Consider the following 144,179-nt stretch of genomic DNA (forward strand, 5'->3'; position numbering starts at 1 on the left):
AGACCCGCAGAATGAAGGCATCGAGGCCACCTCTGGATGCTGTGACAGTACATCTGTTTCTTCTGAATTTTCCATTAAATCGTCCTAAAAAAATGAAATACCCAGAGATTCTGACACTGCTCCCTCCTGACCTCTGGCGGCCACATTGAGTATTACAAGTAGCAGTATAAAACTACAGCTCCCAGAACACCTTGCGCCTGCGTGACGTGGTTGCTAGGTGACGGCGACGTGATGGCGCAGAACGTTTGTTGTTGTTTCCGCTGCTTGGCTGGAAAGATGGCGGCTCACTGGAGCAGTGAGAACGTGGTGGTGGAGTTCCGCGACTCACAGGTAAGTGGCGGGTGGAGGGAAGGAGAAGCGTCCTGTGCGGGGACCTCCCGGGAGCTTCAACCGGATGTCAGGGCAGTGACACTATCGGAAGCGAAGGAGTGCAGCCTGGTCACACTGCGCATGTGCAGCCCTGAACTGCGCTCCATGGGACCGCAGAGAGCATGCCGGTTAAACTCCTTCCTCTACCAGGCAACTACAAGTCCCAGCATGGCAATATGTATCTGCTGCACTGCTATCTGTGGGAAATGTGTAAAGATGAAGGAAAGGGTTCTCTCAGCTGAGGGTTTGTCGCAGTGTGATGTACAGAGCAAATACCCTCCCTGTGCTGATGGTTTGTCACAGTGTACAAGTGCAGTGGAATCCCCATGTCTCTGGATGCCTCCCCTGTTCCCATGTCTCTGGACACCTCTGCATGCCCCCAGATTTCCTGACATTGCCCCCCATGTCTCGGGACACCAGTCTCCGCAACGGTCATCCTCCTCCACCTCTCTCTTTCTTGGGTTTCCAGATGCTGCTGGTCAGCTACCCCACCCATGGGTCTTGGGACGCCTCTGTCTACACTAACCCCCCACATGTCTCTGGACACCTCTGTCTCCCCCATGTTTCTGGACGCTCCTGTTACCCCACCCCTGGGTCTCGAGATGGCTGTGTCCACACGCCCAACCGCATGTCTCTGACACCTGTCACCCCCCCCCCCCCCCCATGTCTCTGGACACCCCTCCCCCACCCCTGGGTCTTGGGATGTGTCTGTCCACACCCTCCCCATGTCTCTGGATGCCCCTGGTTCCCCCCCCCCCCCCCCCCCCCGGTCTCTGGACGCCTCTGTGCACTCCCCCACCCCTATAATAATAATCTTTATTTATATAGCGCCGACATATTCCGCAGCGCTTTACAGTTTAACAGTTTCAAACAACAGTCATGGGTAACAATGTTAACAATACAGTAATAAAGCAAAATAAGACGACCCTGCTCGTGAGAGCTTACAATCTACAATGGGGTGGGGAGATACAAAGTACAGGTGTGTATTTACAATGGTGTATTTACAGTGATGGTCCAGCCATCTTCAGGGAGTGGGGGTAGGTGGAGATAGTGAATGGGCTACACACACACACAAACCTAAAATGAGTTTGATTAGGGAACGTGATAGGCCGCTCTGAACAAATGAGTTTTGAGCGAGCGCCTAAAACTATGCAAGTTGTGGATGGTCCTAATATCTTGGGGTAGAGCATTCCAGAGGATTGGCGCAGCACGGGAGAAGTCTTGGAGTCGGGAGTGGGAGGTACGGATTAGTGCAGAGGTTAGTCGAAAGTCGTTTGCAGAGCGCAGCGGTCGGCTAGGCCGATAGACAGAAATGAGGGAGGAGATGTAAGGGGGTGCCGCACTGTGGAGAACTTTGTGGGTGAGAACAAGTACTTTGAATTGTATCCAGTAATAAATGGGCAGCCAGTGTAACGACTGGCGAAGAGCGGACACGTCCGAGTAACGATTAGCCAGATGGACGACCCTGGCTGCCGCATTAAGGATAGACTGGAGAGAGTCCCTATGTCTCTGGACACCCTTGTCTCCCCACCCCTGGGTCGCTGGACGCCACTGTCAACCCCCCCATGCCTCTGGATACCCCTGCTTCACCTCAGGTCTCCTGACACTGCTGTCCTCCCCTCCACCTCTCCCTCCTCTGGGTCTCGTGAACCCCCTCTCTAACCCCCTTCCCCTTCTTGCACTGCTCTCCGTCCCCTCATGTCTCTGAATGCCTCTTTGCCCCCCCCCCCCCCCATGTCTCTGGACTCCTCTGTCCCACTGGTTCTCCTGACCCCTCTGTCCCCATCTCACCCTCGAGTCTCCGTTCGCCTCTGTCTCCCTGCCCTCTCCCATATCCAGACATCATCTGTTGGGGGCGCTCTGCCCCTCACTAGACGTCCGCGCTCCCTGATGTTGCTGGTTCGTCTGATTTGTCACATCATGACCTCCATCTTTATTGTTCTAGGCGACTGCAATGTCGGTGGACTGTCAGGGGCAGCTCGCCGTCCTCTCTGGGTGAGTGTCTTATTGGGTTATATCTACAAGGGGAAGCATCCAAGGATTAGGTACAAAACGATGTGATACCGTCTGCTTAGTTGTATCTAAGCTTGCTCTTTTTCTTTAAAATCTTTTTATTGAAAGATTCCACAGGATAAAGTTACAAACCTATAATATCACAGTATATGGTCAGAATGCTACAAACAGTCACCCTTTACAATAACATGGAGGTAACATTACACTCTCAGTAATAGTGAACAAACCATATAGAACATGGCATACTAGGATAATTTCCATTATGAAGCATTGTGCACTCAGTTGAATTAACAGGTTCCCCGATTCCGCACCAGTTTGGATGATAATAAAAGTTCACTTACAGTTTACACCCATCATCACCTTCCATATGTGCTCATATTGTGACATAGATGAAGCCATGGCATTAGGGGATATAAGCCTGCTCTTATTCTGCATTTTTACACTGATTTATTACAATCAGGACACTTTGCACTTTCTGTTTTTATTTATTTTTTTTGGCAGTTCTTTAATCTGTCTTTTCCTTTATGGTGGAGGCAGTGAGTGAGGAGCATAATGATATGATGTGGAGGGGAGAGGCGGCTGTCGCTCCATCCCTGTGGCCGGTCATAGTGGGGGATGGGCAGAAACTGTAGTGTTTGTCTTGGGCCATGTTCAGTATTTGGTCAGCATTTTACGTGAGTATTTGTAAGCCAAAACCAGGAGTGGAAAACACTTCTTCATTGTCACCCACTCCTGGTCGTTGCTTACACATACTGAGGTGAAATACTGACTGTGTGAACGTGGCCTTTCTGACATGCACTAGTAGAATCATATGTCGGTAAGAAATCATTTGTGGGACTACAACCCCCAGCCTCTGTGCTGCTGCAGTTCTTGTGACACGCAGACGCTTACTCTTTATTCTTGGTGATGTTACTTCTTGCCTGTCTTTTCCGTTACAGCCGCCGTTTTCTGTACATCGTTAACTTGGAGACCCCCAGCGAAGGCCCCCGAAAAATATCCCGGCAGAGCAAGTGGGACATCGGCACGGTGCAGTGGAACCCACATGACAGCTACACTCACTTTTTTGCAGCTTCTGTAAGTTTTCTTCTATTTCGGTCAGAGCTGTGATCATGAATGATTGTTCTGGCTTATGGGAGGTTTTCCTGATCCAGGGGCTGGAGATCTGCATGGGAGGGGGGGGGACCCCTTTAACCTCTGTACGACATTTGACATATCCATACGTTCAGGTTGCCTGGTAGTTACTGACCTGGGATGTATGGATACGTCAGAAGCTTGAGTGCAGGCGATCGCTGCCGGGTGTCAGCTGGTTCTGACACCAGGCACTTAGTGCAGGATCCGTCCCGCACTGCTCCCCGAACTTTAACCCTAAATACTGCTATCGATATCGCAGACAGAGTGAGGGAACCCTCTCTGATCGCCGATAGGCGCCCCCCGCGACGTCGTGGTGAGGGGCCGATCATTGATCTTTGACATGGTGACCCGATGTCAACATGATGGCATCCAGGTCACCCGGGCTAGCAAACTTGCTTACACCATGCTCAGAGCATGTCTGCCAGTGCAGAGCTGACAGTAAAACCGAGCAATGCTCCTCTATCCCCATGCAATACAAGCGATCAGACTGCAGAAAGTGAAAGTCCCATAGAGGGACATAGTAAAAAGTGAGAAAACTTGTAAAAATATGAAAAAAGATCACAAAATAAAAATATATTGTACCCATAAACATTTTTATGGAGGGGGAGAACAAAAGTACACATTTGGTATCGCTGCATCCGAAACGACACGGCCTATAAAACTGTCGCACCGTTAACCCCTTTAGTGAAGACCGCAAGCAACATTGATTTATGATCATACTATCGAACAAAAAGTGGAATAAAATGTGGTAATAAAGACGAATGTAACTAAAATTAGTACCGCTGAAACGTCATCTTGTCCCACAAAAAACAATCCACCATACTGCTCCATCAGCAGAAAAATAAGTTATAGCGCTAAGAATAAGGCAATGCAAAAATAATTTTCTATAATTTGTTTTTGTTTGTGCAAAAGCGCCAAAACATAAAAAAAAATATATATTTATTTTCCATGGTGTTTGATAATTTTGTCTCCAAAAATCTGAATAGAAAGTGATCAAAAAATGTCATGTCCCCAAAAATGGTACCAATAAAAACGTCAGCTCCCCCCCCAAAAAAAACAAAACAAGCGGTCACGTGACTGTTGGCTGAAATATGGAGAAATTATAGCTCTCAAAATGTGATGATGCAAAAACTAGTTATTTCCATAAAAGTGTCTTTAGAGTGTGACAGCAGCCAAACATAAAACCCGATATAAATCTGGTATCTCTGTAATCGGACTGACCCGAAGAATAAAGTCGCTTAATCACTTTTACCGCACGAGGAACAGCATAAAAAATGAAACCAATTCTACACCTGCTGTTTTTATTTATTTATTTATTTATTTTATTCTGCCTCCCAAAGATCATAGTAAGGTTCAGGACACATTTATCCTGCACTCTGCGTTGAGCGCTTACACCGGAGTTTCCTTGTACATATCTGATATACGTGATTCAGACAGAACCCCTGGCAGAAAATTCCCTATAATGAGGCAGATGGAGGCACTGTGGATGCCGTCTGACCTGTGATGTGTCCATCTTTTTAGGTGTCCATAAAAGTGCCTTCGTCCACAGTTATGTGCACGTCTGAAAAACACAACGCTGAACAGAGGGCAGACGGAGTCCAAAGTAAATCTGCTGCCTCGTTATAGTGAATGGATCCCTCAGGGGTTTAATCTGCCACGTCACTCAGATTTAGATGGAAATCCCAAAGGTGCTCAGCGTAGAGCGCAGGATAAATGTGATCCCAAACATTATGTAAAATGTTCCCAATAAAAGCTTCAACTCGGTCTACAAAAAAAAAGCAAGAACCCACTCAGGTCTGTCATATTTTAACGTAAATCTAGGGGGCTTCCATATTACTGGTAGCACAAAGTCTGTGGAAAAGCTAAATGGTTCCTCACTCGCCAAAAGAAATAAAGCAAATTCTCCGCTATCAAATCCAAATGCCCCCTCCCTTCTGAGCCTGTGTGCCTAAACCATATATTACCAACATGTTTGGCATTTCTGTAGGGATGAGAGCCCACCTAATTTACAGGTGCGTGTCTCCAGAAGCATGAGCTGGGCACAACGTACTGGTCACTACAGCAGGAGTTTGCAATTTTCACTCTGCAACATCCACTGCTGCTTGTTTCTGGAAAACGCCCCTGGAGTCAAAATCATCACTACATCTGTAGATAAATTCCCAAAGGGATCTAGTTTCCAAAATGGCATCACTTGTGGGGGGGGTTTCTATTGTCCAGGCAGATCAGGGGCTCTGCAATTTGAGGTGGCTTACGCTGATTATTCCAGCAAATTCTGCATTCATAAAGTCAAATGGCGCTCCTTCCCTTCTGAGCTCTGCCGTGCGCCCAAACAGTAGATTTCTCTAGTCCCCTTCCACGACAGCATAGGAGGATGTCTCCATTCCCTAATGGGGGACAGGAAGCACAAAGAGGTTAAAAGGCCCCTTCTACCTCCAAATCGCCAGTGTCTTTCCTGTCCCCCATGGGGCATGGAGAGGTTTTTCTATGCTGCGTGGCCGGTGACCGTGGCATACCTGCATTTTAACCGGGCAGTGGTGGTAGTGGGCTCTGCCTTCCTCCACATGTTGCGCTGCTCCCGTCTCCTCCGGACTCAGGACCTGTCCTGGCCCACCCACGCCTCATTGAGGTAAAGCGGGCCAGTGATCCCCAGCAGTGTCCTCCTGAGCTCACCACCATTTTCGTCATCCTCCTGCAGCTCGGCGTCCCGGAAGTGACGACGACGGTCGCGTGCGCGTCACTTCCGGTTTCTGCGTTCCACCCTGTGGAACGCACACACTTCCTGGTGTGGCCTTGTTCCGGCCTCCAGGGCCTTCGGACACCGCGGATGGTGCGCCGCCCCACGTGGAGGCCTGCCTTGGACCTGAGGATGAGGAGGGGACTGATTTCACCTGCGCTGGGTTTTTTGCTATATAAACCAGCCTGAAGACACCTCCAGGTAAGACTGATCCTTCAGTATGGATGGTGCTTCCTGCCCTGCATCTGTAGAGCCCAGCGCTGCCCCAGCTCCTGTAAGTCAGTCGCGGGGTGGGTCCGTGCCAGGGTGATAGTGGCCCTCTTTTAATTCCTGACTCCACTCTCCCTCTATTTTAGGGAGAAAAGTCTGCCCAGAGAAACCCGGCAAGAAAACGGCAACATGTGAGATCTGCAGTGTAAAGCTTCCCTCCTTATGGGAGAAAAAACTGTCAGGCCTGCACGGACAAAATCGTTAGAGCCGGGCAACCTTCCCTGCTGGAAGAAATCCATACGCTTGTCAGGAGTGAAGTGCAATCTTCCTTAGCTGCCTTCAATCCTCCTATGCCTCTGTAAAAAATCCTTCTCCTTCTAAAAAAAAAAGGAGGATTCAAACTGAGGATTCTGACTCTGATTGTAACCGTTCCTATTCTTCCTCCTCGGAAAAATGGGGAGAAACTTCAAGTTATAAAATTTCCGAAGCAAGAAAATATTTTTTTTTTCTCCTTGGATTACATTTATGAACTAGTGATGGCAGTGAGCAGCACTATGGGGCTGCATCTCAAACTAATACAAGATGAAATGTTTGGAGGATGGAAGTCAGAAAAGCGAATGGGATTCCCAATACACCAAAACATCATAGACATGATATCTCAGGAGTGGGAATGCCCAGAGAAGCGACTAGTCACACCATCGGAAATGAGGCACAGGTGTCCCTTAGAGGCAGGTTCCCCTTCCTGGGATGTGCCAAGGGTTGACATACAGGTGGCAAGAGTGGCTAAGAAAACTTCACTCCCCTATGAAGACTCCTCCCAGCTAAGGGATCCATTGGATAGGAAAATGGAGAGTCTATTAAAAACAATCCTGGGAAACGTCCACCTCTGGATTAAAATCTAACATTGCGGCTACCTGTGTCGCTAGAGCCCTTTCTCACTGGATAGATGAGCTTGAGAAGCATATTTCTCAGGGCACATCAAGGGGAGAACTGCTGGATTCTCTACCCATGCTTCAAAAGGCTTCGGCCTTTCTCTGACGCCTCCATGGAGTCTATTAGGATTGCGGCTAGGTCCCTAGTCCAGTCCAATTCTGCACGAAGAGCCCTCTGGCTTAAGATGTGGAGTGGTGACGTAACCTCCAAAATTAAAGAAGTTGTCCACTACTATAACCTTTTTTTTTTTTTCTCATTAATCTTGCTATTATGTGCCACTGAAAACATCTACTGTGTTTATTTTAGCAATATTACCTTTTATCATGCTGTAGCAGCACATCTTTAGTGCTGGATCCAGCTCTCATGGGGTTAATCGACAACTTCCTTTCTCCTGACTTACTGTGCTCTAATACTACAAGTTCCATGATGCATTGCACTCGCCACACCGACTCCAAAACACACCCCAACCCCTCCCTCCTCTCCCCCCTCTATCTTCAAAAAGATTTGTGATGTCATTTCTGTCCAACCTCTTTTACATTTGTCCAACCCACACTCCATTACACAAAGATAGATAGATGGATAGATAGATAGATAGATACATACAGATATATCTATATCTATTTCCATAGATATGTCCATATCCATGTTTCTAAACCGCTTCACCCCTGGAGCTTTTTTGTTTTCGTTTATCGCTCCCCTTCTTTCCAGAGCCATAATTTTTCCGTCAATATAGCCATGTGAGGGCTTATTTTTTGCGGGACAAGTTCTACTTTTGAACGACACCATTGGTTTTACCATGTCGTGTAACAGAAAATGTGAAAAAAAATTCAAAGTGCAATGAAATTGCAAAAAAGTGCAATCCCGCACTTTTTTTGCTTGGCTTTTTTGCTAGGTTCACTAAATGCTAAGGCTGTGTGCACACGTTGCGGATTTGATTGCAGATCCGCAGCGTTTTTGCCGCACAGAATTGCATCAAATCCGCAGTGTAGTGCACAACCAATGTAAGTCTATGGGAGCCGCAGACTTGTGCACATGCTGCGGAAAAAGCCGCACCGAAACACAGCTTTTTTTTTTCTCGCAGCATGTCACTCCTTTTGTGCGGATCTGCAGCGTTTCTGCACCTTTTAGACTTTCATTGATTCGGGCAAAACCGCAGATATAAAAAAGATCTGCAGTTTTGCTGTGGATGTGGGTCCGAGAAACGCTGCAGTTCAGGAGGAGGAAAGTGGGCGGTGACTGTGTGCGTGTATGTGTGTGTGCTGGGTCTGTGGGCTGTTCGGGTGTGTGGGGCTGTGCGGGGGGTCTTTTGGGGTGTGTGTGCAGGCATCATCCGATGGGACTACAAGTACGCAGCATCCAATCTGCAGCTAATTCGGATGTAATCTGGACAGTGGACACACACCCTACGCTATCCATACATCTATCAATAGATATATCTATCCAGATATATCTATAGATAGATATAGGAATAGATAGATGTATGCATCTATAGATCTGTCTATCCATTTCATCTATATGTCTATCTGTGTGTGTAATGGAATGTGGGTTGGACAAATGTAAAAGAGGAGGTTGAACAATGACATCACAAATCTTTTTTTTTTTTTTTTGTTCAATAATACATCTTTATTGAGCTTTCAAAAACGCACCAAAACGCATCAAAACCGCGCAAAAAACCGCACCAAAAGCGAATTAAAAAATGCATCAAAACCGTGCATAAAACTGCATAAAAAAAGCATCAAAACTGCATCAAAACCGCGGGAAAAACCGCACCAAAAACGGCATCAAAAACTGCATCAAAACCGCACCAAAAACTGCATCAAAAATGGCATCAAAACTGCACCAGGTTTTGATGCAGTTTTTGGTGCTGTTTTTGCGCGGTTTTGATGCAGTTTTTGGAAATAAATAAACGGAAAATGTGCACGATTTGAAAGGAAACATGCATGAAAAAACGAATTCCAAGGCCGGATTCATCATTTCACATCTGTTTCATATGTTTTTTTGCCGGATCCGTCGCTGTGCGTTTTTTCGCCGGACAGAAAAAACGTTCCTCTGTATGTGTTTTCCATCCAGCGGAAACAGCTTTTTTGACCGATCCGGCAAACGGATGAAACGTGTGTGGCCATCAGGCGCAATCCGGCGCTAATACAACTCTATGAGAAAAAAACGGATCCGGCGGAAAAAAATGGATCAGGTTTTTTTCAAAACTCGCCGGATTGTGCCTGACGGCAAAAACCTGATGTGTGAAAGCAGCCAGATATATGGATAGATAGATATATCTATAGATACATAGATGTATCTATAAATATATCTATAGATAGATATATAATAGGCCGATGTTTCTAAGGCTACTTGCACACTTGCGTTTTTAGCTTTCCGTCTTTTTGGGAAAAAACGGATCCTGCAAATGTGCTCGCAGGATGCGTTCTTTACCCATAGACTTGTCTTAGCGATGGATTGCGACGGATGGCCACACGTCGCGTCCGTCGTGCAACGGATGCGTCGTGTTTTGGCGGACCGTTGGCACGAAAAAACATTCAAGTGAACGTTTTTTGTCCGTCGCGTCTGCCATTTTTTTACCGCGCATGCAAAACTCCGCCCCCTCGTCCCCGGACTTCAGAATGGGCAGTGGATGCGTTGAAAAACTGCATCCGCTGTCCACGTGCACAAATTTAACAACGTGCGTCAGTACGTCGGCCCGACGCATAGCGACGGACCCGTACCGACGCAAGTGTGAAAGAGACCTTAATGAGCGTTTAATAAAAAACGGAAAAATACGGTGTGGGCTCCCGCACAATTTTCTGCACCAGAGGGGGAAAGCCGACGGCCGGGGGCCAATATTTGTAGCCTGCTATAAATATCAGCCCTCAGCTGTCTGCGTAGCCTTTACTGGCTAGTAAAATAGGGGGACCCCCCAAAAAAATGACCTGGGGTCCCCCTATATTTTATAGCCAGAAAGGCTACGAAAGACAGATATTCATAGCCTAGAGAGGGGCCATGGATATTGGTTTCCCCCCCCCCCCGGCTACAAATACCAGTCCACAGCCGCCCTGGAAATGGCGTATCTGTAAGATGCGCCAATTCTGGCACTTAGCCCCTCTCTTCCCACTCCCGTGTAGCGGTGGGATATGGGGTAATAAGGGGTTAATGTCACCTTGCTATTGTAAGGTGACGTTAAGCCGGGTTAATAACGGAGAGGCGTCAAGACGCCTATCCGTTATTAATCCAATAGTAATAAAGGGTTAATAAAACACACATAAGGAAAAATGTATTTTAACATTCTTCATTTCACCATACTTACCATACTTCAGCGCCTGCAAAAAACGTAAAATAATAAACCGTATACTACCTGTCCGCCGTAGTCCAATTAATAACGAGTGTACCACGACGATCTCCCCTATAGAACAGTGACATTGGGTGATGTCACTGCTCTACAGGACCCTCAGTGACACACTGACAGGAGACAATGGCTCCTGCAGTGCATCACTGAACTATTGTAACCTCTGAGTCTCACTTTATGGCAATTGCTGCCTGGGAAAATATCTCACACAGCAATGGCATAAAGTGAGACTAGGGACTATTTTCTCACAGGGGCGTAGGAATACATTGTGGAAGGATACCTTCCATCATTGTATTCCTGGAGCCCCTGGAGAGCAGTTGCATCTTCAGATGCTCCTGCTCTCCACAGGAGATCGTCGAGAGACACTCGTTTTAATTGGATTTCTGCAGACAGGGAGTATATTGTTTGTTTATTATTTTAATATTTTTTATAGATGACACTGTCTTCGGGGATCAAGGTGACAAGTGATGGTGAGTATGTATGTCCACTATTTCATCCTTCTTCTCCGCTAGATTTCTGAAACTTAACATGGACAAAACAGAATTCATCATCTTTCCCCCATCTCACGCGACCCCCCCCCCCCAACGAACCTATCCATTACAGTGTATGGCTGCCCACTCTCCCCAGTCCCACAAGCTCGCTGCCTCGGGGTAATCCTTGACGCTGATCTCTCCTTCAAACCACATATCCAAGCCCTTTCCACTTCCTGCCGACTTCAACTCAAAAATATTTCACGAATCCGTACATTCCTCAACCAAGAATCTGCAAAAACCCTAGTCCATGCCCTCATCATCTCTCGCCTTGACTAGTACAAAACCCTAACCATGACATACAAAGCCATCCACAACCTGTCTCCTCCATACATCTGTGACCTCGTCTCCTGGTACTTACCTACACACGCAACCTCCGATCCTCACAAGATCTCCTTCTCTACTCCCCTCTTATCTCCTCTTCCCACAATCGTATACAAGATTTCTCTCGCGTATCACCCCTACTCTGGAACCCTCTACCACAACACATCAGACTCTCGCCTACCATCGAAACCTTCAAAAAGAGCCTGAAGACCCATCTCTTCCGACAAGCTTACAACCTGCAGTAACCACCGATCAACCAAACCGCTGCATGACCAGCTCTATCCTCACCTACTGTATTCTCACCCATCCCTTGTAGATTGTGAGCCTTCGCGGGCAGGGTCCTCTCTCCTCTTGTACCAGTTATGACTTGTATTGTTTAAGAATATTGTACTTGTTTTTATGTATACCCCTCCTCACATGCAAAGCGCCATGTAATAAATAGCACTATAACAATAAATAATAATAATAATGTACTTTGTTACGTGTACTGTATGTTGTATGTGGCATGTTGCATGATGTCGCATGCTGCATGTCATCGCATGTTGCATGTTGCTGCATGGTGCATGTCGTCGCATTTAATTGCATGGTGCATGTCGTCGCATGGTGCATGTCGTCGCATGGTGTGTGTTGTATGTATGTATATACTGTACATGTGTGTTTTTTGTTTGTTTTTGTTTTTTTACATTCAACACATTAGCTGGATGATGGGACTACTACTGTCCCACCATTGGCTAATGTGTCACTCACTGTCACTGTAGCAGGCAGAGCCCGAGCTTGTAGTCCCATCGGACGATATATATACACACACACACACACACACACACACACACACACACACACACACACACACACACACACACACACACACACACACACACACACACACACACACACACACACACCCCGCAGCAGACCCCAGCACCGCACATGCCGGCTTGCAGAGCCCCGGCCCGCACATACCGGCACGCAGAGTCCCGCACATCACATCGTGGATTCCCTGCCTAGCCCTGCCCGCCCCCAGCACAGGCCTGCAGCCCCCAGCGCCGCCCACAGCCCAGTCACTCTTGATGAGTGACTGCTGACTGTGAGGCTGGCTCACGCCTGCTGCTGACGTCACGTCAATTTCCAGAGTCTGGAAATTGACGTGACTTCGGCGGAAATAAGTGGCGGCTGCAGCCTGGGGGTCACGTGACCTGGACTCACCCGCCGGAATAGCGCCGCTCACAGGCGAAAACTGCAGCGAAAGGTATTTGCACAATTCATTAGGGGCCCCGGGGGGATACATTGGGGGGTTAATTGAAAGTAGTGGACAACCCCTTTAAGCTGTGCTCAATACCCTTTAAAGGTGACTACCTATTTGGCCCCTCTCTAGATGAAATTCTAGGAAAGGCCACATATAGGCTTTTGCTCTGGAAGGGCCTTTTTCCTATCAGGAAGCGTTTTCTTCGTGCCCCCCCATTCAAGTACCCCTCAAACAAGAGGTAAAGGTAAAACGGGGAGATGCAGCTATGCCAAAGGGAGGGGAATATATATCCTCATTCCCCAGCAGCAGGAGAAATGACTCCGTCCCGGTGGGGGGGAGGCTTGCAAAATTCGTCCATCACTGGCGGGCCATCTCCGAATCTCAGTGGATCCTCAATTTAATACAAGAGGGCCTTCTGATAGAATTCTTATTTCCCCCCCCCCCCCTTTCTTGGAATCTGCGGATTACCTCCCCGTCATCTCAGAGAGACTTCTCAATGATGATGACAAGCCTGAGGGACCTGCTAGAATCAAATGCAATTTCCCAGATACCCCCAGAAGAATGGGGTGTAGGACATTATTCCCGATTTTATTCCTGGTAAAAAAAACAACGGAAACCAAGAGTCATATTAAACCTGAAAGAGCTGAATCGTCCTATTGTATACCACAGATTCAAGATGGAATCCGTGAAGTCTGCCATTCCCGTGATAGGTCCAGGGTTCTTTATGGCAACAATAGACCTAAGACGCTTACTTTCACATGCCCATTCACCCCCGTCACAGGAAATTTCTCTGGTTTGCGATTCAGTTCAATCAGCAGGTGACTCACTTTCAGTTCGTGTTCCCTTTTGGAATCTCTTCAGCCCCAAGAGTTTTCTCAAGGATAATGGCAGAGACAGTGTCTCACATCCGCAAACAGGGAATCTGTATCATCCCTTACCTGGACGATCTGCTTCTGATAGCCCCCTCAGCTCAGGCTCTCACCAATCATGTTGCGAAAACCCTGGACATTCTCAAAACATTAGGGTGGCTCCCAAACTTAAAAAAAAATCCCAGTTAAAACCTTCCAAGACAAGAAGGTTCCTGGGAGTTCTGCTGGACTCAGTGAAACAGAAGTCTTTTCTCCCAGAAGACCATCTTCGGGCCTTAACAAAAAAGGTGATAGATTTCAGAGAAAGCAGATCTCGGACCATACGGGAAAGCATATCGGTCCTGGGCTCCATGACAGCATGTATCCAGTCAGTGTCATGGGCTCAGGCCCATTCCAGAGCCCTCCAGGCCCACATTCTTGCAAACTGGGATGGAAATCCGGGTTCCCTAAACAGAAGAGCGTTTACCCCAGGTCATGTGAAGGCATCACTTGCATGGTGGTTGAACCCCAGAAATATTCACAGGGGGCTAAGCTGGTCACAATCTCCCCATGTGACAATCACGACAGACGCCAGCAAGCTGGGTTGGGGTGCAGTAATCCTGCATACTCCGTTTCAGGGCCTCTGGAGTCAGACAATGAGTGCCAGATCCTCCAATTTCAGGGAACTGAAAGCAGTGGAGGAAGCCCTCAAAGCAGCAAGCAGCTTAATCTCAGGAAGACATGTCCAGATTTACTCAGACAACACAACTACTGTCGCCCATCTCAAACATCAGGGAAGCTCAAAATTCAACAGCTTGGCAGGCGTCTCAAGTCAAATTTTTTTGCTGGGCAGAAAAGAACCTTCTCTCCCTCACCGCAGTCCAGCTGAAGGGGTCATCAAACTTCCAGGCGGATTTCCTGAGTCGTCGGGACATTCAACCTGGGGAGTGGAGCCTGAACAGAAGAACTTTCAGGATGCTGGTGGACAAATGGGGCCTTCTGGAGGTAGATCTCTTTGCCTCAGGTCAGAATACCCAAGTAAAAACCTTTTTTTCCCTAAATCCCAGGGACCATCCCAGAGGGGTAGATGCCATGGTCCAGACTTGGAACTTTCGACTGGCATACGCTTTCCCACCAATTCCTCTGTTGGCGAAAGTCCTGTGGAAGATGCGAGAGGAACAAGTATCTACCATACTGATAGCCCCAGCATGGCCGAAGAGGAGTTGGGTACAACCTCATTGTCGAACTGCATATAGACGGGCCAGTCCTCTTACCAGTGGATGCCGATCTTCTCGTCCAAGGGTCCTTTCAACATTGCAACCCCCGAAAATGGAACCTAGCAGCCTGGTTGCTGAAACCCAGGTCCTAAAGGCGGGGGGACTATCGGATGCTGTGATTTCAACCTTGCAAAGATCCAGGAAACCTGTCACAAATGCAATCTACAGTACGGTGTGGAAAACCTTCTCCACCTTTTGTCTTCCTAGTACTCCTGATCCTCTCCGTCCAAATATATCAAAAATATTAGATTTTCTTCAGCTCGGATTAGAGTTAGGGCTTAAACCTAGCACATTGAAGGTTCAAGTCTCTGCTCTCAGTGCTGTTTTCCATCAGGAGCTGGCCAACCATGGTTGGATCAAAAGATTTATGGTATCAGCTCTCAGATTGCAACCTGGGAAGCAACCTGTTTTTCCCTCTTGGGATTTAAACCTGGTCCTCAAGGGTCTCACTCAAGCACCGTTTGAGCCCCTGTCTTCTTGTTCTCCTCAATTTCTATCGTACAAAGCTGCCTTTCTAGTGGCAATAACCACTGCAAGAAGAGTAGGAGAGCTTCAATCTCTATCAGTAAGAGAACCCTACTTGACAATAACAGACGACTCCATAAATCTCCGTCTGGATCCCCTTTTTTTCAAAGTGGTGTCTGATTTTCACCGATCTCAAAACATCATCCTTCCCTCCTTCTGTCAGAATCCGGCAAACTCTAGAGAGGAAGAATTCCATACTCTTGACGTTAGACCTATCATCATACACTACCTTGAACAAACTACCTCTTTCAGAATTGACCAAAACCTGTTTGTCCATATGTCAGGTCAGGAAAAAGGTGGCAAAAAGCACCATCTCTAGCTGGATTAAGAGGGCTATTCAAGAACCTTATCTAGCCTAAAAGCTAACACTGCCAACTGGAGTCAGGGCTCACTCTACAAGATCTACGTCATCTTCATGGGCTGAACGAGCGGGCGCTTCCATCAAGCAGATCTGCAGGGCCGCAACTTGGTCTTCACCACATACATTTACCAAACACTATAGATTGGACTTATTGTCCAACCGGGATCTAGTCTTTGGCCGTAAAGTTCTCCAGGCTATTGTATTCTCCCCCCCCCCCCCCAGTGCTGAATTGGTTAGTACTCCTCCTATGCTGTCGTGGAAGGTGACTAGAGAAAATAGAATTAGACTTACCGGTAATTCGGTTTCTAGGAACCTTCCACGACGGCACTAATTCCCTCCCTTCCTTTGGATTTATCCTGGGTTTATTAAGGTAGCTAGTGCTATGGTATCCGTTATAAGTCACTGGCGATTTGGAGGTAGGAGGGGCCTATTAACCTCTTTGTGCTTCCTGTCCCCCATTAGGGAATGGAGACATCTTCCTATGATGTCATGGAAGGTTCCTAGAAACCCAATTACCGGAACGTCTAATTCTATTTTCTAACACATATGGGGTATCGGTGTGCTCAGAAGAAATTATACAATATATTGAGGTCTGCTTTTTTTTTCCTGTTGCCTTTGGTGAAAAAAAAATTTTATGAAACAAAGTTAAATGTTAATTTTTTATTTTTTTTTCCTTCCACATCCTAAAATTTCCTGTGAAGCACCTGAAGGGTTGTTAAACTTTTTAAATGAGGTTTTGAACACCTTGGGGGTGCAGTTCTTAGAATGGTGCACTTTGAGGGGTCTGTATGATAGAAAATACCCAAAAGTCACTTTAAATGTGGTGTCCCTAAAACCAAACAAAAAAATATAAATTTGTTGGAAAGATTAGATATCGCTGGTCAACTTTTAACCCTTAACTTCCTTATAAAAAAAGTTTCATAAACTGTACTGATGTAAATTCAACATGTGGGAAATGTCATTTATTAACTATTTTGTGACAACTCTGATTTAAGGGCATAAAAATTGTTTGAAAATAGCAAAATTTAAACAATTTATGCTTTTTTTTTTTTTTTTTCACAAATAAACGCAAGTCATATCAAAACAGGATTTTTGGTTGCTTACCTTAAAATCTGTTTCTCGGAGCCTTCATTGGGGCACACAGGAACCATGGGGTGTGTGCTGCTGCCACTAGGAGGCTGACACTATGCAAATAAAAAAGTTAGCTCCTCCTCTGCAGTATACACCCTACTGACAGGAAGTAGGAAATTCAGTTAGTGAGAAAGCAGTAGGAGAAGCAACATGTTAAAGATAGAAACTCAAACTGTGACAATATAACAGAGCTGTTCAACTTGGGAGGGTGCCGTGTCCCCCAATGAAGGCTCCGAGAAACAGATTTTACGGTAAGCAACCAAAAATCCTGTTTTCTCTATCGCCTCATTGGGGGGACACAGGAACCATGGGACGTCTCAAAGCAGTCCCTGGGGAGGGAACAGCAGAAAAACTCCATTCAGGTCAGAGAACTCACCACTGCCGCCTGCAAGATCCTTCTGCCTAGGCTGGCAACTGCCGAAACGTAGGTATGGAGCTTATAACATTTGGCAAATGAGTGAATGGAACACCAGGTTGCCGCCTTGCAAAGTTGTAGGGCGGATGCCCCATGGTGTACCGCCCAGGAGGCGCCCGGGGCAGAGTGAGTCTTAATCCCATGAGGAGTCACTCTGTTCTTGACCCGGGAAGCCTCCAGAATAGCAGGTCTGATCCAGAGAACAATCAAAACCGTGGAGGCCGGCAGGCCTCTTGGTGCACCGTCTGGAATGACAAATAGACGGTCTGTCTTCCTAAAGAAGGCGGTCCTAGACAAATAAATCCTCACCGCCCTGACCAGATTTAGCCTGTTCAGCGAAAGCCCCAGAGAATAGGTCGGAGCAGGACAAAAGGTGGGAAGGACTATCTTATTCAAGTAAAAGGAGGACACCACCCTGGGAAGAAAAGGCGACGAAGGCTGTAAACTACCTTATCTTGGTGAAGAACCAATAAATGGGGCGACGAGAGAGCCACCAACTCCGAGATGCGCCTAATGGAGGTGATGGCTACCAGAAACGCCACCTTGCAGGGCAGAACAGACAGTGAGGCCTCATGGGGAGGTTCAAGGGGGGGAACTCCACTGAGCCTCCAGAACAAGATTGAGATCCCAGGGATTCACGGGAGTCCGGTACGGGAGAGCCGCATGCACCACTCCTTGAACAAAAGTTCCTTGTACCGTGATAGCCAGTAGATAGACAAATATTTAGAGTTGAATTAGTCTATGCCTGATGAAGAGGCCTGAGAAGTCTCGAAGGTTTGCAATTTGCTACCATCTTTTCAGATAGCCATTAAGAGGTATCAACTACCGAGGACTCTCAGATCTAAATATCTAACCTGAGAACGGTAAGCTAAGGACTTCTGAAAGGGACTTCAGAAAAGAGAATGGAAAGGGTTGCTACCTGACCCTTGAGAGAATTAAGGGCAAGGCCAGCATCAAGTCCCGCCTTGAGAAAAGGCCAAAATGGAAGGTTTCAACAGCCAAGATGTTAAATTGAGCAACCAAGAACTCTGGTGGCAGATCGGTCCTTGGGACAGAAGATCTGGCCTGTCTGGGGGCCTCCAGTGGATGTCCGCGAGGAGATTGATCTCAGCGAGCCAGAACCTTCTGGGCCAATCTGGTGCGATCAGAATCACCGGCACCGCTTCCGCATTGATCTTCAACAGCCTGGGAAGAAGGTAAGGGGAGGAGACAGGGAAGTACAAATTGCGACCCAGGAGTGGCCAAAGCATCGGTCTCCACTACAAGAGGAACGCGGACCTGGAAACAAACGGTGGAACCTTCCTAAGCAGTCGGGATGCCAAGAGATCCGCGTCCGAAGATCCCCATCAAAGGAAAATTTGAAGGGACCACTCTCCTGCTGCAAGGCCCTCGCAGCAGAGAAAAACACAGCGGCCTAGTTGTCCACGCCATGAATATGTCCTGCGGATAGTACCGGAACCGTTGCCTCTGCCCAGAGGAGGATCTTGGATACCTCCGCCATTTCCAAGAGGCTCTGATTCCCTCCCTGGTGATTGACATATGACACAGCCGTGGCATTGGACGTATGGATTCTGACTGGCAGACCTCTGAGAAACCTTTCCCAGTGACTCAGGGTCAGAAGAATGGCCCCTAGAATGGCCCCTATCTCAAGGATGTCGATTGGCAGAGGAGACTCTTGCTCCGACCAACGCCCCTTTCACTGACGGATGGCGGGAACCCGCGCCCCAGCCGGGAAGGCTGGTGACCGTCGTCACCACCTGCCATGGGCGATAAGGAAGGACCGGACCTGGGGAACGAGGGAATGACAGCCACCACCTGAGAGACCATTAGAATTGGACGGAAGGCCGAATGGACGATCCAGAGACAGCACAGACCTGTCCCACTGAGAGAGGATGGCCTGCTGAAGTGGTCTCAAGTGGAACAGCGCAAAAGGGAACGCTTCCGATGCTGCCACCATTCGTCACAGGACCCTCATTGCTGAACGGAAGGAAAGCAGCCGAGGGCCTTGCAGAGAGCGAACTCCGTTCTGCAGAATTGCCCATTTCTCCTTGAGAAGAAAAAAAACAAAAAAAAAACCAACTGACGGGTGTCGAACAGCATGCCTAAGAAGACGAGGCGCTGACTCGGAACAAGACAAGACCTTGTTCTGTTGACCAGCCACCAGAAAAGGGACAGGGAGTCGAGGACGATGGTCAGACTCTCCTGGGCCTGAGAGAGGGGCGGAGCCTTGATGAGGATGTCTTCGAGGTACGGAATGAGCACTAGGCCCCTGATCCTCAAAATGGCCATAAATGTAGCCATGATCTTTATGAAGACACTGGGAGCGGCGAAACTGGAAATGCTGCGAAACGCAGGAAACTCAGGTGTGCTGGGGAAAATCAGAACATGGAGGTGGGCGTCTTGGATATCTATGGAGCACAGGAATTCCTGTGGTTCCATGGAAGCCAATACTGAACCCCGAGGGACTCCATCCTGAAATGCCCCAGGCGGAACCTTCTGTTCACTAACTTAGGAACCAGGATGGGTCGAACTGCGCCGATCTTCTTCGGCACTACAAGCAGGTTTGAATAGAAACCTATGAAGCGTTCCTACTCTGGGACGGAAACGATAACCTCCGAACAAAGAAGAAAGGCAATGGACGCAAAGAAACCTGGGATCAGAGTAGGATCTTTTAGAGGGCGGGATTCGAAGAAGCGATTCCGGGGCCGCGATGCGAACCCTATCTTGTATCCAGAGGATACCACCTCCCTGACCTAAGCGTCCTCCACCGAGGCAAGCCAAACGACCCTGGAAAAAACAGGAGACGCCCGTCCAAACTGGGAGGAACGCTGGGCACTTAGCATGAGTTATGCCAAGGAAGATCTGCCAGGTCTGAGCCTGGTGGACCTACCATGGGAGTTGCGGGAACGCCAGGAAGGAGTAGGCTTGAAGGAAGCCTTTTGCTCTAGCCAGGCGAGACCGCAGTCTGTGCTAGCCAGAGGAATCTTCCGATGCCGCAAAACAGCGAAAAGGCAAAAAATAGCTGAACTGCCATATCAGGGGAGGCCGGCGAGGCTTGGAAGGAACTTGTGCCTCCTGTGGCGTCCTTAATAATTTGTTCCAGCATGTAGCCAAAGACGGGCCCCCTGGAAAGGGAGGCTGGTAAGGGACTTCTTTGAAGACAAGTCCGCGTGCCATGTCTTGAGCCAAATATTCTGCCGGATGGCCACCATATTGCTGGACGCCTGAGCTGCACAAGACGCGCATCTAGGAAGGCAGATGGCAAATATTTCCCTGCATAGGAAATCTGGTCCGTCAGGTCGGCTAGCTCCCCTGGAAGAGCTCCAGCCGAGGTGCCCTTACAAGGCTGTTTGGTCCATCTAGCTGTGGTCCTTGAGACCCAGGTAGAGGCAATGGCTGAGGCACAAAGCAGAAGCAGCCGCTTCAAAGGCTGATTTTATTTTTTCCAGCGACTCTATAACTGTATCCTTGGAATCCTTGAGGGAGGAAGGACCATGTTGGTGGACAGTCTGGAGACTGACGAGTCCACTGCCGAGGAATCAGTTCCAGTTATCGCTGAGCTCAGGGGAGAAGGGATATAAGATGCCGACACGCTTCCCTGTCTGAAAGCATCTGGTATGGTTCACCTTTCCCCTGGCAAGTACCGCAACAAATTCAGTGTGTGGGGCAAAGACCTTGGAAGTTGGTTTTGACCGTCTAAATGAAACCGCCTATTCTGCAGGATCCGTAGAGGTATTAGTGAAACCAAGTCTGAATCTTCCTCTGAAAACATGACCGAGGACGCCCGTCTGACTCGGGAGAGGAGGTCTGGAAGAGGGGTCTCACCGTGCCAGACCGGAGGGCGAGATGGAGCGGGAAAAGGACTTAAAATTTCGCTCCTGTTTGGATCTCTTGTGGCCTGTGTTGAAAAGGCCGGACGGAGAATGCTGTGACCCACTGGTAACTGCGGTCAATCATGGACACCAGGGTCGTGACATCCTGGTGAGGTACTGAGACAGAAGGAAAGCCCGCCCAGGGATAGGGGTCTCGGTCTCACCCGGGGTAGGGACTCCTGGAAGGGTGGGTACAGTGGAGTTGCTGCAGCTGACAAGAGGAAGCAGGAGAACGAGAACGCACTCCTTTTTAGGATTAGGCCCGGTGAGCAGACCGACTTGATGATGCCCGAAGGTTAGGGGAACAGGTGAGATGCAGAGGGGAGTAATAGACTGCGAAGCAGAGCTACTCACAGCAGAAGTAGAGTCCTGTAGTCTGCTTCCGGTTGTAGCTGCGACCGGCATCATGGCACAAGTCCAGGGCCCCAGCAGGGAGACGGCGACCTAAGGTGGATGCAGGGGACCCAGCCGGTGAAAAGCGTGTGCTGGAGAAAAGGACCCGCTCTCAGAAGTCGGAGGGGGGGCGGGTTAGCCTCCGGGTCCGGAGGAGCAAGGGACCTAAATTAGAGGCCGGAGAGGGCCGCTGCGCTGAAGAATGAGCGGTGCTGCCAGCGGAAAGGGGAACAGCGCGACTGCCGCCAAGGTCGCCGTGCCGAATGACAGAGGAACGTGCCCGCCAGAGGAAGTAGGCAGCGGGGCTGCCTGTAGAGACCGCAGCTCCGGAGCGAGGAGGCAGAGCTGCCGCCGGAATAAAAGGCAGCGCGGATGAGAAAGTTGCCGCGCCGGAGGAAAGCTAGGGTGCCACATCCCCCGGAACAAGGAGGGGAAAAGAGGTGCCAGCAAGGACGCTGCAGTGCAGCATCGATGCCTGCGGCGCTGGAAGCAGGCCCAGTCCGTGGGACCTGCCGAACAAAACAGGACAAGGTAGCCTGGTAACAGCAGTCCTTAGTATAATAAAAAGGCCCAGAGGGATCCCTCTCCTTTTTGATTTCCTAACTGGGACAGGTGGGGGAAATACCTCAAAACTCCCACGCCGTCCGTTACTAACCTTAAACCGAGAAAGGTGTCAGACGACATCCTCGTCTCCTCCAACCGACAGGCTCTGGTGGGCGAGTGGGTGGGAGACGGAGCTAGACCGGACTTCTAAGCACGCTTGTGTGCTAGGATCTTGGTCCTGCTGTCGGATCTATGAGGATACGGGGTGGCAGTACACGCCGTACTCCTAGTTCTTCATTGTGGGATTACAGGTGTGACTGTTCACCCTGTATCCCTCCGGAAACCTGTAAGAAAACGACGCACGTTGAGGTAGATAAAGGTCTAATGAAAGACCCGTGTCCACCTCCTACTGACACTAAGCTAAACTGAATATCCTACTTCCTGCCGGTGGGGTGTATACTGCAGAGGAGGAGTTAACTTTTTTTATTTGCATAGGGTCAGCCTCCTAGTGGCAGCAGCATACACCCCATGGTTCCTGTGTCCCCCAATGAGGCGATGGAGACACAAATTTTACCACAATTATGAAGTAAAATATGTTACGTAAAAACTGTCAATCACTGGGATCCATTGATGCATTCCAGAGTTAGAACTTAATAAAGGGACAGTGGTCAGAATTGGAGATGAGGGGTGTCGGAGGTGTGAGCAGCCACTTCTCTTCCGTCTCTTGAGCTGTCTGCGGGGGTGAGCTGATCTTTATTGCGGTGTCCTTCTTTCTTCCAGAGTAACCAGCGGGTAGACCTGTATCAGTGGAAAGATGGCAGTGGAGACATCGCCACCTCCTTGCAGGGACACACGCGAGTAATCAGGTCAGTCATGTAATTTTATATCGTAGTGATAATTACTAGTAATGGGCGAATATACTCGTTTCTGGAGATTTCTCGAGCATGCTCGGGTGTCCTCCAAGTATTTTTTAGTGCTCGGAGATTTAGTTTTCATCGCCTCAGCTGAATAATTTACAGCTATTAGCCAGGCTGAGTACATGTGGGGATTGCCTGGTTGCTAGGGAATCCCCACATGTACTTATGCTGGCTAGTAGCTGTAAATCATCCAGCTGCGGCGAAAAAAAACAATCTCCGAGCACTAAAAATATTCGGAGGACACCCGAGCGTGCTCAGGAAATCTTGAGTAACGAGTATATTTGCTCATCACTAATAATTACACCGAGACGCCTCACCTGCTAACAATCTCCTTTCTGTGCAGTGACCTGGACTGGTCAGTGTATGAGCCGGACATACTGGTCACCAGCTCTATCGACACCTACATCTACATCTGGGATATCAAGTAAGCATCGGTCAATATGGTCTGCTGTCCCTGAAAACCTGGATGCTTTCCCCCCTCTCCACACTGTGATCTCCCATCTACAACTTCCTCTCCCTCCTTGCTGGTATCTCTAAGGCTATGGGTACAAAATCACTCAAAAATATCCTTGAAAGCCTAACCGCTTTCCCATTCAGATATTCAGTCTTTTTTTTTTTTTTTTTCATGCTCCTCATAATGGGTTGCAGAAAAAAAAATTCTTCCAGAAAGTTTGAAAGCCTTTTAAAATTGATTCAGGAGCAGAAGTTAACCATGAAGCAAGGAAAACAGTGCCTAGATTAAACCAAACCCTCAGGGTGCACAAAGCTTAAAGGGATCATCCACATGACAGTGTTTTGGTCAGTGATGAAATTTCATTTCCATTACTGGCTTTGTGATTAGATACTGATGCAAAGTGCTGTCCCAGCTCTGCCTCTAGAGCTGCCACAGCTCATACAGTTTCTCCCACTTCTTTTTACAAAGCACCATCCTGAGACTCCTATACAGTCTCAAGATGGATAAAATGCTTCACAAAAAGGTCCTTCCATTTCACAGAGTAACCTGACCCTGGCTGCCTTCTGTGTGCTGCAGGGGAGCAATAGGAAATATAATGTAGCCGTGTATTTTAATCTAGCGCTCTGACTGAAAGACCAGCATCATCCCTTCTGGCCAAAATCACAAGCTAAGTCTCCTTCTCGGTGCACATCCCCAGTCACTGTAAACTTGCAGAGATTCAAAAGCCAAAGCCCCTCATGGTGTCTGAGCAGACAGGATGTCTTTAATGGGTGGCAGCCGGTAGTGAGAATCATCTCGGCAAGTAAATGACATCTGTACATTTCTGAGAGGCTTTATTAATCTCTGCCTGATAAACCCCTTATGTTTTTTTCCTAATTTTGTTCCTTATTCTTTCTCTTCCCTCAGAGACACGAGGAAGCCAGCAGTCTCCCTGTCCGCTGTGGGTGGGTATTGTACGATGGGTAACCTGATATTACACGGCCCTTATTCCTAGATTGGGTTATATCCGTACTGGAGTGTTATAAGAGGGGCTGGTATCAGTCACATATGATATAATGCCTCTGGAGGGGGCAAACAGATGTCAGTCATGATGGGGCACGGGAAGTTTGTGCTCTTCCTTCCACTAATCCCATCGAAAATTGTTCCAGTCCCAGACTGAAATGGCTGATAGCAGAGAACAATCGTCTTACTTTCTGCAATAACAATGTCCCTGCAGCCGGAGCCTCCCAGGTGAAGTGGAACAAAAAGAACGCAAACTGTCTGGCCACAAGTCACGATGGAGATGTGCGGATCTGGGATCGGCGGGTTCGTTACCTTCATATATTGCACATGTAGAAGCGGGTGTTGGGAGGGGGCCACATCCGAAGATGGAGCGGTCCCTGACTGCGCAAACTGGTTTAGGGAGAGGGGCCGGTGTGCGGGAGAGGGGCCAGGGCCAGTTAGATTGCAGTCTTGCAGATCGTTATTGATGTCTTCCAGTCCTAATTAATTGCATCCCACTCCATTGTTCCAGAAACCCAGCACTGCGGTGGAGTACATCGCCGCCCACCTGTACAAGATCCACGGAGTGGACTGGCACCCAGACAACGAATACGTCCTGGCGACGTCCAGCCAAGACAACTCTGTGAAGGTGAAGTTACAGCAGCACACAGCGATATAAGAGCCGCCAACAGATGGCAGTGTTTCGGCGGCAGCAATCATGGGGTATCTGGACTTAAAAGGTCCTCGGGGGCAGTCAGGTCGCTCTTCTGATGATCCTATTCTTTTGTCTTCCAGTTCTGGGATTCTCGACAGCCTCGGAAGTGTCTCAGTGTGTTGGCGTGTCAGGTGCCTGTATGGAAAGCGCGGTACACGGTGAGCGCAGGGTGCGACCGTCCCACGAGCCGACATTATCCCTAGTGGCCATATGTCTTTAGTCAGCTGGTGACGGGGGTCCTCTGGTCCTTGTAACTTACGCAGTGATGTCAGGTCACCCCCCTCCTTTTACTGTAAAGACCTGCTCATGTTGTAGTATCAGCAGCGTTTATTATTGGCAACGCATGGGATGTTGTCTTTAATGGCTGACGCTGTGTCCTCCCTGTGGGGGGCTGCCTTCTTATAAAATGCACTTAGCAGGGCGGAACGTTTACTATCGATTGACCCTCTTAATACTCAGTTGATCATAGACTCCTCTGCAGCCAGAGAACGATGCTTATATCTATAGACTTTCTGCATTTTCCTAAAAATGTGACCGATGACTGTCCCCGCGTATTTACAGTCAGCCGTCCTGCAATCCGCTCACATCTCTGTGCTCCGCAGCCCTTCAGTAACGGCCTGGTCACAGTCATGGTCCCGCAGCTGCGCAGAGAGAACAGTCTGCTCATGTGGAACATCTACGACCTTCATTCCCCGGTGCACATCTTCGTGGGGCACGACGACGTGGTGCTCGAGTTCCAGTGGCGAAAACAGAAGGAAGGTCTGTGCTTCAGTGATATCTAACGGGGGTTAATAGCAGAATAGTAAATGCAGCTCTGGGGTATAATACAGGATGTAACTCCAGATTAGTAATGTAATGTATGTACACAGTGACTGCACCAGCAGAAGAGGGAGTGCAGCTCTGGAGTATAATACAGGATGTAACACAGGATCTGTAATGTATATACACAGTGACTGCACCAGCAGAATAGTGAGTGCAGCTCTGGGGTATAGTACAGGATTGGCACAGGAGAATTAATCTGACCTTGATTTGTTCTAATCTCTAGGCCTAAAAGACTACCAGTTGGTGACTTGGTCACGGGACCAGACGCTGCGGATGTGGAGGGTGGACGCTCAGCTGCAGAGGGTAAGATGCTGGCACTTACCTGTAGTCACGGGACCAGAGATGTGCAGAGATTTTTTGCTGCTGATCGGTGTCGTTAAGCTCTATGACATGATTGCTGTTACTGTATTTCCTACGTAGATTTATTTAGAGACTTTATTTAGAGCTTTATGCCTCCTGTTGCATCCAGCTTTGTGCTACTGATCTCATGGAGCCGGTGGATGAACTGATGGACGGATCTTTGATGCCAGAGCAAGAGAAGTCCCTGCAGCCCCAAGAGCCGATCACTGGTCCCTCAGAAGAAGAGGGTAAGTGATGATGGGGTCTTCACCGCTTTATACATCTGCAGAGGAGAGCGATGTGTAGATACGAGCGCCGATCTGATGCCCTGTAATGACCCCCTTCTATGTCTGCTGAACATAGACTTTCATCTGGGTCTGGACATTTCTCTGCAGTTTTGACATTTGCTTCTATAGATGATGTATAAGATCATTCGTGTGATTACGGTTGTGATGATTGTAAAAACTTTAACAAAAAGAAACCAGAGGCAGACGGGCGAAGATGGCGACAGGGGGTCATTAGTCCGCAGCATGGTTGATGAATTACAATTTTTTTTTATTTTTTTCCTCTTTTATCTCATCCAGTGGCTTTTGATGAGGAGACTCCATCAACTCCCATTATGGTGGGAAGCTCGGAGCAGCCGGGGCTCCCACAGACACTTCAGCAGGAATTCTCCTTGATAAATGTCCATATCCGAAATGTGAACATCGAGGTAAGCGGGAAACACTTTACAGCTTGAGATGAGACCAGGTTGATGAAGCCCCTCTTTGATCCCTTAGCCCCTAGATAATGCAGGTAGACCGTGGTCTAGATGTGTATTGTTGGCTCATCACGTCCCTAATTTTACAGATGGACGCTACGAACCGGAACTGCACCGTGTCCGTCCATTGTGGCAATCACCGGGTGCGGATGGTCGTCATGTTCCCTGTCCAGTACCCCAATAACGCAGCTCCGACCTTCCAGTTCGTCAATCCTACAACAATCACCTCGCCCATGAAAGTGAAGCTGCTGAAAGTAAGTAAATGTCTGTTGAAAAGGATATGGAAGATCTCCTGGCGGTCCGCCATCAGTGGCCGCAGCCGCACAGGAGGATGTGGATATTGATGGATGAAAGGGGATAACTTTTTGATTGATGGGGGTCCGCTTCCGCTCCTGTAATGTCTATGGGACTCAGAGTGTATGCTGCATTACTGATGAGGCTCCGGAGTCCCAAATCTGCGGATCACTGGTGGTCCCATTGGTCTGACCCCTAGCCATCAGTAAGCTGTGAATGGAGATTTATAGGTTAATTCCGAAAAATAAAGTTATGGATCCTTATGGAGAAATTTAGAAAAACTTCATTACAATCTCTCAGCATTTTCGGACCTGCTACTGGCAGGACATAAATCTTGGCTTTTCTCTTCGCCACGACAGCACCCACTGAGAGAGGGGATCCGCCCCTAGGAACAGGAAACCCTATGGAGAGATAAAAGGGGCGGTCCCCCTCGCTCCCACAGTTTTGGTTTCCTGTTCCTACGGGAATCCATGGAGAGAAGAGGATGCCCAGCCTGGATGCCGCTTGCGCGGTTTACCTTAGGGGACGGCAAGGGCTCCAGAGCTGGAAGCAGCGTCGGGGGTCCTGCTTCGGTTTCCCCCCTCTGCTGGCAGACGCCGTGAGGCCAGGACGGTGGTTGCTGGCTCACGGGATTCCAGCCGGTTTTTCGTCTGCGGGAGCAACGCTGTGGTGAGGTTAGCGTCGCGCCGTCCTCGGCGGACGCATATGCAGCATGGAGCCCCAGTGTATTCCCCCGGAAGTACAGGTAAACTTCCGGGGTGATGGAGGAGGAGGACAGCGCCTGCGCTGACACCGGCGGCAGCGCAGGCCCATACAGTATGGCCGCGACCCGGAAGTGACTAGCGCTTCCGGGTACAACTGGAAGAAGATGGCGGCCCCCATATGAAAGGACGCCGGCGATAACGCTCCGGCGTCCACTATGGATTCTGCGCCGGACGCTGTGATGTCTTCGTTAGAAGCCACCGCATCCACTCCACGCAGCCATACCAGCACCAGCCGCTCTAAGCAGAGCGGATCTTCTAGGAAGAGCAAGTCGGATCGTGCCATTCCTCAACCCGTGCCTCAGTCTCCTCCTCATCAGCCGGTACCTTCACACAGCTTCACTGGGTGAGTGTATATCTACCCTATTTAGGCTGATTATTGTTCCCTCTCCCTCACACCCTAGGCCAAAAGGACGGAAAAAACGAAACACAGACAGTGTGCGTTATGTCTCCAGCCCCTTCCAGATAGTCATAAAAAGAGGCTTTGTAAACCGTGTATTGACTCTACCCTACGGGAAGAAGCCTCCGTTAAATCGGAAGACATTAGGGTCATGATTAGAGAAGAACTACGAGCCCTACATAGTTCTGTCAAAGAGCCGCGTACTAGAGGAAAAAAGGGGTACGTTTCCCCTATATCTGACCAGTCGTCTGATAGAGAAAATGCAGACTCTGATATTTCCCGTGAATACGTTTCCTCAGATGAGGACCAAAATACATGCTTTCCCACCGACAGCATTGATAACCTGGTAAAATCAGTCTGCAACACCATGGGCATTGAAGATTCTAAGGTCCCTAAAACGCAGCAGGATATCATGTTCGCTGGTCTGTCAGAAAAGAAAAGACCCTCCTTTCCTGTAATAGCGGCAGTAAAAGATCTAATCAAGAAAGAGTGGGAAAGCCAGGGGCAAAGGGGTTTACCTCCAACCTCAAAAAGACGTTATCCATTTAATGATGATGAGTTCTCATTATGGTCAAAAGCCCCGAAGGTGGATGCAGCAGTGGCATCCACATCCAAAAAATCCTCACTGCCCGTGGAGGATTCGGGCTCATTACAAGACCCACTGGACCGTAAAACCGACACTCTTTTAAAAAGAGCCTGGGAGTCATGTACGGGAGCCTTTAGGCCGGCAATATCGGCTACATGCACCGCCAGGTCCATGCTAGTCTGGCTAAATGACCTGGAAGAGGGACTAAAAAGCGGTCTCTCTAGAGACAAATTAATATCCTCTATACCTTTGATTAGAGGGGCTACAGCCTTCCTGGCGGACTCATCTGCTGACTCCATACGCTTGGCGGCCAAATCAGCGGGACTCACGAATGCAGCACGTAGAGCCCTGTGGCTTAAGGGATGGAAGGGGGATCCCCAAACAAAATCTAAATTGTGTGGCCTCCCATGTCAGGGTGAGTACCTGTTTGGTACTAAACTAGACGAGATCTTAACTAAAGCGGGAGAGAGAAAAAAGGGCTTCCCTAATGTTAATTACCTTCCATCCTATAGGAGAGCGTTCCGGAAGCCAGTATTTAATAGAAGGAAAGATTTTAAGAACCAGGACCGCTGGGCCACTAGAGACACCAAACAAAGGGGTGCATTCTTTGGGAAGCGCCCTTTCAAACCTGAGGACAAACCCCGTTAGAGCGGATCTACCTGTGGGAGGTAGATTATCCTCCTTCGCAGATAAATGGCGGCTGGTAACATCAAATAGTTGGGCAAATGATCTTGTCACCTCCGGCTTAAAATTAAGATTTTCCCGAGTCCCTCCGGACTCATTTCTATTGACTTCATTAAAATCTCAATCACAACAGGAGGCATTGGAACAGGAAGTAATGAGTCTTCTGTCCAAGGGGGTATTGGTGGAAGTTCCACTTCTTCAGGAGGGCAAAGGGTTTTACTCCCCGTTATTTCTAATACCAAAACCGGATGGATCATTTAGAACCATTATAAACCTTAAAAAATTAAACACCTTCTTAGAGAATCAAACCTTTAAAATGGAGTCTATCCGTTCCACCATAAAACTCCTGTTTCCCCATTGCTTCATGACGGTTCTGGACTTGAAAGATGCGTATTACCATCTCCCAATCTTTAAAAAACATCAACAATATCTCCGCGTGGCGGTTGTCATAAAAGGATATATACGGCACTTTCAGTACACAGCAATGCCCTTTGGACTGTCAATTGCTCCAAGGGTATTCACTAAACTAATGTCAGAGGTCATGTCATTTCTAAGATTAAAAGACACCCTCATAATCCCATACCTAGACGACCTTCTAGTAGTAGGAAAATCCCCCTCACAATGTCAACAAAGATTAAGTCACATGATTTCATCCTTGCAGAACTTAGGATGGATAATAAATTGGGAAAAATCTAGGTTAATCCCAACGACTCGACAGGTATTTTTGGGGATCATATTAGACTCTATAACTCAAAGGTGTTTTCTCCCAGAATCTAAACAGATGACGGTGAGGAATAAAGTTCAGTCTATACTAGATAAACCTATAATTTCCCTTCGGGAGGGTATGTCCTTACTTGGCTCCTTCACGTCATGTATACCAGCGGTTCCATGGGCCCAGTTCCACTCGAGGTGCTTACAGTATGCAATTTTAAATGAGGAGATAAAATTACATGGCCGATTAGACGGTAAAATTTCCCTTTCTAGTGACGTAATCCAATCTCTAACCTGGTGGTTACAACCAGATCATCTAATTATCGGGGTTCCCTGGGAGGTTAAACCCTCAAACATAATATTTACGGATGCCAGCCCTCATGGTTGGGGGGCACACTTGGGGAACCAGGTTGTCCAGGGGCTGTGGTCGGTTTCGGAATTAGACGACTCATCAAATAAAAAAGAACTAAAAGCCATCTATCATGCCCTATGTGAATTCCTCCCACAGTTGCACGGAACACATACCAGGGTTCTCTCAGACAACATGACATCAGTGGCTTACGTCAACCATCAAGGCGGAACGAGATCAGGCACTCTCATGTCTATAGCCGAAAACATCTTGACTATAGCCGAAAATCATCTTCTGTCCTTATCAGCACTTCATGTCCGAGGGATAGACAACGCGAAAGCAGACTTTCTCAGTCGTCATACCCTCCATCAGGGGGAGTGGGTGTTAAATCGTCGGATATTCAGTATGATAACTATAAAATGGGGTATACCCGACATAGATCTCTTTGCCACAAGAGACAACAGGCAAGTAAAAACATTCGCCTCAATGTTTCGAACAGACAACCCCGATGTTCTCGACGCCCTCCAGATTCCATGGACATTTCAGAAGGCATATGCCTTTCCCCCGATGGTTCTTCTTCCAACAGTCATCAGGAAGATAAGAGAGGACAGAGCGAGTGTGATATTGATCGCTCCATTCTGGCCAAAGAGACCATGGTTTTCCCTGCTCAGAGCCATGTCCATCTCGGATCCATGGATTCTCCCAGAGAATCAAGATCTGCTTTCCCAGGGGCCCTTCAACCACCCTCATGTGAAGGGTCTGCGGTTGACAGCCTGGGATTTGAGAGGCAGCTGTTAAAACTAAGGGGCTTCTCTGATAAACTAATCGATACCCTATTGCTGAGTAGGAAAAGATCCACTACATCGATCTATGTAAGAGTATGGAAAAAATTTTTAAGCCTCTATCCCTCAGCCTTGTCAAATGAAATTCCAGTCCCTATTATTCTTGAATTTCTCCAAAGAGGACGTGATTTAGGCCTCTCAGTTAACACCTTAAAAGTGCATGTTTCAGCGCTAGGGGCTTTATATAGTCACAACGTTGCAGGAGATAGATGGATATCCAGATTCATCTCAGCCTGCCAGAGAGCAGAACCAGTCCATATCCCCAACTCACCTCCTTGGGATGTTAATCTGGTCCTTGAAGCCTTGACAAACCATCCGTTTGAGCCTCTAGATTCTGCTCACATTAAATATGTCTCCCTCAAGACTGCTCTTCTTGTCGCCTTAGTATCGGCAAGAAGGGTAAGTGACATACAGGCGCTATCAGTAGATCCTCCATTTATGTCAATATTGCCAGATAGGATTGTCCTAAAAACAGACCCTTCCTACTTGCCTAAGATGTGTACTAAATTCCATAGATCTCAAGAAATCCTTCTTCCTACCTTCTATAATAACCCTACGAATCAGGAGGAAGAAAAGTACCATACTTTAGATGTGAGAAGGGCTGTGATAACCTATCTAGACAGGACTAGTCCCTGGAGGAAGAGCAGGGCTCTCTTTGTTTCCTTCCAGGGTCAAAGAAAAGGAGCTGGTGTTACCAAAGGCACATTATCCCGATGGATTCGGGAGGCGATATACCTGGCCTATTCGTCTAAAGGGGTAGATCCACCTGAGACTGTAAAGGCACATTCCACCCGGGCGATATCATCATCCTGGGCAGAGCGGGCAGAGGTTCCAATAGAACTCATATGTAAGGCCGCAACCTGGTCGTCTCCTACTACCTTCTATAGTCACTATAGACTAGATCTATCTGCCTCCACTGACCTGTGTTTCGGTAGATCAGTTCTTAACACGATAATCCCCCCCAAATAACTGTCTCTGAAAGTCTCTCAGTGGGTGCTGTCGTGGCGAAGAGAAAACACCGGATTACGTACCGGTAATGCTCTTTTATAGAGCCACGACAGCACCCCTTCACTTCCCTCCCTTATATATTAGTTTGCATATGAGCACGGATAAGGGTGATTGGTTCTTGTAAATATTAGTAGTTTAAGATAAAATGATAATAAATTGCCTACTAATACTGGTGGGCGGTTCCTCGCAATCTCTGTAACCCAAACTGTGGGAGCGAGGGGGACCGCCCCTTTTATCTCTCCATAGGGTTTCCTGTTCCTAGGGGCGGATCCCCTCTCTCAGTGGGTGCTGTCGTGGCTCTATAAAAGAGCATTACCGGTACGTAATCCGGTGTTTCGTTGCTTCCCAAAATCCAAGGACACTTCCACCTGATGGACATAAGTGACTGACGGCGGGTGAGCGTCATTAATCAGCAATGTGTTACTGACTTGGTTTGTAAATTCTGATGCATTTATTATGTGATGTCATAGTGTTTCGGTGGCGTCCGTCACTGCAGTGCAAGGATCTTGTGCTTTATTTAAGGAGCTGAGCTTTTTATGGAGAAATTATGCAACTTATTTATTTATTTTTGTTCTTTTCTAGATCTTGAGGGACACATCTCTGCAGAAAGTGAAGCGCAATCAAAGCTGTCTGGAGCCGTGTCTGCGCCAGCTCGTCTCCTGCTTGGAAAGCTTTGTGGTAGGAGAAGTCTATTTCACCATTGTCTTCTCTGCTTGCTGACAGTGAATGGAGACCACCTTGAGAGTCTCAGGCTCATCTGCCTCTAACATTGACCATTGGCTCAGATCTGTTTAAAACCTTTAAATGCCAATCTGTCTCCTAGAACCAGGAATCCAGTCCATCAAGTAATCCCTACACCCTGCAGAGCCCGGTCACGCCACCTCTGCCGACATTTGCCAGGGTATCTAATGCCTACGGGTCTTATCAAGATGCCAACATCCCATTTCCCCGAACCTCCGGAGCCCGCTTCTGTGGAGCAGGTGATCCAACCTTACTGGTTCTTTGTAGTTACAGCATAAAAGCGGGAGGTGTAGACCCAGAAACGAATCCAGGCCTGACCATTGTTGTCTCTGCAGGTTATCTGGTTTACTTTACCCGACCCATGACTATACACAAAGCCATCTCCCCAACTGAGCCCACCCCGAGGTCAGTCCCTGGGTATAAACATGTCTTTTATTGTAACCGTGATGGGATCATGCACTTAGCTCCTTTCACAGACGCAAAGGGAAAAGTTTTACCTGTAGTAACATTTTCGACCTCACTGGTGTTAGGGAGGCCGCAGACATCAGAGCACACTGGCTCCACCAGAAGCCATCTTTCCTGGATGCCGCATGCTCTGATCAGCCGAGCGTGCAAGTGTTAAGAATGGGAATCTGGGCTGAAAATATATTGACGCCAGCCTATAGCTTAGTACTGAGCCTTGCTTTCTCTTTAGGTCTCTCTCTGCCCTGTCCGCTTATCACAGTGGGGTGATCGCACCCATGAAAATCCGCACGGAGACTCAAGGGAACCTGCGGCTTTACAGCGGGAGTCCGACGCGAAGCGAGAAGGAGCAAGTGTCCATCAGTTCATTTTACTACAAGGAAAGGGTATGACCGCTAATCAGTAGTGTAGTCCTGAAGTATGCCATAAACATTTCCCCTCATTACATCAAAGTATCCCACAGGAACGGTGCAAGGTTACCGGACCGTGCTGCCATCCTCATCCAACCGGCTGTACCCACTGCCGCATGCTACTCGACTGTGACTGGTGCATGACTGGCTGCACATCCCCCGAACTTCACCTTTCAACCCCCACTGTAAAAGAAAATTGCGGTTAATCAAGCCCCCAAATTGAAAATCGTGCCTGTGTGTTTTTTTTTTGTTGTTTTTTTTTAATATCCGGCTCCGTCGTGGACATATTTTTCCAGCTTTGTTAGGAAATGGCATAAAAGACTATTCCTGATCATTCCGGGCAACAATCGCTTCCTTTAGACCATGGAAAAGGCAGAAATTTGGCCCCAAAGTGTGAGTTTGCAGGGAGACATAAAAAGACCTAAGGTTAAAGGATTAAATTATTTTTTTTCCCCATTTTTATGGAATTATCCAAGCGCTTCTTATTTACTTGTCCCATCTACTATAGTTGGGTTTTTTTTTTGCTTTTTTTTCCTGGCACAGTTGGAGGGAAAGGGTTAAGCGTTGGTGGCCGTTCAGACAAATTCTACGTATTCTTTTTTTTCTTTTTCTTTTTTTTTTTTTTCTTCTCCTTCTCACTTTCCATCTTCTCCTCCTCTTATACGCAGACTCCCCCCATGTCTGCTCGCCGGCGCTGGTCCATCCAAGTGATTAACGACTTCCCGGTACAGTGCCCTCTATAAGTAACAAACTCCTGTCCCCCCCCCCCCCCCCCTCACCTGTCTGGTACGGACCCCGAGAAAAAGGAAGACTAGTGTTGTGTACCCCTAAAGACCGAGGGGTCTGTGTGCAATGACTTCTGCCCCTGGCCTTACACTGAATGTATCATTTACAAGGACTACATCTCCCAGAAAATTTTCCCATTATGGCCGTAATCTACCCGCAACATGCTGATGGTTTCCATTCTAAAAATTGTAAATCTGACTTATGACTGAAGTAAGTCATTTTGTACCGTTGCGCCGCAGCAGAAAAAAAGTCCCATGGTGTCAGGTTTTGCCTTCTTCTCGAGGTCACCTGGTAATAACGCACCGTCTGTACCTACGTGTGGATAATGCCCGTCTTGCATTTCTTCGTGCCGTCACGGCGTCTCTGTGCTCCATCTGTGGAGGCCAAACGCTCCGTCCACTCCACCTCTGGTTCATCCGTGTCCTTACTTCAGGGTATATACACAAATGGCGGACAGGTACCAACAGTCTCTGACCTGTGAATATACCCGCGCTGTCTCTTCTCTCTTCCAAGTCACTTTGTTTTTCTTGCTGTTTTTCCGGTTGCACTCTTGTTCTCTTCCTTTTTGTGTTTCTTTTTCCCTTATGTCTTCTTTTTGTCTCTCCGTCTCGGCCTCTCGCGTTCGCTCCCTTGCCCCCGCCCTTCTCGGGCCTCTCGCGCTGGCTCCCTTGCCCCTGCCCTTCTTGGGCTTCTCGCGCTCGCTCCCTTGCCCTCGGCCTCTCGCGCTCGCTCCCTTGCCCTCGGCCTCTCGCGCTCGCTCCCTTGCCCTCGGCCTCTCGCGCTCGCTCCCTTGCCCTCGGCCTCTCGCGCTCGCTCCCTTGCCCTCGGCCTCTCGCGCTCGCTCCCTTGCCCTCGGCCTCTCGCGCTCGCTCCCTTGCCCTCGGCCTCTCGCGCTCGCTCCCTTGCCCTCGGCCTCTCGCGCTCGCTCCCTTGCCCTCGGCCTCTCGCGCTCGCTCCCTTGCCCTCGGCCTCTCGCGCTCGCTCCCTTGCCCTCGGCCTCTCGCGCTCGCTCCCTTGCCCTCGGCCTCTCGCGCTCGCTCCCTTGCCCTCGGCCTCTCGCGCTCGCTCCCTTGCCCTCGGCCTCTCGCGCTCGCTCCCTTGCCCTCGGCCTCTCGCGCTCGCTCCCTTGCCCTCGGCCTCTCGCGCTCGCTCCCTTGCCCTCGGCCTCTCGCGCTCGCTCCCTTGCCCTCGGCCTCTCGCGCTCGCTCCCTTGCCCTCGGCCTCTCGCGCTCGCTCCCTTGCCCTCGGCCTCTCGCGCTCGCTCCCTTGCCCTCGGCCTCTCGCGCTCGCTCCCTTGCCCTCGGCCTCTCGCGCTCGCTCCCTTGCCCTCGGCCTCTCGCGCTCGCTCCCTTGCCCTCGGCCTCTCGCGCTCGCTCCCTTGCCCTCGGCCTCTCGCGCTCGCTCCCTTGCCCCTGCCCTTCTCGGGCCGCTCTCTCCCTTGCCCCCGCCCTTCTCGGGCCTCTTGCGCTCAGTCTGTTATATTTATTTTTCTATCCTTTACGATTCTTCGTGCCGTATATTGGCGTCTCACCTCGTCCTCCTTTCTTGCCTCAATGTGTGACGGGCGTCGTCCAATCACTGGGTGATTCCTGGGGTTTATGTGGCGCACATGGGGTTATCTACCACATTTTGGGGATCCATGATGGCTGTTTGTCACGGATGGGATCAATTATTAGTCCCCCAAATATTAATTTATAAGGTCAGTGGCCGCTCTTCCGCGTCTACCTTCGCCTGGGACGTGGCGGAGCGGATGTCTGCTTCTCCCGCCGTTGTCTTTCCCCGGACTGGGCCATTATATGCTGTATCCTGACCCTCCTGTCTGCTGAACCCCCAGGACTAGGAGACTTCCTTTTGGGGGGGCAGGTTCTAGTATAACGATTGACTTGTGTGTCCCCCAGAAATCACGTCGATGGAAATCTAAGAGGGAGAGCAGCGACTCCGGCTCCCGACCCATCAAAGCGGCTGGAAAAGTCATCATCCAGGACATCTCATGTCTGCTGTCCGTGCACAAGGCCCTGGGGGAAATGTACATGTGAGTGCATATTGCTGAGCTCAGGCCATCACTATTTGATCCGACCTCTGGGACCCCCAAAAATCCTGAATGAAGAGGGATTCTGCCCTGGTTTAGAGCTGCGTTTTCTTGTAACATTTCCCTGCAGAGCTGCACTCCCGGTTGCCTGACTGCAGGGAGATCTGGTGTAAGATGTCTGGTTATACTCATCCTGTGGATCCTTCATTCTCAGGATCGTGGGGTCCCAGAGGTCGACAATCACGATGCGAATCCCCCTCTATTGGCGGCAGCTTCTGTATAACGGCAGCATTAAAATATTAATAAATATTTTCTATTGCAAAGATTAAACCGTGGTGATCTCCTGGGAATGTGCCAGAAGAATGCCGCCTCTGCCCTGAGCGTTGGCCGCAGGGATCTGGTGCAGGTGAGTGGCCCTTTAAGGCTTTCATATCTGCAACAAGTAAATGACGACTTAAAGGGATTGCACCAAGTTTTAAAGTGATCGCCTAGCAATAGGCAGTGAGCGCCGTTTTGACGTTTTGCAGAGCCCCCTTCTTGGAATCTGAGGGTCCCAGCAATCCGCTAATTATCGTCTACCTGACAATGGATTACCAGAAAGTAACTCTTAGGCCACCAAGAACTACAACCCTCAACATGTCTGAGGTAGTACTGTAGATGGCAGGATAAATGCGTTAATGAAGCCCTCTGCTCTGTTCTCAGGTTTGGGCTCTGGCCGCTGCTGCTAATGACTCGTGCCTCACCCCCAAGTCTGAGCCGGATTCTGAGACCCCGTGGGCCCGCCACCCGTTCGGCCGCCAGATGCTTGAGTCGCTGTATGTTCCCGTCTCTTATGTCTGTTTCTCTGATTATTGCTGACGTCCTGACATCACCCGCTCTCCTCTGCCCAGACTGGCCCACTACTGCCACCTGCACGACGTGCAGACCCTCGCCATGCTTTGCAGCGTGTTCGATGCCAACCTGCAGCCGCAGAGCAGTGCCCTGTCCTCCTGCCACCCGTTCCCGTCACGTTCTACCCACAGCCGCTACGTGAGTCCCTTCATTACCGCTCAGTCCTGTGCGCGGACATTAATGGCTGTACTGAGTGTGCGTTGTCTGCCCACAGCCGAGCTTTACATCGTCCGGTTCCGGATCCAGTACGTCTGACCCCGGATTCAGTAATAGCGGCTGGAGCATTGGTGAGAAAACTGCATAAGTGCGTGATTAGTGGGAGCACGAAATCAGACAGATTCCCCCATATCAGAGCTGCAGCGGGCCGGACATAAGGAGAGTAGTCTATAGGGAGAGAGCTGTCCAGCAGAATAATGAGTAATCCGTAATGTATGTACACAGTGACTGCACCAGCAGAATAGTGAGTGCATCTCTGGGGTATAATCCAGGATGTAACTCAGGATCAGTAATGTATGTACACAGTGACTGCACCAGCAGAATAGAATAGTGAGTGCAGCTCTGGGGTATAATACAGGATGTAACTCAGGATCAGTAATGTATGTACACAGTGACTGCACCAGCAGAATAGTGAGTGCATCTCTGGAGTATAATCCAGAATGTAACTCAGGATCAGTAATGTCTGTACACAGTGACTGCACCAGCAGAATAGTGAGTGCAGCTCTGGAGTATAATACAGGATAGGTAATGATGCACTTTGATTATTTTTTTTTTTTTTTACTTTTGACAGGTGGTCCGGATGGAGATCATGCTGTTCCTTGGGGCGACGCGTCACCTGATGATTACCGCTACAGTAATTTAAGTTGCGTCGATCCCCGGGAGCGTGAGAGGGAGCAACATGACAAGAATAAGAGGTGAATAATATATGATCCAAAATAACCCAAATTGATTAGAATAATTTGTCACCATTAGTACAAGGTGCAGAGACAAGTGGAGCACACGGAAGTCCTGTCCTGATCGACCTCTATCTGGGATCAATGTCATTCTCACTACCATTTATAATGAAAGTTTTATTATCAAGTTAATAAATATTAATCGGCACCTTATGGTCCTGTTGCTGCACAGAATACTCGACCCGGCAAATACCCAGCAGTTTGATGACTTTAAGAAATGTTACGGAGAAATTCTGTATCGCTGGGGTCTACAGGAGAAACGAGCAGAAGTTCTGAAATTTGTCTCCTGTCCTCCTGAGCCACATCGGGGCATTGGTGAGCAGCAAGGAATAAAACATTAGCATCATCTGGTCAATTGTGTCCTGCCATACTCGTATCTAGTTTTATACTGCCCCTATGTGCAAGACTATAACTACTATAATACTGCCCCCTATATACAAGATTATAACTACTATAAAACGGCTCCTATGTACAAGAATATAACTAGTATAATACTGCCCCTATGTACAAGAATATAACTACTATAATACTGCACCTATATACAAGAATATAACTACTATAATACTGCTCCTATGTACAAGAATATAACTACTATAATACTGCTCCCTATGTACAAGAATATAACTACTATAATACTGCCCCTATGTACAAGAATATAACTACTATAATACTGCTCCTATGTACAAGTATATAACTACTATAATACTGCCCCTATGTACAAGAATATAACTACTATAATACTGCCCCTATGTACAAGTATATAACTACTATATACCACTCTTTGTGCACCTTTCTACTGTGACCTAATGGCCTGCTTTCTGCCTTCAGAATTCGGGGTGTATTGCAGCCACTGTCGCAGTGAGGTTCGAGGGACGCAATGTGCGATCTGTAAGGGGTTCACCTTTCAGTGTGCCATCTGCCACGTGGCCGTCCGGGGGTCTTCTAACTTCTGCTTGAGCTGCGGCCATGGCGGGCACACGGCTCACATGCTGGAGTGGTTCAGCTCTCAGGAGGTCTGCCCCACCGGCTGCGGCTGCCACTGCTTGTTGGAAAGCACCTTCTGATTATCGCCCCCTCCCCAAGATAATTCCTCAGAGGCGGCTCCATACATGTCTTCCCTACGAGACGCCATCATAGCGCCACAGTGTGGTGACTCTGGGAACTGTCCTACATTAGAGGGTGTATGTATAATGGATGACGTACCTCATCAGATCATTTCTTCAGGTTCTACATTAATGGCGACTTCCCATTGGTGACTTGTAGCCACGTCTTGCCATTGGCCGCCATCTTGAAGGATTTCGCTGTAGGTTTTTTTGGACGTGACTCTGCTGCTCCGACGTTTCGTGGGTCTGCACTAATTTCTAACACTTTGGCAGAATCTTCTTTGTGATTTTTTTTTTTTTTTTTTTTCCCCTTTGATCTGAGTGACGATCGTACGGCTTCAGCTCGCTGCCGTACTACAAGTCTCAGCATAGCTGCTGTGTTCATCAGGGTGGGACCAGGCAGCTGACCCGTGCCCTTCAGACTGCAGCACAATGCTGATAAATTGAAGATCATCATCATAGCACTACCTGACGAAGCAAAGCTGCAGTGTAAAGCATGAGGATGAAACTACAATCCACTCCGCTCCTGAGTAAGAAACTGGTCGCTCCTGAGTAAGAAACTGGTCGCTCCTGATGTGTGACAGGCGGCGTCTTCTACCATTTTATTATACGTCAGTGTTGGCTATGAATGTTGTATAAACCTTTTATTTAAAAAATGTGAATAATAAAAAAATGTCATGTCCCCTGATGTCTTACTGCATTTTTTTTCCCCACCATTACGATTTGTCCAAGTGACACGGCCTCCCAGACCCCCGAGGGCCCATCTCCCCGTTAAGTGGTATAGTGCAGGTCCCACATGGAGGTTGTTGTGCAGGCGCTGTAGGCCTCGGTTGTGTAGCACTGTACAGTGCGGCTGTATCGCACGGTGTAGCACTGCTCCGGACGCCCTGCGTGCCACTGACTCCGTATAGCCCTACTACACAAGGATGGCAGTGTATGACATTTATACTACAGCAATTTTATGTCGTTGTGGTGGGAAGTGTGGCACTGCATTATTTGGCACATGCTGCGGCATTATTATATAGGTGTGTTATGGCGCCATAATGCCATGGTGGTGTGGTATTCTGCTATAGCACATACGGGATGGCACTACTACATAGGTGTGGTATAGCGGCATTGTGCGGTGGTGTGGTACTATGGGACAGGATGGCACTATTGGGTGTGGTGGTACTATGGCACAGGATTGGCCCCATTGTGTAGATGTGGCGGTGCTATGGCACAGGATAGCACCATTCTGTAGATGTGGCGGTGCTATGGCACAGGATGGCACCATTGTGTAGATGCGGCGGTGCTATGGCACAGGATGGCACCATTGTGTAGATGCGGCGGTGCTATGGCTCATGATGGCACCATTACGTAGGTGCGGCGGTGCTATGGCTCAAGATGACACCATTGTGTAGGTGCGGCGGTGCAATGGCACAAGATGGCACCATTACGTAGGTGCGGTGGTACTACGACACAGGATGACACCATTACGTAGATGCGGCAGTGCTATAGCACAGGATGGCACCATTACGTAGGTGCGGTGTACTACGACACAGGATGGCACCATTACGTAGATGCGGCGGTGCTATGGCACAGGATGGCACCATTACGTAGGTGTGGCGGTACTATAGCACAGGATGGCACCATTACGTAGGTTCGGCGGTACTATGGCACAGGATATCACCATTACGTAGGTGCGGCGGTACTATGGCACCTTACGTAGGTGCTGTAGTATGGCACTATTACTATGGCATTCATTCTCCCCTTCCCCACGGTCTGCACCCCCATGCCTCTTGGGTGGGTGATCCGGTGGCGGTGGGGTGTCGGTTACACCTTTCCCGGCACTGGCCGGCTGACACACTCTAACACGTTCGCAGTTCGCCCCTTTTGTCCGGGGTAACCTCAGTCGTGTCTTGCGGATCGCGTTACTCGCACACGATCCGGCCCGGCGCCTTCCCATTGTGCGTGGATCTGTGTTGTGCGGTTGCCGGGTCGTTACTCCACACGCTGCGCCCTCGGTCACCACACATTGTCTGGTTATTCCCGGTACACAGTGTGGGCGTAGGGTCAGGGCGAGACCCCCGTCACCCCGCATGACCATGCTCTCTAATCACAATAGGCCTGCGCACATCATCTCCATCTAGTCTGTGCGTCATTTGTCTGTTCCCTGGAAAGTTGGGTGATAACATTGCGATGCTCGCTTCTCTCTTGCAGTGCTGCCCTGGCCTCCGTGAGAATGCGACTGATAAATCTAACGTTTATATTTTCCCCCTTGGAACTAATTCCATGAGCGACCTTCAGGGGGAGCTGTAGCTAGTGCAGGAGGGGAGCAGAACTTGCCCATTAACCCATTCCTGTTTGGTCATGTGACCTGTATGACATCTCCTTCCCATCACATGACATCACAAGCATCGTTACATCACGCCAGGGAGGAGTAAGGGGAAGTGTCACCCCTCATCCTCCTGGCTCTGGTACACAGGGGAGGCCATTATTGGGGAACTGTCCCGTCCCGTGGCTGTCTGCACCAGGAGATAAGCCGGGGTCCTGGCAGCCGTCACATCTGTTGCCCTGATAGTAATGAACAAGACATGAGTGGAAATTCCACCCGAAAAAAAAATAAAATAAATTCAAGGGGTTTTCCAATGTGATGCAAAAAGTTTTGCAACTTCTTAATTTACTTTTTTTTTTTTTTTTTTTTAAGATCTGCGCTTGTGAATGGAAACTTCCTTGTTTTACCCCGTTGCTGAGCACTGCTGCAGGTCTGTTACAGTTGCGTCCAGCCCTGACAGTCTTCTGTTTGTTACAATGTATCAGCCTGTCACTCTCTAGGGTGGTCTGGACTGGATGCAATAGTAACAACCCCTCAGCTGTGAGCAGTCGGGATGTGGAGATTCTTCTGCAGCCTGTACTACAACACTCATCCTCCCAGAAGGCGACTTAAAGGGGTGGTTGCTTCTTTTTCTTACCCAACCTCCCAGCTGTGTGCAGCGCTCCTGATGCTTGATGGTTCAGACCATCATTGGAGAGGCTGGACGGATCCAAAGATCCCACCAGATTCAGAGCAACGCATGCAGCATCTGCAACAAAGAGCTTGTAAGCGCTGCACTGCTGGCCTAGGAAACCGGCCACCTCTGATAGACTGCAAAAGTGGCCAGGAACCAAGGCAACGTGCTGTAACATATAAGCGAGGAGTATTGCTACGAGGTAAAATTCCAAAGTTTCTGGAGGCATTTTGCAGTAAGTCAGAGACGTCCCTTTAATAGGGAAGTAATATAAAGTTCTGCCGCGAGAGCAGAAAAGTCAGAAAGTGGCCGATCTGCTGCAGCTTTTCCCATGCTTGGCTTTCTGTCAGGGAATGGAAAACCTAGTTTACAAAAAGCTGCCTTGATCGTGTGCCGCTCATGCAGACTTCGTTAACTGTGTCAGGGCCGTTCCTTCCTTATGCAGTCTGCAGGTTTCGGCCTCCTAATGTAAACCACGCTTCCATTCAGTGACAGCAAGCATTCGTTATGTAAAGCGTTACTTTTCAGAAGTTTTATTGGCGCCAGCGATGGAGGACCCTTCCTCATACAGGAGTGGAAGTCAGGCTGCAGACCATGTGTGCGCCCCTTAAAGTGCCCAGAACACTTCAGCCACAGCTCGTGTCAACCATCTGCTGCCCCCTACAAGTGGAGTTGTATATTGGCCTGCGGGGGGCTCAAAACAGTATCCTATAACGCTGCAGGCACCGTCGCAGATCCCACAACTAACGTTCTGTATTGTACACACCAAGATGCTGCAGAACCCCTTTTAGAATAAGTGCAGGCAGGAGCTGCGCTCATAGTACAGCCGAGCTGTAATAGACGGCGCGATGCAGTTATTTTTTTGCGATACCTTTATTTAACACTGTTACATTTATTGATTTTCAGGTCACGCTTCCTCTCACAGGCGACATCTTTCTGTCTGTCCTGCTGGGATCATCTGTCAGCTCAGCGTTATGATTTACGCTCTGCAGGTCCTCTGTTTCCCATGCACTCCGTATTCTTCATCGCTTTCTCCATAGCGTGTGGTATTGGGAAATTCGGCTTCTCGTCCTGAAGGGAATGGTGAACATGGCAGCCGTCACAAGACACGGCAGAGAGTTCTCTACTGAAGATTTATAGGGAAAGTACCGGTGTCATCTGGCTCGTTTACTGCGATCATAGACGCAGGGGAGACAGCGAATTCCAAAGATCTTCGGGCGACAGAAACAAGAGACGACGGCTCTGAAATAGAGGAAATTAGAACGTGTGACGCAAAGCGGAATATTACTGTGCAAAGGATATTGTCTGTACCAGCAGAATAGTGAGTGCAGCTCTGGAGTATAATACAGGATGTAACTCAGGATCAGTAATGTATGTACACAGTGACTGCACCAGCAGAATAGTGAGTGCAGCCCTGGGGTATAACACAGGATGTAACTCAGGATCAGTAATGATACAGGAAAGAAATATATCTTGGTACCGTGTTAGCCAGTAGATAGAAAAATATTTAGAATTGAGAGTCCTCAGTGGTTGATACCTTTTAATGGCTAACTGAAAAGATGGTAACAAATTGCAAGCTTTCGAGACTACATACGTCTCTTCATCAGGCAAAGGCTAAAACAAATTCTGAAGAATCACATATTTATGCACAACATACGGTAGTATGGAAATAAAAAGGGAGAGGGGGAAAAAAAACCATGAATAAGCCAGGTGACATGAAGCAGAATTACCATGGGTGATAAACAGTTACGTCCATAAATATTGGGCCAATTCTTAGATAAGGATTGTTTTATTGTCCTGTGATTAGGGTCTCTGTTTGATGACCCCACATGGTCTGATGGGCAAGTTCCTTAGTTGTAGTTAGTTGATGTAAAAAGACATAAATCCGTGTGACACATTCATTCCTGCATTTAGAATTGGCCCAATATTTATGGATGTAACTGTTTATCACCCATGGTAATTCTGCTTCATGTCACCTGGCTTATCCATGTTTTTTTTTTCCCCTCTCCCTTTTTTTCCATACTATGTTGTGCATAAATATGTGATTCTTCAGAATTTGTTTTAGTCTTTGCCTGATGAAGAGACGTATGTAGTCTCGAAAGCTTGCAATTTGTTACCATCTTTTCAGTTAGCCATTAAAAGGTATCAACCACTGAGGATCAGTAATGTAATATATGTACACAGTGAATGCACCAGCAGAATAGTGAGTGCAGCTCTGGAGGATAATACAGGATGTAACTCAGGATCAGTAATGTAATGTATGTACACAGTGACTGCACCAGCAGAATAGTGAGTGCAGCTCTGGAGTATAATACAGGATGTAACTCAGGATTAGTAATGTAATGTATGTACACAGTGACTGCACCAGCAGAATAGTGAGTCCAGCTCTGGAGTATAATACAGGATGTAACTCAGGATTAGTAATGTATGTACACAGTGACTGCACCAGCAGAATAGTGAGGGCAGCTCTGGGGTATAATGCACGTCACTAATGCTGGCTTCATTATGTGTATGTGTTGGCCAGGCATCCACAATGATGGCTCCCTCTCACCCATAGGTGTTATTTTAGGGTTTCGTTCACACAGGGGGCAGTAGATGGGCTCGGCGGCCTCTCACCTCCCCGGGTCGTGCTCTTTCCCCTCTTCGGTGCTTTTCTTTGGATTTTGCTGGAGAACTTTGATGAGTTGTGTGAGTTGCATCAGTGTCAGTTCAGCAGTCGGTTTCTCCCGTCGGTGGCGTCGGTTCATCAAACATTCGGTATACAAGAATCACTGCACTCATCCAGTTCAGAGAAAACAAAAGTTCTTTGCTGAAGTGAAAAATTTATTTTTAGAAAATGGTGATGTAGATGAAACGGAAAGTGGTTATGACAGTTTTAACGTTTCGACCACACAGTGGTCTTGATCACAATACAGTGCCTTATAGGTTATTCGTTTCAAGTATAATATGCTGCATCATTCGTGTACACACGAAGAAGGAGATAGAGAAGTTTCAAGCCACAATTTCTAGGGAAGCAAAATCTGTGAAACAAACCAAGAGCGCCTGGAAAGGTGAGTCTATGCCCAAAACCATCAATTTGCGCATACGATTGGTTCAATCCCGCTTGCCCATGTAGAGTTATGCTGTTACTGTAAGTGTGAGCTGACAGCAAGGAGTGTGTCACCATCACCCAGGATGGATAAAATAGCTTGCTCACATGTGCTGCGCGGTGTGGAGAGTGAAGTAACCGGTACCCAGCGTTGGTGGTCCAGTGGGAGGTGCCGACACGGTCCGTGTCCTGGCAAGTGAAGGCGGACCGTGTCGGCACCTCCCACTGGACCACCAACGCTGGGTACCGGTTACTTCACTCTCCACACCGCGCAGCACATGTGAGCAAGCTATTTTATCCATCCTGGGTGATGGTGACACACTCCTTGCTGTCAGCTCACACTTACAGTAACAGCATAACTCTACATGGGCAAGCGGGATTGAACCAATCGTATGCGCAAATTGATGGTTTTGGGCATAGACTCACCTTTCCAGGCGCTCTTGGTTTGTTTCACAGATTTTGCTTCCCTAGAAATTGTGGCTTGAAACTTCTCTATCTCCTTCTTCGTGTGTACACGAATGATGCAGCATATTATACTTGAAACGAATAACCTATAAGGCACTGTATTGTGATCAAGACCACTGTGTGGTCGAAACGTTAAAACTGTCATAACCACTTTCCGTTTCATCTACATCACCATTTTCTAAAAATAAATTTTTCACTTCAGCAAAGAACTTTTGTTTTCTCTGAACTGGATGAGTGCAGTGATTCTTGTATACCGAATGTTTATGGGACCATTGGTTCCTTTCACATGCACCTCCGAACTCTACAATTAGTCGAGTGCTAGCTCTTTGTTTTCGGTTCATCAAACATGGCGGGGTCCCCAGTAATGAAAGACCTCTGTTCTTGGCTGGGACTGGCCGCGCCGGCTTGTTGCCATAGCAGGAGGCATACTGTGAAGAAAGACGGCGTTGGGCTGTGTGCACACTGAGGGTTTAGGGGTTTCTGCAGAATAAACTCTCAAATCACAAAACTTCTACAAAAAGCGACTTCCTGTGCCATTTCTGCTCTGTTTGCACATGGCCTTCTGGGAGGGAACAAGATGCAAATACGTTTCTTTTTGTCCTGTTTCTTTCTCATTACCTGCAGTCAGTAGGGGGCCGCTGGCCGATCTTACTTTAGCAACAAAGAATTTATATAAAAAAAAAAATAACAAATGTATTCGTTTTTTTTTTGCAAATTTCTGGTGTAAAGTAGCCAAGTATGATAGCGGTGACATCGATCACCCCCCCACTTGTGCACCGTGGTCATGAATCTGGCGTACTCCGAAAATTAGAGGATTATATGGTCATGGATTTCCATAGTAAGTTCAGCAGCCTCATCAGTTCAGAGATCAGTATGATAATGTGTGCAGTCTTGTAGTGAATGGATGGAGCAGGGGTTGGCCTTGTATACGGTCGCCCCCATTCTGCTGATTAGCGGGGGCCCCAATGTTTGGACTCCCACTGATGTATATGGCATCATTAATCCCGCAGATATGTGATAACTTCTGTTCCCTGGACCCCCCTTTACAACTTCCATGGGGAGAGCAGCCTAATGACCCCGTTATTTATGGCCGCCGCTTGTCCTATGGTGTGGATCTCCTGCATCCTCGGAACCCGGACTGATACATTGTAGCAAACTGAACCGGGAGGTTTTCCTACATCACAAGTATCACAATACAACCGGCACACGTTATCTGATCGATGTGAGACCTGATGAGGCTGATGTACTTCTGTATACAGGACAACCTGTGTCTTGCATCCCCATGGGGAGTTATGGGGGGATGGACTCCTTTGTGCCTCCTTCTCCACTATCAGCGTATGTCCCCCTGCCGCCCCCCGGTCACCAGTCGCCCCATGTCTCGCTGTGTGCACCGCTGTACACCAGGCGTTGACTCACAGGCAGGAACGTGGCCATTCAGCTCCGGAGGAGGCCTGCGTCTCGTCTGGTCAGCGGAGCTCCCGGCGGCTGTGGTTATATATGGGAGTCTCCCCCCCCCCCCCCCTCCCGGGTCCAGGCAGTATCAGGTGTCCGCTGGTGTCACTCTGCCCCGAGATGTGTGATTCTCACATTACATCGAACACTGGTGAATTATACAGCAGGGCGGGCGCAGCGCACACCTGTACCCGAGACCGCCGGAAACGGGACATGATGGGGGGCATCACGTGTGACAGGTCTAGATACCGCAGCTTAGTCAGTAATATCAGAAATGGCTCCACACTGTCTGTGTAAGGCTACTTTCACACTAGCGTCGTACGACGCACGACGAATTGCGACGTACCGACGCAAGCAATGAAAGCGCCGCACAACGGCATTGTGAGGTGCGGGGGCGGAGTTCCGGCCGCGCATGCGCAGTCGGAAAAGATGGGAACGACGCACCAAAAAACGTTACATGCAACGTTTTTTGGTGGCGACGGTCCGACACAACACGACGGTTGCGACGTGTGGCAATGGGTCACAAGTCACTAATGCAAGTCTATGGAGAAAAAAACGCATCCTGCAAGCACTTTTGCAGGATGTGTTTTTTCTACAAAACAACGCATAGCGACGTGCAGTGCACGACGCTAGTGTGAAAGTAGCCTTATGTAGAAGCTCCAACCTGTGTGACCGAAGCTCCGCGCTGTGACCACGGTGGAGGCTCCGTGCTGTGTGACTGGGGTATAAAGCTCCGCACTGTGTGACCGCGGTGGGGGCTCCGCGCTGTGTGACCGTGGTGGAGGCTCCGCGCTGCGTGACCGTGGTGGTGGCTCCGCGCTGTGTGACTGGGGTATAAAGCTCCGCACTGTGTGACAGGTCTAGATACCGCAGCTTAGTAGGTAGTATCAGAAATGGCTCCGCACTGTGTGACTAGGGGCCAAAACTCTGCACGGTGTGATTGGGGTATAAGCTCTGCACTGTGTGACCGTGGTGGAGGCTCCGCGCTGCGTGACCGTGGTTGTGGCTCCGCGCTGTGTGACTGGGATATAAAGCTCCGGGGTGGTGGCTCCGCGCTGTGTGACCGTGGTGGGGGCTCCGCGCTGTGTGACTGGGGTATAAAGCTCCGGGCTGTGTGACCGGGGTGGTGGCTCCGCGCTGTGTGACCATGCCATAAGCTCCGCACTGTGACCGCGGCGGAGGCTCTGCGCTGTGTGACCGCGGTGGGGGCTCCGCGCTGTGTGACTGGGGTATAAAGCTTCGGGCTGTGTGACCAGGGTTGTGGCTCAGCGCTGTGTGACCGCTGTGGGGGCTCCGCGCTGTGTGACTGGGGTATAAAGCTCCGGGCTGTGTGACCGGGGTGGTGGCTCCGCGCTGTGTGACCAGGGTGGTGGCTCAGCGCTGTGTGACCGGGGTGGTGGCTCCGCGCTGTGTGACCGGGGTGGGGGCTCCGCGCTGTGTGACCGGGGTGGGGGCTCCGCGCTGTGTGACCGGGGTGGTGGCTCTGAGCTGTGTGACCGGGGTGGGGGCTCCGCGCTGTGTGACCGGGGTGGGGGCTCCGCGCTGTGTGACCGGGGTGGGGGCTCCGCGCTGTGTGACCGGGGTGGGGGCTCCGCGCTGTGTGACCGGGGTGGGGGCTCCGCGCTGTGTGACCGGGGTGGGGGCTCCGCGCTGTGTGACCGGGGTGGGGGCTCTGAGCTGTGTGACCGGGGTGGGGGCTCCGCGCTGTGTGACCGGGGTGGGGGCTCCGCGCTGTGTGACCGGGGTGGGGGCTCTGAGCTGTGTGACCGGGGTGGGGGCTCCGCGCTGTGTGACCGGGGTGGGGGCTCCGCGCTGTGTGACCGGGGTGGGGGCTCCGCGCTGTGTGACCGGGGTGGGGGCTCCGCGCTGTGTGACCGGGGTGGGGGCTCTGAGCTGTGTGACCGGGGTGGGGGCTCCGCGCTGTGTGACCGGGGTGGGGGCTCCGCGCTGTGTGACCGGGGTGGGGGCTCCGCGCTGTGTGACCGGGGTGGGGGCTCCGCACTGTGTGACCATGCCATAAGCTCCGCACTGTGACCGCGGTGGAGGCTCTGCGCCGTGTGACTGCAGTTTAAACGTGTCACTGATGAAAACTATGCAGAGTAGTGCTGCAGTGTAAAGCATGAGGGACAGGCGCCATCCTGGGGCTGGTGACATCTACATGGAAAGCAGGATAAGCAGAGCCGCATCGTATAGTCCAGAACTTCCGATTATCCAGATAGTTTAACCCCGAAAGAGCCGACTGGCGATCCCCGGGAGGCGCCGCACTCAGGGGAAGGGTCACATCCCACGGGGTCCGGAGAATGGCCGCCTTGTGGGGCTGCGGGAAGCTCAGACAATAGACCCCAGTAAAGGTGCCCCCCGCATCCTGAGCGCCAGCTGCGACTGGCAGACATGCCCCATTGTCCTCACATAACACTGGGCCGAGTGTCTCCCACCACAGCCAGGAACACGCTCATACTGGGGGGCACCGCAGACCCCAGAGAGAAGGCCGAGCGCTCTGCTTGCTGTCAGTGACTGGGAACCTGCTCATCCTGTGACCGCTGCAGCCGATCAGTGACTGAGGCCGTGTTCACACCTGCAGAACCGCGCCGGGGGGTTATTATGAAGAACACTGGCCTATAGCCGTCCAGCACAGCGGATCATGTGATCTCATGGGAACTTCTGGGTTTTGGTGCTTTTTCTTCCCTCTTGGCATCTATGGGGGGCACAAACTCCCCCCCCCCCCCCCCCTCCTGACCGCCTGCTGTTCCCTCTGCTCCCCACTTGGTGGCTCGGTCAGCAGATACAGTGCTGTCTCAGATTTCCTCTTGGAATGAATGATTGTCACTCCCAGCTCGTGTAAGGTCCATTCTCTGGGTGAATTATTATAGGACAGGTCAGGGTGGGGGCTCGGTCTCTGTGGCCCCCTCCATGGCCCGTCGGTCAATCTCTGGGCCTGGACCAATTCCTGGGGACTTTGCCCAGCAGTACGGCGTGAACCAACACATACAGCGCCCCCGCGGGGAACGATTCGCCGTCGCCCTCCAATCTTTTATTTTAAGATATTTGTAAAGGAAGGAAAATCCTAACTACCAGCAGGACGTGAGAGCTGCCCTCGCCCTGTATGTATAGGGTGCTGTTGGCGCCCCCAGAGGCTCCCACCAGGGTCTTATTCTAGGCAGCTGCAGTGCGGTGCGCGGCCTCCAGAGGGCAGTGCTGAGCCGGGCGCGCTTTCCTCAGCCACCTCATTGAGTATACTCCGCGGCCCCGCCCCTCGCTGAATATTCAGTGTATGCAGATGAGGCGGCGCGGGTTTCGCCGGCGGCGCGGGCTGCGGGACATTCTGCACGGTCTATGGCTGAGCGCCGGGTAACAGCCGCCGAGCTCCGGGACAAGTGCTCCGCGGGCGCCTGCTGGCTCCTCCGGGGGAGCAGCGTCTACGATGTCTCCAGCTTCGTCAAGCTCCATCCCGGGGGAGAACAGCTGCTGCAGGACCGAGCCGGCACCGACATCCAGCGGGAGCTGGACGGACCCCCGCACCGGCACTCCGACAACGCGCTGCGCTGGTTACAGCAGTACTATGTGGGGGAGATGGAGGAGCCGGTACCGGAGGTGAGAGACGACTGTGTGTATGGAGGAGGACGCCTGTGTGTCACCTGTATATATGTACAGTACAGTATACCCAGTATACACCTGGATACGGAGAGGGGGACCTGTATATAGGAGTGCACCTGTATATGGGGAGGGGGACCTGTATATAGGAGTGCACCTGTATATGGGGAGGGGGACCTGTATATAGGAGTGCACCTGTATATGGGGAGGGGGACCTGTATATATGAGTGCACCTGTATACGGAGAGGGGGACCTGTATATAGGAGTGCACCTGTACGCACCTGTATATGGGGAGGGGGACCTGTATATAGGAGTGCACCTGTATATGGGGAGGGGGACCTGTATATATGAGTGCACCTGTATACGGAGAGGGGGACCTGTATATAGGAGTGCACCTGTATATGGGGAGGGGGACCTGTATATATGAGTGCACCTGTATATGGGGAGGGGGACCTGTATATATGAGTGCACCTGTATATGGGGAGGGGGACCTGTATATATGAGTGCACCTGTATACGGAGAGGGGGACCTGTATATAGGAGTGCACCTGTATGTGGGGAGGGGGACCTGTATATATGAGTGCACCTGTATACGGAGAGGGGGACCTGTATATAGGAGTGCACCTGTATATGGGGAGGGGGACCTGTATATATGAGTGCACCTGTATACGGAGAGGGGGACCTGTATATAGGAGTGCACCTGTATATGGGGAGGAGGACCTGTATATATGAGTGCACCTGTATATGGGGAGGGGGACCTGTATATATGAGTGCACCTGTATATGGGGAGGGGGACCTGTATATATGAGTGCACCTGTATACGGAGAGGGGGACCTGTATATAGGAGTGCACCTGTATGTGGGGAGGGGGACCTGTATATATGAGTGCACCTGTATACGGAGAGGGGGACCTGTATATAGGAGTGCACCTGTATATGGGGAGGGGGACCTGTATATATGAGTGCACCTGTATATGGGGAGGGGGACCTGTATATATGAGTGCACCTGTATATGGGGAGGGGGACCTGTATATATGAGTGCACCTGTATACGGAGAGGGGGACCTGTATATAGGAGTACACCTGTATGTGGGGAGGGGGACCTGTATATATGAGTGCACCTGTATGTGGGGAGGGGGACCTGTATATATGAGTGCACCTGTATATATGTACAGTACAGTATACACCTGGATACGGAGAGGGGGACCTGTATATAGGAGTGCACCTGTATATGGGGAGGGGGACCTGTATATATGAGTGCACCTGTATATGGGGAGGGGGACCTGTATATATGAGTGCACCTGTATACGGAGAGGGGGACCTGTATATAGGAGTACACCTGTATGTGGGGAGGGGGACCTGTATATATGAGTGCACCTGTATGTGGGGAGGGGGACCTGTATATATGAGTGCACCTGTATGTGGGGAGGGGGACCTGTATATATGAGTGCACCTGTATGTGGGGAGGGGGACCTGTATATATGAGTGCACCTGTATACGGAGAGGGGGACCTGTATATAGGAGTGCACCTGTATATGGGGAGGGGGACCTGTATATATGAGTGCACCTGTATATGGGGAGGGGGACCTGTATATAGGAGTGCACCTGTATACGGAGAGGGGGACCTGTATATAGGAGTACACCTGTATGTGGGGAGGGGGACCTGTATATATGAGTGCACCTGTATACGGAGAGGGGGACCTGTATATAGGAGTACACCTGTATGTGGGGAGGGGGACCTGTATATATGAGTGCACCTGTATATGGGGAGGGGGACCTGTATATATGAGTGCACCTGTATACGGAGAGGGGGACCTGTATATATGAGTACACCTGTATATGGGGAGGGGGACCTGTATATATGAGTGCACCTGTATACGGAGAGGGGGACCTGTATATAGGAGTACACCTGTATGTGGGGAGGGGGACCTGTATATATGAGTGCACCTGTATACGGAGAGGGGGACCTCTATATAGGAGTGCACCTGTATATGGGGAGGGGGACCTGTATATATGAGTACACCTGTATGTGGGGAGGGGGACCTGTATATATGAGTGCACCTGTATATGGGGAGGGGGACCTGTATATATGAGTGCACCTGTATATGGGGAGGGGGACCTGTATATATGAGTGCACCTGTATACGGAGAGGGGGACCTGTATATATGAGTACACCTGTATATGGGGAGGGGGACCTGTATATATGAGTGCACCTGTATACGGAGAGGGGGACCTGTATATAGGAGTACACCTGTATGTGGGGAGGGGGACCTGTATATATGAGTGCACCTGTATACGGAGAGGGGGACCTGTATATAGGAGTGCACCTGTATATGGGGAGGGGGACCTGTATATATGAGTACACCTGTATGTGGGGAGGGGGACCTGTATATATGAGTACACCTGTATATGGGGAGGGGGACCTGTATATATGAGTGCACCTGTATACGGAGAGGGGGACCTGTATATAGGAGTACACCTGTATGTGGGGAGGGGGACCTGTATATATGAGTGCACCTGTATACGGAGAGGGGGACCTGTATATAGGAGTGCACCTGTATATGGGGAGGGGGACCTGTATATATGAGTGCACCTGTATATGGGGAGGGGGACCTGTATATATGAGTGCACCTGTATATGGGGAGGGGGACCTGTATATATGAGTGCACCTGTATACGGAGAGGGGGACCTGTATATAGGAGTGCACCTGTATATGGGGAGGGGGACCTGTATATATGAGTGCACCTGTATATGGGGAGGGGGACCTGTATATATGAGTGCACCTGTATACGGAGAGGGGGACCTGTATATATGAGTGCACCTGTATACGGAGAGGGGGACCTGTATATATGAGTGCACCTGTATATGGGGAGGGGGACCTGTATATATGAGTGCACCTGTATGCACCTGTATATGGGGAGGGGGACCTGTATATATGAGTGCACCTGTATGTGGGGAGGGGGACCTGTATATATGAGTGCACCTGTATGTGGGGAGGGGGACCTGTATATATGAGTGCACCTGTATATGGGGAGGGGGACCTGTATATATGAGTGCACCTGTATATGGGGAGGGGGACCTGTATATATGAGTGCACCTGTATATGGGGAGGGGGAACCTGTATATATGAATGCACCTGTATGTGGGGAGGGGGACCTGTATATATGAGTGCACCTGTATGTGGGGAGGGGGACCTGTATATATGAGTGCACCTGTATATGGGGAGGGGGACCTGTATATATGAGTGCACCTGTATATGGGGAGGGGGACCTGTATATATGAGTGCACCTGTATATGGGGAGGGGGACCTGTATATATGAGTGCACCTGTATATGGGGAGGGGGACCTGTATATATGAGTGCACCTGTATATGGGGAGGGGGACCTGTATATATGAGTGCACCTGTATATGGGGAGGGGGACCTGTATATATGAGTGCACCTGCATATGGGGAGGGGGACCTGTATATATGAGTGCACCTGTATATGGGGAGGGGGACCTGTATATATGAGTGCACCTGTATATGGGGAGGGGGACCTGTATATATGAGTGCACCTGTATATGGGGAGGGGGACCTGTATATATGAGTGCACCTGTATATGGGGAGGGGGACCTGTATATATGAGTGCACCTGTATATGGGGAGGGGGACCTGTATATATGAGTGCACCTGTATGCACCTGTATATGGGGAGGGGGACCTGTATATATGAGTACACCTGTATATGGGGAGGGGGACCTGTATATATGAGTGCACCTGTATATGGGGAGGGGGACCTGTATATATGAGTACACCTGTACGCACCTGTATATGGGGAGGGGGACCTGTATATATGAGTACACCTGTACGCACCTGTATATGGGGAGGGGGACCTGTATATATGAGTGCACCTGTATATGGGGAGGGGGACCTGTATATATGAGTACACCTGTACGCACCTGTATATAGGGAGGCTGACCTGTATATATAAGTACACCTGTACGCACCTGTATATAGGGAGGCTGACCTGTATATATGAGTGCACCTGTACACCCCTGTATATGGGGAGGGGAACCTGTATATATGAGTACACCTGTATGCACCTGTATATGAGGAGGGGGACCTGTATATATGAGTGCACCTGTATATGGGGAGGGGGACCTGTATATATGAGTACACCTGTACGCACCTGTATATGGGGAAGGGGACCTGTATATATGAGTACACCTGTATGCACCTGTATATGAGGAGGGGGACCTGTATATATGAGTGCACCTGTATATGGGGAGGGGGACCTGTATATATGAGTACACCTGTACGCACCTGTATATGGGGAGGGGAACCTGTATATATGAGTACACCTGTATGCACCTGTATATGAGGAGGGGGACCTGTATATATGAGTGCACCTGTATATGGGGAGGGGGACCTGTATATATGAGTACACCTGTACGCACCTGTATATGGGGAGGGGGACCTGTATATATGAGTGCACCTGTATATGGGGAGGGGGACCTGTATATATAAGTGCACCTGTATATGGGGAGGGGGACCTGTATATATGAGTACACCTGTACGCACCTGTATATGGGGAGGGGGACCTGTATATATGAGTGCACCTGTACGCACCTGTATATGGGGAGGGGGACCTGTATATATGAGTGCACCTGTATATGGGGAGGGGCCCTGTATATATGAGTACACCTGTATATGGGGAGGGGGACCTGTATATATGAGTACACCTGTATATGGGGAGGGGGACCTGTATATATGAGTACACCTGTATATGGGGAGGGGGACCTGTATATATGAGTACACCTGTACGCACCTGTATATGGGGAGGGGAACCTGTATATATGAGTGCACCTGTACACACCTGTATATGGGGAGGGGACCTGTATATATGAGTGCACCTGTACACACCTGTATATGGGGAGGGGGACCTGTATATATGAGTGCACCTATACACACCTGTATATGGGGAGGGGGACCTGTATATATGAGTGCACCTATATACACCTGTATATGGGGAGGGGGACCTGTGTATATGAGTGCACCTGTACACACCTGTATATGGGGAGGGGGACCTGTATATATGAGTGCACCTATACACACCTGTATATGGGGAGGGGGACCTGTATATATGAGTGCACCTATACACACCTGTATATGGGGAGGGGGACCTGTGTATATGAGTGCACCTGTACACACCTGTATATGGGGAGGGGCCCTGTATATATGAGTGCACCTGTACACACCTGTATATGGGGAGGGGCCCTGTATATATGAGTGCACCTATACACACCTGTATATGGGGAGGGGGACCTGTATATATTAGTGCACCTATACACACCTGTATATGGGGAGGGGGACCTGTATATATGAGTGCACCTGTACACACCTGTATATGGGGAGGGGCCCTGTATATATGAGTGCACCTGTACACACCTGTATATGGGGAGGGGCCCTGTATATATGAGTGCACCTATACACACCTGTATATGGGGAGGGGGACCTGTATATATGAGTGCACCTATACACACCTGTATATGGGGAGGGGGACCTGTGTATATGAGTGCACCTGTACACACCTGTATATGGGGAGGGGCCCTGTATATATGAGTGCACCTGTACACACCTGTATATGGGGAGGGGCCCTGTATATATGAGTGCACCTATACACACCTGTATATGGGGAGGGGGACCTGTATATATTAGTGCACCTATACACACCTGTATATGGGGAGGGGGACCTGTATATATGAGTGCACCTGTACACACCTGTATATGGGGAGGGGCCCTGTATATATGAGTGCACCTATACACACCTGTATATGGGGAGGGGGACCTGTATATATTAGTGCACCTATACACACCTGTATATGGGGAGGGGGACCTGTATATATGAGTGCACCTGTACACACCTGTATATGGGGAGGGGCCCTGTATATATGAGTGCACCTATACACACCTGTATATGGGGAGGGGGACCTGTATATATGAGTGCACCTGTACACACCTGTATATGGGGAGGGGGACCTGTATATATGAGTGCACCTGTACACACCTGTATATGGGGAGGGGCCCTGTATATATGAGTACACCTATACACACCTGTATATGGGGGATGGACGAGCCGGTACCGGATGTGAGGAGACCTGGGTGTATGGGCACCTGTATATATGCCTTCCTATTACACCTGTATATGGAGACCGCTCCTCACCTGCCGTCAGTCACTTCCTAGTGATGTCTATGGAGCTGCTTCTTTGCTCTTTGGGCCCCCAGGGCTCCTGCCAGGAGTGTCTGTGGGGGGACTTGTTTATCTGTCCTGTGTGGGGGTCTTGTACATCCGTCATCACAAGAAGTTGAGTAGTTGTAGTTTCGGTGGTGACAGGTGTGTCCCTGTGTGTTGGGCACTGGCTCACCTGCCACCCATAGGGTGTAACTGGCAGTGCCCACATCATTATGCTGTTCTGCCTGTACCCAGCCCTGCACCTGATGTATCATGTATCTCAGCCACTGTGTATCCTCCGGTGTTCTGAGAGATCACAGCCGATCGTCATCTGTGGGGGAATAGAATCTCATACTGTTAAATGCTCCAGCGGGTACTCTGGGGGTTGTACTGAGAAGGTCTCCAGGATGGGATAGTGGGGGGGGGGGGGGTATTTCTCAGGGGGGCTCCAGGATGGGACACTGGGGGGTAATACTCAGGAGGACTCCAGGATGGGACACTGGGGAGTAATACTCAGGAGGACTCCAGGATGGGACACTGGGGGGTAATACTCAGGAGGGCTCTAGGATGGGACACTGGGGGGTTATTACTCAGGAGGGCTCCAGGATGGGACACTGGGGGTAATACTCAGGAGGGCTCTAGGATGGGACACTGGGGGGGTTATTACTCAGGAGGGCTCCAGGATGGGACACTGGGGGTAATACTCAGGAGGGCTCTAGGATGGGACACTGGGGGGTTATTACTCAGGAGGGCTCCAGGATGGGACACTGGGGGTAATACTCAGGAGGGCTCCAGGATAGGACACTGGGGGGTAATACTCAGGAGGGCTCTAGGATGGGACACTGGGGGGTTATTACTCAGGAGGGCTCCAGGATGGGACACTGGGGGTAATACTCAGGAGTGCTCCAGGATGGGACACTGGGGGGTAATACTCACGCGGGCTCCAGGATTAGACACTGGGGGTAATACTCAGGAGGACTCCAGGATGGGACACTGGGGGGTAATACTTACGCGGGCTCTAGGATTGGACACTGGGGGTAATACTCAGGAGGGCTCCAGGATGGGACACTGGGGGGTAATACTCAGGCGGGCTCCAGGATGGGACACTGGGGGGTTATTACTCAGGAGGGCTCCATGATGGGACACTGGGTGGGGTTATTACTCAGGAGGGCTCCATGATGGGACACTGGGGGGTTATTACTCAGGAGGGCTCCAGGATGGGACACTGGGGGGTAATACTCAGGAGGGCTCCAGGATGGGACACTGGGGGGTAATACTCAGGAGGACTCCAGGATGGGACACTGGGGGGTAATACTCAGGAGGGGTCCAGGATGGGACCCTGGGGTGTTGTTACTCAGGAGGATGGGGCATGTGGGGGGAGACATTGGGGCACAATCCCGCAGATATGATTGCAGCTGATATCACAGTTGGGTCTTATTCACACGTCTGGTTTTTCCATGGACGAGATAAACGGGCCGACTCTTCTGATCACAGTTTGTGCTAAGTGTCGTCCGTTGTTCATCCCCCTTTTATCTGAGTGCGGTTCATCACTGACTGTAGGGTCCGACCTGTGCGTGGCCCCATAGACGGTCACAGGGACGAGAGCAATCCATGAGAAACACGGATACCACTCGTACACGAGAATCGGACGTCTGAGCGCCCCCTTCGGCCTCATTCACACATTCGATTTCCGCTCATGAATGCGATCTGTGGTTTTCATGGATCGCACTTGTACCTGTGATATTCTATGGGGCCGTGCACAGGTCCGATTATTTTTCCTTGGATCATGTGATCTGCGGAAGATATCGGATTTTGATCCGAGGGTCGGATCACACTCGGCCGTGCGAGTTTATGGGTCTGTGATAAAATCGGACTGGACTCAGATGCCATCCAAGTTCTGTCTTTTTTGTATAATGTGTATGGAGGTAGCTGCTCTTGGTATGCACCTATTCACACTAGTTTGGATGTGCCAGTCAGTTTTTTGTCAGAATAGAGACGATGGAGAAACTTAGTATTTTTCTTTATTTCTCCACTTACTAAATAAATGGATGATGCTCAGTCAGCACATCGGTGATGTTTTCTTGGATGTGGAGAAATTATCCTAATAGAGGTGAAAGTGCTGGGTGCGGCTGTGGAGGACGGGGGCAGGCGAGTGCAGGACCTGCGCGCTCTGTACACCTGGGTGTAGCCGTGTCAGTGACAAATGCACCTGCACATGATGGCTCTGGACGATAATTATCTCATTTCGATCCACTGGAAATCGTCCTGTCTTTTTGCTTATGAGATAAATCCCGTCTGTGTGAATGAGGCCTGACGCAGATTTCTGCTAGATTGTCAGCTCTGCGGTCGGGGAGGGGACGGTGGCGCTGTATCGTGCCTCGCTTTGTCACCAGCGATGCTTTGTTTTTATTTTGCAGATTTTTTAAGTTTTCTGCATTCTTTCTGCTGGGTCTCTGGTTTCCCCTGTTTCTCTGGTTCACTCCTGGTTTTTGCTCCATAGGACAAAGGTTGTCGCTCAGTGATCAGGTCACGGCAGTGCAAAGCGGAGGCGTCTCCGTGCAGGACCGTGATCCCGCAGCTCTACCCCGCCATAGATTCGTGTGTTATAGAAAGGGACGGCCTGGGACCTACTATATAAATGGATGGTCCAGGATATATTATATAAATGGATGGTCCGGGATATATTATATAAAGGGACGGCCTGGGACCTACTATATAAATGGATGGTCCAGGATATATTATATAAATGGATGGTCCGGGATATATTATATAAAGGGACGGCCTGGGACCTACTATATAAATGGATGGTCCAGGATATATTATATAAATGGATGGTCCGGGATATATTATATAAATGGATGGTCCAGGATATATTATATAAATGGATGGTCCGGGATATATTATATAAATGGATGGTCCAGGATATATTATATAAATGGATGGTCCGGGATATATTATATAAAGGGACGGCCTGGGACCTACTATATAAATGGATGGTCCGGGATATATTATATAAATGGATGGTCCAGGATATATTATATAAATGGATGGTCCGGGATATATTATATAAATGGATGGTCCGGGATATATTATATAAAGGGACGGCCTGGGACCTACTATATAAATGGGCTGTCCGGGATATATTATATAAAAGGATGGCCTGGGACATACTATATAAATGAATGGTCCAGGATATGTTATATAAAGAGACGGTCCGGGATATATTATATAAAGGGACGGCCTGGGACCTACTATATAAATGGATGGTCCAGGATATATTATATAAAGGGACGGTCCGGGATATATTATATAAAGGGACGGTCCGGGATATATTATATAAAGGGATGGCCTAGGACCTACTATATAAATGGATGGTCCAGGATATATTATATAAAGGGACGGTCTGGGATATATTATATAAAGGGACGGTCCGGGATATATTATATAAAGGGATGGCCTAGGACCTACTATATAAATGGATGGTCCAGGATATATTATATAAAGGGACGGTCCCGGATATATTATATAAAGGGACGGCCTGGGATCTACTATGTAAATGGATGATCCAGGATGTATTATATAAAGGGACGGCCTGAGACATATTGTATAAAGAGACGGTCTGCAGTATTGAAGATACTTTGTATACCAGACCTTCACCATTTTCTACACCTCTGCTTGCTGTCAGTATATGGCACTGTGCTCATCACACAGGACTAAGTATCCGGCTAGAAAATCCTCTGTGAGCTGGACAGGTCTCCGCAGAAAAGGCAGTCTTCGTCTATCAGGGTATGCTGGGACTTGTAGTGTTACAGCAGCTGGAAAGTCTCTGGTTGTAGACTGCTGCCTTGGAGATGCAGTCAACCTGGGGATGATGGACGTCATCTATATACCTTGTATAGAGGCTGAGCAGTGTGATGTCATTGTGTACAGTGGTGACATCACAGGGGGGCGATGCGTGTAGGTTACAGCGAGGTCACTAATGCATCACTGATCGGCGGAGATGTCCCAACCGAGTACCGGCTCCCACCTTATTGCATAGAAACGGGTCAGTTATACCCACAAAAAATAAGTGTGACATATGCACCCCCAGACTCCGCCCCTATAAATCGTAACAATGTAACATCTTCACCCCAGGACTCCACCCCTCTAAATGGTAACAATGTAACATCTTCACCCCAGGACTCCGCCCCTATAAATGGTAACAATGTCACATCTTCACCCCAGGACTCCGCCCTTATAAATGGTAACAATGTCACATCTTCACCCCAGGACTCCGCCCCTATAAATGGTAACAATGTAACATCTTCACCCCATAAATGGTAACAATGTCACATCTTCACCCCAGGACTCCGTCCCTATAAATGGTAACAATGTAACATCTTCACCCCAGGACTTCGCCCCATAAATGGTAACAATGTCACATCTTCACCCCAGGACTCTGCCCCTATAAATGGTAACAATGTCACATCTTCACCCCAGGACTCCGCCCCTATAAATGGTAACAATGTCACATCTTCACCCCAGGACTCCGCCCTTATAAATGGTAACAATGTCACATCTTCACCCCAGGACTCCGCCCCTATAAATGGTAACAATGTAACATCTTCACCCCATAAATGGTAACAATGTCACATCTTCACCCCAGGACTCCGTCCCTATAAATGGTAACAATGTCACATCTTCACCCCAGGACTCCGCCCCTATAAATGGTAACAATGTCACATCTTCACCCCAGGACTCCGCCCTTATAAATGGTAACAATGTCACATCTTCACCCCAGGACTCCGCCCCTATAAATGGTAACAATGTAACATCTTCACCCCATAAATGGTAACAATGTCACATCTTCACCCCAGGACTCCGTCCCTATAAATGGTAACAATGTCACATCTTCACCCCAGGACTCCGCCCCTATAAATGGTAACAATGTCACATCTTCACCCCAGGACTTCGTCCCATAAATGGTAACAATGTCACATCTTCACCCCATAAATGGTAACAATGTCACATCTTCACCCCAGGACTCCGTCCCTATAAATGGTAACAATGTCACATCTTCACCCCAGGACTCCGCCCTTATAAATGGTAACAATGTAACATCTTCACCCCAGGACTTCGTCCCATAAATGGTAACAATGTCACATCTTCACCCCATAAATGGTAACAATGTCACATCTTCACCCCAGGACTCCGCCCCTATAAATGGTAACAATGTCACATCTTCACCCCAGGACTCCGCCCCTATAAATGGTAACAATGTCACATCTTCACCCCAGGACTCCGCCCCTATAAATGGTAACAATGTCACATCTTCACCCCATAAATGGTAACAATGTCACATCTTCACCCCAGGACTCCGCCCCAATAAATGGTAACAATGTCACATCTTCACCCCAGGACTCCGTCCCTATAAATGGTAACAATGTAACATCTTCACCCCAGGACTTCGCCCCATAAATGGTAACAATGTCACATCTTCACCCCAGGACTCCGCCCCTATAAATGGTAACAATGTCACATCTTCACCCCAGGACTCCGCCCCATAAATGGTAACAATGTCACATCTTCACCCCAGGACTCCGCCCCTATAAATGGTAACAATGTCACATCTTCACCCCAGGACTCCGCCCCTATAAATGGTAACAATGTCACATCTTCACCCCATAAATGGTAACAATGTCACATCTTCACCCCAGGACTCCGCCCCTATAAATGGTAACAATGTAACATCTTTACCCCAGGACTCCGCCCCTATAAATGGTAACAATGTCACATCTTCACCCCAGGACTCCACCCCTATAAATGGTAACAATGTCACATCTTCACCCCAGGACTCCGCCCCTATAAATGGTAACAATGTCACATCTTCACCCCAGGACTCCGCCCCTATAAATGGTAACAATGTCACATCTTCACCCCATAAATGGTAACAATGTCACATCTTCACCCCAGGACTCCGCCCCAATAAATGGTAACAATGTCACATCTTCACCCCAGGACTCCGTCCCTATAAATGGTAACAATGTAACATCTTCACCCCAGGACTTCGCCCCATAAATGGTAACAATGTCACATCTTCACCCCAGGACTCCGCCCCTATAAATGGTAACAATGTCACATCTTGACCCCAGGACTCCGCCCCATAAATGGTAACAATGTCACATCTTCACCCCAGGACTCCGCCCCTATAAATGGTAACAATGTCACATCTTCACCCCAGGACTCCGCCCCTATAAATGGTAACAATGTCACATCTTCACCCCATAAATGGTAACAATGTCACATCTTCACCCCAGGACTCCGCCCCTATAAATGGTAACAATGTAACATCTTTACCCCAGGACTCCGCCCCTATAAATGGTAACAATGTCACATCTTCACCCCAGGACTCCGCCCCAATAAATGGTAACAATGTCACATCTTCACCCCAGGACTCCGCCCCATAAATGGTAACAATGTCACATCTTCACCCCAGGACTCCGCCCCAATAAATGGTAACAATGTCACATCTTCACCCCAGGACTCCGCCCCAATAAATGGTAACAATGTCACATCTTCACCCCAGGACTCCGCCCCAATAAATGGTAACAATGTCACATCTTCACCCCAGGACTCCGCCCCAATAAATGGTAACAATGTCACATCTTCACCCCAGGACTCCGCCCCATAAATGGTAACAATGTCACCTCTTTACCAGCTTCCACCCCCCCCCATACACACCCCTTTGACTTTTGGAATAGAGGCCACACCCTCTGATGAGGGATAGGAGATCCCATTCGTCAAAGTTAAATAGTAGTTTGAGTTTATCCCCCGTGACTCGTATCCCGGCCGTGTATCACCCTTCTAGGGTCAGACGTGTGATACATCAGGAGCCGGGGCATCCACAAAATAAGACGGCAAATCTGACGCGAAGAGACATTACTAGAAAGCTACTGCCAATGCGCCAACACTGCCAGCAACATGGCGGCCATCTACCCATATCAGAAGTATCAGCTCAGAAGTCAGTATCACACAGGAGAGGATTAGATACACGGCTCAGAAGTCAGTATCACACAGGAGAGGATTAGATACACGGCTCAGCAGTCAGTATCGCACAGGATAGGATTAAATACACGGCTCAGCAGTCAGTACCACACAGGATAGGATTAGATACACAGCTCAGAAGTCAGTATCACACAGGAGAGGATTAGATACACAGCTCAGCAGTCAGTATCACACAGGAGAGGATTAGATACATGGCTCAGCAGTCACTATCAGACAAGATAGGATTAGATACACGGCTCAGCAGTCAGTACCACACAGGAGAGGATTAGATACACAGCTCAGAAGTCAGTATCACACAGGATAGGATTAGATACACGGCTCAGCAGTCAGTATCACACAGGAGAGGATTAGATACACAGCTCAGAAGTCAGTATCACACAGGATAGGATTAGATACACGGCTCAGCAGTCAGTATCGCACAGGATAGGATTAGATACACAGCTCAGCAGTCAGAATCACACAGGAGAGGATTAGATACATGGCTCAGCAGTCACTATCAGACAAGATAGGATTAGATGCACGGCTCAGCAGTCAGTATCACACAGGAGAGGATTAGATACACGGCTCAGCAGACAGTATCGCACAGGAGAGGATTAGATACACGGCTCAGCAGTCAGTATCACACAGGATAGGATTAGATACACGGCTCAGCAGTCAGTACCACACAGGATAGGATTAGATACACGGCTCAGCAGACAGTATCACACAGGAGAGGATTAGATACACGGCTCAGCAGACAGTATCACACAGGATAGGATTAGATACACGGCTCAGCAGTCAGTATCACACAGGATAGGATTAGATACACGGCTCAGCAGTCAGTACCACACAGGATAGGATTAGATACACGGCTCAGCAGTCAGTATCACACAGGATAGGATTAGATACACGGTTCAGCAGACAGTATCACACAGGAGAGGATTAGATACACGGCTCAGCAGACAGTATCACACAGGATAGGATTAGATACACGGCTCAGCAGTCAGTATCACACAGGATAGGATTAGATACACGGCTCAGCAGTCAGTACCACACAGGATAGGATTAGATACACGGCTCAGCAGACAGTATCACACAGGATAGGATTAGATACACGGCTCAGCAGTCAGTACCACACAGGATAGGATTAGATACACGGCTCAGCAGACAGTTTCACACAGGATAGGATTAGATACACGGCTCAGCAGACAGTACCACACAGGATAGGATTAGATACACGGCTCAGCAGACAGTATCACACAGGATAGGATTAGATACACGGCTCAGCAGTCAGTATCACACAGGGGAGGATTAGATACAGCTCAGCAGACAGTATCACACAGGATAGGATTAGATACACGGCTCAGCAGTTTCACACAGGATAGGATTAGATACACGGCTCAGCAGTCAGTATCACAGGATAGGATTAGATACACGGCTCAGCAGACAGTTTCACACAGGATAGGATTAGATACACGGCTCAGCAGACAGTACCACACAGGATAGGATTAGATACACGGCTCAGCAGACAGTATCACACAGGATAGGATTAGATACACGGCTCAGCAGACAGTATCACAGGATAGGATTAGATACACGGCTCAGCAGACGGTATCACACCCCTGTCCCCGCAGATTATGTGGGTGTTGTGGGTAACTTCCCGGTTCAGTGATGTGAATGTTTAATCCTTCATTGAAACCTTCAGCAGAGGAACAAGAGTAACCAGACGATCGTCTGCAGCAGTCACGTACCCAGGGCTGCGCCCTCCTCAGGTTTCTCTGTTGGATCGGGGTGGAATTCTGAAGCCCCCAAGAAAACTATCAGTGCAGTTGCAGCCATGTAATAGGGTCAGGATGGCAGAAGTGACGGGGGGCTACATGGTGGGAGAACTCTGCAGCTGGGAAGTTGCTGCTTTCCTCACAAGCGTCTGAGACCCTGGAGGACCCCGCATGTCTTCATTTATCGGGGTCGACCCCATGACATCAGTGGAGGTCTCCTCATCAGGGTTCTCCGGAGCAGCCACAGACCCCGAAAGAACAAGGGCAAGATACGGCCCATTGCAATCCGACATCTGATTAATGCACAATTCCCTCTGCTCTACAGGTGGATGTGGCCCCCGGCCTCTGGGGCCCCTCAGCATGCATCGATGATACGTCCGCCTCTGCTCAGCGCTGCAGTTTATGTGCAATGTTCAGTAACTTTCTCTATAATTGCTGCCGTCATCTTTTTACATCACACCTTTTACCACCAGCCACAGCCAGAGCTGCAGTCAGTATGGCCCGGCTGGACGTACAGCTTTGGATGTGACTGGAGTATAGGATTCCATGATCCTGATTTGCTTCCCCCTATTGTGGCCGTCACCTCGTGTATGAACTGCTAATATTACTGGTGTCCATAATTGAGGGGGTTTATGTGACTTGTGGTGTGACCGCGCAGGGAGCGCTGCCGCTGATCGTTTGCCATCAGCTTCTGCTTTAAGAATCACACACTGATCTACAGCACATAACCGTCCGTTCACTGACCCCGGGGTCACTCCGTGGCCGAGCGGGCACTCACACCGATCTCACTGGGCATTTTTCCCTTTTCAGTGTAGAGCGAAATCTGCGGCAAATCTGCCACATAAGCTGCAGAGAAAGAATGTGGAGGTTCCCCCAGAATGGTGCAGGCGTAGTGCACCGTCCCCACATACAATCACCCGCTCCCTGGATTCCTGCTCCGGGGCCGCAAGTGTTCAGCTTGTGATTAAAGAGGAAACAGAACGTAAACTGTGACCTGCGGATCGTGTGACTGCGAAACAGGAACACAAAGAGCAAGTTTGAAAGTGAGGGGGATTCCTAGTTCCTCTCATTTGGGGGCTGCACAGTGAAGAATAAATTAATGGCAGCATGTAAGAAAGTCAACTAAATAGGGTCTGTAGTCACCAGAATTGAGGAGACGGAGGAATCTGGAGGAGGACGAGAGGGAAAGGACGGAGGGGTGGAAAGTGACACTGTAGAGGACTGCGGGGTACTGGAGGAGGATGGAAGGAAGGGGGCTCTGGGGAAAATGAGAGGAAGGGGCTCCAGGGAAGGAAAGGGACAATGTGGAGGACTGAGGGCTACTGGAGGAGGATGGAAGGAAGGGGACAGAGGGGCTCTGGGAAGGATGAGAGGAAAGGGTCGAAGGGACTCTGAGAGGAAATGGACTCTGAGGAGGTCTGAGAGGTACGGGTACTGGGGGAGGCCAAGTGGAAGGGGCTTCTGGGGAGGAAAGAAGCTGGAGGAGGATGGAAGGAAGAAAGGGGACAGAGAGGCTCTGGGGAGGATAAGACGAAGGGGCTCCAGGGGAGGACTGAAGGGTGCTGAAGGAGGATGGAAGGAAGGGGACAGAAGGGCTCCGGGAGAGGGCAAGAGGAAAGGGACTCTGGGGAGGATTGAGGGGTACTGGAGGAGAAAGGAAGGAAGGGGACAAAAATGTCCTGCAGAAGGACAAGAGGAAAGGGACAAAGGGTCTCACTGGGGAGGAGTGAGGGGTGCTGAAGGTGGACAGGAGGAAGGAGACGGACAGGCTCTGGGGCAGGAAGGGGACAAAAGGGCTCTGTCTGCGACTGAGGGGTCCTGGAGGAGGAAGGGAACAGAGGGAGCCTGAGGTGGATGAGGCCAAAGTTAAGATCGTTAACAACTGGTTAAAATTTAAATTAGAAGAGGCAGTGATGGGACGCTCTGGCTGGTGGTGCAGTACCTGGGGCTACTGTTCGGGTATTCTGGCAATGTATTGGGAGCCCACCAACACTGTTAGAGACCCTGTCACTTTTCTTCCTGTGATTTGGCAGAGTTTGTGATGATACTCTGGCACTGTTGGGAGATACTTTGGTTCTTTTGCGAACAATGATCTGGCACTGTACTGGTGGTGGTGTTCTGGCACTACTGGGGGTGGTGATACTCTAGTACTGTAGTGATGGTGGTACTCTGGTACTGTAGTGATGGTGGTACTCTGGCGCTCTTGGGGGGGCAGCAATACTTTGGTACTGTAGTGATGGCGGTACTCTGGTGCTCTTGGGGGGACAGTAATACTATGGTACTGTAGTGATGGCGGTACTCTGGCACTACTGGGAGTGGTGATACTTTGGTACTGTAGTGATGTCGGTACTCTGGCACTCTTGGGGTTAGTAATACTCTGCTAATGTAGTGATGGCGGTACTCTGGCGCTACTGGGGTTGGTGATACTCTGGTACTGTAGTGATGGCGGTACTCTGGCACTCTTGGGGGCAGCAATACTATGGTACTGTAGTGATGGTGGTACTCTGATGCTCTTGGGAGGGTGCAGTAATACTCTGGTACTGTAGTGATGGCTGTACTCTGGCGCTCTTGGGGGTGCAGTGATATTCTGGTACTGTAGTGATGGCGGTACTCTGGCGCCCTTGGGGGGGCAGTAATATTCTGGTACTGTAGTGGTGGCGGTACCCTGGCACTCTTGGGGGGCAGTAATACTCTGTACTGTAGTGATGGCGGTACTCTGGCGCTCTTGGGGGGGTGCAGTAATATTCTGGTACTGTAGTGATGGTAGTATTCTGGCGGTCTTGGGGGGTGCAGTAATACTCTGGTACTGTAGTGGTGGCGGTACTCTGGTGCTCTTGGGGGGCAGTAATACTCTGGTACTGTAGTGATGGTGGTACTCTGGCACTCTTGGGGGGGTGCAGTAATATTCTGGTACTGTAGTGATGGCTGTACTCTGGCGCTCTTGGGGGGGTGCAGTAATACTCTGGTACTGTAGTGATGGCGGTACTCTGGCGCTCTTGGGGGTGCTGCAATACTTTGGTACTGTAGTGATGTCGGTACTCTGGCACTCTTGGGGTTAGTAATACTCTGCTAATGTAGCGATGGCGGTACTCTGGCGCTACTGGGGTTGTGATACTCTGGTACTGTAGTGATGGCGGTACTCTGGCACTCTTGGGGGCAGCAATACTATGGTACTGTAGTGATGGTGGTACTCTGGTGCTCTTGGGGGGTGCAGTAATACTCTGGTACTGTAGTGATGGCAGTACTCTGGCACTACTGGGAGTGGTGATACTTTGGTACTGTAGTGATGTCGGTACTCTGGCACTCTTGGGGTTAGTAATACTCTGCTAATGTAGTGATGGCGGTACTCTGGCGCTACTGGGGTTGGTGATACTCTGGTACTGTAGTGATGGCGGTACTCTGGCACTCTTGGGGGCAGCAATACTATGGTACTGTAGTGATGGTGGTACTCTGGTGCTCTTGGGGGGGTGCAGTAATACTCTGGTACTGTAGTGATGGCTGTACTCTGGCACTCTTGGGGGTGCAGTGATATTCTGGTACTGTAGTGATGGCTGTACTCTGGCGCTCTTGGGGGGCAGTAATACTCTGGTACTGTATTGATGGCGGTACTCTGGCGCTCTTGGGGGGTGCAGTAATATTCTGGTACTGTAGTGATGGTAGTATTCTGGCGGTCTTGGGGGGGTGCAGTAATACTCTGGTACTGTAGTGGTGGCGGTACCCTGGCACTCTTGGGGGGCAGTAATACTCTGTACTGTAGTGATGGCGGTACTCTGGCGCTCTTTGGGGGGGCAGTAATACTCTGGTACTGTAGTGATGGCTGCACTCTGGCGCTCTTGGGGGAGGTGCAGCAATATTCTTGTACTGTAGTGATGGTAGTATTCTGGTGGTCTTGGGGGGGTGCAGAAATACTCTGGTACTGTAGTGGTGGCGGTACTCTGGTGCTCTTGGGGGGCAGTAATACTCTGGTACTGTAGTGATGGTAGTACTCTGGCACTCTTGGGGGGTGCAGTAATATTCTGGTACTGTAGTGATGGCTGTACTCTGGCGCTCTTGGGGGGGTGCAGTAATACTCTGGTACTGTAGTGGTGGTGGTACTCTGGCGCTCTTGGGGAGGTGCAGTAATATTCTGGTACTGTAGTAATGGTAGTACTCTGGTGCTCTTGGAGGGGTGCAGTAATATTCTGGTACTGTAGTGATGGCGGTACTCTGGCACTCTTGGGGGGGCAGCAATACTTTGGTACTGTAGTGGTGGCGGTACTCTGGCACTCTTGGGGCAGTAATACTCTGGTACTGTAGTGGTGGTGGTACTCTGGTGCTCTTGGGGGGCAGTAATACTCTGGTACAGTAGTGGTGGCGGTACTCTGGCGCTCTTGGGGGGCAGTAATACTCTGGTACAGTAGTGGTGGCGGTACTTTGGCGCTCTTGGGGGGGTGCAGTAATACTCTGGTACTGTAGTGATGGTGGTACTCTGGCGCTCTTGGGGGGCAGTAATACTCTGGTACTGTAGTGGTGGCGGTACTCTGGCGCTCTTGGGGGGCAATAATACTCTGGTACTGTAGTGGTGGCGGTACTCTGGCGCTCTTGGGGGGCAGTAATACTCGGGTACTGTAATGATGGCGGTACTCTGGCGCTCTTGGGGGGCAGTAATACTCTGGTACAGTAGTGGTGGCAGTACTCTGGCGCTCTTGGGGGGGTGCAGTAATACTCTGGTACTGTAGTGGTGGTGGTACTCTGGTGCTCTTGGGGGGGTGCAGTAATACTCTGGTACTGTAGTGATGGTGGTACTCTGGCACTCTTGGGGGGCAGTAATACTCTGGTACTGTAGTGGTGGCGGTACTCTGGCGCTCTTGGTGGGCAGTAATTCTCTGGTACTGTAGTGGTGGTGGTACTCTGGCGCTCTTGGGGGGCAGTAATACTCTGGTACTGTAGTGGTGGCGGTACTCTGGCGCTCTTGGGGGCAGTAATACTCTGGTACTGTACTGATGGTGGTACTCTGGCACTCTTGGGGTGCAGTAATACTCTGGTACTGTAGTGGTGGTGGTACTCTGGTGCTCTTGGGGGGGCAGTAATACTCTGGTACTGTAGTGATGGTGGTACTTAAGCGCTCTTGGGGGGTGCAGTAATACTCTGGTACTGTAGTGGTGGCTGTACTCTGGCGCTCTTGGGGGGTGCGGTAATACTCTGGTACTGTACTGGTGGCTGTACTCTGGTGCTCTTGGGGGGTGCAGTAATATTCTGGTACTGTAGTGATGGCGGTTCTTGGGCGGCTCTTGGTGGCGGTGCTTTTGCACACATTAAGTAGAACTTCTGCAGGTTCTGCTTATATTTGCGCCATTTAACCCTTTGTGCTGCATCCTTAATGCACGAGATGATGAGACGAAGGTTTGTGCGATGTCTGGTGATGGTGTCACCCGCCCGGATTAGTGCGGCTGAGTAGCTGGGATTAGTGGTGTCCGCGGGGTGGAGCCGCGCCGGGTGCTATACTGCAAAGCTTGTCAGACCGCTGTGTGGTTGAGATAAGCAGCTCGTTGTTCATTCCACGGGCAAAGGTTGCAGGTGCGTACGTGATGGCGAGATAAGCCACCCCGTAGGTGGCTCCTGAGGTCGCTTTTATAATGAAAAGTCAACTCCACCCTGATAATTGTATTATTCACAAACCGCTCATCTCCTGAAATACTCTGTGCTACTGCATGGTTCCGGTTTCGCTGTTGCTACGGATGCCGTGTCGTGTGCCCGCGCCATGATAACTGACTGCGGGAGGTGTACATGAGACGAGTAGTGTGAGGACCCACCATGAATGCGGCGTTGTATGTTTCTGCCATGTTACGTGTCGCTGCCGCGGTCTGGGAGACGTCTAGGATCCCGTCAGTCGCTCGCAGCCGCAGGGACCGGTATTTCCAGTTTCTGTTAGAAGTGTCCCCACACAGATCACGGGCAATCCTGATCTGTCAAGAATCCGTGCAGTGTGGGAGTTCGAGCGGTTACCAAAAATGTCACCTCTCCTCTAGAAATCTGCACATGCCCCTGGGGAAAAGCCGCTGCAATGTGAGGCCTCGGCCCGAACAGCATTCTGTATAAAGCGGGGTGCTCTGAGACAGGGGTGCAGCAGGGGCGCACTGCGGCAAGGGTGTAATGGGGGCAGTCTGTGGCAGGGGAGTAGTGTGGGGTGCTCTGTGGCAGGGGCACAACGGGGCACGCTGTGTGAAAGGGGCATAGTGGGCACAGTCCAGGGCAGGGGCATAGTGGGGGGCAGTCTGTGGCAGGGGCGCTGCGTGGGGCGCTCTGTGGCAGGGGCGTAGTGTGGGGCGCTCTGTGGCTGGGGCGCAGCGGGTTGCTCTGTGGCAGGGGCGCTCTGTGGGGCGCTCTGGCTGGGGCGCAGCGGGGTGCTCTGTGGCAGGGGAGTAGTGTGGGGGCGCTCTGTGGCTGGGGCGCAGCGGGTGCTCTGTGGCAGGGGAGTAGTGTGGGGGCGCTCTGTGGCTGGGGCGCAGCGGGTGCTCTGTTGCAGGGGAGTAGTGGGGGTGCTCTGTGGCAGGGGGCAACGGGGCACGCTGTGTGAAAGGGGCATAGTGGGCACAGTCCAGGGTAGGGGCATAGTGGGTGGGGCACTGCGGCAGGGGTGTAATGGGGCAGTCTGTGGCAGGGGTGCAGCGGTGGGGCGCTCTATGGCTGGGGCACAGCGGGGTGCTCTGTGGCAGGGGCATAGTGGGGGCACTCTGTGGCAGGGGCGCAACGGGTTACGCTGTGTGAAAGGGGCATAGTGGGCACAGGGCAGGGGCGTAGTGTGGGGCACTCACACACAGTGGCTGGGGCGCAGCAGAGTGCTCTGTGGCAGGGGTGTAGTGGGAGCTGTCTGTGGCGGGGGCATAGTGGGGGCATCTGTGGCAGGGGAGTAGTTGGGGGGGCACTCTGGCAGTGGTGCAAAGAAGGGTGCTCTGTGGCAGGGGCGCAGCGGGGCACGCTGTGTGAAATGGGCGCAGTGGGCAGTCCAAGGCAAGGGCTCAACAAATGGACGCTCTGTAACAGGAGTTTAATGGGGTGCTCCATGACAGGGGCTCAGTGGGGGTCGCTCTGTGACAGGGGGCAGTCTGTGTCAGGGATGAGTGCAGTGGGGCTCTATGGCAGGGGTGTATTGGGGTGCTCTGTGGCAGGTTCTCAGTGGGGGTTGCTCTGTGACAGGTGCACAGTGGGGTGCTCTGTGGCAGAGGCGTTCTGGGGGGCACTTTGCGGCAGGGGCATAGTGGGGTGCTCTGTATCTGGGACTCAGTGGGGTGCTCTGTGGCTGAGGCATTTTGGGGGGTGCTTTGCGGCAGGGGCGTAGTGGGGTGCTCTGTAGCTGGTGCTCAGAGGGGTGTCTTTGATGGGCATAGTGGGTGCTCTGTGGCAGGGGCTCAGCGGGGGTTGCTCCGTGACAGGTGCATTGGGTGGTGCTGTGTGGCAGCGGCTCAGCAGGGGGACGCTCTATGATGGGGGTAGAGGGGCGCTGTGTGGCAGTTGGGGGGCTCTGTATTCTTGTATCTATCACTGTCCACTACAATCTCTACATCATGGCTGTTGTGTGAGGAGTTGTTGTAGGTTTCCATGATGACGAGTCATCAGTGCCTCAGTAGTGCAGCCTCGGGCTTTAGGCCACTTGTACAGATACCTGGAGCACCAGACAACATTGCTGGGTCAGGTGTCCTCCCCATGGGGTGAGAGCCGGTCTGACCGGGCCCAGATCTGTTCCATGGGTCACCGGTAGGCGTGTCGCCATTGTGCCGACTGCCGACCCTCCTCCCCAGTGACAGAACGCCCGCGGCGGGCGTAGATGGTTAACTATTGATTGCAGAGTAAATAGACGGTTCTCATCAGCACCTGGTACAAGGATCACAAGGGGCGCGTGGCGCTTATCTGCCGCAGTCGCTGTTAACCCCTTAGACTGGGTCTATTTCATCGGTGACAACCTTAATTAACCGTCCATTAATATTGTCCGTGCCGGCCCGTTATCCCTTAGGGCAGCAGATCGGCCCGAGGGTGTGAGGTACATGGATATGACAAGCAGTTTGGAGGAGCGCTGCGGTCAGGATGATTAATACCGTACGGCCATATACCGCACCGCTATGTGTGGAGGGTGACAGGGCGCTGCCGGGAGCGGCCCCTGCATCGCCTCCCTCTGAGTGCACATACACTTGGAAACGTTTCTGCTCCGAACACTCAGTGTGAACATGTCTGTAGATTGATATCCCGAAGCCTTATGTTCCCCCCGATCCATGGGTCCTCAGTGTAGGGGGGCATCTCCCGGCTGCCATGGACCTCATGTCGATTGTCATCTCTTGTGCCGAGGTTGTCTGTGGTGGGCTGGCACTGTAGACCCCCGGCTCCTCCCTGTACTATAGGTGTAATGTATACAGTGCTGCGGTGCGGCCCCTTCACGTATCGCGTGTCCGGCCATACATAAGTCATGAAGGCAACGCTGACATCACGGCTTCATTACACGCGGCACATTGGCCGCGCACCACAGATCACAAGTCACCTTGGATCCGACAACAAACTGCGACACGTCACGACTGATAAACTAATCTGCGCCGTACGTAATCTCCGTGCAGGCGGCAGAGTGACACCGACCATTGTGTTACAGTGACCTTCCCTGATGGTACACGATGGGGGATGTAGTACTCGGAACACTGGCATCACACTGTAGGTTTAGATACATCAGAAGATGGTAGGATTAGATACAGCAGCACCGCACCGGACACTGCTCTGTCTGATAGTGATCCCCACGAGGAACAATTGTCAATTTATTACTCTGATAACGAGCAATAACCGGTCACTTCATATAACAGCACATACTTGTATTATAGTGACTCCCCCCATAATTTATTATTTAGCCATATCCCTACTGCACATGATCATGGCTGCCTGTTACCTATTTATATTCCTGTACATAGGGGGCAGTATTATAGTAGATATATTCTTGTACATAGGGGCAGTATTATAGTAGTTATATTCTTGTACATAGGGGCAGTATTATAGTAGATATATTCTTGTACATAGGGGCAGTATTATAGTAATTATATTCTTGTACATAGGGGCAGTATTATAGTAGTTATATTCTTGTACATAGGGGCAGTATTATAGTAGTTATATTCTTATACATAGGGGCAGTATTATAGTAGTTATATCCTTGTACATAGGAGCAGTATTATAGTAGTTATATTCTTGTACATAAGAGCAGTATTATAGTAGTTATATTCTTGTACATAGGGGCAGTATTATAGTAGTTATATTCTTGTATATAGGGGCAGTATTATAGTAGTTATATTCTTGTACATAGGAGCAGTATTATAGTAGTTATATCCTTGTACATAGGAGCAGTATTATAGTAGTTATATTCTTGTACATAAGAGCAGTATTATAGTAGTTATATTCTTGTACATAGGGGCAGTATTATAGTAGTTATATTCTTGTATATAGGGGCAGTATTATAGTAGTTATATTCTTGTACATAGGAGCAGTATTATAGTAGTTATATTCTTGTATATAGGGGCAATATTATAGTAGTTATATTCTTGTACATAAGAGCAGTATTATAGTAGTTATATTCTTGTACATAGGGGCAGTATTATAGTAGTTATATTCTTGTATATAGGGGCAGTATTATAGTAATTATATTCTTGTACATAGGGGGCAGTATTATAGTAGTTATATTCTTGTACATAGGGGGCAGTATTATAGTAGTTATATTCTTGTACATAGGGGCAGTATTATAGTAATTATATTCTTGTACATAGGGGCAGTATTATAGTAGTTATATTCCTGTACATAGGAGCAGTATTATAGTAGTTATATTCCTGTACATAGGAGCAGTATTATAGTAGTTATATTCTTGTACATAGGAGCAGTATTATAGTAGTTATATTCTTGTACATAGGGGGCAGTATTATAGTAGTTATATTCTTGTACATAGGGGGCAGTATTATAGTAGTTATATTCTTGTACATAGGGGACAGTATTATAGTAGTTATATTCTTGTATATAGGGGCAGTATTATAGTAATTATATTCTTGTACATAGGGGGCAGTATTATAGTAGTTATATTCTTGTACATAGGGGGCAGTATTATAGTAGTTATATTCCTGTACATAGGAGCAGTATTATAGTAGTTATATTCTTGTACATAGGAGCAGTATTATAGTAGTTATATTCTTGTACATAGGGGCAGTATTATAGTAGTTATATTCTTGTACATAGGGGCAGTATTATAGTAATTATATTCTTGTACATAGGGGCAGTATTATAGTAGTTATATTCCTGTACATAGGAGCAGTATTATAGTAGTTATATTCCTGTACATAGGAGCAGTATTATAGTAGTTATATTCTTGTACATAGGAGCAGTATTATAGTAGTTATATTCTTGTACATAGGGGGCAGTATTATAGTAGTTATATTCTTGTACATAGGGGGCAGTATTATAGTAGTTATATTCTTGTACATAGGGGACAGTATTATAGTAGTTATATTCTTGTATATAGGGGCAGTATTATAGTAATTATATTCTTGTACATAGGGGGCAGTATTATAGTAGTTATATTCTTGTACATAGGGGGCAGTATTATAGTAGTTATATTCCTGTACATAGGAGCAGTATTATAGTAGTTATATTCTTGTACATAGGAGCAGTATTATAGTAGTTATATTCTTGTACATAGGGGGCAGTATTATAGTAGTTATATTCTTGTACATAGGGGGCAGTATTATAGTAGTTATATTCTTGTACATAGGGGGCAGTATTATAGTAGTTATATTCTTGTACATAGGGGACAGTATTATAGTAGTTATATTCTTGTACATAGGGGCAGTATTATAGTAGTTATATTCTTGTACATAGGTGGCAGTATTATAGTAGTTATATTCTTGTACATAGGAGCAGTATTATAGTAGTTATATTCTTGTACATAGGAGCAGTATTATAGTAGTTATATTCTTGTACATAGGGGACAGTATTATAGTAGTTATATTCTTGTACATAGGGGCAGTATTATAGTAGTTATATTCTTGTACATAGGTGGCAGTATTATAGTAGTTATATTCTTGTACATAGGAGCAGTGTTATAGTAGTTATATTCTTGTACATAGGAGCAGTATTATAGTAGTTATATTCCTGTACATAGGGGCAGTATTATAGTAGTTATATTCTTGTACATAGGGGCAGTATTATAGTAGTTATATTCTTGTACATAGGTGGCAGTATTATAGTAGTTATATTCTTGTACATAGGAGCAGTATTATAGTAGTTATATTCTTGTACATAGGAGCAGTATTATAGTAGTTATATTCTTGTACATAGGAGCAGTATTATAGTAGTTATATTCTTGTACATAGGGGGCAGTATAATAGCAATTATATTATTGTACATAGGGGGCGGTATTATAGTTATGGGCACTGGTGCCGTTTGGGTCTTCTGCTTTATTAGTTAGAGCAACACCTGAACGGTTTGTTACCTGACAACCACAGTTGCACATTATCTGAGCAGTTGTCACGTGTTTCCCTCATTATGGAGCAGGGATTACACGGTATCATTTCTTTATGCTATGGTATTATGGGTCAATCAGAATACAGTTTTATGTCGTCGCGGTGTAAGTCTAGAAGGGCCACTGATGTTTTGGCTGGCTAAGATGACAGCGGCTTGTGCTGTGGACAGCGGTGGCGACAGCTCTGTGTCTCTCCCCCACGTAGAGTATGGGATGTGAATGCACGTGGGCCGCAGTAAATGAGCGCTCACTGTGCTCGTCTGTGCCGCTCTGTGCTCAGCAACCTGCGGGTGGGAGCAGGAATTTTATGAATGCCAGGACTGAGGGCACAATGACTGGAGGGAACACGCTGCACATTTTTGACGGTGTCATTGGATTAACCATTCTTCTTCCGGTTCCTATGTATGGACTCACTGTGGTGGCACGGAAGATTCTTTCAATTGAAACTTTGAAGGTCGGACGCCGTTGCACCAACCTAATGGACGCCTTGTCGCAAAACGCAAACATTTGTGCACTGATAAAATTTTGTTTAGCTGAAGATACAACAGAATTCTCCCAGGGTGGGTGTGGTTGTAGTAGACAGCGGCCTGACCTCTATCACAAGGCTGCGCATTAGAGTAAGATCAATGTCATTAAGCTGCTGTAGCCGAAGACGCGAAAATGCAAAATTTCAATTTTAAAATAGTCATTCAGAAGATGGAAAATAATTTTTTTAGGCAACCAACTTGTCTGAGACTGAAGTCGCTGTGTGGCCCCAGGCTTTGTGTCTGATCACGTGAGTCATCACCGATGGCTGTGAGGGTTTTTTCCTGCTTTAACCCTTCTGCACAGAGAAGGAAAAGACCAGACTAGATCCTTGTTTGAACAGCAAATAAAGCAGAATCCACCCGCTATCTCAGGAAGCTGCTCTGTATTTCCAGAGATGTGTAATGCCACCTAGTGGCCGCATTACTGTGAAGGTAAGAATCCACCCGCTATCTCAGGAAGCTGCTCTGTATTTCCAGAGTTGTGTAGTGCCACCTAGTGGTCGCATTACTGTGAAGGTAAGAATCCACCCGCTATCTCAGGAAGCTGCTCTGTATTTCCAGAGTTGTGTAGTGCCACCTAGTGGCCGCATTACTGTGAAGGTAAGAATCCACCCGCTATCTGAGGAAGCTGCTCTGTATTTCCAGAGTTGTGTAGTGCCACCTAGTGGTCGCATTACTGTGAAGGTAAGAATCCACCCGCTATCTCAGGAAGCTGCTCTGTATTTCCAGAGTTGTGTAGTGCCACCTAGTGGCCGCATTACTGTGAAGGTAAGAATCCACCCGCTATCTGAGGAAGCTGCTCTGTATTTCCAGAGTTGTGTAGTGCCACCTAGTGGTCGCATTACTGTGAAGGTAAGAATCCACCCGCTATCTCAGGAAGCTGCTCTGTATTTCCAGAGTTGTGTAGTGCCACCTAGTGGCCGCATTACTGTGAAGGTAAGAATCCACCCGCTATCTCAGGAAGCTGCTCTGTATTTCCAGAGATGTGTAGTGCCACCTAGTGGCCGCATTACTGTGAAGGTAATGGTATTTGTGAATTGAGCTGAAAGCAAAGCGCTGCACCATCATAGAGGCTATTGGTCCAAATCAATGACACTGTCCCCCATCCTAGGATAAGGGGGTCGTTAAGGTCTTCCTCATCCGGAGTGTTGCAGGTCGGTGTGCGCTCCCATAATGCACAGAAACATGCAGGTGAATGCAGCTCTGGATGTGACTAGAGACATGATCATTGAATGAATTCTGGGAACCGTAAAAACATTTGCAATAAAAATCTATTCTGTTCCGGGGAAGCTTAGTGGAGATTTCCTCTTGTGTCAGCGATCACAATGGGGTATTGTTGGTGTCCGGGGAGGGCGTCAGTTTCTCATTTGAATTCTCCCCGTTTTGAGATTGCTCCAGTCGTTCCCAGTACGGAACAAGTCTCCATGTGTGGAACAGATTGGTACAAAGACTCCTACTGTGAGTGCACAATATCACACAACACGTGCCAGCGCCCTGCGCCCTGTGCCACCACCTGCAGCGCGGAGACCGTGCCGCCGGGGAACAGGAGCTATGTGTCATGTCAGATATATTACTGATTATTGCGGAAAAATCAGATGTAATGTATGTACACAGTGACTGCACCAGCAGAATAGTGAGTGCAGCTCTGGGGTATAATACAGGAGGTAACTCAGGATCAGTAATGTAATGTATGTACACAGTGACTGCACCAGCAGAATAGTGAGTGCAGCTCTGGGGTATAATACAGGAGGTAACTCAGGATCAGTAATGTAATGTATGTACACAGTGACTGCACCAGCAGAATAGTGAGTGCAGCTCTGGAGTATAATACAGGAGGTAAATCAGGATCAGTAATGTAATGTATGTACACAGTGACTGCACCAGCAGAATAGTGAGTGCAGCTCTGGAGTATAATACAGGAGGTAACTCAGGATCAGTAATGTAATGTATGTACACAGTGACTGCACCAGCAGAATAGTGAGTGCAGCTCTGGGGTATAATACAGGAGGTAACTCAGGATCAGTAATGTAATGTATGTACACAGTGACTGCACCAGCAGAATAGTGAGTGCAGCTCTGGGGTATAATACAGTATGTAACTTAGGATCAGTAATGTAATGTATACAGTGACTGCACCAGCAGAATAGTGAGTGCAGCTCTGGAGCCTAATACAGGATGTAACTCAGGATCAGTAATGTATGTACACAGTGGCTGCACCAGCAGAATAGTGAGTGCAGCTCTGGAGTATAATACAGGAGGTAATTCAGGATCAGTAATGTAATGTGTGTACACAGTGACTGCACCAGCAGAATAGTGAGTGCAGCTCTGGAGTATAATACAGGATGTAACTCAGGATCAGTAATGTATGTACACAGTGGCTGCACCAGCAGAATAGTGAGTGCAGCTCTGGGGTATAATACAGGATGTAACTCAGAATTAGTAATGTAATGTGTGTACACGGTGACTGCACCAGCAGAATAGTGAGTGCAGCTCTGGGGTATAATACAGGATGTAACTCGGGATTAGTAATGTATATAGTAACTCTTTCTAGTGATTTGGGGACCATCTTATTTGCTCAGTGGGTAAGAGTTGGCGATTTTTAGCCTGAATTTCTTACTGTTGGTTGGGTATCATTATGAGGGGCTATGTCCCATAGTGTCGTATTCCCTTATTATCCCGTTCTTTCCCGTGTATCCTCCCTGTTGATGCAGTTTGTGGTCTGTCGCTCTCCTATTACCCATCTGTTTTGCCTTTCTTTTATATTAATGGTTTGTCACATTTTGTATTTTTTCCTCGTCGTTCCTAGCGGAGCGGCGTCGAATACTTTTCTGTGTTGTATTATTACCTGGTGTGTACGGTAAGTTTATTATGTTCCTGGTGTATTTGTCTCATTGTGTGAAGATGAATGCTCTCTATCCTATGACATGCTGAATCTCATCTGTGGCTGTATTTCCCCTTCGGAGCTGCACTCCCCGCATTCTGTGGGGATACAATACTGATAACACAGCGGTGCTTTTCTCCTGCGCAGTGATGTCGGCGCCCTTTTTTTTTCTTAAAGAGCCACTGTCACCCCCCTCCAGTCGTTATAAACTAAAAGAGCCATCTTGTGCAGCAGTAATGCTGCATTCTAACAAGGTGGCTCTTTTAGTTTTTGGTTCAAGTATTCCCAAAATAAAGCGTTTTGAAACTTAGCCAAAACACCTGTCTTTATCCAGGGAGGCGGGTCCTCACTCCCCAGCTTGAACCGCTACTCTGCCGTCACTCAAATCTTCAGGGGCTTTCGGCCCCGCCCCCTCTGCGCTTTTTTCGCTTCAAAACCGGCGCCTGCGCTGTGTTTAAGCTCTGGCCGTCTGACGTCCCAGCCAGGCTTGCAGACTGCGCCTGTGCGGGCATTGCGGTCACCCACCTTGGGAATCCCAGCCCCGCAGTGTGTTATGCATTATGCATAATATGCGCCGAAAACCCCTGAAGATTTGAGTGACGGCAGAGTAGCGGTTCAAGCTGGGGAGTGAGGACCCGCCTCCCTGGATAAAGACAGGTATTTTGGATAAGTTTCAAAACGCTTTATTTTGGGAATACTTGAACCAAAAACTAAAAGAGCCACCTTGTTAGACTGCAGCATTACTGCTGCACAAGGTGGCTCTTTTAGTTTATAACGGCTGGAGGGGGTGACAGTGGCCCTTTAATGAATCTGAACAGATTTCCTTTAAGGTCCAGTTCTTGTTACTTGTCATGAAGTCCCCGACATCTGACATCACATGTATTAGTCACGGACTTGTGACATCTCTGGATGTGTGAAATCAAAAGTCACCGAATGCTCGTATTCCTGGAAATTGAGCGAGCGCAGCACAACATTTTAACTCTTGCATGTCTGTCAGTGCTGCTGAACTAAGAAGGGTCGTGCTTAGTGCCACCCATAGGTTTATTCTGTCTGGATTGTGCTGATAATCTGCGTTAATGACATGTTTCTAGATCTTTATCTTCTGACGCAGAAGTTGCTGCAATGTCTGGTCCATGGCTGAAGCCACCACAAGGGGGAGCTCACTGTATACACGTCCAATGGGAGTTGAATGATACCGTGCAGAGAGTTCCCCATAGTGGTGGCTGCAGGCGGACAGAATCTGCATCAGAAAACCTGAGCTCTAGCTACTATAATTATGCACGATGACGAGGAACAGAAGAAGGTTTGGGATTCTTTTCAGATAGAGAAAAAAACCACAAACTACAACTCTAATCTCCAGTGTAGACCCCTGTGTGACCTGGTGGGAGGAATGGTGGTGACTCTCCGCACTGTAATCTGCAGTGTAGACCCCTGTGTGACCTAGTGGGAGGAATGGTGGTGACTCTCCACACTGTAATTTCCAGGTAGACCCCTGTGTGACCTGGTGGGAGGAATGGTGGTGACTCTCCGCACTGTAATCTGCAGTGTAGACCCCTGTGTGACCTGGTGGGAGGAATGGTGGTGACTCTCCGCACTGTAATCTGCAGTGTAGACCCCTGTGTGACCTGGTGGGAAGAATGGTGGTGACTCTCCACACTGTAATCTCCAGTGTAGACGCCTGTGTGACCTGGTAGGGGGAATGGTGACTCTCCGCACTGTAATCTCCAGTGTAGACCTCTGTGTGACCTAGTGGGAGGAATGGTGGTGACTCTCCACACTGTAATTTCCAGGTAGACCCCTGTGTGACCTGGTGGGAGGAATGGTGGTGACTCTCCGCACTGTAATCTCCAGGTAGACCCCTGTGTGACCTGGTGGGAGGAATGGTGGTGACTCTCCGCACTGTAATCTGCAGTGTAGACCCCTGTGTGACCTGGTGGGAAGAATGGTGGTGACTCTCCACACTGTAATCTCCAGTGTAGACGCCTGTGTGACCTGGTAGGGGGAATGGTGACTCTCCGCACTGTAATCTCCAGTGTAGACCTCTGTGTGATCTGGTGGGGGGAATGGTGGTGACTCTCCGCACTGTAATCTGCAGTGTAGACCCCTGTGTGACCTGGTGGGAAGAATGGTGGTGACTCTCTGCACTGTAATCTCCAGTGTGGACCCCTGTGTGATCTGGTGGGGGGAATGGTGGTGACTCTTCACACTGTAATCTCCAGTGTAGACCCCTGTGTGACCTGGTGGGGGGAATGGTGGTGACTCTCCGCAATGTAATCTCCAGTGTTGACCCCTGTGTGATCTGGTGGGGGGAATGGTGGTGACTCTCCGCACTGTAATCTCCAGTGTAGACCCTTGTGTAACCTGCTGGGGTGAACGGTGGGGACTCTCCACACTGTAATCTCCAGTGTAGAACCCTATGTAACCTGGTGGGGGGAAATGGTGGTGACTCTCCGCACTGTATTCTCCAGTGTAGACCCCTTTGTGACCTGGTGGAGGGAATGGTGGTGACTCTCCGCACTGTATCCTCCAGTGTAGACCCCTGTGTGACCTGGTGGGGGAATGGTGGTGACTCTCCGCACTGTATTCTCTAGTGTAGACCCCTGTGTGACCTGGTGGGGGAATGGTGGTGACTCTCCACACTGTATTCTCCAGTGTAGACCCCTGTGTGACCTGGTGGGGGGAATGGTGGTGACTCTTCGCACATTGCGCCTATGGAGATGACGCTCCTTATAATTAAGACTTAATCATTATTTATTTTATTTTTTATTCTTTTCCAGCACTTGAGGGAGCGAAGGAATCACCACACGAAGAAGACGCCTCACTACTCAGACGGGATTCAGTTCACAACCTTTAGCCCGGAAACGGTGAGAAATCCCACAGATGCCGCCATTTCTGATGTGACCGGTCGCTTGGGTCGGCTGCTTTACTGTCTGTTCATCCGGTGGAATACATGTGATAATCTTCTCTGGCCATGGACATCTTTACAATACATGAATTGAGATTAAAGGGAACCTGCCACTTTCCATAGACATGTCCTTTCTTTACGCGCTGTTCTCCTGAATCCGGTGCTGTTTTTCTCTCGTTCCTGCTCCTCACCATTCCCGAGATATGGCCGCCTCCTTTCCCAAATGGGTGTGGTCTTTTGTGAGTGTCTCCATTAGGACTACGCCCACTTAGCTACAAAGCATAGATCTATACACAGTGAAGAAGCGGCCATATCTCGGGAATGGAGAGGCGCAGGAATGAGAGAAAAATGGCGCTGCATTCAGGAGAACAGCCACAATTACACCCCCGGTATAAAAATTGCAAATTTATGGTAAGTGACGGGTCTCCTTTACTGTATTTGTGAATATTAAAGAACTGAATTCTATGCATCAGCTTTCCATGAATGTTTATTAAGAATACAGAGAATATGTAGGTGAAGGTAACGATCATGTGGCAGGTTTTGCCTTTAGCAATCCATGGGGTGAAACGGCTCTGTAGGTAGATAGCCTGGAGGGTTGCAGCGGATTTTCCATGTGGAAATGTTTCCTTGACACCTCGCTTCTGGACTGTCGGGCAGTTACCGGACAGGATGAGCGTCCCCAGACTGACGGCAGTGATCACCAGAGGACGACGCCTGAGATCTGATCATCAGACTCACCGATAACGGGAAGGATTAACTCCGCCACCGGGTCGGAGCAGATGGTTCCTGTGGAGTCTAAGGGCTGTCCCACACGTCCAGATAATTCCGGTACCGGAATAAATCGGTACCGGAGTTATCCGTGTCCGTGTGCCTGGGAACTCACGGAGGCCATACGTGAGGCACACGTGTGCCGCCCGTATGGCGAGTGGGTACCACACGGAGCGTGTGGTACCCACTCTGCATGGTGCTGAAGCTGCGATTCATATCCTCTCTGCAGTAGCGTTTGCTGCAGAGAAAATATGAAGAATAGTGTTAAAAATAAAGATTTAGGTGTCCGCCGCCCCCCCACCCCCTGTGCGCCCCCCCGCTGGTCAGAAAATACTTACCCGGGTCCCCCGTCGGCTGTCGCTCCTTCCTGGTCTGGCCGCGGCTTCTCCTGCATGCGGTCACGTGGGCCCGATCATTTACAGTCATGAATATGTGGCTCCACCTCCCATAGGGGCGGAGCCGACTATTCATGATTGTAAATGATCGGCCCCACGTGACCACATACAGTAAGCCGCGGCCAGACCAGGAAGGAGCGAGGGAGCGGGTAAGTATTTTCTGACCAGCGGGGGGGGCGCACAGGGGGTGGGGGGGCGGCGGACACATGGATCTTTATTTTTAACACTATTCTTCATATTTTCTCTATAGCAAACGCTGCTACAGGGAAGATATGAATCGCGGCTTCAGCACCATGTGGGGGGGACAGCGCTTACTGTAGCGCTGTCTCCTGCACGCACATGGACCCCAGACGGAGAATGTCCGTGTGAGGTCCGTGTTTTACGCGGACCCATTGACTCTATTGGGTCCGTGTAAAACGTGCGCTCCCACGAACACTGACATGTCTCCGTGTTTGGCACACGGAGACACGGTCCGCAAAAAATCAATGACATCTGAACAGATGCATTGATTTTTATGGGTCTACGTGTGTCAGTGTCTCCGGTACGTGAGGAAACTGTTACCTCACGTACCGGAGCCACTGACGTGTGAAACCGGCCTAAGGGTCACGTTGGAGGATAAGATAGGCTACCGTCTACGTGGTGTATAGAGTTACGGGCACCGTCAGAGCATCGCACAGTCTGATAAACAGATTTCCTATACAGCCCACAGCTCTGCTACTTACTGCAGAATACCCGCTATTGTCTGCTGTTATCAGCCAAATATAAGGCGGGTGTACGGTCTGCCTGCCATGGAGGTTGGCACCGCACAGACCACTCTGCAGCACGTGATCCCGGGTATTGTACGCGATTTACCTGCCGACATGCTCCCGCTGTTCAGTGTTTGTTTGCCGGGCGGCTCAGGATTCAGGTGTTCACCTCCTGCTCATCGAGGTGACACCGCAGAGCATTCACCGCCCGAGTGTTCTGCGTCGTCACTGCAGCTCCGCTCCTGAGGGCACAAGGTCCAAAGATGGAAATAATCTCTACTGTTGATTATCATATATTCTAATATGTTCTCCGAAACCAACAAGTTACATCTACACAACGATCTCCGCTCTGCAGCTCCACAGCTGAAATCTCCCAGCATCCCCTGCCTGTTCACTGTGTGCATAGAACTGATTGTGCAGATTTACAGTTTACAAAGTGTAATGTTTAAATCAGTTTCTGTACAAAGCATCTGCATCCCTGCCTATGTACACAGTGACTGCACCAGCAGAAGAGTGAGTGCAGCTCTAGAGTATAATACAGGAGGTAACTCAGGATCAGTAATGTAATGTATGTACACAGTGACTGCACCAGCAGAATAGTGAGTGCAGCTCTGCAGTATATACAGGAGGTAACTCAGGATCAGTAAGGTAATGTATGTACACAGTGACTGCACCAGCAGAAGAGTGAGTGCAGCTCTAGAGTATAATACAGGAGGTAACTCAGGATCAGTAATGTATGTACACAGTGACTGCACCAGCAGAATAGTGAGTGCAGCTCTGGAGTATAATACAGGATGTAACTCAGGATCAGTAATGTAATGTATGTACACAGTGACTGCGCCAGCAGAATAGTGAGTGCAGCTTTGGGGTATAATACAGGATGTAACTCAGGATAAGTAATGTAATGTATGTACACAGTGACTGCACCAGTAGAATAGTGAGTGCAGCTCTGGAGTATAATACAAGATGTAACTCAGGATCAGTAATGTATGTACACAGTGACTGCACCAGCAGAATAGTGAGTGCAGCTCTGGAGTACAATACAGGATGTAGCTCAGGATCAGTAATGTAATGTATGTACACAGTGACTGCACCAGCAGAATAGTGAGTGCAGCTCTGGAGTATAAGACAGGATGTAGCTCAGGATCAGTAATGCAATGTATGTACACAGTGACTGCACCAGCAGAATAGTGAGTGCAGCTTTGGGGTATAATACAGGATGTAACTCAGGATAAGGGCTCATTTCCACTTGCGAGGAAAACGGACGAGTGCAATCCGATAAAAAAATCGGATTGTACTCGTACCAATGCTATTCAATAGGTGTCTTTTCATTTGCGATTTTTTTTCTCAGCCGAAATCGGACTGAGAAAAAAATCGCAGCATGCTGCGATTTGCTGCGAGTCTCGGACGAGACTCGCCAATGCAAGTCAATGGGTGCGAGACAAAAAACGCATGGAATACGGACCATCCGTATTCCGTCTGTTTTTTACGGATACATTACCATTCTGTGGTATAGAACACTGTAAATGGTCCTGTAAATGACTGTATAAAAATAGTTGCAGAGAAAAAAAACTGATGTCATACGGATGTAAAACGGATGGTGCGATTAAAAATCGCATTGCACTTGCATAACACTCGCATGACAATCGCATGACAATTGCATACGCTACATCTGTTTTTTTGGTCCAGATTACGGACCGTTTGTACTCTTGCAAGTGGAAATGAGCCCTTAGTAATGTAATGTATGTACAAAGTGACTGCACCAGCAGAATAGTGAGTGCAGCTCAGGAGGTTATTATGGGATATAATTTAGGATTAGTATTGTTCCTTGTATTTTCTTGAGCGGTTAGTTCTCGGTTGTTGCTGTTATGGGGGATCAGTGAATTAGTGACAGTAATGTGTGGATACTGTGTTGGTCCCTGAGGTGCAATTCTCTGGGTCGTCTCCTTGTGGATGCTGCAGTGACACCGGCTGGGTGTTTCCGCCATTTCTTTCTGGCTTCTCCAGGGCAGGATTCGTCTCGCTCTGTATGGGGAATAACATGAGAATATCTTTGTGTTTCAGGACTTAGTGGACTGGGAGAAGCCGCTGCTCTGGCAGGTCGGTCACTTGCGTGAAAAGTATGACGAGTGGGTTCATCAGCCGGTGGACAGACCCATCCGACTCTTCCAATCAGACCTTGTGGAGTGGTGTTCAAAGACAGCATGGTGAGCGCTGCTCCTGCACTCAGTGAATGCTCCCAGGGTTATCTTACATGTAACGTGTTATGTTACAGATTAAATCTGCATGCTGTGAAAATTATGTGCACCCACAAAATCTGCCTCTCCATGGCCATAATTTCAGAACCATTAGATTATCGTTCAGGACTTTTGCATGGAGTCTCCGGAGCATCGCTCGGGTCGGGGGGTGTTGAGCCTTATGGGTTTGTGGCTCAATTGGTGCACAGTCCTATAACGAGAGGAAAAGGAAGCATTGTCCCAGAATGGACGGTCTTACGTGTGGAGGTCTCGTGTGTGCGGGGTGACACTCGTATGACGCTTACTGTGTGGAGTGTGAATGTCACCGATCTGAGGAGGAGGCTTAATGCCGACATGTTGTGTGACAAACTGAGAGCGCAGATGGCAGAAGAGACGCCCCACGGCTGAGAGACTGTTACTTCACTTCCACTGCTTTACTTATATTTCCCATGGAGACTCTGGACCTGATCTGGATCTCACCAAGGAGAACTAAACCTGCCAGCAGCAAAACAGTTTCCCGCAGCCGCGCTCTGCCGCCGACCCCAGCAGCCGACCCCAGCAGCCGCGTTCTGCCGCCGACCCCAGCACCCGTGACCCACAGTTGTGTTCCGCAGTTGTCCCCCGCAGCGAAACTGCTCATCTCCATTATTACTATTTATGTTTGTCACGTTGTGATGACTGTACAGGAGCGACGCGTCTACACAGTGGATTACTGTAATAATTGCATTTGCTTTCCTGCTTCCAGGTACATCGTGCTGGCGGTGTGGGCGCCGGTCATCGTATATTTAACCTGGTATTGTCTCACAGAACTGGCACGAGGGGATACCAGGCTGTTTGCTTCATTCACTACAGGTAAGAAATGCCGATACTGGGGACCAAATTTAACACACTATTGTCATGGCCAAATTTGCAGCTTAGGCCCAAATGACGTAATTGTCACATTACTAATTAATAAATATAAGAAACTGTAACTACACTAATTATACTGCTTCTGCATTACCTCCAGTATTATACTCCAGAGCTGCACTCACTATTCTGCTGGAGCAGTCACTATTGTGCCGGTGCAATCACTCTGTACATACATTACTGATCCTGAGTTACATCCTGTATTATACCCCAGAGCTGCACTCACTATTCTGCTGGTGCAGTCACTGTGTACATGCATTACATTACTGATCCTGAGTCACATCCTGTATTATACCTCAGAGCTGCACTCACTATTCTGCTGGTGCAGTCACTGTGTACATACATTACATTGCTGATCCTGAGTTACATCCTGTATTATACCCCAGAGCTGCACTCTCTATTCTGTTGGTGCAGTCACTGTGTACATACATTACATTACTGATCCTGAGTTACATCCTGTATTATACCCCAGAGCTGCACTCACTATTCTGCTGGTGCAGTCACTGTGTACATACATTACTGATCCTGAGTTACATCCTGTATTATATTCCAGAGCTGCACTTACTATTCTGCTGGTGCAGTCACTGTGTACATTAAATTACTGATCCTGAGTTACATCCTGTATTATATTCCAGAGCTGCACTCTCTATTCTGCTGGTGCAGTCACTGTGTACATACATTACATTACTGATCCTGAGTTACATCCTGTATTGTACTCCAGAGCTGCACTCACTATTCTGCTGGTGCAGTTACTGTGTACATACATTACATTACTGATCCTGAGTTACATCCTGTATTATACCCCAGAGCTGCACTCACTATTCTGCTGGTGCACTCACTGTGTACATTACTGATCTTGTACTGATCCTTTGTGTTGGCAGAGTACTCCATCCCTGTGCCCTCGCTTGTCTTCTTCCCTCTTTTCCTTGTGGGAACGTTGGTCTGGACGCTGATGGAATATGGAATCCACCGCTATATATTTCACATGAATCCCCCCGCCAGTAATTACTTCCTCATTACCCTGCATTTTATGCTCCACGGACAGCATCATAAGGTGAGCTGGGGTCTGCGGCGGATCATCCCTCACTGGCGGTTGATACCTGGCGGCAGTAGTCGGTGCCAGGTCAGCTCTAACCACTGGATTTGTGAATAGTGCCGCCATACCGTGTGCCTGGAGTTGCACCGCCGTGTATTATCCCTGCACCCCCTGACCGCTCTCTCTTTTCTAGTCTCCCTTCGACAGCTCCCGTCTGGTTTTTCCTCCGGTCCCGGCCTCGTTTGTCATTATCCCGCTGTACCTGATCCTACAGATGGTCCTGCCGCCAGTATTGGGGCTCTCCCTCTTTGTCGGGGGTCTGTTTGGGTATGTGGCCTATGACATGACGCACTACTACCTGCACTATGGCTCGCCCTCGAAGGGGTCTTACCTCGCCTGGCTCAAGTCTTACCACGTCCGCCATCACTTCGAGCACCAGAAATCCGGTAAGTGATGACATTGTGATTGCTGCGGCAGACGTGTGCACACAGCAGTGTGTTGGGTGATGTCGGCCATTGGGGCGCGGCTGTGACAACAACGCGGGCATCAATTAAGTGGTTGTTACCAGGAGACACAATCAGGGAGGTGCGGGATTTACCCAGCACTAATCCAGGTATTGTCACAGGCGTGTGTCTAAATATTTGGAAATGGAATAAACGTTATAACAGGTGTGCAAGCAATGGCGGATCAGGGGGGCGAGCCTCCGGCTCCCCAGGGGGCATGGACTTCCCTCTTGCCCACACTTTTACACCAGTTATGGCATGGTCGCATATTTTGCAAATTAGTTGTGCATTTTGCTGCAGAAATTACTGGGATGCACATTGGAAAGTACCGCACAAGGGTAACCCCCAAATTTCTAAATGGCCGACCCTCCGGGAGAAAGTAGCCTGCAGTTGTATATTTTAATATGAGCCCAGACTAGGTGAAGCCCGCAGGTTACCTGTCGCTCACCTTCTGTTTTCTTCTCCCCCTTTCTTTAGGATTTGGCATAACGAGCACCTTATGGGACCGTCCCTTTAACACCCTCATCCCCGAAGATGCCCTCAAAAATTACTAGTCGCTTCAGAGAAATTCGCCATTCGCCTGCTGACCGCAGATGAACACGTTGGGGGAGGAGAAAACCCTCGTATTTGTCGTTTATATATTTTGTAATTATTTTAGTTTTTATTTTTCTTCTATTTTTCCATTGATCCCATGGAAGCGTTTTCAGCAGGAATTTAATTATTTATTTAAGTCTAAACAAAAAAAAAAATCCAAGAATAGAAAGCGGGAAAACAATGTGACCGGTGACCGCATGTCCGACCCATCTCTCCTGGCGGTAATCACGCTCTGTATGATGCCGGGTGAAAAAAAAAAAACAAAAAAAAAATTGGACTCCTGCTTAAAAGACCAAAATGGCACCGACCGTTAATGATAACCCATCATGTGAGACGTCCGCTGTAAAATCTGTAATATGTACAAATGCCTGAGAAAAATAAACTAACTACTTTTTTTAAGAAATGTAAAAAAAAAAAAATTGTGTTTTTAACTTCTAATATATTTTTTTAGCTTTTGTTTGTCCAAATATAGTCACCGATGTGAGCAGTCAGAGCTGCAGTGTAAAGCATGGAACCTGCTACATTAAGATTGTGCGCCCACGGTCAGGATTTTTTTGTCTTGTTTTTAGGCGGTTTTCCACGTAAAACGCTTACATTAAGCATCCCATCATTTTAATGCATTCCGCAATTTTTGTGTCCATGCTGCGTTTTTTTCCAGGAAAAAACGCAGCATCTTCATTAATTTTGCAGATTTGCGGTTTTGCAGCTATATTATTGCATTGGGAACCTCCGGCAAAAAAACGCGATAAAAGTACTAGCGGATTTCGTGCGAAAGGAGTCCGGATTTGCTCAGGAAAATTCTGCATACTTTCCTGAACGTGGGCACATAGCCTTAACCTCCAGACTTTCATTAAAGACAACACAGCTAAGTTTAGTCATTGAATAATAATATACTTGCCATAGCTGTGTCTTGATGGAGCTGAGCAGCAGTATAAAGCATGGGGAAGGAAAAGCAGCCTGAAACTTTAAAAAGACAAATGTGTTTGCATTTAAAAAACAACCAAAGAGACAATGCAGCTCTCTGACATCAGATGAAAACTGGCGTGACGAAAGGGAAGAGGTTAATCAGAAAAAAAACAAAGAATATCCAAACCGGTATTTCTGGATACAGCGGTGAGCAGAGGATTTGTTTATATTCCTAATAGTAAAGTAGCAACATGGAAACTTGGGGCCGTGATTAGTTTAGCTGGTACTGACTAGATCATACTGCCCCCTATATGCAAGAATATAACTACTATAATACTGCCCCTATATACAAGAATATAACTACTATAATACTGCCCCTATATAAAAGAATATATCTACTATAATACTGCCCCTATGTACAATAATATAACTACTATAATACTGCTCCTATGTACAAGAATATAACTACTATAATACTGCCCCTATATACAAGAATATAACTACTATAATACTGCCCCTATGTACAAGAATATAACTACTCTAATACTGCTCCTATGTACAATAATATAACTACTATAATACTGTCCCCTATGTACAAGAATATAACTACTATAATACTGCCCCTATATAAAAGAATATATCTACTATAATACTGCCCCTATGTACAATAATATAACTACTATAATACTGCTCCTATGTACAAGAATATAACTACTATAATACTGCCCCTATATAAAAGAATATAACTACTATAATACTGCCCCTATGTACAAGAATATAACTACTATAATACTGCTCCTATGTACAATAATATAACTACTATAATACTGTCCCCTATGTACAAGAATATAACTACTATAATACTGCCCCTATATAAAAGAATATATCTACTATAATACTGCCCCTATGTACAATAATATAACTACTATAATACTGCTCCTATGTACAAGAATATAACTACTATAATACTGCCCCTATATAAAAGAATATAACTACTATAATACTGCCCCCTATGTACAAGAATATAACTACTATAATACTGCCCCTATATAAAAGAATATATCTACTATAATACTGCCCCTATGTACAATAATATAACTACTATAATACTGCTCCTATGTACAAGAATATAACTACTATAATACTGCCCCTATATACAAGAATATAACTACTATAATACTGCCCCTATGTACAAGAATATAACTACTCTAATACTGCTCCTATGTACAATAATATAACTACTATAATACTGTCCCCTATGTACAAGAATATAACTACTATAATACTGCCCCTATATAAAAGAATATATCTACTATAATACTGCCCCTATGTACAATAATATAACTACTATAATACTGCTCCTATGTACAAGAATATAACTACTATAATACTGCCCCTATATAAAAGAATATAACTACTATAATACTGCCCCTATGTACAAGAATATAACTACTATAATACTGCTCCTATGTACAATAATATAACTACTATAATACTGTCCCCTATGTACAAGAATATAACTACTATAATACTGCCCCTATATAAAAGAATATATCTACTATAATACTGCCCCTATGTACAATAATATAACTACTATAATACTGCTCCTATGTACAAGAATATAACTACTATAATACTGCCCCTATATAAAAGAATATAACTACTATAATACTGCCCCCTATGTACAAGAATATAACTACTATAATACTGCCCCTATATAAAAGAATATATCTACTATAATACTGCCCCTATGTACAATAATATAACTACTATAATACTGCTCCTATGTACAAGAATATAACTACTATAATACTGCCCCTATATAAAAGAATATAACTACTATAATACTGCCCCCTATGTACAAGAATATAACTACTATAATACTGCCCCTATATAAAAGAATATAACTACTATAATACTGTCCCCTATGTACAAGAATATAACTACTATAATACTGCCCCTATATAAAAGAATATATCTACTATAATACTGCCCCTATGTACAATAATATAACTACTATAATACTGCTCCTATGTACAAGAATATAACTACTATAATACTGCCCCTATATAAAAGAATATAACTACTATAATACTGCCCCCTATGTACAAGAATATAACTACTATAATACTGCCCCTATATAAAAGAATATATCTACTATAATACTGCCCCTATGTACAATAATATAACTACTATAATACTGCTCCTATGTACAAGAATATAACTACTATAATACTGCCCCTATATACAAGAATATAACTACTATAATACTGCCCCTATGTACAAGAATATAACTACTCTAATACTGCTCCTATGTACAATAATATAACTACTATAATACTGTCCCCTATGTACAAGAATATAACTACTATAATACTGCCCCTATATAAAAGAATATATCTACTATAATACTGCCCCTATGTACAATAATATAACTACTATAATACTGCTCCTATGTACAAGAATATAACTACTATAATACTGCCCCTATATAAAAGAATATAACTACTATAATACTGCCCCTATGTACAAGAATATAACTACTATAATACTGCTCCTATGTACAATAATATAACTACTACAATACTGTCCCCTATGTACAAGAATATAACTACTATAATACTGCCCCTATATAAAAGAATATATCTACTATAATACTGCCCCTATGTACAATAATATAACTACTATAATACTGCTCCTATGTACAAGAATATAACTACTATAATACTGCCCCTATATAAAAGAATATAACTACTATAATACTGCCCCCTATGTACAAGAATATAACTACTATAATACTGCTCCTATGTACAGGAATAAAACTACTATAAAACTACTATAATACTGCCCCTATGTACAAGAATATAACTACTATAATACTGCCCCTATGTACAAGAATATAACTACTATAATACTGCCCCTATGTACAGGAATATAACTACTATAATACTGCTACTATGTAAAAGAATATAACTACTGTAATACTGTCCCCTATGTACAAGAATATAACTACTATAATACTGCTCCTATGTACAAGAATATAACTACTATAACTGTCCCCTATGTACAAGAATATAACTACTATAATACTGTCCCCTATGTACAAGAATATAACTACTATAATACTGCCCCTATATAAAAGAATATATCTACTATAATACTGCCCCTATGTACAATAATATAACTACTATAATACTGCTCCTATGTACAAGAATATAACTACTATAATACTGCCCCTATATAAAAGAATATAACTACTATAATACTGCCCCCTATGTACAAGAATATAACTACTATAATACTGCTCCTATGTACAGGAATAAAACTACTATAAAACTACTATAATACTGCCCCTATGTACAAGAATATAACTACTATAATACTGCCCCTATGTACAAGAATATAACTACTATAATACTGCCCCTATGTACAGGAATATAACTACTATAATACTGCTACTATGTAAAAGAATATAACTACTGTAATACTGTCCCCTATGTACAAGAATATAACTACTATAATACTGCTCCTATGTACAAGAATATAACTACTATAACTGTCCCCTATGTACAAGAATATAACTACTATAATACTGTCCCCTATGTACAAGAATATAACTACTATAATACTGTCCCCTATGTACAAGAATATAACTACTATAATACTGCTCCTATGTACAAGAATTTAACTACTATAACTGTCCCCTATGTACAAGAATATAACTACTATAATACTGTCCCCTATGTACAAGAATATAACTACTATAATACTGTCCCCTATGTACAGGAATATAACTACTATAATACAGCTCCTATGTACAAGAATATAACTACTATAATACTGTCCCCTATGTACAAGAATATAACTACTGTAATACCCCTATGTACAGGAATATAACTGCTATAATACTGCTCCTATGTACAAGAATATAACTACTATAATACTGCCCCTATGTACAAGAATATAACTACTATAATACTTCCCCTATGTACAAGAATATAACTACTATAATACTGTCCCCTATGTACAAGAATATAACTACTGTAATACCCCTATGTACAGGAATATAACTGCTATAATACTGCTTGCTGTGTACAGTGATTGCCCTGTTCAATGCTTGGTTTTTCTGTAGATAAAGTACAAACTTTGTTCTCTAACCTGTTTTCCTCATGCACACCGACATTATGGTTGTCAGACTGGTTTTACGGTCCCCTGTTGTCAGGTACATGGCTTCTCGTACTTAATAGTGAGCTGTTTGCTTGTAAACTATAGAGAATGGCAGTTTTTCCTGTCCTGCTACAGTAGTTGGTCACTGTAGGAGCAGAATTGTACATGGAGGATTAGGTGGGGTTTTGGGAGGGGGTTACAGGAGGGATCAGGACAGGTTCAGGTCCTCTTCTGCCGTATATATGTGGCTGTGACAAGTGTATTGCCGCCATGATGGCTTGTTAATGTCACTGCAGCCTCCTTACTTTACAGTGCAGCTCTGCTCCCAGATCTGGGTGAGGTTACCCGCCAGGCTGTGGTCTATGGCCGCCGATCACTCGGTGATCACCTGCTGGATGATGCTGATTCCTGAGAATCTTGTGATAGAGACCTGCACTTTGTAAGCAGCAGATTAGATAGGAGAAAGCCGAGGTCATCACTTCTCATTTACGATCAGCCGTTAGCTATAGAGCTAATGAGTCATTATAATAAATAAGGATCACTAGTAATAAATACCCAAGTAATCTCCTCCCGGAGCAAAATTCATAAAGCAGCCTCTGAAACCTGGCACTTACACGCTGACCTTCGCTATATGAGCCGCCATATCTGCCTCCAGGGATCATCGGGGGCACAGATCAGTGATGTCATCATGTACATGCTATGATGTCACATAAGGATCCAATGTAGCATAGAGCAAATCAGACTGGAAGTGCACTGGGGCGTGTCCATGCGCAATGGGCGCTTCTTCCAGGTGCATAGACACGCCCCCAGTGCACTTCCAGCATTTTTTTTAAATATATTTAATGGGGGGACAGGCGCCCACACAGTCGCACCACTACTTCCAGGTGTATCTGATCCATGGAGCATTGTATATTTACTGCACACTAAGATACATTGTGTCGTTTAGGGCTGGAGGTATTTCTGAAATGACAAGTTATTCCAGGTCCAAGGAGCCAACTTTCTGGTCACTCTACAGAGCTCCATCCTGCCTCCACTCACTGTCTGCCGGAGATGGAGCGCAGCGCTTCTATCAGTCCCATAGTCAATGAATGGAGCTGGAATCCCTGAAATGGTCCTAATGGAGCACAGCAGAGGGGTGCACGATATTCACCCAATCACTTGTGCCCACTAAGATCGGGACTGCACTTGGCACCGATGGGCATCACGGACCTGTACGACCCGCTGCTCGGTTATACCTCATCTTATCTGATGAAGAAACTTGAATGATCTTTCGAGCATCAGCCAAGGTCGTCGGCCATTGCATGGGGGGTAATAAACCTCTGGGCAGCGAGAGATGGTAAATAATTAGCCGGCGCTGTCACCTGCTCAGCCCATTACCGGCCCACAGTTTATGGACACCACAGCTATAAAGGTGGGAGCTGCATACCTGAGAATCCTCACCACCGCCGACTGATAACCCCTTAAATGCCAAAGGGCTCACTAATATTCAGCAGATCCAAACTCTATCCATTCCTGGGAAAGCTGGGTGACACAGAGAATGGGGGAGCACAAAGACCCCTATATAAATGGAGCGTGTGCGACCACTTCTATAGGCAGTGAATGGAGCAGTGGTCGCACACTCTCAGAGGACTTTAGGACCCCGTGGTCGCGATTGATGAGGACCCCACTGGTCAGACCCCCAGTGATCATACATTCACCCTGTAAATAGGTGACCTGGAGGGGCAAAAAAATGCCCCTCTGCACCTGAAATTAACACTTAAGGATAAGAGTGGAGAAGTTAGAGGGCGGCACAGCCGTACCCGCCCCGACACCGCTCTACGGTGGGCAAGAAGCCCACGGGACACGCGCAGCTTCCACTACTCGTCATGTACTATTGACCCAGCCATGAAACCGTTTATCACCCTACAAGATTATCACCACCATCATCCATTCAATAACCCCCAATAAAACACAAAACACGTCAGAAGGAAATGGAACCTTGGGAAATTACATGATGAATTGCAGTGTTTGCTTTTTGCTGCCCTCATTTTCCACTGGTTTGCCGTATCTACTGGCACAGAATGAGCAGAGTCATGTCATTAGATGGCAAGCGAGTTAATGGCAGCTGCACTGTACAGATAAGGGAAATCACAACACTATATACTGTATACACAGACAGGGTTCCCTGAGCCTGGGAGTTGCCCACGGGTGCCCTAAAAGGGGTCACCTGGTGTTGGCCCATATGGGGGCACAATATCTCAGCATTGTGTGGGGTCTTTATACCATCAACCTCCCTAGACTTCCATGCAGAAGTGAGCTGCGCAGGATAAAACCCTTTGAAATCCAGATGTTGCAACTTTTTTTTCTAATTGAACCAAATTGCAAAAAATTATTTTATCCCCAAATTCATGCATTTAGGAACAAAGTAAAAATGGCTTCCAAACCAAAGGCGTCTGCGTCCTGCAGTCTGGTACGACGCGCTAATGTATATGGAGCGCAGGGATTTGTATCCAGCACCGCGCTGTGACGCCGCCAATTCCAGCTCCAATATACAGTATAATCCTTTACTATATACTCCAGTCACATCTGAAGTTGGGAATCGTAAAAATTCTCAACAGGTTTCATTTGGAATTACAACCAAGTCCTATTCACTACAATGGGTCTGGGCTGCAATACCAGGCATGAACTATGGACAGGGGTGGCGCTGTTTTCCTCGTTCTAGACAACCAATGAGATCTTAGCTGGTAATTGAGACAAGTGAATAATCAGCATTAAGTCATAGAAACATGGAGATTTAATGTGTCATCTGTCGATCAGTTCCAATAACGTCGAAGTAATTAGTGGGGAATATTTGCAGTGCGGTTCCCCGGTAACCTCTGCACAGTGGGCCGGTTATATGGATTTCTGGCGGACCCCCGCACAACCCACGGCCAGGGTCACCGTCCAAACACGAGAGCTTGTCACATAGTGACACCAGTGACAAAACCGACAAATGCAGCAACTACCGGCCGCCACTCCCTGCCATCAGCCGAGTCACCCATGACAGTGCACCTTCCCACTTATCCAGGCGGCTCAGCGAGGTGTGCACACCAGTAAAAGAACAAAAAGCACATCCCGTATGAGTAAATGGAGTAAATGTGACTGGGTCGATTAACCGGCTTGTTTTCCCTTCCCCTCCATAGTCAATGCCGCTCCCATTAGGCCCGGTGATTACGGGGATTTTCCACTGATTATTGCGTAAATACATAATGAAAATCTGTCCTGAGCGAATGTGAACAGCTGAGGGTTTGTAACAATCGCATCCAATTGATACATTGTTGCAGACTGTTCTCACACTTTATAGGAAGGGCGATTCTTCGGGAGCGCAGCGCTCTCCGGCCTCCCCACGACAGTTCGGAGCAGCGGTAAGCGCTGCTCCTCCAGGAGACTGACCACCTCTGAGACTGCAGCAGTGGCCGGTAACCTTGCCAACGAGCAGTAAACTACAAGCTTTAAAATCCTTTTTGTTCTTAAGAATGAATAATAACAATTTTTAGGAATATGAGGCTAAAAATAGAAAAAAATCTTCCCAGGACGAGTACAGCAGGGTGTCACCATTTTTGAGGCGTAGTTCTGTGCTCCGAGCCCATAATCCAGGGCTGAATCACCCAGGAATACCGCACCGGCCGATCCATAGTGAAACAGAGAATCATTTACTTGGAAACCGCAAAGTCTCCATAAAATGATTCATAAGAACGAGTTCTATGAGATCTTGCAGCTGGTCCTTCTACAAATCCCAGACGATCACAGGAAAAACACTAATGTCAGTCTGCTGCAGGTAAAGCTAGCAGAAAATTGTTGTGGTGTGTAATCAAGAGAGCAACGAGCCAGTGTGCCACTTTATGCACCTTTCTCTGCAGTCTTTTGGGGTCTATCTCTCCACCTTTCTCTGCAGTCTTTTGGGGTCTATCTCTCCACCTTTCTCTGCAGTCTTTTGGGGTCTATCTCTCCACCTTTCTCTGCAGTCTTTTGGGGTCTCTCTCCACCTTTCTCTGCAGTCTTTTGGGGTCTGTCTCTCCAGCTTTCTCTGCTGCAGTCTTTTGGGGTCTGTCTCTCCAGCTTTCTCTGCAGTCTTTTGGGGTCTGTCTCTCCCACCTTTCTCTGCAGTCTTTTGGGGTCTATCTCTCCACCTTTCTCTGTAGTCTTTTGAGGTCTCTCTCCCACCTTTCTCTGCAGTCTTTTGGGGTCTGTCTCTCCACCTTTCTCTGCAGTCTTTTGGGGTCTGTCTCTTCAGGTTTTTCTGCAGTATTTTGGGGTCTGTCTCTTCACCTTTCTCTGCAGTTTATGGGGGTCTGTCTCTCCAGCTTTCTCTGCAGTCTTTTGGGATCAGTCTCTCCAGCTTTCTCTGCAGTCTTGTGGTGTCTGTCTCTTCCACCTTTCTCAGGAGTCTTTTGGGGTCTGTCCCTCCAGCTTTCTCTGCAGTCTTTTGGGGTCAGTCTCTCCCACCTTTCTCTGCAGTCTTCTGGGGTCTGTCTCTCCACCTTTCTCTGCAGTCTTTTGGGGTCTGTCTCTTCAGGTTTCTCTGCAGTCTTTTAGGGTCGGTCTCTTCACCTTTCTCTGCAGTCTTTTGGGGTTTGTCTCTCCACCTTTCTCTGAAGTCTTTTGGGGTCTGTCTCTCCAGCTTTCTCTGCAGTCTTTTGGGATCTCTCTCTCCAGCTTTCTCTGCTGCAGTCTTTTGGGGTCTGTCTCTCCAGCTTTCTCTGCTGCAGTCTTTTGGGGTCTGTCTCTCCACCTTTCTCTGCAGTCCTTTGGGGTCTGTCTCTCCACCTTTCTCTGCAGTCTTTTGGGGTCTGTCTCTTCACCTTTCTCTGCAGTTTTTTGAGGTCTGTCTTTCCAGCTTTCTCTGCAGTATTTGGGATCAGTCTCTCCAGCTTTCTCTGCAGTCTTTTGGGGTCTGTCTCTCCACCTTTCTCTGCAGTCTTTTGGGGTCTGTCTCTCCCACCTTTCTCTGCAGTCTTTTTGGGTCTGTCTCTCCACCTTTCTCGGCAGTCTTTTCGGGTCTGTCTCTTCAGGTTTCTCTGCAGTCTTTTCGGGTCTGTCTCTTCACCTTTCTCTGCAGTTTTTTGGGGTCTGTCTCTCCAGCATTTGGGATCAGTCTCTCCAGCTTTCTCTGCAGTCTTTTGGTGTCTGTCTCTCCCACCTTTCTCTGCAGTCTTTTGGGGTCTGTCCCTCCAGCTTTCTCTGCAGTCTTTTGGGGTCTGTCTCTCCAGCTTTCTCTGCAGTCTTTTGGGGTCTCTCTCCCACCTTTCTCTGCAGTCTTTTGGGGTCTGTCTCTCCAGCTTTCTCTGCTGCAGTCTTTTGGGGTCTGTCTCTCCACCTTTCTCTGCAGTCTTTTGGGGTCTGTCTCCCACCTTTCTCTGCAGTCTTTTGGGTCTGTCTCTCCACCTTTCTCTGCAGTCTTTTGGGGTCTGTCTCCCACCTTTCTCTGCGGTCGGTCTCTCCACCTTTCTCTGCAGTCTTTTGGGGTCTGTCTCTCCACCTTTCCCTTCAGTCTTTTGGGGTCTATCTCTCCACCTTTCTCTGTAGTCTTTTGGGGTCTCTCTCCACCTTTCTCTGCAGTCTTTTGGGGTCTGTCTCTCCACCTTTCTCTGCAGTCTTTTGGGGTCTGTCTCTCCAGCTCTCTCTGCTGCAGTCTTTTGGGATCAGTCTCTCCAGCTTTCTCTGCAGTCTTTTGGGGTCTGTCTCTCCCACCTTTCTCTGCAGTCTTTTGGGGTCTATCTCTCCACCTTTCTCTGTAGCCTTTTGAGGTCTCTCTCCCACCTTTCTCTGCAGTCTTTTGGGGTCTGTCTCTCCACCTTTCTCTGCAGTCTTTTGGGGTCTGTCTCTTCAGGTTTTTCTGCAGTATTTTGGGGTCTGTCTCTTCACCTTTCTCTGCAGTTTATGGGGGTCTGTCTCTCCAGCTTTCTCTGCAGTCTTTTGGGATCAGTCTCTCCAGCTTTCTCTGCAGTCTTGTGGTGTCTGTCTCTTCCACCTTTCTCAGGAGTCTTTTGGGGTCTGTCCCTCCAGCTTTCTCTGCAGTCTTTTGGGGTCAGTCTCTCCCACCTTTCTCTGCAGTCTTCTGGGGTCTGTCTCTCCACCTTTCTCTGCAGTCTTTTGGGGTCTGTCTCTTCAGGTTTCTCTGCAGTCTTTTAGGGTCGGTCTCTTCACCTTTCTCTGCAGTCTTTTGGGGTTTGTCTCTCCACCTTTCTCTGAAGTCTTTTGGGGTCTGTCTCTCCAGCTTTCTCTGCAGTCTTTTGGGATCTCTCTCTCCAGCTTTCTCTGCTGCAGTCTTTTGGGGTCTGTCTCTCCAGCTTTCTCTGCTGCAGTCTTTTGGGGTCTGTCTCTCCACCTTTCTCTGCAGTCCTTTGGGGTCTGTCTCTCCACCTTTCTCTGCAGTCTTTTGGGGTCTGTCTCTTCACCTTTCTCTGCAGTTTTTTGAGGTCTGTCTTTCCAGCTTTCTCTGCAGTATTTGGGATCAGTCTCTCCAGCTTTCTCTGCAGTCTTTTGGGGTCTGTCTCTCCACCTTTCTCTGCAGTCTTTTGGGGTCTGTCTCTCCCACCTTTCTCTGCAGTCTTTTTGGGTCTGTCTCTCCACCTTTCTCGGCAGTCTTTTCGGGTCTGTCTCTTCAGGTTTCTCTGCAGTCTTTTCGGGTCTGTCTCTTCACCTTTCTCTGCAGTTTTTTGGGGTCTGTCTCTCCAGCATTTGGGATCAGTCTCTCCAGCTTTCTCTGCAGTCTTTTGGTGTCTGTCTCTCCCACCTTTCTCTGCAGTCTTTTGGGGTCTGTCCCTCCAGCTTTCTCTGCAGTCTTTTGGGGTCTGTCTCTCCAGCTTTCTCTGCAGTCTTTTGGGGTCTCTCTCCCACCTTTCTCTGCAGTCTTTTGGGGTCTGTCTCTCCAGCTTTCTCTGCTGCAGTCTTTTGGGGTCTGTCTCTCCACCTTTCTCTGCAGTCTTTTGGGGTCTGTCTCCCACCTTTCTCTGCAGTCTTTTGGGTCTGTCTCTCCACCTTTCTCTGCAGTCTTTTGGGGTCTGTCTCCCACCTTTCTCTGCGGTCGGTCTCTCCACCTTTCTCTGCAGTCTTTTGGGGTCTGTCTCTTCAGCTTTCTCTGCTGTAGTCTTTTGGGGTCTGTCTCCCTAGCTTTGTACATCTGTAGGTGACATTTTCCCCTTCTTTGCCCCCTCGCTCTCCCTCAGTGACATTGGATGGAGACATCTTTGAGCAGTAATTTTCACGTCTTGTCACACATTCTCTGGGATTTGGGTCTGGACAGTGACTGGGCCGTTCACACACAGGAATATGCTCCAATCTACACTCTCCATTGTGGCGCTGGTAGGATATTGAGGGTCGTTGTCATGCTGAGATGTGAACCTATGCCCCAGTCTCAAGTTTCCTGCAGCCTCTAGCAGTTTTTTTTTTCCAGGATTGTCCTGCATTTAGCTCCATCCATCTTCCCATCGCCTCTGACCATCTTCCCTGCCCCTGCTTAAGAAAAGCCTCTCCACAGCATGATGCTGCCACCATGTATGACAGAGAGGATGGTGTTTTCAGGGTGCATGATGCTGCCACCATGTATGACAGTGGGGATGGTGTTTTCAGGGTGATATGCAGTTAGTTTTTCTTCACACATAGTGTTTTACATTTAACTGAAAATGTTCTATTGTCTCATCTGACCAGAGTACCTCCTTACACATGCTCGCTGTGCCCCCTACACGGGACTTTTTATGGCTTTCAAAATTGGCTTCCTTTTTGCCAATCTCCTTCCTATAAAGGGCAGATTTGTAGCTTATACGACTAATACTTGTCCTGTGGACAGATTCTTCCTGCTGAGCTGTGGATCTCTGCAGCTCCTCAATGACCATGGACATCTTAGCTATTTCACTAATTACTGCTCTCCTTGCTTGGGATGTGAGGTTGCGTCGACGGCCATGTATTGGTAGGTTTGCACTTGGCCCATACTCCTTCCATTTTTGGATGATGGATTGATCAGTGCTCAGTTAGATGTTCAGATCTTGAGTTATTTTTTATACCCTAACCCTGCTTTCCTCTTCTCAACAACGTTATCCCTGACCTGTCTGGTGGGCTCCTTGGTTTTCATGATGCTGTTTGATCCCTCATTCTCACACAAACCTCTGAGGCCTTCACCGAACAGCTGTAGTTATACTGAAAAGAAATTACACCCACGGGGACGTAATGTAGTAATTATGTGACTTCTGGAGGCGCTGCTGACAATCACGTCACATACATTGTATCCGCTTCGTCATGCTGATATCGTCCCTTCCTGCTGATACGACTGTCCGGGCGGTAAATGACATCACAGCACGTGACCTCAGGGATAGACAGAGAAGAGCGATCAGCCTCATCCTAAGGCCACGTTTACACCAGGAGGAACTGTATAATGGAGACACGTCACCACCTCTGAGTCATCACCCTCCTGGGCTCATAAATACTGAACGTGTGAATGTGGCCTTACCCAGAGTCCAAGGGGCAGATAGGAGCAGGAGATTCGCCAGCAGAGCGCCCCCTACTGTCCACGGGCAGATTTCACCCTGGACACATGCATAGAGGCTTCTGTGTATCCGAGCTATCACACCTGGGGAGGACGTGTAGTACCACACAGGGCAAGCTTAGATACAAAACTCAGCAGACAGTATCACACAGTATAGAATTAGATACACAGTTCATCAGACAGTATTACACAGGACGGGATTAGATAGACGGCTCAGCAGGCAGTATCGCACAGGATGGGATTAGATACACGGCTCAGCAGTCTATCACACAGGATAGAATTAGATACACGGCTCAGAAGACAGTATCACACAGGATAGAATTAGATACACAGTTCACCAGACAGTATCACACAGGACCGGATTACATAGTCGGCTCAGCAGACAGTATCACACAGGATGTGATTAGATACACGGCTCATCAGACAGTATCACACAGGATGGGATTAGATACTCGGCTCATCAGATAGTATCACACAGGATAGGATTAGATACACGGCTCATCAGACAGTATCACACAGGACAGGATTAGATACACGGCTCAGCAGACAGTATCACAGGATGGGATTAAATACACGGTTCAGCAGACAGTATCACAGGATGGGATTAGATACACGGTTCCGCAGACAGTATCACACAGGATAGTGTTAGATATACGGCTCAGCAGAGAATATCATACAGGGTAGTATTAGATACACGGCTCAGCAGACGATATCACACAGGACAGGATTAGATGCTCAGCAGACAGTATCAAACAGTAGAGGATTAGATACACAGCTCAGCAGACAGTATCACACAGGACGGGATTAGATACACAGCTCAGCAGACAGTATTACATAGGAGAGGATTAGATACAAGGCTCAGCAGTTATTATCACACAGGATGGGATTAGATACATGGCTCAGCAGTCATTATCACACAGGATAGGATTAGATACACGGCTCAGCAGACAGTATCACAGGATTTGATTAGATACACTTCAGCAGACAGTATCACACAGGAGAGGATTAGATACAGAGCTCAGCAGTCAGTATCACACAGGATAGGATTAGGTACATGGCTCAGCAGACAGTATGACACAGGGGAGGATTAGATACACGGCTCAGCAGACAGTATCATACAGGAAAGGATTAGATACAGAGCTCAGCAGTCAGTATCACACAGGATAGGATTAGATACATGGCTCAGCAGACAGTATCACACAGGATAGGATTAGATACACGGTTCAGCAGACAGTATCACACAGGATAGGATTAGATACAGAGCTCAGCAGACAGTATCACACAGGATGGGATTAGATACACGGCTCAGCAGACAGTATCACACAGGATAGGATTAGATACACGGCTCAGCAGACAGTATCACACAGGAGAGGATTAGATACAGAGCTCAGCAGACAGAATCACACAGGATAGGATTAGATACACGGCTCAGCAGACAGTATCACACAGGATAGGATTAGATACGCAGCTCAGCAGACAGTATCACACAGGATCGGATTCGATACATGGCTCAGGGGATTACACAGTTGGATGCGGGATAATTATTGCTGTGTCTGCAGGTTAGATACAGAGGTTCAGTTATAAAGTACTTAAGTGAAGTGAGTTGAGAACAGGTCTGTTCGGTTTTGACCCCGGAGATATTTTACAATTCTCGGGCTGAACCTGGGAGGAATGTGGTTCCTCGATCTCATCAGGGGGCGATCACCGAGGAGGGACCCTCCCAGGTGAAGCCACCACAGCTGAGCAGCTGTAACAATGTGTCGCTCTGTGATGTCATTTGTAATAATGTCACCTGCAGACAGTAGCGCCACCTTGTGGGTGACCAGGAACAGCCACAATACGGGAGGCGCTTCAAGATGAGGGTGATGTCCAGGCAGTGATGGACTGGGGTGCCAAGGGCATTGACTTCAGGGGCCCACTTTTCACCTGCATACAAATATTAGACTACCCTGGTTCACAAATTTACCTAGATCTCTATATAATAATAAACTGGGTAGATTGGTTAATGAATGAGATGCTGCTTTTTTCTGTACAGAGTGAATCAAGTGAATTATGACAAGTACTGCCCCTACAGAAAGTTGGGGGCCCAGATCTGCACAGGGGCCCACCGGGGGATTCCCCTGTTCCCTATGGTCCAGTCCGAGCCTGTGTCCAGGGGTTTCTGGGGGTCTGGCTGATCTCCACACACACTACAAGCTGGAGGCATTTTTCTACGCTCATAGTTTTTTCAGGTGAAATACATTTATTTCTCCTCCACAATCGCATTGAAAGCTGCAGAATAAAAATAGGTAATTTTCTTCGGATGGTCGATACTGCACCGTGTAAACATTCCCCTCCTGCCGCGGTCAGTACACGCCATGTATGACCCTACCATCACATGGACCAGCGGTCAGTATACACCATGTATGACCCTACAAACACACGGAGCAGGCGGTCAGTATACACCATGTATGACCTTACAAACACACGGAGCGGGCAGTCAGTATACACCATGTATGACCCTATGGTGGCTCAGTGGTTAGCTCAATTACCATTCAATGCTTGAGTCCTTAGTTCAATTCTGACTGAGGTCTGAGTAATTCTTCTTCTTGGTTGCACTTCAGAAATTTCCAATGCATGTGCTCTAGTTTTTCATGATCTTCCCATTGGTGCTGTGAGTCATATCAATGATTTAGCAAAGGTTAACTCCTGAGCAGCATGGTGGCTCAGTGGCAAGCACTTGTGCGTTGTAGCATAGGAGTCCAGGGTTATATTCCCACCATGAGAAATTACAAATGGACCTGCTCTAGTTTTTCCTAATCTTTCCATTGGTGCTGGTAATAATATCAATGACATAGGCAAGAGTTATTTTCTGAGCAGCACGGTGGCCCAGTGGGAAGGACTTGTGCTTTGCAGCATGGGAGTCCAGGGTTCAAATACCGCCATGGGAACTTGTGAATGGACCTGCTATAGCTTTTCCTGATCTTGTGATTAGTGCTGGTAGTAATATCAATGACTTTGGCAAATTAGATAATCTGAGTGGCCCAGCGGAAAGGACTGTTGCTTTGCAGCAAGGAAGTCTCGGGTTCTAATTGGGAAATTGAAGGTTGACCTGCTCTAGTTTTTCCTTATCTTCCTGGTGCTAGTAGTAATATCAATGACTTTGACAATAGAAATTTTCTGAGCAGCATGGTAGCCCAGTGGAAAGGACTGGTGTTTTACAGTATGGGAGTCGAGGGTTATAATCCCACCATGGTAAACATCTGCAAGGAGTTTGTATGTTCTCCCCGTGCTCAGGTGGGTCGTCACCCATGTGCCAAAGACATACATATAGAGGCCGGTGATGGAAGTGCTGTGGCTAATGATGTGTCACCTGAGCAGCATCCAGGAGGGCTGCCTGTCCCCCCCCCTTTGGGCAAGTATCCTGACTGGATCAATATTCTGACACAATTAGCAACAAATTGATTTGTATATAAGCAGCTCAGCACAAGCTGTGAAAAGTACTTTTTGAACAGGAAAAATTTCCCCCCTATCATTTCAGCAAATTCTGATGTTTCTCCAATCCTCAGAACAGGAGTTATTGACACAGTTAACACCACAGCACGTCCATCCCTGTATGTCTTTAGTGCATGGGTGACCTCCCACCTGAGTACAGGCTGTACTCAGGTGGGAGGTCACCCATGCACTACAGGGAGAACATACAAACTCATTGCAGATGTCATCCATGGTAGGATTAGAACCCTGGACTCCCATTCTGCAGAGAACCAGTCCTTTCCACTGGGCTACCATGCTGCTTGGAAGACAATCTTTGGCAAACTAGTTGATAATACTACCAGCACCAATGGGATAAGCAGGAAAAATTAAAGCAAGTTGATTTGCAGATTCCCATGGTGAGATTAGAACCGTGGACTCCCATGCCACAAAGCGCCTGTGTTTTCCACTCAGCCACCATTACTGTGTTAAATCCTACTATGAGAAATTTCAAATGGGTTTGCTTTAGTTTTTCCTGATCTTCCCATTGGTGCTGTTAGTAATATCAATTTGCCAAAGGGTATCTTCCCAGGAGCAACCCAGATCCGTGACGTAGGGGTGACGGTCACGGTGTGAATCCGTGACAAATTGGTGGCAGAGGTGTGGATTCGTGACACCTACAATCACATGGAGCTGGCGGTCAGTATACGCCATGTATGACCCTACAATCACACGGCGCATGCGATCAGTATACACCATGTATGACCCTACAATCACACGGAGTGAGAGGTCAGTATTAATCATGTATGACCCTACAATCACACAGAGCGGGCGGTCAGTATATGCCATGTATGACCCTACAATCACAGGGAGCAGCCGGTCAGTATTCACCATGTAAACGGTCAGTATACACCATTTACCCTTCAATCACACGGAGCGGGCGGTCAGTATGCACCATGTATGACCCTACAATGACACGGAGTGGGCGGTCAGTATACGCCATGTATGACCCTACAATCACACGGAGCGAGAGGGCAGTATACGCCATGTATGACCCTACAATCACACGGAGCGGGCGGTCAGTATACACCATGTATAACCCTACTGTCACGAACCCCTGACCGCTGCCACCAATTTGTCAGGGATCCACACCATGACCGTCACCCCTACGTCACGAATTGGGGTGACTTTAGGCCAACAGACGGCTATCACATTTGCAGGGGGCTTATCTTAGTTATCCCTCCACTGCTACACTGTGATAAAAGAAACACACACAAGGCTATTGACCTCTAAGTTTACAGCAGGGGCTTATTTTAGGTATCCCACTGCTCTACAATAAACCATGAACTGCAGGGATCTGTGAATATCCCGCTTACAGTTCCACTTAAACCTTGCAGCTCTCTGGCGCTCCCTTTACTGTAAGGTCAGATTAGGTACTGCACCTAGGGTAATTAGTCGCCAGAAAGGCTGCCTGCTATGTACTGGCTATTGGGCACGCTACAGCGAGGCGATTTAACTACTCCCGCTCAGGCAGGAACAATAATTAGCAATGTCGCCGTCGCTACAACGCCTCCAACAGGCACAGTGCACACAGTAAGCTGCCACCAGCTTCGATTAAACGGGTCCAAAGCTAACCCAAAACATTAGCGTAATTCCCTTCAAGAGACTTAGGGTACGTTTTAGAACAGAAGAACGAATCTGGTATATTAAATATTATACCCCATAAATGATTTTCAGGCAGTGTTTATAAAAGGTATATTTTACAAAGATGTTACAAATGAGACAATTGCAAATATGTACAAGGTAATTATATAAAAGAAAACAAGGATTACATGAGAATAACACTTACATGTGTTCAAAGCATTGCAGGCAACCAGGCTAGTGGAGTTTCCATCTGTCCCAATGCATGGGTAGGAACGGCTCTTCACGTCAGGCTCACATAGGCTCCAGCAGATAGACTGTTGCTGGAGTCTGGCCAAAAAACTTGTAGCTGCAGCCTGTGACATCACAGAAAGGGGTTGGTTTACCCAGTCCGTCCTACCTCTCCAGTCTTACTAGCTTTACCACAAGTTTTCTTAATGCTTGTATCTCTGCTCCAGAACATGTCATAGTCATAACCCACCCAGCATTCATCTCGTATTAACGTGGACATTCTAATGAGATCAGATATGTCCTATGTGGGATGCATATTTACCGAGAAATCCCTACTTCTTTACCAGATGGAGTTAGAAGCTCATGTTTAGAGTGATGGATAGATGCTCCGATGGACTTTAAGAGCATATATTTTCGTGTTCCTATCTTAAATGGTTTGCCTAATATCTTACAAAAACAGAACAAAGGACTTTCATGGATTCTGGAAGTTTCTAATCCAGTTATAGCTGGAGAAGAGTTTACACTGCAGGAAACCGGTCGTAAATACCTTGGCTCTCAGAGCTAGAGGCCATAAAATCTCTACACTCATTGACAAGACAAGCTAAAACACAGTGAAGGGGGGGTCAGCGCCCACCCTATGTGTGCTGGCAGAGAAACTAAACTTATATGATATTTCATACCATATCGTGACACCTCCCCCTTTTGGCGTGCGCAAGGGAGGTAGAACCCCACGGTATGCCTCCATGCGCACCTAAGTAGGTTCACCCTGGTGGGACAGTCCATCTGCATTCCCATGCTCCCTGCCCGCTTTGTGTTCAATGTTGAAGTCAAATTGCTGAAGGGCAAGGCTCCAGCGTAGCAACCTGCCATTGGTTCCACACATGGTGCTTAGCCAGCGCAGAGGGTCGTGGTCGGTCACCACAGTGAAGGTGCGACCGTACAAGAAGGGCTGCAAGCGCTGCAGGGCCCAGACTATGGCCAGGTACTCCTTCTCGATGGTGGAGTAGGCCATTTCCCTCGGCAAAAGTTTCCGGCTCAGGTACAACACGGGGTGCTCTTGGTCCTCCGAGTCAACCTGGCTGAGCACAGCACCGAGGCCAAACTCACTGGCATCAGTCTGTACCAAGAACGGTTGACTGCTGTCGACTGCTTTCAACACAGGGGCGTTGCACAGTGCAGTTTTCAACGCCTGGAAGGCCCCCTCACAGCCATCTGTCCAGTTGACGATGTGGGGTAGCTTCTTCCTGGTGAGGTCCATCAAAGGTTTTGCCAGGCTACTATAGTGCTGTACGAAGCGCCTATAGTACCCTGCAGTGCCCAGGAAGGACATCACCTGTTTCTTGGTCCCAGGAGTGGGCCAGTTCACGATCGCGCCCACTTTCTCAGGCTCTGGCTTTAGGGTGCCTCCACCTACCCGGTGCCCCAGGTAGTGGACCTCCCTCATGCCCATCTGGCACTTTCCCGGCTTGATAGTCAGTCCTGCTCGGTGAATTCGCCTGAGCACCTCCTCGAGATGCTGCAGGTGTTCATCCCAGGAGGAACTGAAGATGGCAATGTCATCTAAGTACACCACTGCGTACTTCTCCAGTCCCTGAAGCAGGAGATTGACCATCCGCTGGAAAGTGGCAGGGGCATTCTTCATGCCCAAGGGCATGACCGTGGACTCATTCAGTCCGAAGGGTGTGATAAAGGTGGACTTCTCCTGTGCCTCGGGGCTCAGGGGAATCTGCCAGTATCCTCGACTCAGATCCATTATTGTTAGGTAATCTGCGCCAGCTAACCTATCCACCAGCTCCTCGATGCGTGGCATTGGGTGCGCGTCAGAGGCTGTAATGGCATTGAGCCCCCTGTAGTCCACACAGAACCGGATGGTCCGGTCTTTCTTTGGCACGAGAACTACAGGTGAGGCCCACGCGCTCTTTGACCGTCGAATCACCCCCAGCTGTAACATCTCATCGATCGCCTGGCGCATAATCTGCTGCACCTGGTCAGAGATTCGATAGGGTGTTCGCCGTAGTGGGGCATGATTCCCGGTGTCCACCTCGTGGACGGCTAACTCAGTCCTTCCCGGCCGGTTGGAGAACACGACCCGGAAGTGTTCCAGTGTGGTTTGCAACTGCAACCGCTGTGGTTCATCTAGCGAGGCGCTTACCTCCACGTCCTCGATGGACCCACCGGCCTTGGCTTGGGCCAGCATGTCCAGGAGGGCGTCTTCCTCCCCGTCTTCGGGTGCGCTGCAGACCGGTAGGATGAAAGGTTCACGTTCGTGATGAGCCTTTATCATGTTGACGTGAAAGGCCTTTCGCCTACCCCGAGCGTGGTCAAGCGTGACCACGTAGGTGACCAGGTGGAGCTGTTGGTGGACGACGTACGGGCCCTCCCAGGCTGCCTGAAGCTTATCCGTTGGTACAGGAACCAGTACCCACACCTTTTGACCCACATGGTAGGTCCGCTCCCGGGCGTTCTGGTTGTACCAGTGCTTCTGATCAGCCTGAGCCTGCGTCATGTTGTCATGCACCAACTGCGTCAAGGTCTGCATCTTGTCACGGAAGCGCATGACATACTCCACTATGGACACTTCAGAAGGGTTCGGCTCCTCTTCCCAGGATTCTCTTACCAACCCAAGGGGTCCCCGGACTCGCCTGCCGTACAGGAGCTCGAAGGGGGAGAACCCCGTCGAGGCCTGCGGAACCTCTCGGTAAGCGAACAGCAGGTGTGGGAGGTACCGCTCCCAGTCGCGCCCTTGAGTCTCAACCAGCATGCGTAGCATCTGTTTGAGGGTACCATTGAAGCGTTCACACAAGCCATTGGTCTGTGGGTGATACGCACTCGATACCAGGTGCTTCACCTGCATTCTCTTACAGAGAGCCTCCATTAGGCGAGACATAAATTGGGTCCCTTGATCAGTAAGCATTTCTCTGGGAAATCCTACACGTGAAAAGATGGCCAACAGGGCATCCGTCACCTTATCTGCCCTAGTTGACGACAGAGCTACTGCCTCTAGGTACCGGGTAGCGTAGTCTACCACAGTAAGAATATATCGCTTTCCAGAGCTGCTGGGGACGGCTAGCGGGCCCACAATGTCCACCACGATCCTCTGGAAAGGCCCCTCTATCACTGGCAAAGGGATCAGGGGAGCCTTAAGATCAGGCCCCACCTTCCCCACTCTTTGACAGGTGACACAGGAGCGGCAGTAGTTTGACACATCTGTCCCCATCTTAGGCCAATAGAAGTGTTGAGACAGCCGGGCCTTTGTTTTGCTGATCCCCAAGTGTCCAGCTAGCGGGATCTCATGGGCAATCCGTAACAACTCACCCCGGAATTGCTGCGGGACGACCAGCTGTCTTTCCCTCAACCACTCCTTTTGCGATTTTCCGGGTACTGTCTCCCGGTACAATCTTCCTCTTTCCCAGAACACCCTCTCCTTATCAGCCTCGGAGAAGCGCGTCCCGGCGAGTTGTCTCAAACTCTCTAGGCTCGCATCTGTGTGCAGAGCGGCCTGAAACTCCTGGCTAGGGGAAGACAGAAGCGATGTCAGGGTCCCTTCCCCACGGGAGCCCTCTTGGACCAGCTCTGGGTCCACCTCTGGTTCAGTCACACTGACGACTGAGGAGGGTCCGGGAGGCAGACAGTTATCTGCGTTCCAGGCACTCTGACTGCGGGTGATGGCAGCTACGTAGGCTGTCTCCCCGGAGATTTCTACAGACCCATCAGCCGGCGCTGCTATGGGCTCTACCTCCCCATCCACCCCCATCACCTCAGGAGCATTGCTACTTATGGGCCAGTTACCTTCCTCGGTGGCACTGGTCAATTGCATGGCATCACCTTTCTCATGGTTCCCATGTTGCTCCCCATTTCCTGTAGCACCACCACTTGCCCCTGCCAGGGGTTCCTCAGCCGTCTCACTCCGCAGAGCGACGTGGCTGAGCACTCCGGTACCTATGGACACATCAACTTTCACAGAAAAATCATTATCAGGTTCAGCTGGCACAGGTACAACATTTTCACCATCAATCCTAGGGAAAAAATGGTTAACAGATGCATCATTATAAGATATAGCATGGTCAGGTAACACATGCGATTTCCCATCATCATCATCATCAGGGTTAACGTTACCCTTATTAGCAGATTGGGGAGGGGTGTCAGGGACGTAGTATGCAACCAACCTCCCCAAATCAGTCCCCAACAAAACATCAGTGGGCAAATTATCCGACAGCCCCACTTCCTTCACCCCGCTCCCGGCACCCCAATCAATGTAAACCCGGGCCATTGGCAAGGGACAGCTGATGCCCCCAATCCCAGTGACAGTTAGGGTTTTCCCCGGAATGATTTCTTCAGGGGCCGGCAGTTCGGGTCGGATGAGGGTTCGTTCAGCCCCGGTGTCCTTGAGGCCTGTAGCAACATGACCTCCCACAGTGACGTGCTGTACGTTGTCACACACCCTCCCAACCACACCACCCACCAAAAGAACTGCTGCATTAGGCCCTGGGGCCTTGGATGAGGGGTTCTTCTGCTTGTCTGGACAGTTGGGACTGATATGACCATGCTGCCTGCAGTGGTAACACAGGCGAAGGTCGGTGGTAGGTCTGGTGCTGCTGGCCATGGGGACAGGACTTCTGGTGTGTTGGCTGGCAGGGGTACGGGCGTTGGTTGCAGGCTTACCCCCTCTCCAGCTGGTGGTGACTGGCTTCCGCACTTCCGATCTACGGTTGGCCTCATAGGCATCGGCAATCTGCGCTGCTTTCATCATGTCTTTGGGTTCTCTGTCCATCACGAACTGTCGCACCTCAGCTGGGCAAAGATGGAAGAACTGGTCTTTGATCATCAGGTCTCGCAGCTGTGCAAAGGTGGTCACTGACAGTCCTTGTGTCCACTGGTCAAAGTGGGTCCCCAGTCCATGCACCACGTCACTGTAACTGTCGTGTGGGCCACGTTGGAAGGGCCGGAACTTCTTACCGTACACCTCGGGTGTAAGCTGGTACTTGGCTATGAGGGCCTGCTTGATAGCCTCATAGTCACCATCTTGTTCTTGAGGGAGTGCAGCAAACGCCTCCAGAGCTTTGCCTCTCAGCCCTGGTGTCAGGTATCGTGCCCATTCTTGTGTAGGCAGCTGGTACTGTCTGCAGGCTTTCTCAAATGCCCGCAGAAAAGTGTCCAAGTCCCCATCCTTTTCCATAACAGGAAAGTGGTCGGGCCGGGGCTTTGGAGTGCTGCAGGGCTCACAGCTCTGGGCGGTGGAAGGCATCCCCCCCTGCCGGAGCATCTCCAGTTCATGTTCTGGGCTTGGCGCTCAGCTCGCTGGGCCTGGGCCTCTCGCTCTGCTCGCTGGGCCTCTCGTTTGGCTCTCTCTGCCTCTCGCTCGGCTCTCTCTGCCTCTCGCTCGGCTCTCTTAGCCTCCCTCTGGGCCTGAGCCTCTCGCTCAGCTCACTGGGCCTGGGCCTCTCGCTCGGCTCGGGACTCGGCCTCCTGCCGGTATTGCTGAATCAGCTGCCGACGTCCCTCAAGGTCATCAGTGGGGAATTCTTTCAAGGCCGCCTGCAGGTGGGGGTCCAATTCGCCCGGATTGCTAAAAGGGCCGGCATTCAGTGGTTGGACCTCTGCTGCAGCACCATGTTCGCTGGTGCTGGCTTCTGCGGCCTCTGGGCTCTGAGAGTGGTCTAGAGCGGCTTCCCATTGCACCAGAACTGCGACCAGTTGGCTTTTGTTTTTGCCTGCAAAGTCAATGTGCTGTGACTTGCATAAGGCAACAAGGGTGTCTCTGGTCTGCTGCTCATAAAAGGTTTCTTCCAACCCAACCATGGTTGCCAAATAAAAGATAGGATAGAAAAATGAAGAGAAAGGGAGGGGATAATTACCAGTACACAATTGTCTCAAGTCTAATAAACACTGAGTTCGTTCTCCAAACTTATTTGCGCAGAGTCCTTGCAAGAACTTTCTGCAAGTTTTTAGTGAGAGGAATGATTGCTCAAACCAAATCACTAATGCTCTAATATCCCACCATCTTGCCACCAATTTGTCACGAACCCCTGACCGCTGCCACCAATTTGTCAGGGATCCACACCGTGACCGTCACCCCTACGTCACGAATTGGGGTGACTTTAGGCCAACAGACGGCTATCACATTTGCAGGGGGCTTATCTTAGTTATCCCTCCACTGCTACACTGTGATAAAAGAAACACACACAAGGCTATTGACCTCTTAGTTTACAGCAGGGGCTTATTTTAGGTATCCCACTGCTCTACAATAAACCATGAACTGCAGGGATCTGTGAATATCCCGCTTACAGTTCCACTTAAACCTTGCAGCTCTCTGGCTCCCCCTTTACTGTCAGGTCAGATTAGGTACTGCACCTAGGGTAATTAGTCGCCAGAAAGGCTACCTGCTATGTACTGGCTATTGGGCACGCTACAGCGAGGCGATTTAACTACTCCCGCTCAGGCAGGAACAATAATTATCAATGTCGCCGTCGCTACAACGCCTCCAACAGGCACAGTGTACACAGTAAGCTGCCACCAGCTTCGATTAAACGGGTCCAAAGCTAACCCAAAACAGTAGCGTAATTCCCTTCAAGAATCTGGTATATTAAATATTATACCCCATAAATGATTTTCAGGCAGTGTTTATAAAAGGTATATTTTACAAAGATGTTACAAATGAGACAATTGCAAATATGTACAAGGTAATTATATAAAAGAAAACAAGGATTACATGAGAATAACACTTACATGTGTTCACAGCATTGCAGGCAACCAGGCTAGTGGAGTTTCCATCTGTCCCAATGCATGGGTAGGAACGGCTCTTCACGTCAGGCTCACATAGGCTCCAGCAGATAGACTGACTGTTGCTGGAGTCTGGCCAAAAAACTTATAGCTGCAGCCTGTGACATCACAGAAAGGGGTTGGTTTACCCAGTCCGTCCTACCTCTCCAGTCTTACTAGCTTTACCACAAGTTTTCTTAATGCTTGTATCTCTGCTCCAGAACATGTCATAGTCATAACCCACCCAGCATTCATCTCGTATTAACGTGGGCATTCTAATGAGATCAAATATGTCCTATGTGGGATGCATATTTACCGAGAAATCCCTACTTCTTTACCAGATGGAGTTAGAAGCTCATGTTTAGAGTGATGGATAGATGCTCCGATGGACTTTAAGAGCATATATTTTCGTGTTCCTATCTTAAATGGTTTGCCTAATATCTTACAAAAACAGAACAAAGGACTTTCATGGATTCTGGAAGTTTCTAATCCAGTTATAGCTGGAGAAGAGTTTACACTGCAGGAAACCGGTCGTAAATACCTTGGCTCTCAGAGCTAGAGGCCATAAAATCTCTACACTCGTTGACAAGACAAGCTAAAACACAGTGAAGGGGGGGTCAGCGCCACCCTATGTGTGCTGGCAGAGAAACTAAACTTATATGATATTTCATACCATATCGTGACACCTACAATCACACGGAGCTGGCGGTCAGTACACGCCATGTATGATCCTACCATCACACAGAGCGGGCGGTCAGTATACACCATGTATGACCCTACAATGACACGGAGCGGGCGGTCAGTATACACCATGTATGACCCTACAATCACACGGAGCGGGCGATCAGTATACACCATGTATGGCCCTACAATCACATGGAGCTGGCGGTCAGTATACGCCATGTATGACCCTACAATCACACGGAGCGGGCGGTCAGTATACACCATGTATGACCTTACAATCACACAGAGCGGGCGTTTAGTATATGTAGCGCCCCCACTGCCGCAGGGCCGAGGGGTAGCCGGTACCGGGCCTCTGAGTCTCTGCTCTGAGGTTGTCATGGTGGCTAGACCCGGTCCGTGACCCTGCTGAGGGGCGCCCAATGAAAGGTGTGGAAGGTGGTGGTAGTGCGGTGCAGTGCTGGTCACAGTAAATAACGAGGACACCAGGTTGCAGTCTCTTTACCTCTTTACTGAAGGCTTCAGGATCCTCAGTCCGGAATACGGTTAACCAGGCTGCGCAAGTCCGGCCGGTCCGATGGCACCTCCAGAGTTCCCTTTGCAGGTGGAAATCTGTGCCTACCTTCTAGCGCTTGTGTGTTGCGGTCCTCCCCTGCTGTGCTCACGGGATAGTCCCCACAACTGTTGTGTCTGTTTCTCGTGTTCCCTCACAACTCGATTCTGATGTTCTTCTTCGTCCCCCAGATGATATGGCTAGGACGCACCCGTATGACGGGTAGGCTCGGAGCTCTTCCTGGACCCTAGTGTCGCCCTTCTCCTATTGTTGCCCCCTGTGTCTTCGTAGGTGATTTGTGTGAGACAGCCCGCCTATAGCTGACTGTCCTGCCGTAGGTTTGAAGTATTGCTTGGAGCCTAGTACTTCCTCGGCGTTCCGGCCACCGGCTACGCGCCTCAGTAGGATGATGTCTGTCTAACTTTCTATCCAACCCCCAGTTTTACCAGATTGTGAGGAGTGGCCTAATACATAGTACCCTTAGCTCCCCCTGGAGGCCAGACTGTGAAGTGTATTGGTGTCTGTGATACCTGGTCAGGTGAACTCCTTCAGTGCCATCAGACGTACCATAGCCCCCCTTAGCGGCAGAGCATCAGTACTGCAACGACCAGGACTCTGGGGCCCTGCATATACACCATGCTTGACCCTACAATCACACGGAGTGAGAGGTCAGTATTAATCATGTATGACCCTACAATCACACAGAGCGAGCGGTCAGTATTCACCATGTATGACCCTACAATCACACGGAGCGGGCGGTCAGTATGCACCATGTATGACCCTACAATGACATGGAGCGGGCGGTCAGTATACGCCATGTATGACCCTACAATCACACGGAGCAGGCGGTCAGTATACACCATGTATGACCCTACAATCACACAGAGAGGTCGGTCAGTATACACCATGTATGACCCTACAATCACACGGAGCGGGCGGTCAGTATTCACCATGTATGATCCTACAATCACACGGAGCGGGCGGTCAGTATTCACCATGTATGACCCTACAATCACACGGAGCGTGCGGTCAGTATACGCCATGTATGACCCTACAATCACATGGAGCGGGCGGTCAGTATACGCCATGTATGACCCTACAATCACATGGAGCGGGCGGTCAGTATACGCCATGTATGACCCTACAATCACACGGAGCGGGCGGTCAGTATACGCCATGTATGACCCTACAATCACACGGAGCGGGTGGTCAGTATACGTCATGTATGACCCTACAATCACATGCAGCTGGTGGTCAGTATACACCATGTATGACACTACAATCACATGGAGAGGACGGTCAGTATACACCATGTATGGCCCTACAATCATACGGAGCTGGCGGTCAGTATACTCCATGTATGACCCTACAATCACACGGAGCGAGCGGTCAGTATACTCCATGTATGACCCTACAATCACATGGAGCTGGCGGTCAGTATACTCCATGTATGACCCTACAATCACATGGAGCGGGCGGTCAGTATACGCCATGTATGACCCTAGAATCACACGCAGGGGGCCATCAGTATACGCCATGTATGACCCTACAATCACACGGAGCGGGTGGTCAGTATAGGCCATGTATCACCCTACAATCACACGGAGCGGGCGGTCAGTATGCGCCATGTATGACACTACAATAACACGGAGCGGGTGGTCAGTATAGGCCATGTATCACCCTACAATCACACGGAGCGGGCGGTCAGTATACGCCATATATGACCCTACTATCACACGGAACGGGTGGTCAGTATAGACCATGTATCACCCTACAATCACACGGAGCGAGCAGTCAGTATACACCATGTATGACCCTACAATCACACGGAGCGGGTGGTCAGTATAGGCCATGTATCACCCTACAATCACACGGAGCGGGCGGTCAGTATACGCCATGTATGACCCTAAAATCACATGCAGCGGCCAGTCAGTATACACCATGTATGATCATACAATCACACGGAGCGGGCGGTCAGTATACACTATGTATGACACTACAATCACACGGAGCGGGCGGTCAGTATACACCATGTATGACCCTACAATCACACGGAGCGGGCGGTCAGTATACACCATGTATGATCATACAATCACACGGAGTGAGCGGTCAGTATGCGCCATGTATGACACTACAATCACACGGAGCGAGCGGTCAGTATACACCATGTATGACTATACAATCACATGGAGAGGACAGTCAGTATGCGCCATGTATGACCCTACAATCACACAGAATGGGCGGGCAGTATACACCATGTATGACCCTACAATCACACGGAGTGAGCGGTCAGTATAAACCATTTATGACACTACAACAGGTACGGACTGGAGCTGAAATTCAGTCCTGGCATATGAAATCACACAGGCCCATGTTGTCCGTCCCCAAGAACTAGATGGGAGATATTACTAATATTACCCTGGATGGAGGAAAGGAAGATTTTCTACAAGACCAGTATTTCTAATGATACCCGTGGCTGCTGGGGTAAATGACAGTCGGCAACTGTGTGCTCCATCACAACTCTTAACAGTATGGTGTCTTGAGAACGCCGATTCTGTTAACAACGTAGCAGACAAGCCCTTCTGGCAATTGCCAGATGGACAGTCCGGCCTGTTTTCCACCTCACTTTAGAAATTGAAATCAATGAACAGATTGGTTAGATGTGTTTTGCAGCTATGTCTATTTTTCCTGATCTTCCCATAGGTGCCGGAAGTCATGTTGATGACTTACCCAGAGTTTAGTGTTTAGCAAGCATGATGGCCCAGTGGTTAGTGCTCCTGCAGTCCAATACTTATATCCTAGGTTCAACTCTGACTGAGGTCAATGAGATTCCACCTCTCAAGTGTATTTTAGAAATTGTAGTCAATGATTGTAATAGAACCTGCTCTAGTTTTTTCTGACCTTCCCATAGGTGCTGAGAGTCCTATTGATGATCTGGCCAGAAATAAACTCTCAGGCAGCACAGTGGCTCAGTGGTTACCTTCATTGCATACTACACTTAGGTCCTTAGTTTAATTCTGACTGAGGTCGATGAGTTTTCTCCTCTCAGACACATCTTAGAAAATGAAATCAGAGACCTCAAAAGAAATGTGTTCTTCCTTTTCATGACCTGTCAGTGGATACTGATAGGCAAATTAATTAACTAGCCATCAGGTTATTCTGTGGTGGCTCAGTGGTTTGCTCAATTAACAATGCTTGTGTCCTTAGTTCTATTCTGACTGAGGTCTGAGTACCCCTTGAAAAAGGCAGGAGCCGAAACGCGCGTCGGGGGGGACAGGGGTGAGGTGCCGGTCCACTATTTTCACATCTACAACCTATTGGTATGTATATACTTCTATCAATATGCCAGGCTTTTTAGATACTTCCTTGTATTGTTTCTGATGTTATGTAAACATAAAGCTTGGTGCAAACTGTGACTATTATGTGGACCTTTGTATCTGTAGGCACCTGCCCCCTGCCCATATTTGGTGCATGCTGAGGGTGGCACGGGGATTGTTTCCTTTTGTCATTTTTATCTGGTTCTATTATCAATAAAGTTTTTGTATATTTATATATTCGGACCATTTGCTGCTTTATTTCTCTAGCTGCGTTTGTGTATTATATTGCAGTCGGTCCATTATGGTCCTAATATCTTGGTCCCGTATCTAATTAATATGAATAGACCATACGTGTGGTAAATCATTATGTTGGTGACCTTATATGTTTCCACAATTTTGCCTTGTTTAATTCTACCTCAGTTGTACTTTAGAAATTACAAGTGAATCCACTCCAGTTTTTCATGACCTGTCGGAGGGCACTGATAGACACATTGATGACCTAGCCATCACATAATTCTCAGGCAGCATGGTGGCTCAGTGGTTAGCTCAATTACCATTCAATGCTTGAGTCCTTAGTTCAATTCTGACTGAGGTCTGAGTAATTCTTCTTCTTGGTTGCACTTCAGAAATTGCTAATGCATGTGCTCTAGTATTTCATGATCTTCCCATTGGTGCTGTGAGTCATATCAATGATTTAGCAAAGGTTAACTCCCGAGCAGCATGGTGGCTCAGTGGCAAGCACTTGTGCGTTGTAGCATAGGAGTCCAGGGTTCTATTCCCACCATGAGACATTACAAATGGACCTGTTCTAGCTTTTCCTAATCTTCCCATTGGTGCTGGTAGTAATATCAATGACATAGGCAAGAGTTATCTTCTGAGCAGCATGGTGGCCCAGTGGGAAGGACTTGTGCTTTGCAGCATAGGAGTCCAGGGTTCAAATACCACCATGGGAACTTGTGAATGGACCTGATATAGCTTTTCCTGATCTTGTGATTAGTGCTGGTAGTAATATCAATGACTTTGGCAAATTAGATCATCTGAGTGGCCCAGCGGAAAGGACTGTTGCTTTGCAGCAAGGAAGTCTCGGGTTCTAATCAAGAAATGGGAAATTGAAGGTTGACCTGCTCTAGTTTTCCTTATCTTCCTGGTGCTAGTAGTAATATCAATGACTTTGGCAATAGAAATTTTCTGAGCAGCATGGTAGCCCAGTGGAAAGGACTGGTGTTTTACAGTATGGGAGTCCATGGTTCTAATCCCACCATGGTCAACATCTGCAAGGAGTTTGTATGTTCTCCCCGTGCTCAGGTGGGTCGTCACCCATGTGCCAAAGACATACATATAGAGGCCAGTGATGGAAGTGCTGTGGCTAATGATGTGTCACCTGAGCAGCATCCAGGAGGGCTGCTTGCCTGTCCCCCTTTGGGCAAGTATCCTGACTGGATCAATGTTCTGACACAATTAGCAACAAATTGATTTGTATATAAGCAGCTCAGTGCAAGCTGTGAAAAGTACTTTTTGGACTTAGGAAAAATTTTCCCCTATCATTTCAGCAAATTCTGATGTTCCTCCTCAGAACAGGAGTTATTGACACAGTTAACACCACAGGACATCCATCCCTGTATGTCTTTAGTGCATGGGTGACCTCCCACCTGAGTACAGGGAGAACATACAAACTCCTTGCAGATGTCATCCATGGTAGGATTAGAACCCTGGACTCCCATTCTGCAGAGAACCAGTCCTTTCCACTGGGCTACCATGCTGCTTGGAAGACAATCTTTGGCAAACTAGTTGATAATACTACCAGCACCAATGGGATGAGCAGGAAAAATTAAAGCAAGTTGATTTGCAGATTCCCATGGTGAGATTAGAACCGTGGACTCCCATGCCACAAAGCGCCTGTGTTTTCCACTCAGCCACCATTGTTTAGTTTTTCACTATGAGAAATTGCAAATGGATTTGCTTTAGTTTTTCCTGATCTTCCCATTGGTGCTGTTAGTAATACCAATGACTTTGCCAAAGGTTATCTTCGCAGGAGCACGGTGGCCCAGAGGAAAGGATTTATGCTTTGCAACATGGGAGTCCAGGGTTCAAATCCAACCATGGGAAATTGCAAATGGACCTGATTTTTCTTGACTTGATCATCTCATTGGTGCTGATAGTAATATCAATGACTTTGCCAAAGGTTTTCTTCCGAGCAGCATGATAGCCCAGTGGAAAGGACTGGTGCTTTGCAGCATGGGAGTCTAGGGTTCTAATCCAACCATGGACGGCATCTGCAAGGAGTTTGTATGTTCTCCCTGTAGTCACCCATTCTCCAAAGACGTGGTGTTACCTGTGTCAATAACTCCTATTCTGAGGATTGGAGTAACATCCAGATTTACTGAAATGATAAGGAAAACAACGGAAATTAAGTCCAAAAAGTATTTTTCTCAGCTTGTGCTGAGCTGCTTATATACAAATCAATTTGTTGCTAATTGTGTCAGAACATTGATCCAATCAGGATACTTGCCCAAAGGGGGAGACAGGCAAGCAGCCCTCCTGGATGCTGCTCAGGCGACACATCATTAGCCACAGCACTTCCATCACTGGACCATACTTGTATGTCTTTGGCACAGGGGTGACCACCCACCTGAGCACAGGGAGAACATAGAAACTCCTTGCAGATGTCGTTCACAGTGGGATCAGAAACCCTGGACTCACATGCTGCAGAGCACCAGTCCTTTCCACTGGGCTACCGTGCTGCTCAGAAAATAACCTTTTCCAAAGTCATTGATATTACTACCAGCACCAATGACAAGATCAGGAAAAACTACAGCACATCCATTCACAAGTTCCCAAGCACCAGTCCTTTCCACTGGGCCACAGTGATGCTCAGAAGATAACATTTGCCGATGTCATTAATATTACTACCAACCAGCACCAATGGGAAGATCAGGAAAATCTAGAGAAAGTCCATTTGCAATTGCTCAAAGTGGGAATAGAACCGTGGACTCTCATGCTATAAAGCACCAGCGCTTTCCACTGGGCCACCATGCTGCTCTGAAGATAACCTTTGGCAAAGTCATTGATATTACTACCAGCACCAATGGGAAGATCAGGAAAAACTAGAGGTGGTCCATATGCAATTTCTAAAGTAGAATTACTCCATCCTCAGCCAGAATTGAACTAAGGACCCAAGCATTGAAAGGTAATTGAGCTAAACGCTGAGCCACCATAGAATTGCCTGATGGCTGTCATCAATATGCCTATCAGTACCCAACGATAGGTCATGAAAAGGAAGAACAGCAGGTTCCCTTGTTGTCTCTGATCATTTTCTGAGATGTGTCTGAGAGGAGGAATCTCATTGTTATTGGTCAGAATTGAACCAATGAAAACAGCAACAAGAAAAAGAAAGCAACAGTGTTACCATGCTGCCCCATGGGTGCTTAAAGGGAACCTGTCACCTGAATTTGGCGGGACCAGTTTTGGGTTATATGGGCATGGGCGGGGTTTTCGGGTGTTTGATTCACCCTTTCCTTACCCGCTGGCTGCATGCTGGCCGCAATATTGGATTGAAGTTCATTCTCTGTTCTCCTGAGCACACGCCTGCGCAAGGCAATATTGCCTTGCGCAGGCATGTACTCCGGAGGACAGAGAATGAACTTCAATCCAATATTGCGGCCAGCATGCAGCCAGCGGGTAAGGAAAGGGTGAATCAAACACCCGAAAACCCCGCCTGTCACGATTCACACCGTGACCGTCACCCCTAGGTCACGGATTGGGGTGACTTTAGGCCAACAGATGGCTATCACATGTGCAGGGGGCTTATCTTAGTTATCCCTCCACTGCTACAATGTGATAAAAAAACACACACAAGGCTATTGACCTCTTAGTTTACAGCAGGGGCTTATTTTAGGTATCCCACTGCTCTTCAATATACCATGAACTGCAGGGATCTATGAATATCCCGCTTACAGTTCCACTTAAACCTTGCAGCTCTCTGGTGCCCCCCTTACTGTCAGGTCAGATTAGGTACTGCACCTAGGGTAATTAGTCGCCAGAAAGGCTGCCTGCTATGTACTGGCTATTGAGCACGCTGCAGCAACGCGATAAACTACTCCCACTCAGGCAGGAACAATAATTATCAACGCCGCAGTCGCTACAATGACACCCAAAGGCCTGCACACGATAAGCTGCCACCAGCTTCGATTAAACAGGTCCGAAGCTAACCCAACACAGTAGCGTAATTCCCTTCAGGAGACAGGGTACGTTTTAGAACAGGGAGAACGAACTAGTATTAAATATTATACTCCATAAAGTTTAGGCAGTGTTTATAAACAGTTATATAAAGATGTTACAATTTGAGACAATTGCAAATATGTACAAAGGTAATTATAAAAAAACAGGGAATAACTGAGAAATAGCACTTACATGTGTTCAGAGCATTGCAGGCAACCAGGCTAGTGGAGTTCCCATATGTCCCAGTGCATTAGGACTTGAAGTCAGGGCTCTTCAGGTAAAAACTGCCTTCTGGAAGCCTGCCAGAAACTTATAACCTGCAGCCTGTGACATCACAGAAAGGGCTGAGTTAACATTGCCCTCCTCTTTCTTCAGTCTTGGTAACTCTAACACAAGTTACTCTAAGGGCTGTATCTCCGCTACAGAACATGTCATAATCATAACAAACCCAGCATTCATCTTATATTAATGTTGGCATTCTAATGAGATCAAATATGTCCTATTTGTGATGCATTATTACAGAGAAATCCAATTTTTTTTACCTGATGGAGTTAGAAGCTCATGTTTACAGTGGTTGACAGATCCACCGAGGGAGATTCCAAATATGTATTTATTATTCTCCTATCTTAAATTGTTTGCCTAATATCTTACAATAACAGAACAAAGGACCCTCATGGATTCTAGAGTCTTCTAAGTCAGTTCTAGCTGGCAAAGCTTTCCAATGCAGCTATGCCGGTCATAAATTCCTCTCTTCAATAAAACTCCCCCCACATACATTGGCAAGGCAAGGTCTTGCCTGAGTAAAAGGGAAGGTTTTTTTTAGCCCACATCCTGGGCTGACAAGAGAAACTAAACTTATATGATATTTCATACAATATCGTGACACCTCCCCCTTTTGGTGTGCGCTACGGAGGCAGAACCCCACTGTATGCCTCCATGCGCACCTCAGTAGGTTCACCCTGGCGGGACAGTCCATCTGCATTCCCATGCTCCCTGCCCATTTTGTGTTCAATGGTGAAGTCAAATTGCTGAAGGGTAAGGCTCCAGCGTAGCAACCTGCCGTTGGTTCCACACATGGCGTTTAGCCAGTGCAGAGGCTGGTGGTCGGTCACCACAGTGAAGGTGCGACCGTACAAGTAGGGCTGCAAACGCTGCAGGGCCCAGACTATGGCCAGGCACTCCTTCTCGATGGTGGAGTAGGCCACTTCCCTCGGCAAAAGTTTCCGGCTCAGGTACAACATGGGGTGCTCTTGGTCCTCCGAGTCAACCTGGCTGAGTACAGCACCAAGGCCAAACTCGTTGGCGTCGTCTGTACCAAGAACGGTCGACTGCTGTCGACTGCTTTCAACACAGGGGCGTTGCACAGTGCTGTTTTCAACGCCTGGAAGGCCCCCTCACAGCCATCTGTCCAGTTGACGATGTGGGGTAGCTTCTTCCTGGTGAGGTCTGTCAAAGGTTTTGCCAGGCTACTATAGTGCTGTACGAAGCACCTATAGTACCCTGCATTGCCCAGGAAGGACATCACCTGTTTCTTGGTCCTGGGAGTGGGCCAGTTCACGATCGCGCCCACTTTCTCAGGCTCTGGCTTTAGGGTGTTTACGCCTACCCGGTGCCCCAGGTAGTGGACCTCCCTCATGCCCATCTGGCACTTTCCCGGCTTGATAGTCAGTCCTGCTCGGTGAATTCGCCTGAGCACCTCCTCGAGATGCTGCAGGTGTTCCTCCCAGGAGGGACTGAAGATGGCAATGTCATCCAAGTACGCCACTGCGTACTTCTCCAGTCCCTGAAGCAGGAGGTTGACCATCCGCTGGAAAGTGGCAGGGGCATTCTTCATGCCAAAGGGCATGACCGTGGACTCGTACAGTCCAAAGGGTGTGATAAAGGCGGACTTCTCCTGCGCCTCGGGGCTCAGGGGAATCTGCCAGTATCCTCGACTCAGATCCATTATGGTCAGGTATTTTGCGCCAGCTAACTTCTCAAGCAGCTCATCGATGCGTGGCATTGGGTGCGTATCAGAGGCTGTAATGGCGTTGAGCCCCTGTAGTCCACGCAGAACCGGGTGGTCCGGTCCTTCTTTGGCACGAGAACTACAGGTGAGGCCCACGCACTCTTTGACCGTCGAATCACCCCCAGCTGTAACATCTCATCGATCTCCTGGCGCATAACCTGCTGCACCTGGTCGGAGATTCGATAGGGTGTTCGCCGTAGTGGGGCATGATTCCCGGTGTCCACCTCGTGGACTGCTAACTTAGTCCTTCCAGGTCAGTTGGAAAACACGACCCGGAAGGGTTCCAGGGTGGTTTGTAACTGCAACCGCTGTGGTTCAGTTAGCGAGGCGCTTACCTCCACGTCCTCGATGGACCCACCGGTCTTGGCTTGGGCCAGCATGTCCAGGAGGGCGTCTTTCTCCCCGTCTTCGGGTGCCCTGCAGACCGGTAGGATGAAAGGTTCACGTTCGTGATGAGCCTTCATCATGTTACCGTGAAAGGCCTTTCGCCTACCCCGGGCGTGGTCAAGCGTCACCACGTAGGTGACCGGGTTGAGCTGTTGGTGGACGATGTACGGGCCCTCCCAGGCTGCCTGAAGCTTATCCCTTGGTACGGGGACCAGCACTCACACCTTTTGACCCACGTGGTAGGTCCGCTCCCGGACGTTCTGGTCGTACCAGTGCTTCTGATCAGCCTGAGCTTGCGTCATGTTGTCATGCACCAACTGCGTCAAGGTCTGCATCTTGTCACAGAAGCGCATGACATACTCCACTATGGACACTTCAGAAGGGTTCGGCTCCTCTTCCCAGGATTCTCTTACCAACCCAAGGGGTCCCCGGACTCGTTTGCCGTACAGGAGCTCGAAGGGGTAGAACCCCGTCGAGGCCTGCGGAACCTCTCGGTAAGCAAACAGCAGGTGTGGGAGGTACCGCTCCCAGTTGCGCCCTTGTGTCTCAACCAGCATGCGTAGCATCTGTTTGAGGGTACCATTGAAGCGTTCACACAAGCCATTGGTCTGTGGGTGATGCGCACTCGATACCAGGTGCTTCACCTGCATTCTCTTACAGAGAGCCTCCATTAGGCGAGACATGAATTGGGTCCCTTGATCAGTGAGCATCTCCCTGGGAAATCCTACACGTGCAAAGATAGCCAACAGGGCATCCGCCACCTTATCTGCCCTAGTTGATGACAGAGCTACTGCCTCTGGGTACCGGGTAGCGTAGTCTACCACAGTAAGGATGTATTGCTTTCCAGAGCTGCTGGGGACGGCCAGCGGGCCCACAATGTCCACCGCGATCCTCTGGAAAGGCTCCTCTATCACTGGCAAAGGGATCAGGGGAGCCTTAAGAGCAGGCCCCACCTTCCCCACTCTTTGACAGGTGACACAGGAGCGGCAGTAGTTTGACACATCTGTCCCCACCTTAGGCCAATAGAAGTGTTGAGACAGCCGGGCCTTTGTTTTGCTGATCCCCAAGTGTCCAGCTAGCGGGATCTCATGGGCAATCCGTAACAACCCACCCCGGAATTGCTGCGGGACGACCAGCTGTTTTTCCCTCAACCACTCCTTTTGTGATTCTCCGGGTACTGTCTCCCGGTACAACCTTCCTCGTTCCCAGAACACCGTCTCCTTATCAGTCTCGGAGAAAAGCATCCCGGCGAGTTGTCTCAAACTCTCTAGGCTCGCATCTGTGTGCAGAGTGGCCTGAAACTCCTGGCTAGGGGAAGCCAGAAGTGACGTCAGGGTCCCTTCCCGACGGGAACCCTCTGGGACCTGCTCTGGGTCCACCTCTGGTTCAGTCACAATGATGACTGAGGAGGGTCCGGAAGGCAAACAGTTACCTGCGTTCCGGGCACTCTGACTGTGGGTGACAGCAGCTACGTAGGCTGTCTCCCCGGGGGTTTCTACAGACCCATCAGCCGGCGCTGCTATGGGCTCTACCTCCCCATCCACCCCCAACACTTCAGGGGCAGTGCTACTTATGGGCCAGTTACCTTCCTCGGTGGCACTGGTCAATTTCATGGCGTCACCTTTCTCACGGTTCCCACGCATCTCCCCATTTCCTGTAGCACCGACACTTTCCCCTGCTAGGGGTTCCTCAGCCGTCTCACTCCGCAGAGCGACATGGCTGAGCACTCCTGTACCTATGGACACATCAACTGTCACCGAAAAATCATTATCAGGTTCCGTTGGCACAGGTACAACATTTTCACCATCAATCCTAGGGAAAAAATGGTTATCAGATGCATCATTACAAGATAAAGCATGGTCAGGTAACACATGCGATTTCCCATCATCATCATCATCATCATCATCAGGGTTAACGTTACCCTCATTAGTAGATTGGGGAGGGGTGTCAGGGACGTAGTATGCAACCATCCTCCCCAAATCAGTCCCCAACAAAACATCAGTGGGCAAATTATCAGAGAGCCCCACTTCCTTCACCCCGCTCCCAGCACCCCAATCAATATAAACCCAGGCCATTGGCAAGGGACAGCTGATGCCCCCAATCCCAGTGACAGTTAGGGTTTTCCCCGGAATGATTTCTTCAGGGGCCGCCAGTTCGGGTCGGATGAGGGTTTGTTCAACCCCGGTGTCTTTGAGGCCTTTAGCAACATGGCCTCCCACGGTGACATGCTGTATGTTGTCACACACCCTCCCAGCCACACCACCCACCAAAAGAACTGCTGCATTAGGCCCTGGGGCCTTGGATGAGGTGTTCTTCTGCTTGTCTGGACAGTTGGGACTGATATGACCAGTCCGCTTGCAGACATAACAGTGGCGAGGTTCAGTGGTAGGTCTGATGCTGTTGGCTAGGGGGACAGGACCTCTGGTGTGTTGGCTGGCAGGGGTACTGGAGTTGGTTGCAGGCTTACCCCCTTTCCAGCTGGTGGTGACTGGCTTCCGCACTTCCGATCTACGGTTGGCCTCATAGGCATCGGCAATCTGCGCTGCTTTCGTCACGTCTTTGGGCTCTCTGTCCATCACGAACTGTCGCACCTCAGTTGGGCAAAGATGTAAGAACTGGTCTTTGATCATCAGGTCTTCCAGCTGCTCAAAGGTGGTCACTGACAGTCCTTAGATTCACTGGTGAAAGTGGGTCCTGAGTCCATGCACCACATCGCTGTAGCTGTCGTGTGGGCCTCATTGGAGGTTCCGGAACTTTCTACGGTAAACCTCAGGTGTAAGCTGGTACTTTGTTACCAGGGCCTGCTTGATGGCCTCATAGTCACCATCTTCTTCTTGCGGGAGTGCAGCAAACGCCTCCAGAGCTTTGCCTCTCAGCCCTGGTGTCAGGTACCGGGTCCATTCATCTGTAGGCAGCCGGTACTGTCTGCAGGCTTTCTCAAAGGCCCGCAGAAAAGTGTCCAAGTCCCCGTCCTTTTCCATAACAGGGAAGTGATCGGGCCGGGGCTTCGGTATCTGAGCGCTGCTGGGCTCACGGCTGGACGGGGACAACCCCTGCATTTGCAGTCGGGCCATCTGCAGCTGGTACTCCCGCTCCTGGTATTGCTGGATCAGCTGCCGACGTCCATCACGGTCATCGGCGGGAAGTAGTTCCAAGACTGCCAGCAGACTGCGGTCCAAACCACCCTGGTTGCTAGTAGATTCCGTATTCAGTGGTTGGACCTCTGCTGCAGCACCATGTTCGCTTGTGCTGGCTTCTGCGGCCTCTGTGACCTGGGTTGGTCTGCTTCAAATTGCACCAGTTCAGCAACCATTTGAACCTTGGTCTTGCCCTGGGAGTTCAGGCCATGGTACATGCATATCCCAGCAAGAGCGTCTTTCTTCTGCTGGGTGTACCAGGCTTCTCCTTTCGCAGCCATGGTTGCCAAATAAAAGATAGGATAGAAAAATGAAGAGAAAGGGAGGGGATAATTACCAGTACACAATTGTCTCAGGACTAGTAAACACTGAGTTCGTTCTGCAAACTTATTTGCGCAGAGTCCTCGCTAGAACTTTCTGTAAGTTTTTAGTGAGAGGAATGATCACTCAAACCAAATCACTAATGCTCTAATATCCCACCGCCTTGCCACCAATTTGTCACGATTCACACCGTGACCGTCACCCCTACGTCACGGATTGGGGTGACTTTAGGCCAATAGACGGCTATCACATGTGCAGGGGGCTTATCTTAGTTATCCCTCCACTGCTACAATGTGATAAAAAAACACACACAAGGCTATTGACCTCTTAGTTTACAGCAGGGGCTTATTTTAGGTATCCCACTGCTCTTCAATATACCATGAACTGCAGGGATCTATGAATATCCCGCTTACAGTTCCACTTAAACCTTGCAGCTCTCTGGCGCCCCATTACTGTCAGGTCAGATTAGGTACTTCACCTAGGGTAATTAGTCGCCAGAAAGGCTGCCTGCTATGTACTGGCTATTGGGCACGCTGCAGCGACGCGATAAACTACTCCCACTCAGGCAGGAACAATAATTATCAATGCCGCAGTCGCTACAATGACACCCAAAGGCCTGCACACGATAAGCTGCCACCAGCTTCGATTAAACGGGTCCGAAGCTAACCCAACACAGTAGCGTAATTCCCTTCAGGAGACAGGGTATGTTTTAGAACAGGGAGAACGAACTAGTATTAAATATTATACTCCATAAAGTTTAGGCAGTGTTTATAAACAGTTATATAAAGACTAGACTGTGGCCCGATTCTAATGCATCGGGTATTCTAGAATATGCATGTCCCCGTAGTATATGGACAATGATGATTCCAGAATTCGCGGCAGACTGTGCCCGTCGCTGATTGGTAGAGGCAACCTTTATGACATCATTGTCGCCATGGCAACCATTATGACATCTACGTCGATACTGTGCCCGTCGCTGATTGGTCGAGGCAACCTTTATGACATCATAGTCGCCATGCTGTGCCCGTCTCTGATTGGTCGAGGCCGCCAGGCGGGATTTCCAGGACAGACAGACAGACAGAAAGACAGACAGACAGACAGACAGACAGAAAGACAGACAGACAGAAAGACAGACAGACAGAAAGACAGACAGACGGAAAAACCCTTAGACAATTATATATATAGATGTTACAATATGAGACAATTGCAAATATGTACAAAGGTAATTATAAAAAAAACAGGGAATAACTGAGAAATAACACTTACATGTGTTCAGAGCATTGCAGGCAACCAGGCTAGTGGAGTTCCCATACGTCCCAGTGCATTAGGACTTGCAGTCAGGGCTCTTCAGGTAAAAACTGCCTGCTGGAAGCCTGCCAGAAACTTATAACCTGCAGCCTGTGACATCACAGAAAGGGCTGAGTTAAGATCGCCCTCCTCTTTCTTCAGTCTTGGTAACGCTAACACAAGTTACTCTAAGGGCTGTATCTCCGCTACAGAACATGTCATAATCATAACAAACCTAGCATTCATCTCGTATTAACGTTGGCATTCTAATGAGGTCAGATATGTCCTATTTGTGATGCATAATTACAGAGAAATCCAAACTTTTTTACCTGATGGAGTTAGAAGCTCATGTTTACAGTGGTTGACAGATCCACCGAGGGAGATTCCAAATATGTATTTATTATTCTCCTATCTTAAATTGTTTGCCTAATATCTTACAATAACAGAACAAAGGACCCTCATGGATTCTAGAGTCTTCTAATCCAGTTCTAGCTGGCAAAGCTTTCCAATGCAGCTATGCCGGTCGTAAATTCCTCTCTTCAATAAAACTCCCCCACATACATTGGCAAGGCAAGGTCTTGCCTGAGTGAATGGGAAGGGTTTTTTTTTAGCCCACATCCTGGGCTGACAAGAGAAACTAAACTTATGATATTTCATACAATATCGTGACACCGGCCATATGACCCAAAACTGGCCCCGCCAAATTCAGGTGACAGGTTCCCTTTAACCACCAGCAACAGCAGGCTGTGCACCAATCTATGAGATGGGAACAAAAGGCTTTTAGTCTCCACATACTAGAAAACATCACGCAATAATCTCCATGACACGGTCTCCAGAGCTCGGTGCACAAGTGTCCTAGATCCATCCCATTCTTGAATGGAGCAGAGGTGCGCGGGCTTATCCTCCACTGTATTCATTGTCTAAGGGACTTTCTGGAAATAACGGAGCTCTGCATTCTCAGACGGTCCCATAAACAATGAATGGAGCAAAGTATGAGCAGCTCTATTTCCAAAGACATACTGATAGGATGTGAGTCCTGATGGGGTAATAATACCTGAAAAGTGAGATCGTTCTTATGAAGCATAAAAAATAAGATTATTGATTGTACAGCACATTACAGACATCACTGCACCCATCAGGGGTCATATCTCCTACAGGTTTGTCTTCAGAACATGGGAGGAAACCCACAGTCACACAAAATCAGGGCTGTTGAGTCGGTAAGCCAAACCTCTGACTCCTCAATATCCATGACACAGACTCCACGACTCCCTCATACATGGCTCATGTTTAAGTTTAAATGATAAATTTACTGTAGTAGAATGGTAACATCAGGCTTTTAACCATTATTATGATAAAATAATCAAGCCATTTAGACAACATAAAACATATTTATTGGAAAACAACTTTAGAACAAATAACGTTTGCATATTTACAATTTATTATACACTCTGCAGTAAGTGGAAAAAAAAAGTTTTCAACAAAAACGTACTGAATAACATTTGTGCAGTCTATGAATTTGTTCTAAGAAATAGTATCGCCTACATCAGATCCTCCTTCATAGATGACCTCACATCTGACCTAATTATTTTAAGGCTGGAGAACGACCTCTCTACAGTAACTTGGGTTGGTGGTAAAATGGTAACCACATGGGCAACATCTCTAACAATTTCAGGGTGTAAAGGAATTGCCTCGTGCGCAGTCAGTTTTGATGAACAATTGAACTCTTCTACTTCTTTGAGAGCAAGTGAAAAAAATGTTGCTGAAATATGGTCAATCTGTTTTCTTTGGAAGTGGAATCTTTTTCCTTGTGGCGACGCTTTGCCTGCTCCATGTCGTCCAAATACTTGTTGAAATCAAACTCCTCATCTGATGAGGATGAAGGAACGACAGCAGCAGCACTGGCAGGACCTGAGTCCTCTTGCTCTTGGCCGTCCTGTAGCCAGTCATCCTAACTGCTACCTCAGTCAGAGCTTCTTTTCCTTTAGTAAGCTGTTGATCATCCAGCAATATACGATGACTCGGGTCCACATAAACAGCTGCCAGAAGAATTTTATTTTCTAATATCAGTGTCTCTCCATTTCATTGAAGCAGCAATGCCATCTGCCACTAAACCTCCTCTTTGGGACAGGCAAAACAACAAGTTCTTCCACTCCTTTATAAAAATGCCAGGAGGTAAATCCTCAGTCTGTAACTTTTTAGTCACTGTAAATGGGTGATGAAGCAATGCCTTCAATTCAGCCACCTGTGTCCATTGACATTCATGTAGTTGTGATGCTGTACAAGGAAAATAACGTGGAGTGGACCCTCTGGACCGCGACGACGAACCCCTCACGGACGAGCTGACCTGGTGGACCGCCCCCTATACAGGGAGAGTTAGGGGCAGGCCCGCGAGGGACTATCGCCACGGAAGCTGGAAGGCTACACAAAAAGAAGGAGTAGGGCAAAAGGAAAACCAGGAGGGAACCGGAGGTAGTAGGTAGAGACCAGGGAGAGAGAGAGAGGGCAGGAATACGGAGAGGCTGTACTGTAAGGTAAGAGACTGAAGGTACGGGGAACAATACAGAAGCCTGGATTACAAGGATAAAGGACAAAACGGGAAGGTAAGGCAGAGAAGTAGATATGCCACCGAGGCAGAGGCACAAGATCAGGTAGAGCGAGGGACCAGGAGCACATGTGAAAACACAAATGATCTACTGGCACAGAGGAAAGGGAGAGAGCAGCTTACATACCGGCGTGAGGAGGAGCTTCCGGGTGACGATCCTCCAGGAGCATAGAGGGGAGAGGAAGGAGCGCCGGCAGAGAAGATCAATGGTGCGCACGCGCAGAGAAGAAACGAGTGTGCGCGCGCGACCGACGGGCAGGAACGGCTGGGAGCGAGCGCAGGAAAGAGGACATCGCAGGAGAGGAGGCGTGCCGGGACGCCGAAGGCAGGTGAGTATGGAGAGACGGCAATAGCGGGGTGACTGGCGGTGACACCGGCATGACAGTACCCCCGTCCTTACGTCCTCCTCCCTTCTCGAGGCTGGAAAGAAACCTGGCTAAAATGCGAGGAGCCTGAATGTTCTCCTGAGGCTCCCAGGACCTCTCCTCAGGACCGAAACCCTTCCAGTCCACTAGAAACAAAGTTTTACCCCTACGTCTCTTCATAGCCAAAATATCTTTTACCTCGAAGACGTTATCCGTAGATACAGGGGTAGGAGAAGACAAGGTCGAGGCATGAAATTGATTAAAAACTACAGGTTTGAGGAGGGAGATATGAAAGGAATTGGGAATACGAAGAGAGGGAGGCAACTTTAGTTTGTAAGAGACATCATTAATACGAGCCAGAACCTCAAAGGGACCAATGTAGCGAGGACCCAATTTGTGCGAAGGGATTTTAAGGCGGATAAATTTTGACGAGAGCCAGACCTTATCCCCAGGGAGAAATCTAGGAGAATCAAGGCGTCGTTTATCTACATGTCTCTTCATCCTAAGCTGAGCTGATTCGAGAGCGGACTTGGTCTCCTGCCAGATCCTGGAGAATTCCCTAGACAGAAGATCTGCCGCAGGCACAGAAGAGACAGGAGGAACCGGTAGAGGAAGACCAGGATGTTGTCCGTACACAATGAAAAAAGGAGTCTTGGTAGAAGCCTCGCTGGTGTGATTATTATAGGAAAATTCGGCCCAAGGTAATAAGTCAGTCCAGTCATTTTGATGGGCGTTAGTGAAGTGCCGAAGATAAGTCACTAGAATTTGGTTAGTACGTTCTACTTGACCGTTGGACTGAGGATGATAGGCCGAAGAAAAGTCTAGCGAGATATTCATGGACTTACAGAGAGACCTCCAGAACCGGGCGGTGAACTGAACTCCACGATCAGAGACGATATGCTGAGGCAGACCATGAATGCGGAAGATATGCTGAACAAAAATCTTCGCCAACACCGGAGCCGAAAGTAGACCAGTGAGGGGGATGAAATGAGCCATCTTGGAAAAGCGATCCACGACCACGAGGATTACGGAGCAACCGGAAGAACTGGGAAGATCAGTGATAAAATCTACTGCAATATGTTGCCACGGAGAAGAAGGCACAGGAAGAGGATGCAGAAGACCAGAAGGCAGGTGTCTTGGTACCTTGTTCTTAGCACATGTAGGACAAGATTCAACAAATCCTTGGACATCCTTAGAGAGGGTTGGCCACCAGTAATAGCGGGATAAGAGATTGAAGGTCTTCTTGACACCGACGTGGCCCGCAAGTTTAGAGGCATGACCCCAAGATAGAACATGTCTTCTGTTCCTGTCCGAGACAAAGGTCTTACCCGGCGGTAATGAGGACAAAGCGACCGGAGCAACCATGATGATACTGGTCGGCTCAATGACGTGCGTGGTCTCCTCCATAGTATCCACCGGCGAGAAAGATCTGGATAGAGCGTCGGCCTTGACATTTCTCTCTCCTGGCAGAAAGCGAAGTTCGAAATCGAACCGAGCGAAGAACAATGCCCACCTGGCCTGTCGAGGGTTTAACCGGAGTGCCGAACGGATGTAGGCCAAATTCTTGTGGTCCGTATAAATTACAAAGGAATGTAGAGCTCCCTCCAGCAGATACCTCCATTCCTCCAATGCCAGCTTGATGGCCAGAAGTTCTCTGTCGCCTACGGAATAATTCCTTTCAGAAGACGAGAAGATTTTCGAGAAGAAACCGCAAGGCACAAGATGACCAGAAGAGGACTTCTGAGAGAGCACAGCTCCCACTCCGATAGCAGAGGCATCGACCTCAAGGAAGAAGGGTTTGCTAGCTTCCGGGCGATGAAGTACAGGAGCCGAAGCGAAAGCTTCTTTGAGCGAGAGGAAAGCCTGTTCAGTCTCAGTTGGCCAATGATGAGGATCAGCACCCTTCTTAGTCAGAGAGGAGATAGGAGCAGTCAGGGAGGAGAAGTGAGGAATGAACTGCCGATAGTAGTTCGCGAATCCAAGAAAACGCTGGATTGCTTTCACTCCGAGTGGACGAGGCCAATTGAGCACGGCAGAGAGTTTATCAGGATCCATACGCAGCCCGGAGTCAGAGATGATGAAACCCAAGAACGGCAGAGAGGATTGTTCGAAGGCACATTTTTCAAGCTTAGCGTACAGACGATTCTCTCTAAGACGTAGAAGAACTTGCTTGACATCCCTACGATGAGAAAGTAAATCCGGAGAAAACACTAGAATGTCGTCCAAATATACCACCACGCAGGTGTAAAGGAGATCCCGAAAAACATCGTTCACCAACTCTTGAAAGACTGCAGGAGCATTACATAGGCCAAAAGGCATTACCAAATACTCATAATGGCCATCACGAGTGTTAAAAGCCGTCTTCCATTCATCTCCCGCGCGGATTCGGACCAAATTATAAGCGCCTCTGAGATCCAGTTTAGTGAAGACGCGAGCTCCCCGAAGGCGGTCGAAGAGTTCCGGGATAAGAGGAAGAGGATACTTATTTTTAATTGTGATGTTATTGAGGCCACGATAATCAATACAGGGTCAAAGGGAACCATCCTTTTTCTTAACAAAAAAGAAGCCCGCCCCCGCAGGTGAGGAAGACTTCCGAATGAAGCCTCTGGCCAGATTTTCCTGGACATACTCGGACATAGCTAAAGTCTCGGAGGGCGACAGAGGATAAATACGACCTCTGGGAGGAGTGGAACCAGGAACAAGGTCAATCGGGCAGTCATAGGGACGATGCGGTGGTAACACCTCAGCCTCTTTCTTGTCGAAGACGTCCGAAAATGAAGAATAGGCCGAGGGCAGGTTCACCAGTCCTGGAGCAGAAGGAGAAGTACAAGTAGGCTTGACGGGAAGAAGACATCTGTTCAGGCAAGACAATCCCCAGGAAAGAACGTCTCCAGACCGCCAATTGAGAGTTGGTTCATGATTCCTTAGCCAAGGAAGTCCTAAAAGAAACGGATGGGACAAAGAGGGTAGAACATAAAACGCCAGCTTCTCATGATGAAGAGCTCCAATTTGAATTTCAAGTTCCTCGGTGACTAAAGTAATGGACTCCCGCAAAGGCTGACCATCGACAGAAGCTATTTGTCTAGGGATCTCCAAGGACCTGACAGGTATTCCAAGTCTCCTAACCGTGTCAAGTTGAACAAAATTCTCAGCCGCTCCAGAATCTATGTAAGCCTCCAGAGAGAAGCGACTAGAGCCTAAATGCAAAATAACAGACAAAACTAAAGGGGGAGAGGAATCAGAACTACCTAGGAAGACCTCCCTTACCTGTCCTAGGCGGAGGCGTTTCCCGGCTTCAGAGGGCAGGAACGCAGCAGATGGGAGGCACTGCCGCAATAGAAGCATAAACCCTGTGCGAGTCTCTCCTTGCGACGAAGTTCAGCGGACTTAAGACGATCCACCTGCATGGGCTTGGGAGATGAAGAGGAGATTGTAGTGGTTAGAGGAAAAGGCGTACCCCGGGTAGCAGAGACCGGACGAGGAGACCTTCTCTCTCTGACAGTCTCACGAGAGCGCTCTTGGAACCGCAAATCAATGCGAGTGGCCAAAAAAATAAGATAATCCAAAGTAGTAGGGGTATCACGCCCCGCCAGTTCATCTTTAATTCGAGAAGCTAGACCTCGCCAAAAGGCCCCTACCAAAGCTTCATTGTTCCACCCTAAATCAGAGGATAGCGTCCGGAAGCGGATGGCGTACTGAGCCACAGTAAGGGTACCCTGGTGAAGGTTGAACAGAGACTCTGTGGTAGAAACCAAACGACCGGGTTCATCAAATACCTTGCGAAAGGTATCTAAAAAAAGACTGAGTTGGGAAACCACCGGGTCATCCCTCTCCCAGAGGGGGTTTACCCAAGCCAAAGCCTCGCCCTCAAGATGAGAAACGACAAATGCCACCTTTGCTCGATCTGTCGGGTAAAGCAGCGGAGACAACTCAAAATGTAATTGACATTGATTAAGGAACCCACGACAAAATTTAGGGTCACCGCTATAGCGGGGGGGTCTGGCCAGACGAGGCGAAGGCTGTGGAGCGGAGACCTGGGTCGGAGCCGAAGCGGCACCCTGAAGGGAGAGAAGTCGATTATCGACTGAGGCCATGAAATTTAGAATATGAGCCTGAGTGTCCCGTTGTTGGCTAAGCTCCTGCTGCAGGGAAGTAAGCTGAGCGGAGATAGAAGGATCAGAGGACTGTAAGGCCGCGACACGAGACTCCATATTTTTTAAAAAGGACATGATCCTAGTCTGGTTCTCCCGTAAAAAAAAGTAGCTCCTTTTGGGTAGCGGAGACACCAGCGGGGTCCATGGCCAGTAGATACTGTGATGCTGTACAAGGAAAATAACGTGGAGTGGACCCTCTGGACCGCGACGACGAACCCCTCACGGACGAGCTGACCTGGTGGACCGCCCCCTATACAGGGAGAGTTAGGGGCAGGCCCGTGAGGGACTATCGCCACGGAAGCTGGAAGGCTACACAAAAAGAAGGAGTAGGGCAAAAGGAAAACCAGGAGGGAACCGGAGGTAGTAGGTAGAGACCAGGGAGAGAGAGAGAGGGCAGGAATACGGAGAGGCTGTACTGTAAGGTAAGAGACTGAAGGTACGGGGAACAATACAGAAGCCTGGATTACAAGGATAAAGGACAAAACGGGAAGGTAAGGCAGAGAAGTAGATATGCCACCGAGGCAGAGGCACAAGATCAGGGAGAGCGAGGGACCAGGAGCACATGTGAAAACACAAATGATCTACTGGCACAGAGGAAAGGGAGAGAGCAGCTTACATACCGGCGTGAGGAGGAGCTTCCGGGTGACGATCCTCCAGGAGCATAGAGGGGAGAGGAAGGAGCGCCGGCAGAGAAGATCAATGGTGCGCACGCGCAGAGAAGAAACGAGTGTGCGCGCGCGACCGACGGGCAGGAACGGCTGGGAGCGAGCGCAGGAAAGAGGACATCGCAGGAGAGGAGGCGTGCCGGGACGCCGAAGGCAGGTGAGTATGGAGAGACGGCAATAGCGGGGTGACTGGCGGTGACACCGGCATGACAGTAGTGTTACCTGAGGGTTGCTGTTCTGTCCCCACATGAGGCGAATGGAGGTGTAGTTGACTAATAAGGGTTGTGAGAGATTTCGTACCTTCAGTGTTTTCCTCCATGTGAGACAGACAGGACCAATGCTGCTCAGCGTCCGGAGAGATGATGCACTCCAGGGATTGTGCAATCCAGACTTGTTTATTTGGAAATCTGGACATACAGCCGATAACTGGTAATACAGTACTTTCTCCAGAAATGCAGGTGTAGACCAGGTACAGTAAGATGTAGCACCAAGTATGACTGCAAGTGTGAGCAACAAAAGAGGTAAAAAAACTGATGCCTTCCTAAGCCCGGTTCAAGAGCATCCTCTCACAAAAACATGAAACTGAAATGGCTGCCAGAGGAAGAGAAGACTTGACCCTTGAACCGGATGTGAAAGACATGCCCACAAGAATTAATGCATAACAAGCTGCCATACAGAAAAAGACCACTGGGTGGCAGCAGAGTAAAATATAACATACATAGAAACTGAAGAATATATAAAAACTGAAGAGTATAATTTACACGGAACAGCACACTCCCCGTCTGAAATTCCGTAAGGGATTTCACTATATTAATGTCTTTGAAATAAAGTCCAACAACCTAGAAAATGAAACCAAACATGCATGTAATGCAATAACAACTTAAAACGAGATAAGACATTAACTTAAGTCAGTTCCTGAGATAATCCAAAGGAAAACCCATCTTTGGATCAGATAAGCCGCACTAGGCCAAACTATCTCCGACACAACTGTAATCCAATGGGCAAGTAGTAGTGCAGTGTTCTGTTCATGGTCTATCCTACCGGAATGGGATAAGTAGAGAGTGTTTTTTGGCAGACGTGCCAACCATGACAGTCTTTGTCTCCATGTGAATTGAGATAAGATCTCGCAATGTGGACTAACCTTGCGATAGTCTTGACGAGTTTCATCCAATTGGAGAAGCGTTCGAAGCGCTGGCAACCGAGGGTGGAGGTTGGTTTAGCGTTCATGGCCAGAGCACTGACCTCGGAGCGGACTTCTGGATCATCGTCCGGATCCTGGATGCTGAAGTCTTCCTGGACACATTCACTTCCCTTCTGTTCCAGCAGAAACTTTGGACCTGAAAGCCAAGAAGTTAGCAAAAGAATTTATAGACATAGGTCTAGTGGCATGGTCGGCTGGATTAAGTTCAGATGGGATATAGTGCCACTGTTCAGGTTTGGAAGACCTTCTTATTCTCTCAATGCAGTTACTGACGTACACGTAGAAGCGCCTTGTTTGGTTGTAGATGTAACCTAAGACAACTTTACTGTCACTGTAGTATTGTACGTCATCTATGTTGGTGTCCAGCTCATGCTGAATAAAGTCTGCAAGTTCTACTGCAAGCACAGCCCCACAGAGTTCCAGCCTCGGAATAGTGTGGTCAGGCTTGGGAGCCAACTTAGCCTTGCCGAGAACGAAACTAACGTGATCTTGATTGTCGGATCCCTTCACCTTCAGGTAGGCAACAGCCGCAATGGCCTCCGTGGATGCATCCGAGAACACATGGAGTTCCGTCCTAGTGCTAGCAGCAAGTGAGATTCCAGCGTAGCATCTCGGTATATGGATTTCATCCAAAGCACACAAAGACTGCTTCCAGGCTTCCCATTTCGATTCCTTATCAGGAGGTAGTGGGGCATCCCAGTCCTTGACGGTTTCGGAAAGCTGTCTCGGAATGGATTTACCTTGTATGGTAATTGGTGCTACGAATCCCAAAGGGTCATATAGGCTATTTACCACTGACAGGACACCACGTTTAGTGAATGGTTTGTCTGCACAGTTGATTTGGAAACCGAAGGTGTCGGCTGACAGGTTCCACCTCAGGCCTAAGCTTCTCTGCACAGGCGGACGGTCTGGTCCTAGGTCTATGTCCTTGAATCCAGGTGCATGGTCACTTGACTCAAAGGCTCTCATGACAGCCAGGCTGTTTGAAGCAATTTTGTGCAGTCTAAGCTTAGCTCGGTACAGCATACGTTGGGTCCTTTTAAGAAGGTCGATTGCCGCTTCTTCTGTGGGTAGAGATTTTAGTCTATCATCTACGTAGAAGTCTTTCTCTACAAAGTCTCTGGCATCTGTTCCATACTCGGACTCTCCTTCTTGTGCGGTTCTCCGCAGGCCATATGTTGCCACTGTGGGTGAAGGGCTGTTCCCAAATACGTGCACCCGCATGCGATACTCCACCATCTTTTTGCTGGGGTCATTGTCCTTGTACCACAGGAACCTGAGGAAATTCCTGTGGTCCTCTCTGACTATGAAACAGCGGAACATCTGTTCAATGTCGGCGGTGATGGCGATGGGCTCTTTCCTGAACCTCATCAACACTCCTACTAGGTTGTTTGTCAGATTAGGACCTGTGAGGAGGACATCATTGATACGCATTGATGTTTGGCGCTTGAATCAAAGACAACTCTAATTTGTTTAGGTTTCTTCGGGTGATATACTCCAAATGAGGGTAGGTACCAGCACTCCTCGTTTTCCTTTAAGGAAGGCGCTGGCTCCGCATGGTTGTTATGGAATATTTTGCCCATAAAGGTGACGATGTGTTCTTTCATTTCCGGTTTATTGCTTAGTGTGCGCTGGAGAGAGTTGAATCTGGACAAGGCTTGTTCATGATTGTTCGGGAGCCTTACCCTGGTAGCTCGGAAGGGTAAGGGAAAAACCCAGTGATTGCTCTCGTCCTTAAGGAACTCATTGTCCATTATCCTGATGAATTCTTTGTCTTCCATAGACGGGGCTACTTTGTTTTCATCCTTAGTGGTACGAAACACCGATCTTCCCAAGTCGTCTGCATAGGG

General features: G+C 48.6%; 2 protein-coding genes and 1 long non-coding RNA gene across 6 annotated transcripts; 2 read left to right on the forward strand and 1 right to left on the reverse strand.

Annotated features, from left to right (window-relative positions):
- Positions 1 to 201: 201 nt before the first annotated feature.
- On the forward strand, positions 202 to 40,871 carry WDR59 (WD repeat domain 59). 2 transcript variants are annotated; one of them, XM_077288782.1, is made up of 27 exons: positions 202 to 330; positions 2,315 to 2,364; positions 3,321 to 3,456; positions 22,970 to 23,055; positions 23,450 to 23,530; positions 24,467 to 24,504; positions 24,777 to 24,865; positions 25,074 to 25,190; positions 25,337 to 25,414; positions 25,859 to 26,015; positions 26,302 to 26,381; positions 26,548 to 26,665; positions 27,002 to 27,129; positions 27,267 to 27,431; positions 33,395 to 33,490; positions 33,636 to 33,792; positions 33,889 to 33,958; positions 34,248 to 34,401; positions 35,094 to 35,150; positions 37,110 to 37,243; positions 37,565 to 37,646; positions 37,943 to 38,055; positions 38,131 to 38,269; positions 38,346 to 38,418; positions 38,919 to 39,042; positions 39,254 to 39,396; positions 39,910 to 40,871. In XM_077288782.1, the coding sequence occupies exons 1-27, from the start codon at positions 232 to 234 to the stop codon at positions 40,143 to 40,145; spliced, it is 3,000 nt and encodes a 999-aa protein (XP_077144897.1). In that variant the 5' UTR covers positions 202 to 231; the 3' UTR covers positions 40,146 to 40,871. The 2 variants fall into 2 exon arrangements, with proteins under 2 accessions (XP_077144897.1, XP_077144896.1); XM_077288781.1 differs by lacking the exon at positions 35,094 to 35,150.
- A 10,599-nt stretch (positions 40,872 to 51,470) lies between these two features.
- Positions 51,471 to 92,232, forward strand: FA2H (fatty acid 2-hydroxylase). The gene is made up of 7 exons (XM_077288783.1): positions 51,471 to 51,767; positions 84,467 to 84,553; positions 88,568 to 88,710; positions 89,486 to 89,592; positions 90,528 to 90,700; positions 90,876 to 91,128; positions 91,663 to 92,232. The coding sequence occupies exons 1-7, from the start codon at positions 51,510 to 51,512 to the stop codon at positions 91,737 to 91,739; spliced, it is 1,098 nt and encodes a 365-aa protein (XP_077144898.1). The 5' UTR covers positions 51,471 to 51,509; the 3' UTR covers positions 91,740 to 92,232.
- Positions 84,536 to 97,516, reverse strand: LOC143807344 (uncharacterized). Of its 3 annotated transcripts, none has more exons than XR_013221702.1 (6): positions 97,408 to 97,516; positions 97,158 to 97,282; positions 96,844 to 96,997; positions 92,678 to 92,742; positions 86,610 to 86,745; positions 84,536 to 84,668 (listed from the first exon to the last, which is right to left on the reverse strand). It is a non-coding gene; the product is annotated as an uncharacterized LOC143807344 (long non-coding RNA). The 3 variants fall into 3 exon arrangements; XR_013221703.1 differs by lacking the exon at positions 84,536 to 84,668 and adding an exon at positions 85,165 to 85,389 and having other exon boundaries at positions 97,467 to 97,516; XR_013221701.1 differs by lacking the exon at positions 84,536 to 84,668 and adding an exon at positions 85,165 to 85,389.
- Positions 97,517 to 144,179: the final 46,663 nt, after the last annotated feature.

Source organism: Ranitomeya variabilis, chromosome 2 (genome assembly GCF_051348905.1).
Source record: "Ranitomeya variabilis isolate aRanVar5 chromosome 2, aRanVar5.hap1, whole genome shotgun sequence".
NCBI classification, from domain to species: domain Eukaryota; kingdom Metazoa; phylum Chordata; class Amphibia; order Anura; family Dendrobatidae; genus Ranitomeya; species Ranitomeya variabilis.

Excerpts from the sequence above, each read along its gene's own strand:
- FA2H (XM_077288783.1), top strand. The coding sequence starts at position 51,510 with ATGGCTGAGCGCCGGGTAACAGCCGCCGAGCTCCGGGACAAGTGCTCC. Across the intron at positions 84,554-88,567 it reads CAACCTTTAGCCCGGAAACG|GACTTAGTGGACTGGGAGAA; the intron begins GTGAGAAATCCC and ends TTTGTGTTTCAG. Across the intron at positions 91,129-91,662 it reads CTTCGAGCACCAGAAATCCG|GATTTGGCATAACGAGCACC; the intron begins GTAAGTGATGAC and ends CCCTTTCTTTAG.
- WDR59 (XM_077288782.1), top strand. The coding sequence starts at position 232 with ATGGCGCAGAACGTTTGTTGTTGTTTCCGCTGCTTGGCTGGAAAGATG. Across the intron at positions 37,244-37,564 it reads GCCCTGGGGGAAATGTACAT|ATTAAACCGTGGTGATCTCC; the intron begins GTGAGTGCATAT and ends TCTATTGCAAAG. Across the intron at positions 39,397-39,909 it reads TGAGCCACATCGGGGCATTG|AATTCGGGGTGTATTGCAGC; the intron begins GTGAGCAGCAAG and ends TTCTGCCTTCAG.